This window comes from Erithacus rubecula (assembly GCF_903797595.1).
Source record: "Erithacus rubecula genome assembly, chromosome: 26".
Taxonomy (NCBI): domain Eukaryota; kingdom Metazoa; phylum Chordata; class Aves; order Passeriformes; family Muscicapidae; genus Erithacus; species Erithacus rubecula.
In genome coordinates this window covers 334,918-443,957 of record NC_136678.1, presented here as the reverse complement: position 1 = coordinate 443,957, position 109,040 = coordinate 334,918, and the positions used below count along the sequence as shown (strand labels likewise).

Genomic DNA, 109,040 nt, shown 5'->3' with positions numbered 1-109,040 from the left:
CTTGCAGGATGAGGAGGAGGCTGTGGCAGAGTATGGGGGCACTTCTGGCCCCGTCGCTGCTCCTTACATGGTGGGCGGAACGGGGCACACGGGGCTTGGGACACCTCCCATCCCAGGTCTGCTCCTGCCTCCCTTCCTCTGCATCTGCCCTGGGGAGTCCTGCTCCGATGGGGACTTTAAACCCCGAAGAGGTTCCTGTCCCCAGGGGAGTTCTCTGCCCATCCCAGGGGGATTCCTGTATCTCCCCCCCGGGAGGAACCTTTCCCATAAGTGAGTTTTCTGTTCCCACAGGGGCATTTCTGCCCCACCTCAGAGTTTTCTGTCCCCCCGGGGGGATTCCTGCGCCCCCAGCGAGGTTTCTGCCCTCAAGGAGAGTTCCCCCGGGGGGATTCCTGTCGCTCCTGAGTCTTTTAAACCCCGCCAAGAAGGGGGTTTCCAGGAGGATTCTGCCCCCAGGGAAGTTCCCGGTCCCGCCCTGACCCCCGACCCCCCGACCCCCGGGGCCTTGGCCGGCGGGGGCGTGTCTGGGGCGTGTCCAGGCGGGGACGGTGACGCAGTGGGCGGGGCAGGGCGGGGCGGCAGCGGCGGCAGCGGCGGCTTCCAGCGACTTCGGCAGGCGGTGAGTGCGGGCGGGGCCGCGCTGCCCACGGGGATGCTCGGCCCCGAGCGGGGCCGCCCGGGGGGAGCTCTGCCCCCGTGACCCCCAAGGGGCTGTTCGGGGGATGCTCAGCCTCCCCGGTGGGGCCAGAACCGGAGGGCTCTACCCGTATTGCCTTCCCCGGCGATGCTCTGCTGCCTCCCGAGAGGATGCTCGGCCCCCCTCCCCCCGTGGGGATGCTCGGCCCCCCCCCCCGGTGGGGCTGGACTCGGGGAGCTCTGTCCTTTTTGCCTCCCCCCGGAGATGCTCTGCCCTGTTCCCCCCCTCTCCCCCACTGGGGATGCTCCCCATTGCCTCTCGGGCGGGGCTGCGGTGGGGATGCTCAGCCTGCCGTGCCCTGGGGGATGCTCTGCCCCGAGGGGATTTCATCTCCTACCCCGTTACACTCTGGAGGGGGTGTCTGAGTCAGGGTGTGCTGAGCTCTCCCATTTCCCTTGGGTTGAGGCTGGGGGGTGTTATTCACACCCTAAGCTGGGTTGGAGGGGGCTGCTTCCCCATCCCCACGGGGTGTGCAGGCAGTGGGTGAAGGGTGGGCACATCCCCCGAGGCTGCATGGTATGGAGGGCAGGGAGGGGGCAGTGAGTCCTTAATGCAGGAGCGGGCACCTTGATTTGCAGCTGCTCTCTGCCCCTGGCTGCCCCTCATATGCTCCCAACCTGTCCCTTTGCATCCCCTCCCCCAGCTTCTACCTTAGACTGAGGGGAGGGCAGGAATGCTGGTGAGCCTGGTCCTACCATGGCCTTCTCCTGCTCCTCTGATTTCCCAGCACTGTCTTCTCCCACCTTCCTCAGTGCTGCCTCCAGCCCTGGAGCATCCACCCAGTGCTGAGCTCTGTGTCAGCCCTACTGAGCATCTGCCTGGCTCCCAGCTCTGGGCTGGACTGGCTCGTGGGGATGCTGCCACACAGATGCTCCTGGAGCCCAGCACCAGGTAAATGCCTGCCAAGCTGGGCCAGCTCAGAACTGGGAAGATGCTCACAGACCTGGTTCAGCCTGAACATTGGCTCATGTGCTCAGGGCCAGACCAGCAGATGATCCAGGCAGCCTGACTAGCTCCAACTGTACCCACATGGTTCCCAGCCTCTGTTAGCTGGTGCTATCACTGCTGCTGCAAGCTGCCTCTGGACAGCACTATTTGCTCCTGAATAACCAGCCTTGAAGGGCTTGTTTATCCTCTAAATTGCATCATTAGAGCAGCAATTGGCTTAGGGAGCTGGGTTTTGTTAAAGCTGTGCAAACCCTTCTGGGGAGGCCCTGGCTTTGGCCAAGTCAGGGTTGGCAAAGTGTTCATTTTAGCTCGTTTGCCACCATCTGCTGGATGCTGGAATGAGGTTCTCCTGGTGGGTTTGATACCACCAAGCCACTGTGAGCAGGAGCTGGTCCAGAGGCAAGCGTGAGCTAGAGTTTGGGGCCTGGATGAATGTGCTTGTGTGGTTTGGGAGTTTCTTCATTGTGGTGCGGCCCATGCAGCAGGAGATGGAAAGTTGGTGTCTTTGTGTCTCTGATGGTCTGAGAGTCTCAGGTACCTGTTCTCTTGGGGCCATCACGGTGTGCTGCTCCCTGTATGTGCTGGCTGGGGAACAGGACTGATCTCTAGGGACTTCCCCCTGGCACCCTGTGGTGCTCAGGTGCACAGGTGCCTTCCCAGCTTCAGTGCTTGCTCCTCCTGCAGCTCTTTCCCAGGAGTCAGACCAGAGGCTGTCTGGGATCAGTGTCAGCAGTTGCTGAGACACCAGTGGTGGGACTGATGGACAGATCTAGCTTTCTGGAGTGGCCAGCTTGGCAAATGTGGGATTAAATTCTTGTCCCTGTGCAGCTTTGTGCCTTTCTGGTGAGTGGGCCTTGCTCTGCACCAGTGGCTTGGTCCAGCTGTGCTTGGCAGCACCTCCAATGCAGGTGGGGAGGGACTGGACATGCTGGAGATTTGGGTTCCTGCCTGTCTCAGCTGTCTCAGAAGACACCAGCGATAAAACCCCCACTGAAACCCTTCTCATCTGCATTTTTGGAGGGACCTTTTTGCAAGTCTTGGCCTTTGGGGCACCTCCCACTGGGGGCTGGGAATGAGGACAGGGATGAGGAGGAGGCTGAGTGAGTGTGAGTTGGTGGATCCCACTGTGCTGGGAGAGGATGTGGAGGTCCTGAGTCAGTGCTGGGAAAGAGCCTGACATTGTGCTGGAGATGGAAGTTCACAGTGGAGCTGGGAGAGGCATTCTTGGAGCCTCAGGGAGCTGAACTCAAATTGGGGCCAAACTGGGAATACCCCTGGAGGACTCCACTCCCTGCTCATGGAGAGATGTTGGCATGAGTGTCCATCCTCTGCCTGGGGAATGCCATTTCAGGGTTTCCAGCAAAGCAGGAGGATACTGTATTCTTTATCTAACCTTGAAACATTAACTCACAATTAATTTCCTCCTAAAGAATGCTTTGGTGAGCCAGAAGTTTCCCAGATGGCTCCCAAACTGAGCTGTGAGGTGTCTGAATATTAACTGGAGGAGAAGGCATTTGGATCCATTGCCCAGCTTCCCACCCAGAGAGGTGTGAATGACAGCACCCTCCTTATGGACAGTTTTTGGGATGTGCCAAGCACCAGGTGTGGGGTGACAGACCTGACCCAGGTCTGCCTGGGCCCTGCAAGTGGGTCCAAGCCTTGGCCAGCCTCCTGGCGGATGTGGCTGGGAGTTTTCAGTGCTTAAAGGCCTCCTCTGTGAGCAGATGAAAGGATTGGAGGTGGATGTTGTGGGTGTGCTCGCACGGGCTGGCATTTGGGAGGGAGGAGGGAAGCTATCACATGGAACAACTGCAGTGTTGGGGAACAGGTCTGTGCTTGGGCCCATCTGGAGCAGAAGTTGTGGAAAATGATTCAAGGCTCTTTGCTAAAAAAAGTTGTGCTGATATAATTGGATTTTATTTCTGTTTGTTTTGTGGTCAAGCAGGTTGAAACCCTTGTGGGGACAGGGTAAAAGCCTTCATTTGTAGGTTGAGCCTGAGTAATCAGGCTGAAAAAGCTGGGGAAGTCTCGAGAAGAGGAGGTTGTGTGGAGATCCCAAAGCCCCTTCCAGGGTGTGAAGGGGCTACAAGGAAGCTGGAGAGGGCGTCTGCATAAGGGAATGGAGTGACAAGTCAAGAGGGTTCAGACTGAAAGAAGAGAGATTTAGATTAGATATTGGGAAGGAATGCCTGGCTGTGATGGTGGGGAGGCCCTGGCACAGGGTGCCCAGAGGAGCTGTGCCTGCCCCTGATTCCCTGGAAGTGTCCAAGGCCAGGTTGGACAGAGCTTGGAACAACCTGGGATTAGTAGGAGGTGTCCCTGCCCATGGCAGGGAGTTGGAATGAGCTGAGCTTTAAGGTCCCTTCCAATCCAAGCCATGCTGTGATTCTGTGGTTTTATGAATTAGGTGGCTGCTCATCTCTCTCTCATTTTTGTGCAAAACTGTGCCTTGAGCAGCCTTGCTGCCCCTCAGCCCTAGGAAGCACTGGCAGGGCAGTGATTCCTGCCCTCAGGAGCATCTGGGAGCTGGTGTCAGACCTTCTCCAAAAGCCACTGGCAAGGAGGGGACTGACCCTGTGTCCTCCACGCTGCCCTTCCTTAGCTGAATCTTCACCCTGATGTTTTAAGCAGCTCGTGGGTCGCTGTCTCCAGCTCTGTAATCCTGCAGGACTGACAAGGCCAGAATTTATCTGAAATGCAGATTATTTTTTTTTCCACTCCTGGTTTTTCAGTTCTGCCACGCTCCTCTTAGCAAGCGCGAGGAGGTGCCGGCTGGGTGGCTGCCTTTAATTGCATCCAGAAATTAAAAAAAGAAGAAAACAAGTGGCAGATGAGAGCTCGTTTCCCCATCCCTGTCCGTATGGTTTCCATGAGAGGGCAGTTCTGGGGGATTTTTACTGCGTGGTGCCTCTTCCCTGCAGCCGCTGCCGTGCTGAGCCGCCGGTGCCGGTGCCGCGGAGGCAGAGCCGTGCCAAGGGAGGGAGGGCGCGGGCCCGGCTGCTCGCGGGGAGCAGAGGGGCCGGGAGCAGAGGGGCCGGGAGCAGAGGGGCCGGGAGCAGAGGGGCTGGGAGCAGAGGGACGGGGAGCAGAGGGGCGGGGAGCAGAGGGACAGGGAGCAGAGGGGCCGGGAGCAGAGGGGCCGGGAGCAGAGGCGCGGGGAGCAGAGGGGCCGGGAGCAGAGGGGCCGGGAGCAGAGGGGCCGGGAGCAGAGGGACAGGGAGCAGAGGGGCTGGGAGCAGAGGGGCTGGGAGCAGAGGGGCGGGGAGCAGAGGGGCCGGGAGCAGAGGGGCGGGGAGCAGAGGGGCTGGGAGCAGAGGGGCCGGGAGCAGAGGGGCCGGGAGCAGAGGGACGGGGAGCAGAGGGACTGGGAGCAGAGGGACAGGGAGCAGAGGGGCTGGGAGCAGAGGGGCTGGGAGCAGAGGGACGGGGAGCAGAGGGGCGGGGAGCAGAGGGACGGGGAGCAGAGGGGCTGGGAGCAGAGGGGCTGGGAGCAGAGGGACGGGGAGCAGAGGAGCGGGGAGCAGAGGGACGGGGAGCAGAGGGACGGGGAGCAGAGGGGCTGGGAGCAGAGGGACGGGGAGCAGAGGGGCTGGGAGCAGAGGGGCTGGGAGCAGAGGGGCTGGGAGCAGAGGCGCTGGGAGCAGAGGGGCTGGGAGCAGAGGGGCGGGGAGCAGAGGGGCGGGGAGCAGAGGGGCCGGGAGCAGAGGGGCTGGGAGCAGAGGGGCGGGGAGCAGAGGGGCCGGGAGCAGAGGGGCTGGGAGCAGAGGCGCTGGCCGCCGCTCTCCGCAGCAGCGGCAGGGATGTGCGGCAGGCCCGGCCGCGAGGAGGCTCCTCCTGCCGGGATCCGCATCCCGCCCTCCGGAGCGGGCAGGGAGCGCACGGAGAGCGCGGGCCCCTCCCGCAGTCGCTGCCCCTGCGCCGGCTGCATGCAGTTAAACCTAGCGTTTCCAGCCTTTCCTGGTGGAATTTTCTCTGCAATTCCAGGTTTCCTCCTGGCCACATCATGATGTGATGTGGTGGGACAGGACAAACGCTCTGCAGCCGTGGGGTGCCTGGGGGATCCACAGCCCAGAGGAAGGAGCTGGGCTGAACATGGGATGGCTGGAGCCTGGGAGAAGGGGCTCTCTGGCCCCAGCCCAGCTCTCACCTTTTCAGAGTCTCATTAGTCCAGAGCATCCTCACATGGATTTTCTCCTGCCAAAGCCTGGCCTTTCTGGTCCCAGAATTGGGAAGGTGTTTATAGCCTCACTGTGGCATTAACACAGCTGTCCTAAACCTGATCTCAGGCGCTGGAATATGAGTTAAATAGGTTTGGTGGTGGTGCCTAGAACTGCCCCCCGTGCAGACATTCCCAGTGCCAGGGCTGTGGGCTCAGAGGGGAAAGATGGGCTTGTACAAAATCCATAATCCACTTAATCTTCCCTGTAATTCAGTGTCTGGCAACTATAATTAAGTAGATCTGGGCTTCTTTCAAGCATCTCCCCCAGACTGTTTTCCAGGAAGGAGTCAGGAAATGTCCAGAGGTTATTTTTGGCTGTGCCAGATTTATTCACATGCTGATGAGCCAGGAGAGGAGTTATTCCAGCCCCACACTGCCCCACATAACACCAAGTGCTGTGTGTGGGTGTGGTTTCCCTGGGAGACATTGGGGGATGATGCTCCTGTTTGTGGATGGAGCTCTCAGGAGCCACCTTGGAGGTGTGTCCTGCGAGCCCCCCCGGGGTCCTCAAATGAGGCCAGAGCCAGGGACACAGGCTCTGTGTCCTCTCATCCTCTGTCCCTGCGGATAGACCTGAGCCCTGTGTCCTGAGGTAGTGGAAGGCTCTGTGCCTTCCTGCTCCATCCTGAGGAATACCCAGATGGTTGGGGTCTCCCCAGATGACACCTGGATTTGAGGAGTGCAGGGAGCTGTTTCAGGGCTCTTTTGGGCATGGTGTTGTTTCAAGGATCAAAAAGGGCCGTGGTCTGGGTCTGGGAAGGTTTCTCTGCAGGATGTAGTGGCTCCAGTGCTCCTGAAGTTTTCCCTCCTGTGTTTGCTTTCCCTGGCATGCTGTGAAGCTGGGTTCCTGCTCTTGGGAAGGAGTGGTAGGAGTGCAGGGTGAGTGTGGCACAGCCAAATCCTGCTTTTCTCTTGTATCTGCAGAAGGGGATGTTTCCCTGGGGCGTTCTGGTGTTTCCACAGCTGGTTTCTGGCCATGGATTGGGATCTGCCAGGGTGGGAATCACTGGGACATAGTGCTGCTGGAGCCTTTACCATCCCTTTACCATCCCTTTACCATCCCTTTACCATCCCTTTACCATCCCTTTACCATCCATGGTGACATGTCTCCCACCCAGCTGAGGATGGAATCACTGTTGGCTGTGTCACTGTGCAGGGATGCTGGAAGCAGCAGAGATCACATCCCTCCAGGTTGCTATGGGCCTGGATAAACTGCTAGATGGGCAAAGGGGGCCCAGTCCCCACATCTCCTCCAGCCAGGGCTGTATCTGCCAGCAATTTGGGCTAAGGCAGGCTGGGGAGGGGTGAGGACGCCATGTGGGGGTAGAGGAGCAGCAAACTGAGGGCTCTGAAGGACCCATGGGGATGTTGACCACCCAAATTTTCAGGTTTTGCTGCTTGGAAAACTGGCTGTGCTAGAGAATGGATGGGTGGAAGTTCTGGAGATTCCCATGTGCCTGTGGAAAGCTGCTGTCCAGCACTTCAGCATGTGGAAGCAGATGTGCCTTTATTGGGATGGAGTCTCAGGTCACTGCTGGTGTCCCTTGGAGAGCCTCCTCTCAGAACCCTTTCAGGGGTTTGGGGTCTTCATGCACCATGTGCTCAATAACGTGGCTTTACTCATTTTAAACCATCAGGTTTTAGAGCCAGAAGGCTCATCTCTAACCTGAGCTGTCTTTCCTTTGATCCCAGATCCAGAAAAGGTTTGCTTTGCTGCTGTTACCTGTCTGGCATCCAGATGTGCCACCCAGAGAGCAGCTTGTGTTTGATGGAGAGAGAATCTTCTCCCCAGCATCAAAACCTGGATGATAATCATTCAATTACAGCAAACACTTTGGGCTGCCATATTAAAAAAAGAGCTTTTTTTCCTGCTTTTGATCATCTGCTTCTAGTTAGTTTAGTTAGCAGACTTTCACCGTGGCCATTTTTGGAGTTGGCAGCCGGAGCATCCCTGAAAGCAGAAATGGCTTTTGTTACGTGTGTTCTTTGTGTTTGTAGAGGAATTTTGTCTCCTAAAGTGAGGCTGCCATGAGCCCCAGCACTGCTGATCAGTGCCTGGCTCTGTGAGAGTGCCGGTGTCGCTTTCAAATCCCACGTTGTCAATAAATCTCATTGCGAGTGCCCTGCAGCAAATGGCATCAGCCTGCATGGGGAGAGCTCTCCCACACGTCCTCCTGCTGCCTAAAAATACCAGTGCTTGAATTCTCCCATGACTTGGCTATTGCACAGCCCCCATTCCTGCCTCAGACACTGCTCTTGGCTCGCTGCAGGACAGCTGCTGTGCCCCCAAGGGTCACACTGCCCTCCAGATCTGGCCTCTAGGCAACACCGCAGCTGCGGCACTTCGGGGTAAATGAACATTTATTACCTTTACTCTCTGTGCTCTGAGGAGTGTTCATAATCAGGGATGAGGGGTCCAGGAGAGGAATTATGGCATCTTCTCTGGTAGCCACTGAGGGCCCATAGCATTGAGGAAAGAATGACTTTTGGGGACTTCATGTAGCATCAAGCAAAATATCCACAAAACCCTCTGATAACCCTCTGTATGTGTCCTGAAAGTCTGTTCCATTCTCTTTGTAAATACAATTTACCTTTTCACATCTGATTTTGAGATGTAGGATATTGAGAAGGTGACAACTGTTTTGCATTGAGGGCCAGGTCTCTGTTCAGTGGGTGAATGCAGAGGGCTTGCTGGTGTTTCCAGTTCACACAGGGCACTGGGCAGACTGGTGTGCAGGCAGCAGGCTCTTGTCTCCAGCAGCTTTCAGCCCCCTGACCTCACTGGGTTCTGGTAGAGCAGGGAGAGCTCATCACTTGAACTATGAGTGAAGCCAAGGGCTGATGTCACATGCTGTGATCTCGGGGGCCAGTGACAGACTGGCTCTGTGGCACCAGCAGGGATTCAGGAGCAGAGCTGGATGTGATGGATGTGCAAACTGAAGTTCAGCACAGCTGGGAGGTGCTGAGCTGTAAAACAGGAGTGATGCTCTAAAGGGATGTGTTTCTTTAGGGGACCTTGGACTGAAGGTATTTGAATTTTCCTGTCTCCATCTCCATGTGATTGCCATGTTTGCTGCTGGGAAGTTCATGAGAGGGCTGGAATGTGGCAGTGTAGGAGTAGGGGCTTGAGGAACACACTCACAGGGCTGGCTGCACCCTGGGAGCCCTACACCCTGCTGCAACGTGGTCAGGCCATGGACACAAGCATTGATAGTTCCCTCAGTCTTGCAAAGAAAATTATGTTTATTTTCAAGGCTGGAAAGGTGAGGAAACCAGCCACCAACCCTACCAGCTGGCAGACACTGGCTGCTTGATTTTCTCCTTTGTCCATTGCAACTCCAAGGAAATCCAACCACAGCCAAGGAGGGGCTGTCACTGCCCTGGCCTGGGGACTAATGGAGTGACCCATCAGAAAGAGCTACTCTGGTCTGTCTGACCAAGATGTGTCAGGTCCTCCATCACTCAGTGCCTGGACTTTCTCCTTCCAAGGACTCTTGACTCCTCATGGGCTGCCCTGGGGTGCCTCAAATTGCCAAAACTCTGGTGTGGGGAAGGAAGCAGAAGGATCTTCCCATGCTGCTGCCTGCTACCTGGAGCTGTCTCTCTTTTCTCTTGGTGCAGGTGGAGAGTGCACACCAGGAGAGTGACATTGGTCAGTTCCTGTGTCATCACTTGTGAGCTGGACATGTATGAGTGTAGTCTCTCAAAAGTGTGAGAATTTTCAGGTTTTATCCCCAAATCATAGCATCAAAGACTTATAGAATCATTAAGGTTGGAAAAGACTTCCAAGATCATCAAGTCCAACTTTTGACTTAACACCACTGTGGCCACTAAACCATGATCAGAATCTGCTTATAAGCACCCAGTTTTACTAGTCCCTCGGGCAGCTAGGACCTTCATGGTTTCCTTTTGCCCCTGTCCATCCTACCTGGTGTGAATTGAGACTGATCACTCTGATGCTGAGTGCACTTAGTGGTAGCCAAAACTTCTGTAAATATAAATATGTAAATAGAGGACTTCCAGGCCCAAGACAAGTGCTGATGACACCAGTTGCTAGAGCAGGCTGTCAGGGAAGAGCTGGTCCAGACTGGTGGTGGAAGGAGAATGCTGAAAGTGAAGGTGGCTACTGGGATGGCTTTACTGCCTCTGTGTTTTCCTCTGAAGGTGATGGTCTGGGTTTGAAAAAGTCCAGCCTCTGTGGAGGCACAGCTCCCAACTCCCTGCTGCCCTCGACCTTACTGTGGCAGTAAATGTGTGAGGTTTGACTCACTTCTTGCTTCCCAAAAAGTGAATCCTATCAGATTCAGAGGACTCTGGCCACACCGTGGGTATGGGGCAGAGCAGGGTTGGTGGGGGAGCGAGGCCGTGTCCGGGGCTCTGCCGTGTGTCCCCTAACGCACCTCTTGGGAGGCCTCGGAGGGAGATGCCAAGAGAGCAGGATGGCATCGGGAATGCGAGCGGCCCCTGCTGCAGAATCCCGGCACGGCAGCTGGGGCAGGGCCGGGGGATGGATCCGGGGATGGGAGTGGGGCTGGGGGATGGATCCGGGGATGGGAGCGGGCCCGGGGGATGGATCCGGGGATGGGAGCGGGGCCCGGGGGATGGGAGCGGGGATGGGAGCGGGGCCCGGGGGATGGATCCGGGGATGGGAGGGGGCCCGGGGGATGGATCCGGGGATGGGAGCGGGCCCGGGGGATGGATCCGGGGATGGGAGCGGGCCCGGGGGATGGATCCGGGGATGGGAGCGGGCCCGGGGGATGGATCCGGGGATGGGAGCCGGGCCCGGGGGATGGGAGCGGGGATGGGAGCGGGGCCGGGGGATGGGTCCGGGGATGGGAGCGGGGCCGGGGGATGCGGGGATGGGAGCGGGCCCGGGGGATGGATCCGGGGATGGGAGCGGGGCCCGGGGGATGGGAGCGGGGCCGGGGGATGGATCCGGGGATGGGAGCGGGGCCGGGGGATGGATCCGGGATGGGAGCGGGCCGGGATGGGAGCGGGGATGGGAGCGGGGCCGGGGGATGGATCCGGGATGGGAGCGGGCCGGGGATGGATCCGGGGATAGGAGCAGGGCCCGGGGGATGGATCCGGGGATGGGCGGGCCGGGGGGGGAGCGGGGATGGGAGCGGGGCGGGATGGATCCGGGGATAGGAGCAGGGCCCGGGGGATGGATCCGGATGGGAGCGGGGCCGGGGGATGGATCCGGGGATGGAGAGCGGGGCCCGGGGGATGGGAGCGGGGATGGGAGCGGGGCCGGGGGATGGATCCGGGGATGGGAGCGGGGCCGGGGGATGGGAGCGGGGATGGGAGCGGGGCCCGGGGATGGATCCGGGGATGGAGCGGGCCCGGGGATGGATCCGGGGATGGAGCGGCCCGGGATGGATCCGGGGATGGGAGCCGGGCCCGGGGGATGGGCGCGGATGGAGCGGGGCCGGGGGATGGATCCGGGATGGGAGCGGGGCCGGGGATGGATCCGGGATGGGAGCGGGCCGGGGGATGGATCCGGGATGGGAGCGGGCCGGGATGGGAGCGGGCCGGGGATGGATCCGGGAAGGGAGCGGGGCCGGGGGATGGATCCGGGGATAGGAGCAGGGCCCGGGGGATGGATCCGGGGATGGGGCGGGGCCGGGATGGGAGCGGGGATGGGAGCGGGGCCGGGGGATGGATCCGGGGATAGGAGCAGGGCCCGGGATGATCCGGGATGGGAGCGGGGCCGGGGGATGGATCCGGGGATGGGAGCGGGCCCGGGGGATGGGAGCGGGGATGGGAGCGGGGCCGGGGGATGGATCCGGGGATGGGAGCAGGGCCGGGGGATCCGGGATGGGAGCGGGCCCGGGGGATGGATCCGGGATAGGAGCAGGCCCGGGGATGGATCCGGGGATGGGAGCGGGCCCGGGGGATGGATCCGGGGATGGGAGTGGGCCCGGGGGATGGATCCGGGGATGGGAGCGGGGCCCGGGGGATGGGAGCGGGGATGGGAGCGGGCCCGGGGGATGGATCCAGCGATGGGAGCGGGGCCCGGGGGATGGATCCGGGGATGGGAGCGGGGCCCGGGGGATGGGAGCGGGGCCGGGGGATGGATCCGGGGATGGGAGCGGGGCCGGGGGATGGATCCGGGGATAGGAGCAGGGCCCGGGGGATGGATCCGGGGATGGGAGCGGGGCCGGGGGATGGGAGCGGGGATGGGAGCGGGGCCGGGGGATGGATCCGGGGATAGGAGCAGGGCCCGGGGGATGGATCCGGGGATGGGAGCGGGGCCGGGGGATGGATCCGGGGATGGGAGCGGGGCCCGGGGGATGGGAGCGGGGATGGGAGCGGGGCCGGGGGATGGGAGCGGGGCCGGGGGATGGATCCGGGGATGGGAGCAGGGCCCGGGGGATGGATCCGGGGATGGGAGCGGGCCCGGGGGATGGATCCGGGGATAGGAGCAGGGCCCGGGGGATGGATCCGGGGATGGGAGCGGGCCCGGGGGATGGATCCGGGGATGGGAGTGGGCCCGGGGGATGGATCCGGGGATGGGAGCGGGGCCCGGGGGATGGATCCAGGGATGGGAGTGGGGCCCGAGGGATGGATCCAGGGATGGGAGCGGGGCCCCAGGGATGGATCCAGGGATGGGAGCGGGGCCCCAGGGATGGATCCAGCGATGGGAGCGGGGCCCAGGGGATGATTCCGGGGGGCAGTGCGGCTCCGGCTCGGGCTCCCAGCTGCCGGGGATGGAGCTGCCGCGGCTGCGAGCAGGGGGGCCCGCAGTGCTGCGTGGCAGTGACAGGGACACGGACACAGCCCCGGCACTCCCCTCCCTCCCGGCAGCGCTGGGGCCGTGCGGGGCCGCGGCTCTGCGGGCGGGGGTCCCTGGGCTCACAGGGATGGGTGGGTGTCCCCTCCTGGATGATGCCAGCTCTTTTCCACTCGCTATTCCCGGCCGTGCTGCTGGCGCTGCAGGTGCCCCTGTCTGTCGCTGTCCTCGAGCGGGCACAGCAGGGACAGCGTGGAAGGAGGTCGGGATCAGCGCCTCTGGCAATGTTCCAAAATCCGGGGGGATTGACCTTTGTCTCTTTGTGACTCGCTCTTGGGGGTGGGGGATATCCCGGGGCTGCTGTCACCTGCTGTGCTATTCCCCTCCTGACGGGAATGGCCGATCAGGACCCCGAATTCCTCACAGATCACCCCAGGCAGAGCTCTGGAGGTCAGCCCACCCATGGAGTCACCAGCGTGGCTTTCAGAGCCATTCTCAGATGGTTGCTCCCCCATTTGTTCTCTTTCTGTTCTGTTTCCCCCATCATATCCCTTTTCTCATCATTCATTATTTCTCTCCAGGTCAAGGCTTTTTAATAACAGCTCACATTTCAACCATTTTTGAGTAATTTCCTTTCTTCTATTCCAATTTTCTTCATCTTCATAACTAGGAAGCCTTTATTTGTCCTCGGCCAGAGGGGAGGTGTCTGTTACTGCCTGTGTTATCGTATTCCAGGAGGTTTGATCGGGTTAATGAAAATCCTTCTGGTTTTATGTGTGTCACTTCCACTCCCATCTTCTTTCACATGATTTCTTAAGGAAATTAAACCAAAAGCCTTGTTGCATCATGGCCTTTTCTCTCCCCCTGCTGACTTTGAGTGTGTTGGTCTCTGATGGGGAGGAGAGCTCGGAATGCTCGAAGGTTTGTGATGGCTGTTGGAGAAGGCAGAGCCAGGGGACACCCTGGAGGGATGTGGGGCACCAGGGCCAGCAGTGCAGGGCTAGGGCTCATTGCCCAGAGAACAGGGCTGTGAATGCAAGAGGGGTATGAGGGACAGCAGGGCTGTATCCCCCAGCCCACGAACTGGGGTAGCAGCACTGGTATTTGTGTGTGCAGCTGCTTCTCCTGAGCTCAGGAAGGGATCCAGAGGAGGATCCAGCCTCACAAATGCAGGGTTACCCTGGGATTTGGGAGGCCTGGGTGTGTTTGCAGGTGCAGACTCACACGTGGCTGTGCTCGAGGGCTTTTCCTGCAGCAGCAGGAGCTGCAGCTGCTTTAAGCTGATCTCCTGGAGTGTAAACTGCAGTGACAGGGGAGCCAGAGGAGATTTTCTGCTTCTGCCTGTGCTACAGCAGGGAGAGACAGTAGAGCTTCCCCAGTGGCTGCTGCAAAATCTGTTTCCTTTGGTAGTAATGTGGGGATTGTAGCAGTGCTGGCAAGGGAAATATTGGGGCTCCTGGGAGAAGCATGGAGTCAGGACCTCAAGTGTGCCAGTGGAAAAGGACCAAGGTGCTTCTTGGAGTGTCCTTGGAGCTTGTTGCCCTTTGCAGCAAGGAATGGGGCACCTCTTGAGTGTGTCCCCTCCTGTCCCAGCCCAGCCTGGGGACAGGGATCACCCCTTCCAGCTCAGAATATTCTGTGAGTCTGTGCCAGGTTGGGGAGGAGAGTTTGCTGGCAATTTGTGCAGCCTAGAAATGCTCTGCCCACACCTTACAGTGAGGGAGCAATATGTCTGCCTGGCAGTTCAGCTGGGGACTTCTCTCCTGTGCAGATGAGTTCCTGCTCCTTGGCACCAAATCTGCCATAGAGCTGCACTCTGAAGGTTTCCCCCTTCCTTGACTTTGCCTTCATCAATCTGGTGTTTATTTTGGCAGCTGTTCTGCTGATTTCTCTTCAACCAGCATCCCTCAGGCCTGGGGCCTGGCTGAGCCCCAGGCCCTTGCCCAGTCCCACTGCTGGAGGAGATTTGACTTGCCATTCCTGCATCTTGGTGCCTGTTCCCTGCCTGATCCCAGCTCCCTAGTGCTCCCTCCCAAGGTGAGGAGCTTACTGGGTAACACTCAGCACAAGGGCACTTGTAACCTGGTCCTCACCAGGTTCCCACAGCTCCATCCCAGCTCATCCCACGTCCTTTTCACTTTGCTTGTGTTCTGCTGAGTGCAAAGGCCTGCTGGGAAGACAGGCATGGTCACACATGATGCAGCTCTTTGGGTGTGGTTTGGAGTGAGGTTTCCTGTCCAGCTGTGAGAGAGACCTGGATAAATGGAGGAGAAGGGATTGGCACTGGACCCTGTTTGTATGGATGCTTGAGTAGTTCCTCTTTCCAGGAAGTATTGAGGGCTTCCATTGTTCTCTCCAGCCCCTCTTGTGATGGTGGTGAGTTGGGCTCTGTAATTGAGGAGATCTGGATAATCCACTGAGGAAGCTGCTAATTCGAAGATATGTCTATAATAATTAAATCATTATCTGGAGGGAAGAGAGTGCAGATACCAAAACGGGGTTAATTAAAATCCAAGCCCAGGATGACTTGGGCTCTGGGCCAGAGCAGAGCAGAGTCTGTTGGGGATGTCTTCATGTGTAATTGCTTTTCAGAACATCAGTCCCCACCAGAAAACCCATCTGTTTCCCCTCAGGAGACTTGGATTGACCCAGAAACCCTCTTGCCTTGCCCTGTCCCGTGTTCCCCAGACCAGACACAGTTGGAGGAGGCCACATACTTTGCAAAGGGCAGAGGAGATGGTGAGACTCAGTTTGGGAGGGTGTTTGGTTCTTGAGCTTCAGTCACTAGATTCCACCTTATCTCTGGAACCTGTAGGCCCTTATCTCATTTCAGCCATCAGAACTGGCTGATGCTCTTCAGAGATCCCTGCGAGCAAGGAGCAAGGTGGGCTCGGATCCATCCTTGCTCTGTGCCTGGAAAGATTTGGACATGCAGAGATGCCAAAGGGATCCAGTGCCTTTGGCTGTAGGGAGAGATGAATCCTCTTTGGGTTCACTCTGCAGCCAGGGTGGGAGCACCCTGGAGAGGCTGTATGGCCTGTAAGGATGCAGAACACTGCTGATGTGAGCCCAGCCCTGGAGCTCCCATCAGCTCTGAGTAGGTCCAGGCAAGTGAAGGTGGCTCTGCTGAGCTGAAAGATGGTGACCAACAACTGTGGTTGTGATGTTGGAGGGGAGAAAGGGCCTTTGGGCAGCACCTCATGCTGTGCCATGAGGGTGGGAGATCTGCAGGGTTGGTGTTAATGTGATTTCCCAGAGCTTCTGAGCCTGCTTTGCCTGTCAAGCCCAGAGCTCACCACCTTCTTCAGAGTCCACCACATTTTCAGAGTCGACCATATTCTTCAGCAGGGCCAAGCACTTTGCAAAGGGCAAGGCACAAAAATCCCACCTCCAGTTACATACCATTTGGATTCAGGGTAAATTCCATCTGAGTGCTTGCACTGGCTGCAGTCCTGCACCAGGGAGGTGTTGCTGCTGTGTCTGCATGGGCTGAAGGTCCTCTTGTGGTTGTGTCAAGGTGGAACCCAGCAGCAATCATCACTCAGATGAGCCTGCCTGGAATCACTGTATTTCATCAGGGAAGTGATTGTAGCTGTCCAAACCAGACACCTTCCAGAGCTGGTGAAGATAAATTGGTGCATTTACCCAGAGGAGCCAAGGTCAGAGAGCACTGACTATCAGGTTCATGTGTGAGCATCACTCAGCAAATGTCCCCATATCAGCACGACAGGTGAAGGTCAGCTCAGGTGGGCTGGTGCCTGCAGGCAGCTCTGAACTTGGGGAGGTGGGAGAAGGGCACAGGAGGCTGGGCAGGAGCCACTTCTTCTTGGGTGAGCATCCCACCAGTCCTGACACATGCTGAGTTTTCTGCCTGTGCTGCCCTGGAGGGGCTGCAGCTCTGCAGCAGCACAGCTGGCAGTGCTGAGTACTGGGGATCAGGGATAGCCTGAACCCTCCCCCAGCCGGTGCTGCTGGAGCTGGACTCTGCCTGCTCCCACATCTGCAGGAACAGGCACTGAGGGATGCACAGGGTCCACAGCTGTGTTGTAAAAGAGCCAGAAATGTAAAACTGTCTGCAGAAATGGTCACTAAACCCTGTGGAAAGTGTTGGCTCAGCTGCAGTGCTTAGGTCATGTGTAGAGAGATATTCCCAGCCTGAAATGTGTCCTTTTGCCTTGTGAACTTTGATATGCTCTTGGCTTTTTACAGAGAGCACACAACATCCTCAGCTCAGGCAGCAGATGTTTTCCAAGGCATTGGTATATCCGCTTTCTTTTATTCCTTACCAAGGGAGTTTAAGGTATTCTGGCTCCCACATTTTTGAGTGTCCAAAGGAGCAAACAGGGGGTCCAGGTAGGAAACTACCCAACCAGCAACTCTTCCCACCAGTGCACCAGTGTAATTACCCACATTTAATTCCTTTGAAAGCTTGCTGAGCTGCAGATATGTCCCTCCTCTCCTGGTGATATCTCATGGATTGGCCAAATCCTGCTCTAACCTTTAGTGGTTCAGGAGGTTGTTCCTGGTGCTGGGCTGGACAGGGCTTAGAGCAACCTGGGATAGTGGAAGGTGTCCCTTGGCAAGGGGTGGAATAGGGTGGGCTTAAAGGTCCCTTCCAACCCAAACCAGTCTGGATCCTGTGAACTCAGCCTATGAAGGAGCCCCCACATTACTGGGGGTCACAGAGTGCTGTTCCCAGGGGCTTTGGGCCAAGGGGTGAAACGGGTTCAGTGTTTATTTGGTGCCCTTTAGGGGTGGTGGATGGAAGCAGGGGTCAGGCTCAGTGATGCCATGGTTGGGGTTCCCCCTGGGTGAGCTGGGATGGCCACGGGAGCCTGTGGGTAGCACAGTGAGGATGGGGCAGAGCTGCTGGAGCTGCTGTGCCAGGCAGGGCAGTGCTGGGGACACCGAGGTCACTGCATTAGCTGGGCTCCACAGCTGGCATTTTGAGAGGGAGCAACTTAGGAATTGAGTTGAGCTAATGCCCAGTGCTGGATTTTGAGATGATATGTGCCCAGATGAGAGCTCTGCTGCCCTGGGGGAGGGCTGCCACCCCTCTGCAAACCACCACACTCTCTACACTTTCTGGAGCAATTTGGTGTTGCTTCCCTCAGTTTGAAGCTTTCTCTGTTTTCTTCAATCCCCAAACAAGGGGAGCAGTGGGATATGGTGTTTCCTCTGGTCCCTCTCTCTGCTCATCCCATGCTGGGTGAAGCCCTCAGAGGCCAGAGGTTAGAGCTCCCTGCTGGATCCAACACAGCTTGTCACATTCATGCAAGCCTTGATTTATTTTTCCTGATCTTTTCCAGTACTTGGGATTTTTGGAGAGAACTGGACTTTTATATCCTTTGTATCTTCCTTGTGGCCTATATCCAGGAGGAATGAGCTCCAGATGGAGTTTTTCCATGGCAGGCTATTTTTGAGGTGCTTTCTGTGGTTCCTCTGATGCTTAATAAGGGTGGAGCTAATCCCTCAATTCTCCTAAAGAGAAACAACTTGGATTTCCCTTCTAAAGCACAGCATCTCCAGGCCCTCTGCCTCGCTGATGTGCTGAGTGGGCACATCCTCCCCTGCCTCAGCATTTGGGATGTGCAGGGAAGAGATTCCACCATCAAGTCCTTCTTGCATGAAACAAAGCTTAAAATGCCAGCCAGGAGTAGGATGAGTCCTTCCTGCAGCACTGTGGCTTTGGCTATGCCAGGTGTGCTGGGTGTGCTGGGTGTGCCAGGTGAGCTTTGGCTGGGGCTCCTTTTGGGGGCTCACTTTGCACCTGAAAGGTGTGGATTGAAGATGTGATCCTGCAGGATGTGGATTTAGACAGAGCAGACAGGGCTCCAGTGCCTGAGCCTTGCCCCCAGCCCCCTTGTAATGTCACTGTCCCCACATGTTCCCTGTGGCTGCTCCTGTGGCTCTCAGGGGTGGGACATTGGGACTGGCACTGCCTGGTGTGGGCACCATGGGAATGGCACCAGGGTCATTCTAGCCTGGACTGGGGGCTCTTCCTATCCATCCCTGCCTGCTCCTTGCTGGGATTCATCCACCCCTTCCAAACCAGTGGGGGACAGCCAAGGAGCCAAGGAGCCCTGCTTGGCAAGGGAGGGCTGTGGTTATCTGTGTGTGAGGGTGCTTGGGGGAAGAACAGGTTTCAGTCAGGCAGGGGTTTAACCCCATGCAAGGAGCTGAGCACCCACATGTCTCAATAGGGGAGGAGATGCTTGTGGTAAATCCTGGGAGGTTTCCTTGCCAGATGTTGCAGAGCTGTCCTAGTGCTGGATCTGCTCATCCTCAAAGCCTGAGTGTCCAGAACTGAAAATCCCACTGATGTCCCACTGCCCACCACTGCATCTGGGCAAAACTCTTTAGGAAGTAGCTCTGCTGTCAGCAAAGGGATTAAGTAATTGCCGAGGTCCCTTAGCACAGTCAAGGAACAGCAGAAGGGATGAAAACTGTCCCAGTCTGGGGTTCCTCCTTTGCCCCGAGATCACCCCAGAGGGACATGAAGGTGATTCAAACCCTGGTTTTCTCTGAAGCAGATGAAGAGAGACTGCCAGAGACGGTTTTCTCTTTTTCCAAGGATTGTTTATTATTTCTTATCTCAGGCACCTTTTGCCTGGCCAGCAGCGGTCTGCTCAGCCTGGCATCCATGGTGGGATCTGCCTGGTCAAGGCAGGGCTTATCTTATATAGTTTGTATTACGTATTACATGTTTACAAAATTTTACCAATACAATACACTTTTATTAAATGGTCCAGCCCTGACCCCATCCAATCCAAGAGTGCCAACGTGTCACCCAACATGGATGACATGGAGAAGAAGGAGGAAAAGGTGTCCACCCCCCAAATTCTCCATCTTGGCCATGTGTCCCTTATCATAAACATTCAAGAAAACCTATTTATCTATGTTCTAACAATCTAATTTACACTTCACTAATTTTGGCAGCTTGTTTCCATTCTCCTTGTGCTGACAACTTTCCCCAGGGGTTAGAATTCAGCACCTGTGACACCAGGGTCTCACTCAGGAGCCTTTGAGACCCTTGCCAGGGGGGTTTTGAGACCCCCAAGGAGGCCAGGGGTACGCCCTGGTCTCCCACAAAAACAAGGGGGAATCTTCCCACCCCTCATCACCTGAGTTACTGAAACCATCCCAGTCACCTCTTGGTTGGGGTCATTCAGTGCCCAAGCCATGATGTCATCACTCTTCTGGAACAGGAAGAATTAAAACCTGCTGTGCTTTGGAAGGATGCAGGAAAGGGGACCCCTACCTGGATTGTCTGCAGGTGGGATGAGGAGCACACAGAGAACTTGGGGCACAGTCTCGCTGCTGTTGTCTCTGTGTGCTGAGTGGTTGGTGGTGAATTGCTGAACTCTAGAGGCCTCCCCAGGGCCAGGGTCATGCTCCAGGACCACTGGTGTGTTCCCTTGCAGGTTGTGGTGCCTGCACAACCCCAAAGTGTGATGCAGGAATGTGTTCCTGAGTCTGCTGTGGTCCAGCCTGAAGCCAGCAGCACTTGACACATCCCTGCTCTGTCCATTGTGACTCTGAACACCCTCTAACACTTTCCAAATTTCACAGAAAGTCCAATTTGCCTCTTCCCTGGCTCCAATCTCCCTTTCTGTGTTCTTCCTCACCCCACTCTTAATTTAGAATCTGGTGAAGGATGGTTGGCCAGGGCTTGGAGCATCCTGGTCTCATGGGAGGTGTCCCTGCCAATGGCAGGGGGTGGAACTGGTTGAGCTTTCAAGGTCCTTTCCAAAGCAAAAGGAGCCGGTCCTGGCAGGAAGGCAAGGTTCACCACAGGACCCTGTGCTGGCAGAATGCTGGAGACCTGCCCGAGCGGGGCAGGGAGTGGGGCTGCCTCTCCAAGGAGCTCACTGAGTCCCTTTCCCTTCCCCCGGCCGAATGTGGCGCGGGCAGCGGGGCAGTGATGTGTGGGAGCGGCTGTCGCTGCCGGGGCTGGGGCAGGGAGGGCCGGCTGGGGCTGTGCCCGAGCTTCCAGCGGGATGGAGCCCCGGCTCCGGGCCGAGGGGCTGGAGGTGCCGGGGCTGGCCCGGCTCTCCGCAGCTGCCGGCCCGGCGGGCAAGAGGCGCCTCTGCAGCGTTTGGCTCGGCTGCACCCGCGGCACACATTTCCCCAGCCCCCCTTGGAGCTGGTGACTCTTGCTCGGCGCTGAATAAATTCACAGCACAAGTGCTCGCGGGGTGTGACTAAAGCGGGGCAGGCGCTGGTTTGGCAGCGAGGGGGAGGCCCCCGGCTCCAGCCCAGCAGGCTCCCAGATGAGATAACTCCTCAGCACAAGTGTCATGGGGGTGGGAGGGATGTACCCGTGGCAAAACCTCTAGTGAAATCATGGAAAATCACCAGCCATTCCTCTGTGCCTCAGGATTGAAGCTGTGCCCTGCTCATGGGGAAACTGAGGCACAAAGCCTCACTTTCCCAAAGGTAAGGGCACTTTGCTGTGATGCCCCTCTGTGACAAGCACAGGATTTTCTTCCCTGGCAGAGTCACCCAGGGGCTGGTTCACCTCCATGTGCTGCTTCTGTAGGGATTGCATTTCCTTCTGCTGCTGTTGAAAGTAACTGTCCTTGAGAGAGAAATCAAAGACTCTCAACACCTCAACATGAGGAAGAGCTCCTTCCATGGAGGAGGGCAGAGCCCAGAACAGCTGCCTGGGGAGGGAGTGGAGTTTCCCTCCCTGGAGACATTCCAAACTCACCTGCAAGTGTCCCTGTGACATCTGCTTGGGGTTTGACCCTGCTTTGGGAGGGTGTTGGACTACATGATCTTCAGAGGTCCCTTCCAGCCTCAGCTATGCTGGGCTTCTGGGGTTCTGTGCCTTCAGGCTAACAGAGCAAAGGACAGGGGGTTTGATTCAAAGTTATAAACTTTTAGAACAAATATATGATCCATGTGTACACACAGCAGAAAAGCAATGGGAAAAGGAAGTGGCTGTAACTGGAATTGTGCCTTTTGTGTGTTGGTTTGGTGGCTGCTGAAACCCCTCCTTGTCCCTGTGGATGGATCTGAGTGCACACCACATCCTGGAAGAGGGATGTGAGCTTGGTCTCATAGATCAGGTGCATCCATCTCCTCCCTTCAAGGGCACATGGTGGTTTTCCAACCTCTGGTGCACCAAAGGAATTGAGATTTATCCAGGATTTCCACAGTCCTGTCTTTCAGCGATACTGTGGGGTGCTGGTGACTGGAGTGGGGTGTGATTACAGGATTTGGGGTGTTGGTTTGTGTTTTTGCTGGTTCAGGTGAACACCTCATGCCAGCTGGAGCAGCTGTGCCACAGAGTGAAATCCAGCTCGTCTTCCAGCAGCCACATTCCCATGCTCCTCCAGAGCACTTCCTGTGCTTCTACACAGGCTCCTTCAGGATGCTTCAGCAGCATCCTCAGACCTGTGGTCCTCTCTCCTCCCAGCTGTGTCTTTGGCTGTTGCAAACGCAGGGATGAAGTCTCAAGATGAGCCTGGGCTTGCTGAATCTGTGGGCCAGGCTTGAGAATCCCACTTGTCAGAGGGATCATCCAGGCTGGAGCCCCTCCAAGGCCCATTTCTGTCTGTCACATCACCCCAAAGTGCAAGGGCAGGAGGTTGGTGTGGCTTTCTCCTCGCAGTTCTGTCCCTGCCACATTCCTCCTTGGAATGTCCTGAGATCCCACCTTTCTCTGGGGTCAGGGCAGGATAGGTGACCCACTTTGGAAACAGGGAAACTGAGTCAGGACCCCCAACACAACCCCCACAACAACTCCCAAGGTGACAGAGTCCTGCAGATCCGTGTGTGACCATGTTTGGGTGCCAGCCCTGGGGAGTTCAGCTCCATCCTCCCCCCAGGGCCCAGAGCAGATTTTGGCTCGTTGTCTGACAAGGTTTTGCTGAGGAACGATTGTGTCTCTGCACAATGAGGAGCAGGTGGCTGTCTGAAAATACCCTCTGGAAGTGGTGTGTAATGCCTCCCCTCCCACTGGGAAGTATAAATACCAGTGCAATGCTAGCATTTACTGCTCCCTGCAAAGAAACTGTCAGATCTGGACATTTTTCCTCACAGATTCTCCTCTGGTTTAGCAGCTTGGAGTGAGCAAGGGTTGAGGTGGGAACTGCTTTGTGGGATTGGAGCAAGTCTTTGGGGAAGAAGTGTGTTTTTTAAAGTAAGATGCTGGGAGTAGCTGCCTTTTATTGCTTGCAGTGTTCCCTGTCCCCAACCTTTAGGGGCACCCAGGGCTTCCCAACACCTGAGACAGCTCCAAACCCTGGGAGAGCTGCCCAAATGTCCTGCTCTCCCACTGCTGCATCTCCAACAAGGGGCAAGTTGGACATTGTCCCCTTGGGGACAAAGGGCACACTGCTGCAGGCATGGGGACCTCAGGAGACATCCCAGACCTGGATGAGAGAGGAGGCTCCGCTGCATCTCCACCACATTCCCAGCCCTGATTCAGCAAATCCATCTCACCTTTTGGAGTGGGAATCCAATCCTGTGCTGCTAAAAACTGGTACTTTATTTCCATCCAGAATGCCTCATTTCCCTTGTTATCCCTGGGTGTCCTGGCCGCGGGCAGCCCTGGCACCAGGCAGGGACCATCTGTGCAGCTCCTGCTGGCGGGGCGGTGTTAGGGAACGTGGGACGCTGTCACCATATGGGCCCCACGGGAAACTGCATCTCCCTTGTCCCTCGCTGGGGTATGGGGGTCCCGAGAGGCACAGTGTATCCTGGGAATAAATGAGGGCACTTGGGAGAAAAGCTGGGATGAGGCAATATCTGCTGACTGGTTTTCTGCATGAAAATAAGCTTTTTCCCCAGGTATCACCCAGGATGGAGAAGTCAGGATGCTTCACCCCACAGCAGGACGGCTCCAGTCCAGCCTTGTAAAACTCTAAGAAGCATGTGGAGTGTGTGGAAAGGGGTCTGTGCCTGGGCCCAGTGATAGAGGGAGGGAAGGAAGGATGGAGGGGGCCCCTTGGGGGCTGTGGGACTGTCCAGAGGGATCCAGGTAGCTCCTGGCACATGTGGAACTCAGCTGGTGTCTGCTTTCGACATTGTGGCATGAGCAGCACCTGTCCTGAAATCTCAGGGCACCTGGGGGGGGGGGAAATCCCAGCCCATGACCCACAGGAGCATGTGGCAAAGGCTGCTCCAAGACTTGCTGCAGATGAACATTTCCAGGTCCTGCACTAGAATCAGTAATTTCTACTGTCAAGCCAGGGCTCTTCAACATCCCCTTTGTCTTGTGTGCAGAATAATCTCCCTTTTCCCAACCTCTAATTACCATATCTCTCACTGAGAGTAGGCGAGATGGTGGCTTGGGAGAGATGCTGAGGATGTTCCCACTCTGCTATCCCCCTGCTCAACAGGTCATTGCTGACCTTCCCTGAGCTAGAATTGGTGGCTCAGCGTGTCCTGGCTGCTTCCAGGTGGTGTCTGGGCAGGGCTTGTGCTGGGATGTGGCTCTGGCTGCAGGGGCAGAGTTTGGGATGAACTTGCTGGGAATGCCAGGATACAGCATTTGCAGCCTGGGGTCATGTTTAATGCAGTACCATGCATTAAAGAGTTCCTGAAAGGTCAGACTTAGAGTGAAAGGGCATCAGATGCTGGTCCCACCTGGATCTGGCAGGGAGGGGTCAGTGTGGGGGGTCAGTGGGGGTCAGTGTGGGGGTCAGTGTGGGTCAGTGTAGGGTCAGTGTGGGGTCAGTGTGGGGGTTCAGTGTGGGGTCAGTGTGGGGTCAGTGTGGAGGGTCAGTGTGGGGTCAGTGTGGGGGTCAGTGTGGGTAAGTGTGGGTCAGTGTGGGGTCAGTGTGGGGTCAGTGTGGGTCAGTGTGGGGTCAGTGTGGGGGGTCAGTATGGGGTCAGTGTGGGGTCAGTGTTGGGGTCAGTGTGGGTCAGTGTGGGGTCAGTATGGGGTCAGTGTGGGGTCAGTGTTGGGGTCAGTGTGGGGTCAGTTTTAGGGGTCAGTGTGGGTCAGTGTAGGGTCAGTGTGGGGGGTCAGTATGGGGTCAGTGTGGGGTCAGTGTTGGGGTCAGTGTGGGGGGTCAGTGTGGGGTCAGTGTGGAGGGTCAGTGTGGGGTCAGTGTGGAGGGGTCAGTGTTGGGGTCAGTCTTGGGGTCAGTGTGGGGTCAGTGTTGGGGGTCAGTGTGGGGGTCAGTGTGGGTCAGTATGGGTCAGTGTGGGGGTCACTGGAGTGAGGGGTGCTGGTGTGGGCCCTGCCACCCCAGCTCTGCACTTCCAAGGCCAAGCTGACAGCTGAGGGGGATTTTCCAGGAGCAGAACAGATCAGAGTGAGGTTTTGATGGGATGATCAATCTCTGAGAGCTTGTTGCCTCCAAGGAGTGTGTTAGAGCCTCTTTGCCAGCTGCCTGGTGGGTGATGGTTGTGCTGACAGAGCCACCAGGCTTTTCTCTTCCTCTTGTCAGGGCTGGGATGGGAGTGGAACTCTTCAGAGGGGAAACACGGGGCTGTCTCTATCCTCTGTGTGTGGGTAAAGCTGTGGGTGCTTCTCACCCTCATTGGGAAGGGAAAGCCAGGCTGCTCCTGTGACCCAGCATCCCACAAGCAGCCTGACTCACAGCTGAGCTGTGCTGAGATCATCAGCTCCAGGGCAAAAACCCCTTCTGCCTCCCATCACCTGCTCCATGTCTGGGTACCACTGTGGGGAAGTGGCCTCTCTGAGCAGGCAGCATGTGACTGAGCTGTTTTCCATCCCAAAAACGGGGGAAAGCATCGTTTTAGGGTGGAGGGGGGAGGGATAGTAAAGCAAGCATGTTTTCCCTGGCAAGAAACCTGCTCCCAGCAAACCTGTGCCTGGCAGCCCCATGGGACTAAAAATACCCAGCAAGGGCTGGAGCTGTGCAGTGTCTGTTTGCTCACCGCCCAGATGTCTCCTCACAGCCTCATGACTCTACCCAATGATTATCCCAGCACTTAAGGCTCTCTAAAGCCAGGCAGGAGCATTTAGGGAGGTCTCCCAGAGACCTGTCGGAGGTTGAGATTTGCAGGCACAAACTGGGAGCCAGCCCAGGCCCCTCTGACCTCCAGCAGCAGAGCTGCTCTGGGTGTGCCCTTGCTGCTGCTGCATCACAGCAGAGTGTGGGGGGTGTCTGGGCTGTCACCCACACTGATGTCTCCAAGGTCCTTCAAAGTGACTCCTGGCACATGTGGGCTTGCCTGGGAACTGCAAAGGATCTGTCCTGTGTGTGCCCCCTCTAGCTGGGCTTCCTGGGAGAGGCACCTGGGGATGGGTGAGATCCACTTGCTTTTGGAGAATGGAGAAAAGCCCAAGGTCTGAGGTGGGACAGAAATGATGGGAGTCGACCCTGGAAAGGAACTTCCTGCACATCCCTGGCTCCATGGGTGTTGCTGTATCCCTATTCCTGTGTGCACATCCCTGGCTCCATGAGTGTTGCTGTATCCCTATTCCAGTGTGCACATCCCTGCACACTCACCTGTTCCTGTTGCTTCCTGAACTCACTTCCTGCTCCACAGGCCTTGAAGACAGCAGGGATCAAACCCAGTCTGGTCCTGGCTCCCTGGCATGCCATCCCAAATAAACCCTTTGCAGCTGCCCTGGCTCTGGGTGTCAGCCCTTCCCAGAGCCTGGGCTGCTCCTGGGGCTCATGGTGTTGCTGTGAAAGCTGCAGTGGTTGAATCCAGAAATGGTCACTCATAAATCTATGGGGTAGGAGAGTTCCTGTGGTTGTTGGAGGAATGGATCCATGATGGGGATGCTGGAGCAGCTCAGTGTCCGTGGACAGTCCCACTGCAGTGCAGGGAGTTTTCCACTCTTGGACTTTGCCATGGTTCCAGCCATGATGGGCACACAGGGCTGGATTGTGTCCAGAGCCACACTCGGAGGTGCCAGAGCATCCCCCTGGATTTCCCTGCCTGGGACCCTCTGGCAGAGGGATTCTTATGGTGCAGCAGTGTCCTGGGAGGCACAGAGAGCCCCAAGAGTCCTGGGCTGGCTGTCCCCACCTGCCTGGGGGTTTCAGGCCAGGCCAGAGGGGCTTTGGCTGCTCTCTGTGGGGGCAGGAGGTCTCACCCTGCTCATAGGGCTGCTCCAGCTGCAGGGGGTTGTAGCTTTACACCTCTGTGTGTGTCCTTGGTGGCCTGGGATGAGGGGGGAATGTCACCTCCCTCAGTGGAGACACCCCCAAACCCTGGCACAGAGGAGCTTTAGGCCACCAGCCGCCCAGGACAGGTTGGTGCTTCACTGAGCATCCTCAGGGTCAGGGCACAGCAGCTTTTGGGGACCAGTGGAATGGGATGAGAGCATCCTGGGCCAGCATCTGTTCTTTGTAAGATCCCTGTGATTCTGTGATCACCCTCCCCAGGCTGAGGGACTGGCTGTGCTCATCTCCCCATCTCCCTGCATATGCAAATGGGAATAACAGGATGTGACTGTGGGCAGGAGCAGGTTTGCAGTGAAACAGATTACCCCAGAACCACCCGTGCACAAGCTCAGCCATGGGGGGAGCAGAAAGAAAATCAGCTCTTGGCTGTAATTCTGTGCCTCCTCCTGCACTGTGTGGGTCCAGCCCCTTGGGTGAGCTCTGTGGGTTGTGGGAATCTGCCCCGGCCCTGCTGGAATTGGAATCTGCAGAGTCTCCTCATGGTAAGGATGTCTGTCCTTTGCAGCTGGGATGAATTTCCATCTCATCATCACTCTGATCAGATTTATGTCTTGGTCAGTCCCTGCAGCATTTCCCTTCCCTGAGGGCTTGCAGGGCTCTTCCCTCCGTGCCTTGATTAATATCCCTTAATTCGTCTGCTAATTTCTCCCAGTTCCCCAGCAGCAGCTGGCTGGGGCCATGCCCATGTGGCTCATTTTGCCATTTGAGTTGTGCTCAGGAACTGCCAGACTCTCCCCAGCCTGGATGCTCCTTCTTCATGCCTACCCCTCAAGTGGAAGCACAGCAGAGGAGGGGCCATGAAAGTCACCTTGTTCAGGCATTGCACCCAAATTAACAGGGCTAAGCCCTGGGGTAGGATTGGTTTTTGCTCTTCTTGGCCCTGGATCTCCCTGGAGTCTGGGTCATCTTACCCCCAGGAAAGCTGGCAGGGAGCCACATGGCTGTGGGTACTCCATGGGCTGTTCATTAGGGGCAGGAGAACTGGAAAGCATTTTCCCTGCTAGTGTCCAACTGAGCCCAAGGAGAGCAGGGGCTGGAATGGTCCCTCACCCCTGCCTTTTCCTCCACCAGCCTTGTTTTAGTGGGATACTGAGGGATGAGATGTTCTCAGTGCAGTTAACCCATGAATGCACAGTTATCCTGGTCATCCATAACTCAACAGCAAGGATGGAGCATGAACAACCCTCAAAGCTTCAGGACAGGCTTACATGTCCACAATAAGTTCCATCCCACTTGAGGATCCAATCTGTGAAGGGAAGGGAAGACACCTGTGGGACAGCCCTGTCCTGTGTGCCTGTGTGCTGGAGCCAGCTCTCAGCATCATAGAGGATGCACAGTGAGGGGCTGCTGCTTTTGCCAGAGCTTCTTTATTTTTAGAGAGTTTTTTTGTGTCAAACTTCCTCTCAGCTGATGGGCCAATGTCATCCAAAGAGCAGAGTTTTGATTCCCCCACCCTGGCAGTGTCTGGAGTGACAAAGGCACCTCCTCACAAATGTCACCTTTCATCAGGGCAGGTCCCTGCTGTGCTATTGAGCTGTTGGATACACGAGCTTTCATCCCAGCCCAAAGGGCCAGAACAGGTTGCTCTGGCCCAGGCCTATGTGCAGGTCCTTTTTATCCATGTGTGTAGGGGGGATTTTGAAGGGGAAGTGACACAGAATCTCAGTTGGTTTGGGCTGGAAGGGACCTTAAAGCTCATCCACTCCCAGCCCCTGCCATGGGTAGGGACACATTCCACTATCCCAAGTTGCTCCAAGCCCCATTCAACCTGGGCTTGGACACTTGCAGGGATGGGGCAGCCACAGTCTCAGATGCATTCACAGAATATTCAGACCCATCCTTGAGCATTTCATCTGCAAAGTTTGAAACTGGAGCAGGGCCAGCCCTGGAAGCAGTGCTAGACCAGCACTCCTCACGCTGGGCCTGCCACGTTGTGTTTTGCTGCTCAGCTCAAGCCCTGCCCATGGTTTGTCCCCTGGCACAGATGGTCACCGGGGTGGGCAGGTCCCCACAGTGGCTGGTGTCACACTCACCCTTGCTGCTGAGGGCTGAAGTTCCCCCACAGGACTGTGAATCCCCATCTGGCACCTTGTTGGGGATGGTTTGGGGTTGAAGAAGGGAAGGTGGGGCTGTGGGTTCCAGCATCACCCCTGGGCTGGGTCCTCAGGTCCAGCCATGCTTTAATCCAGCCTTTATATTGCCCAAATGTCAGCTCTGCCTCTCCCCTCCAGCTTCTCATCCCTGGTGCTTGTGCTTGGGCAGCAATTTGGAGATGCTGCTGCCTCAATCCCCTGGAAGAAGTTTGACCAAGGGAGAATGTTCTGGAGTTCAGTTGTCACTGAACAGCTGGGCCCAGCACATCTGTCTAGAGAAGGGAGGAACATTAATCCAATCATTCAACTCATTTTTTGCTGTGACTTTCTGTCAGTTTTGGGCCAAGCTCAGATTGGAGACTGATTTTCTGCAAATTCTCTGAGGCTGGGGAGGAGTGGGGCCACAGGCACCCTGGGCAGCCAGGAGTTCCACAGAAGGCCTGAGATCCTGGCCCAGGGCATGTGAATGCCAAAGACAGTGGCAGGATTTTGGGTGCCAGGGTTGCTGTTCCCTGCAGCTTGGTGCCATCCTGGATTCGGTGTAGTGGGCACGGAAGGTACAACCTGGCACAGCCCATTCACGTGGGTGCTGAGCCCGCCTGGTGCAGCTCTCAAGGGTTTGATGGGAGCACAGGGGGCTGGGCAGGTCTCTGGGCATTTTGGGGGCAGCAGGAGGGATCTGATCTCTGTCCCCTCTGCCACAGGTCACTGTTGGCTGTTTGAAGAACTGATGCCCAGAGCAGGCATGCTTCCACATCATCAGTGACGCCTCATCCAGCCTTAGGGACAGCAACCCATCATCAGCAGAGCCCCCTCAGCATGCCCAGGCAGCCCAGACACTCCCTGGATCCTCCCTGTGCTGCTCCTGGCTTGGGCTCTCCATTGGGACAAATCCTCAAGGGTTGTTTTGTCCCCCTCTGAGCAGCCCGTGGGTCTCAGATGCTGCAGCCCCTTGGAAGGGCATCAGGGAGGTGACACACGGGACCCAGAGGAGGTGATTCACAGGACCCAGAGGTGCTGACACACAGGACTCAGGGGAGGTGACAGCGGGACCCAGGGGAGGTGACAGCTGGAGCCGGCAGTGACGCACAGTGAGTGGGACACTGGTGATTGCAAGGACCCTGTTGGTGCCCAGGACATCCCTGCACCCTGCTGGAGTGATGCCAGCTGCTGCTTAGCACCCAGAAGGAAGGGATGGGGAGTCTCCCTCCTTGAGCAGCCCATTGTTTCCTCCCGTGCCGGCTCCCCTGGCCCCGGGAGCCCGCAGTGATGTGACCTGTGCTCAGCACACCCCCAGCCTCTTCGGGAGCCTCCCCCAGCCAGCCCAGCCATGATGTGCGAGGTGATGCCCACCATCAGCGAGGGGGACCCGCTGGGGCCCCCCCCAGGGCTCAGAGGCGGACGCTGACTTCGAGCAGCTGATGGTGAACATGCTGGACGAGAGGGACAAGCTGCTGGACACCCTGCGGGAGACGCGCGAGACGCTGGCGGTGACACAGAGCCGCCTGCAGGAGACACTCCGGGAGCGCGACCAGCTCCAGAGGCAGCTGAACTCTGCACTGCCACAGGTGAGCACACCTGGGGCACACCTGGGACACACCTGGGGCACACCCGGGGCACACCCGGGACACACAGCAGGGCACACCTGGGGCACACCTGGGACACACCTGGGGCACACCCAGAGCACACCCAGGGCACACCCGGGGCACACCTGGGGCACATCCAGGGCACACCCGGGACACACAGCAGGGCACACCTGGGGCACATCCAGGGCACACCTGGGGCACACCCGGAGCACACCCAGGGCACACCCGGGGCACACCTGGGGCACATCCAGGGCACACCCAGGGCACACCTGGGGCATACCCGGGGCACACCTGGGACACACCCAGGGCACACCCGGGGCACACCTGGGGCACATCCAGGGCACACCCGGGGCACACCTGGGGCATACCCGGGGCACACCTGGGGCACACCCGGGGCACACCTGGGGCACACCCAGGGCACACCTGGGGCACACCTGGGGCATACCCAGGGCACACCTGGGGCACACCTGGGGCACACCTGGGGCACACAGCGGGGCTGGATTGGGGTTTAGCTCCTGGCTGTGGGAGGGTTGGCTCGGTGTGACAGTGGTGACGCTGCTGTGAGTGTGGCGCCTCATGTCAGCACTAAATTCTCCAAGTTCTCTCAGGCCAAGCCACAACCGGCTTGGACGTCTCCCCTTCTCCTCTTTACCCTCGCTGGTCTGTGAGGAGGGGTAGGAGTGCAACCCACCCTGTCCACAAGGGAATGGATTAGAAGAAGGGGTAAAACCATCCCAAGGACACCCCAGGGTGAGAGCAAGGCAGACGCAGGGCCTTCACTTCCCGTGGGGCCAGTCAGTCCCTTGGGAACAGCACCTGGGGAACAGATAGCTCATTTTGGGCAGCAGATCTGGCTTGCTGCTTCCAGTCAACTTCTTGGGATGTCAGGAAGTGCCAAGCCCACATTGGCACTTTGGATGGGGACATTAACCATTCATCACCCTCCTTCTTCGCTGTGCAGAGCAGCCCCACTGCTGCCCCTTCCCTCACCTAGAAGGCTGCTTTCCATCAGCTCTGTTCCCCAGTGGGAGATGGCACTTCTATGTCTCAGTCTTGGTCTTGAGAGAGGACACTGGAGGCAGAGCTGCTGCAGGGTGGGGACTGGGACATCTCAGGGAGCAGAGGGGCAGAGGACAGTGAGGCTGACAGAGGTCCATGCTCAGTGAGCATCCCAGGGCTTGGGGAGTCAGGGCTTGCCTTGGAGCTTCTGCTGGTGCTCTGCCCCTGGGTCCCCCACCCACAGGACCCTCTCCAGGTGCTCCAGAGGACTGGATTTGATTTACACAAAGATGTTCAGGCTAGAAGAGTGTGAGGTGATGAGCCCAGTGTCACAGGGCTGTAGGATGTATCTGAGCTTCATACCATCCCTGTGGGGTCTTGTGGGACAGCACAGTGTCCCAGGGCTCAGACTTGGGGGAACAGGAATTTTGGGGGGCTGGTAGTCTGCTCCATTGTGGGTATAGTGTGGGAGGAGCCCAACAGCCAAGGGAAACAGGAGGCTTCAAATGTTTGCATCTGTTCTAGCTCTGCAGTACTGAGACCTGAGATCCTCCTTGCCTGGGTGTTGGGGTTTGGAGCACCTTGGAGAGATGGGAAATGGGTCAAAACTGGTGGCACGAGCTAGGACAGAGTCTGGGCTGTTGTCTGGCCAGCTCTGCGTCCCTACCGTGTCTGGAGGAAAGCAGCTTGGGAACAGCTGCTCCATGCACAGAGCTGGGCTGGTCCTGCCTGTGCCCAGGATGATGAGAGCAAAACACCCAACAGTGCTTCCCAGGAACTCCTGGGGTCCCTATGGATGAGCTTCCACCTTCCTGAGAGATTTGCTGAGGCGTAGCCGGTGTGGGGTTCTTCCAGTCTCACCACCACCTCGCCGTGCTGGGGGCTCGGTCCCCTGCTTCCCGCCCTGGAGAGAGCACGCCAGGTCACCCTGACGCTGTGCCCGCCCCACCACAGCCTCCCGGATTAAGGGATGCGCGGATTTAGCCTCCGCTGCCGCTGCAGGCCGGGCCCTCGGAGCCCCGGGCTGTGCTCGGAGCAATCTGGGTCAGCGCAAGGGACTCACGGCAGGGCTGTGCCCGCATCCCACGGCCGCTGCCCGGGGCCGCCTTGGCCCCTCCGCGCGCGGGATGTGACTGGGGCGGATCCCATGGGGAATTCCATTCCCCGAAGCTTCTGCTGCCACCCGCGTTTCCTGCCCGGGCACGGTGGCCCCCGGTGCCCCCCGTGCTCGCCCCCGGACATGAGGGCTCAGCATGAACGCGGGAAGCGAATCCAAAGGCGCTCAGCTGCCCAATGGGATTGATCCCAGCATGTGCATGTACCAGGTAAGCGGGACTGGGATGCGCGGTTCTCTCCCCAGGGCACATCCCATAGGTCTGTCCCATCCTCTTCCTCCTTCTCTGTGAATTCTTTTGCCCAGGAGCTTCCTGCAGTGTCTCAGATTCCATTTGGAATAGGATGCAAACTGGATTTCTAGAAGAGCCCTTCTTTGAGGGCAGGATTGGGCACCCAGGCTCATCAGTAGTGTCCCCTGGGTGCAGCCTGGAGGATTGCACTGCCTGCTGGGGCTGGGATGGATGGCAGCTGGGGACGTGGCACTCTCACCCTCTCAGGGCACAGAGGCATCTGGATGCTGCTGTGTCGGCACAGGATCCAAAGGGACAGGCTGGGAATGTGCATCTGGTGCAGATGCAGGTGTGGGGCAGGAGGGGATGTGCCTGCTCAGGGCAAACACCTTGGCAGGGATGTTCCTGCCTGTAGCTCCCATTCCCCCTTGCCTGTACTGCATGACTGAGCCACCCCCACCCCCAATCCATGGGGCATCCCTCAGCCCCCAAAAGGCAGAACTCCAGGGCGATTTCCTGGGGAGACTAAGCTGCCTTAATGCTTCTTACATGATTTATTTATTCATGTGGGAGTGCTGAATGCGACTTAATCGTGCTGAAAGCTCCGGCTCCAGCCCCCCTGTTCTGCAGGGAATTCGTGGCTGGGGACTGAGCCCTGAGCTGGTTCTGGGTGCTCTCAGCAGTCTGCCAAGGTACTGACTTTGCTCCCAGGTCCCTCCTGCCCAGCCCCCTGCTCAGTTTCTCCTGGGGCAGTGCCACCAGGGGATGTGACAGTCAGGGCTCCCAGTGCATCCGGCTGTGTTGCCAGTGCAGGGTCCTGTGTGGGATGGAGCTCCTCTCTGTCCTGCCATGGCTTGGGGGTTTGGCAGGAGTCCCTGTCCCCAGCTGTGTCTGGGAGAACATGCTCCCAGATTTCAACAGGGCTGAGGGCTGTGGGCTGCCAAGGGCGACAGAAACCTCCTGCAGTTCCTCCTTCCATGAAGCTCTTCTCTGCCTTTGCTGCCTCTTGGGCTGCCTGGAGAGCTGAGATCTGGCCTTTTTGGGGTGAGCAGACACCCTAAGATTCCCCAAATACCCTGGAGGTACCTCAGGTCCTGACATCAAACAATCCCATTTAACTTCAGAGTATATTTCAAATTAACTTGCAAAGACCAGCAGGTAAATGGGAACCTCAGGAGCCCTAGGTGGGGGAAAACACCCACCAGGTGAGATCCTTAAAGCATCTCCAGAGTTTGGGAAGGATGGAGGGATCTGAAAGCTGTGTAGAACCATTGGAGCTAGTTGTGCGTCTACAAGACTAGGACACTGAGATGTTTGATTCCTGCTTGCCTGGCTGCACAATGCTCCTCCCCGAGCAATCCCAGGTGGAAATACACATCCTGATGAAGGGAGGACACTGATTCCCCATGGATGGTCTTGCAGAGCCCCAATGTTGTGTCCAGGAGGCCCAGAAGGTTCTGGTGTCCAGCGCTGGAGGTGGGTGATGGTTGAAGCCCTGGGTTTACCCAGCAGGATTTAATCTATGTAATCCCATGCTACAACTGCTGGGGTTGTGTTTATCCCCTCATCTCCAATTTGGGGCTTTCTCTTCATTCTGCTCCACTGCTGGGACAGAAGAAGTGGGGTGATGGGGCTGCCACATGGGCAGATGATGGATGGGACTCTTCCTCTCATGCTGAGTCAGCAGCGATGATTTCCCAACATGGGCATCCTTCCCACACATCCCCTGCTGCTCCTGTCAGGAGCAATCACTCCAATTAGGGGCTTTAAAATGCAGTTAATCCTATAGCTGGAGCCAGTTTGTCCCCAGGCTCGGGTGCCTTGGAGCAGCAGCCATGCTTCTGCCACAAACAGGGAATTCTGCTGCCTGTGGTGTGATCCTGCTGCATCCCTGTCTGTGCTGGGGGGAGGCACAAGAGGGCCTGGGCTGGGGACTTAGGCATTTCAGCTTTTCCATGATACAGCCCTTGGAGCCTTCTCCCCCTGAGCTTCCTAAACTTTCCATGCTTTTCCTGCTGTCTCTGTGCTGCTGGTTCCTGGCCTCCCTTCAGCTCTTCCCTGTGCCTTCCCCCTGATGCAGCCAAGGAGGAAAACCCCAAACCCCCAACAAGCCTGGTGCTGACTGAATATCTGAGTCCCAGTCCACAGCATCCCCTTCAACACCTTCTGTGGTGCTCCAGGTTTCCCTCGCTGCTCCAACAGTGTAAACAGCATCCTTCCAATCCTGCTCCATCCCTCCATCCTGCTCCATCCCTCTGTCCTGCTCCATCCCTCCATCCTGCTCCATCCCTCCATCCTGCTCCTTCCCTCCATCCTGCTCCATCCCTCCATCCTGCTTCTTCCCTCCATCCTGCTCCATCCCTCCATTCTGCTCCACCCCTCTATCCTGCTCCCTCTCACTCCAGAACTTAGGGCCAAGCCCAGTCAGTCACATGGTGGAGGTTTGGTTTTAAACCAAATTGGCCCCTTCCCAAACTGCCAGGCTTCCTGCAGGGCTCCCAGGGACTCAGAGGCTGTGTCTCATTGCCCACTCTTGGATTGGAGATCAGACACCTCTCCTTCACTTTCTAATCTGTTTATAGGTGTCCCTGCTTAGTCCCAGAGCTTATTAGAGCTGGGCAGGCGCCTCTGCCTCTTCTGGGAGACTCCGAGCCATGGCCAGGGCAGAGGAAAATCATCTGGATCCTCTTTATCTCCACTTTGCTGGGATGGAGGGCTATGGCACACCTGTGGATGGGGGTGAAGGCTGCACTCCATAGCGTGACACTGCAGCCATGAGCTGGAGACAGCTTGTCATGGTCCCCAGCTTGCCTGGTGCCCGCCAGTGACCCAGAGCAAGGTGGCAAAGTTGGCATCTGGTGCAGCTGGGGCTGAGGGAGGTGGCTACAAATGGGTGCTGTAGTGATTTACTCCTATTTTTTATTCCAAAGGAATCATACTCAGGCCCTGTGTACTTGGCTGACCTCACTACTGGCCTGGCCTGCCACAGAGTGGTTGCTATTTCTGATGTAAATGTTCTTTTTTTGCAGCCTTTCCCCGAGGGGAAACAGTTATTGAGGGCTTTTTGATTTGCCATGGGCTGGCACAGGATGTGGGACAGAGCACAGGATGCAGCCAGTATTCCTGTCAGGATGGAGAGGAGCAGCCCTGGAGAAGGGCTGGCAGGAGCCCTGTGCTGTGCCCACCCCCGGCTGTGACCCGCTGACCGCGTGTGCGTCGGGCTGCCCGCAGCAGGGGCTGCCCCTCTCTCCAGAGGATTTGCTCTCTTTAATCCCCCGTGTCAGGATGAAATCCTGAATGCCAGAGCATCTGTACAGCTTGGCCACCACAGCGAGGGCATGCCGGGCAAGGAGGCTGACTGCTGCTGCTCCCTGTCCCCAGTGCTGGCCATCCCTGTCCCCAGCACTGCCCATCCCTGTCCCCAGTGCTGGCCGTCCCTGTCCCCAGCACTGCCCATCCCTGTCCCCAGCACTGCCCATCCCTAGTGCTGCCCATCCCTGTCCCCAGTGCTGCCCATTTCTGTCCCCACAGTGCTGCTCCCTGTCCCCAGTGCTGCCTATCCCTGTCCCCAGTGCTGCCCATCCCTGTCCCCAGTGCTGCCCATTCCTGTCCCCGCAGTGGTGCTCTCTGTCCCCAGTGCTGGCCATCGCTGTCCCCAGCACTGCCCATCCCTGTCCCCAGTGCTGCTCCCTGTCCCCAGCACTGCCCATCCCTGTCCCCAGTGCTGCTCCCTGTCCCCAGCACTGCCCATCCCTGTCCCCAGCACTGTACATCCCTGTCCCCAGCACTGCCCATCGCTGTCCCCGCAGTGGTGTTCCCTGTCCCCAGTGCTGGCCATCGCTGTCCTCTTGCTGCCTCCAATGCCTTGTCCCACCCATCCCGCGCTGCCCTGCCCTGTTCGCTCCAGTGGGGAGAGCATCCCTGTCCACAGCCGGTGTCCCCTGCCAGCCGCGGGGCGGAGCAAGACGTTTCCACCTTTGCAGATCCAGAGGCTTTGGATCCGCAGGGTCCTGCCCTGGTGTTGGAAAAGCTCAGAGCTGATGTGTCCCCCACTTTTACAGCTTGGGCTGCTGGAAGATATTCCGGGGCCATCCGGGCTGCCCGGATGCGTTTCCCGAACTCCTGGAGCCCAGCCGCCTGACTCGGTGTGTTGAGGGACTGGAGGAGTGACATCCCTAAATCTGAGGCGGTGCACAGGCACCTCTCTAGCACATCTCCCTGCTGCATTCTGCTCGCCGGCATTCCCAGCCCGGCTCTAATCCTCAGGGAGTCTCGGGAGCTGCTGGCAGCGCTTGCATAACGCACGGAATGGGCAGCGTGCCCGCGGCCGGGCTGTGCCCAGCGCGGTGCCTGCGCCATCCCGGGCAGGGCGGGCGCGGCTACGGGCGCAGCCGGGTCCCTCTGCTCTGGCCGCTCTGGGATGGTCCCACAGCAACGGTGGGAGGGGGCATGGCAGAGGCTGGTGACGAGGTTTGGGGTGTTGGGACAGATTTAGGGGAGAAATGGTGGGGAGAAGGGTGATCCCAGCGCTGGAGGGATTCTTGGGGAAGGGATGGGCCAGGGGTGATCCCAGATTGGAGTGGTTCCTAAGAAGGGATGGGAAGAGGGAAAACTGCAGGGCTGGAGTGGTCCCTGGGGAATGGATGGGGCAGGAGGGGTCTAGGAAGGAGCTGGAAACCTCAGGCCCAGGGGCAATGCCTGAGCAGGGATTTGGAGCAGGGATGTGGGGCAGGGATGTGGCCTGAGGCAGGTGGCAGGCAGGAAATGGGGACAGTGACTCTTTCCCCTTCCCCTCACTGCAGCCTGCTCAGGTGCTATCCCATTGTGAGGTCTCAACTGCACCAGTGCCACCACCATTCCCACCAATCCCAGGCTACAAACCCCACCAGTGGGACAGGTTTGGGGTGGGGAGGGAGAGGGAAAACCTGGCTGGGGAAAACAGATGAAAAAACTCTGGATGTCTTGGAGCTGTCACAGGTTTCACTTGGAGCTGAGCAGAGCATTTGGTTCAGCCTAAGCCTCAATGCTTTGCTTCGGTTTGAAACGGTTTTATTTGCTAAACCTGGAAATTAAAGTGAAAAAGAATTTCATGCTGTAAAACAGCTCTCAGCCCCCTCTTGAAATTTGGTTTGTTAATGCTCCATCAAATCCTTCTCAGCTTCTTCTGAAATCCTTTGCCTTTTAAAATTCTTTCCAGCAACACTGAACCTGGTGTGAATTTATGGCGCATTCCTGCATTTGCATTTCTCACCCTAAGAAATCCCAGCTGCAAAACCTCACTTGGGCCTGGCACCACTGAAGAGCAAGTGGGAGCAATGGGAGGTGCTCCTGGGGTCACTCAGGTGCCTGGGTTTCTTTTTAAGGGGGAAGAAAACCCTCCTGCATTCGAGGGACTTAAAAGCGAGTTTCCCTTCCCCTCTCACACAGCCACAAGTGTGATTTAGTTTTCATCCTGTCTCAAGGGATGTGCTGGGTGTACAGCATTCCTTTGGCATTGCTCTGGGCATGGCTTTTCCTTGCTGGCACTCCTGGAGGGAGCGGTAGCAGCAGCCAGAGCTGGGGCACCTGGCATAGCTCCTGCTGTGCCCCATCCCTCTCAGCTGGGACTCAGGCCCTGGGGGTGCCCCATATGCAGCTCACTGGGGCTCCACCTGCTGGACTGAGGCAGCAACCTCTTTCTTTTGGAAGAAAATTTTGGGTGACTCCAGGTCCTGAGACCATGGCAGAGGCCAGCTGAGGCCAGGGGACTCATCCTGACTGCTGTGGCTTTGTGGTGAGATTTAGCCTGGTGGGATGCTCCAAGGTGGGAGCTGCATCCAGGGGACAGTGGGAATGGAAACATGCTGGTGGTCTTGGCTGGGATGCTTTAAATGCCATCAACCACCTCTGCAGCTGTAGAGCAGTTTCTTGTGTCATTGGACATCAAACCAAGTGGGATAAATCTTGAGCTGCTGTGTTCTCCTTGTCCAAAACACGAGGGAAGCCAGGAAAAAAATCCCCTCCTGGCCTGGCTGTGCCTCTCCACATTCCCCACAGCGTTGCCCTGGTTGGGTGTGGATGGGAAATGCTGTGCTGGAGGTCCAGCAGTGGGGCTGGACCATGCCAGGCGTGTCCCTGCTCAGTGCCCTGGTCTCTGCAGGAGTTTGCCACGCTGACGCGGGAGCTCAGCGCCTGCCGGGAGCAGCTCCTAGAGAGGGAGGAGGAGATCTCAGAGCTGAAAGCAGAGCGCAACAACACCCGGGTAAGCCTGGGGGCCCTGCTGGCAGGCCTCAGTCCTGGGAACTGTGGGACACCAGGAGCTGCTGGCCCATCCTGGCAGTGACAGCCCCCCTCTCGTGTCCCTGCAGCTCCTGCTGGAGCACCTGGAGTGCCTGGTGTCACGCCATGAGCGCTCCCTCAGGATGACCGTGGTCAAGCGCCAGGCCCAGTCGCCATCCGGGGTGTCCAGTGAAGTTGAGGTGCTCAAGGCACTCAAGTCACTCTTTGAGCATCACAAGGCGCTGGATGAAAAGGTGGGAAAGCTGCTGGGACCTCTCCTGTTCAGAGCTCCTTCTCCCAACCCTCCACTCCTCCCTGCTTAACTTTGCATTGTTAAGGTGACATGGGAACCCTCAGCAGGGAAGTCTTGGATATCCCAAAGCTGCATTGAGGAACTGCTGGAGCTGCCCAGTGGATCCTCTGGGTTTGAGGCTGTCAGGGACAGAAAACTCCCCCAGGTCACTCTTGAGGTGGTGGCAACTGGCACCCTGGGTCATTCTTCGCTGCTCCTCCTCATTCATTCACTTCAAGCACCTCTCCAGGCTATTCTGGCCATAGATCTCTAAGAATTGGCCCAGCCCGTTGTCTCCAACACAGTCTCACCCCCCTCTGTTATGGGCTGGATGATCCTAAACCTGTGAATCCACCTGAGCCTGGGTATTAGCCCAACCAACAGGCCTGGGAGTGTGCCTAAATCCTGGACATCCCCATCCTGGTTAAATAACAGCCCATTTTCCCCATTGTTTCCCTCACCTGCAGGTGAGGGAGCGGCTGCGAGCAGCCTTGGAGCGAGTGGCCACCTTGGAGGAGCAGCTCGTGGACGCCCATCGGCAGGTAGGAGGTTCCTGGACACCCACGGGGCTGGGAGCGCTCTCCATCACCTTTGGGAGCTCCTGTGCTATTTGCATTCAGTCGAGTTTGATGTAAAGCTTTTGTTCTAAAATTGCTGTTTACTTGAAGGTTTGTCTGCATTTAATGAAACCTTGTAAAGATTCTGAAAACCGTTTTGTCTCACAGGTGACATTTCTCTGTGGTTTTCCGTTTGGAATTCATGTCACTGACAAAAACAGTCTGAATCTGAATCATTCAGGGGGCTGAGGGTGACTTGGATTTGCCCTGATTTGGCAGACACCCAAACCACACTGCTTCAAGCACCTCATCTTGCATCCCCCATCTTCTTCCCTGCTGGAGTCCTGGGGTTGGGACTTCACTGTCCCCAACCTCCATCCATGGTCATCTCAGAATCCCAGAATCCCAGACTCATTTGGGTGGGAAAGAACCTTAAAGCTCATCTCGTTCCACCCCCTGCCATGGGCAGGTACACCTTTCACTAGCCAGGTTACCCCAAGCTCTGTCCAACCTGGCCTTTGGACTCTTTCAGGGATAAAGTGTTCTTGAATTCTGTTTTCCTTCCTGGAAGTTGTGCCCAGCCACTATTCCCAAAAGGAAAGAGACATTCCTACAGCATCTGCCAACCAAATTTTGCTCCTCTTTCCAGTTCCCAGGAAAAGTGTCATGGTATTTCCCAGGCTCACAGGCCCCTTTCCTTGCAGGGACCATTCTCCATCCTCCCCTGTCAGAGCAGGACATGGTGCCAGTCTTTATGCCCTGCTCCTGCTGCACTGGGTTCAGAATCTGTCTGGCTGTAAATCAGTGAAATGAGCTGGGAGAGAGCCCTGGAAACCAGGGCTCACCAGGAAAACATCCCTCAGTGCTGAGCCTTCCCAGCACCTGGGACTTCCTCTCTCTTAGAATTATGGAATCATTAAGGCTGGAAAAGCCTCCAACCTTTGACCAAACACCCCCATGCCCACTGAACAATATTGTGAAGTTCCATGTCCACTTTTGAAGTTTTTTTTGAACACTTCCAGTGATGGTGACTCCATCACTGCCCTGAATAGTTGTGCCAAGGCCTGACCACCCTTTCAAGGAAAATTTTATTCCTGATGTCCAACCTGACCCTCCCCTGGCATAGCTGGAGGCTGTTTCCTCCTGTCCTGTGGGAGCAGACCCTGATCCCCTGGCTGCTCCCACAGGACAGGGAGTTGTGCAGAACCAGAAGATCCCTCCTGAGCCTCCTTTTCTCCAGGCTGAGCCCTCCAAGCTCGCCCAGCCACTCCTGATGCTCCAGACCCTTCCCCAGCTCCATTCCCTTCCCTGAACACACTCCAGCCCCTCCATGTCCTTTCCAAATTGAGGAGCCCAGAGCTGCCCCCAGGTGTGACCCCAGCAGTGCCAGCTCTGGGCTGTTCCTCACCCGCTCCCCCCAGGCAGAAGCAGGGCTCTGGCAGGAAGCTGGTGCAGCCCTGGGTGCAGCAGGGGTGGCCTCCCCTCCTGCAGTGTCCCAGTGCTGAGTGCCTGTTCCCATCAGGTGGCAGCTCTGCAGCAAGGCTCCAGCCGGGAGCCCACGGCGGGTGAGCGCGACGAGAGGGAGCCCAAGGAACCCACACCAAAGCTCCCCTGGAAGGTGAGAGCCCTGGAAACCCCTGCTCTGCCCATGCTCCGTGAGGCTGTCATTTCTCCCACCTCCCTGGTGCTGTCTCCAGGGTGCTGAAAACCTTTTTCCCTCTCCCCTGGTCCAACTCCATGGGAAATGCACTTCCTGATGGATGCAGGACATTTTTGAGTGAGGGGAATTTGTGCTTGGGTGCTCCAAGGGGTTCTGCTACCCAGAGATCACAGAATGGTTTGTATGGGAAGAACCCTTAAAGGCCATCTTGTTCCAACCCCCACCATGGGCAGGGACACCTTCCACCAGATGCTCTGGGAAGCCCTCAACCATCCCTGTTCCATCATTCCTGTAAGAAGCTCCATCCCTGGCTTGTGGAGGCTGTTGATGGAGGTCCCAGATCCTCCTGTCTCCACTTCCACCCCCTCAACGAGGCCCTGCAGGGCCACATTCCCATTTTCAGTGGCTGCAGGCAATGCCACAGCCTGGGAGCTTTGGAGCATCCCAATACCCACATCCCTCTCTCGTGCCTTGCAGCGTCTCTCCAATGGCTCTGTCCACCCAGATGATGAGGCTGGGCGGGTGGTGGAGCTGCAGGAGCTCCTAGAGAAGCAGAATTTTGAAGTTGTCCAGGCCAAGGAGCGAATCTCTGCCTTGGCTGCCAGTGTGGCCGAGCTGGAGGAGGATCTGGGCACTGCCAGGAAGGATCTGATCAAATCTGAGGAGATGAGCAGCAAGTACCAGAGGGACCTCCGAGAGGTGAGTCCCTGTCCCCCTGCACTGCCCAGCCTGGGGCAGAGACCTTACAGCTGCTTCCACTGGGCTGAGAAGGGATTGGAACTCCTGCTGTGTGCAGGCTGTTCTCCAGAAAAGGCCACTGCCTTTGGGAAATTGTCCCCAAATCCACCAGCAGGACTTCTCTGAAGTTACAGACAGGCTCTCAGGTGTGATGCACACCTGGGGCAGTGACCTGTGTCCTCTCTACAAGGTTTTCCTGTGATTGTTTGACACTCCCTTTTTCACTGTCCCATTCTGCTATCCCTCATCTCTGTGTCAAGGGGGGTTTTCACACGCCTTGCACTTGGGGTGTCCCAGGCTTGAAGGAGCTGCACAGCCCTGTTATCCCCAAAATGCTGCCACAGAGCAGGATATGACAGCCCCATCGATTCCTCAGGCCCTGGCACAGAAGGAGGACATGGAAGAGAGGATCACTACGCTGGAGAAACGGTACCTGGCAGCCCAACGAGAGGCCACTTCCATCCACGACCTCAATGACAAACTGGAGAACGAGTTGGCCAACAAGGAGTCCCTGCACCGCCAGGTACCAAAAGGGAGCCAAAGCGCCCCCAGGCCGGGCCGGGGCAGGAGGGGCTGGGTGGGACGTGCCGGGCGGTCACGCTGCTGTCCCGCAGTGCGAGGAGAAGGCTCGGCACCTGCAGGAGCTGCTGGAGCTGGCAGAGCAGAAGCTGCAGCAGACCATGAGAAAGGCAGAGACGCTGCCTGAGGTGGAAGCGGAGCTGGCCCAGCGCATTGCTGCGCTCACCAAGGCAAGTGCCAGGGCTGGGCCGGGGCTGGAGGGGATGCCAGAGACCAGAGGGAAGGGAAGGGACTGGGGAAGGAGGGCAGGGACTGGAGCCAGAGTGCAGTGCTGGGACCAGGGAAGGAGCTGGGATCCCCTGCAGTGGTGGAGCCCCTGTCAGCCCAAGGCATCCCATTCTCCTTCACAGCTGTGGCCTCTCTTTCCCTGCTGTCCCCACTGCTGCAGGGACAAGGTACCACCTTTAAAGGGTACCTCAATGTGTCCTGTACATGTGGGATTTGCTCCCTTCCCTTGGCCCCTTTCTCCAAGGCAGGTGTGGTCCAGTCGGTGTGGATGCCCTTTAGCTTGGGTGAGACCACTCTAGGAGAAAGAAGCACCAAGCTGGATTTTGGAGGTTGCTGGCCTGGAGGGAAGGATGGATGCGGCCATTCCTGCCCTTCCTGGGTTCTGGAATGGTGTTTAGTCACTCACAGAACACCTCCAGCTCCTGTCACAGTGCCAGCAGGGGGCTCACAGGGAGCCCTGGCAGGGATGCAGGCTGTGGGAGAGAGCCCTGCATCCCAGGAAGGACTCAGATGCAGAGATGGACACCAGGATGCAGCAGGGCCCTCATGGCTTTGGGGAATATAATCGGAGAAGGCTGCTCTGCTTTTCCCAGGCAGAAGAGAGGCACGGGAGCATTGAGGAGCACCTCCGGCAGCTGGAGACTCAGCTGGAGGAGAAGAACCAGGAGCTGGCCAGGGTAAGTCCTGATCCTTGCCTTGGTGCCTGAGGACCTGGGCATACCTGGATTGCAGTTCAGGAGCAGGATGGGAGAACAGCCTAGTTAATCCTTTCCCATCCAGGATTACTTAGGAGCTCATGGCACTCTCTGCTGTGATTTCCCCTCTCCCAGGCATCCAAGATTTGCTGTTAATATTCCACACCCACACCTCTCCCAGTGTCAGCCCCTGGGGCAAGCTGGGACCCCAAATGCAGAGTGGAAGGGGAGGCTCCAGCAGCTCTTCCCCCGAGCCTGGATCATCAGGATGAAAAGGGCAGGGAAACTGAGCTGCTATGTGCTGGTCTGCACAGTCCCTTCTTCAGCTTCTGTGCTTCTCAGCCAGGGGCTGGGCTGTCCATGCAGTAGGCTGTGATGCCTATTTTTTGGGTCACTCAGGTAACGTTACAGATGTGCCCCTTGGGAAGCCCCCAGATGATTTGCCTTAAGACAGGTATTTGAAAATCCAGAGGTTCAATATCCACTGGGGTCTTAAAAGTGCCCCCAGTGTGGATATTCCTGGCAAGTAGAAGCTTTCTTGAGGGGCAGGCAGGCACGATCTCCCTGAATCTTTTTCTCTCCTGTTCACCCCTGGCTGAGAGGTAGCAGACAGCAGCAGAGCCACCACAGATGGTACAACCAGTGCTGTAAGAGGTGAATTTGTGCCCAAAAGCTGGGCCTGGTGGGCAGCCTCTGGCAGCACAGCGGGCAGAGGATGGCAGGAGGGCACTGAGCCCCTCTGGATGTGACACAGGTGTCACTGGTGTCCCTGTGTCTGTCGCAGGCCCGGCAGCGGGAGAAGATGAACGAGGAGCACAACAAGCGGCTCTCGGACACCGTGGACCGGCTGCTGAGCGAGTCCAACGAGCGGCTGCAGCTGCACCTCAAGGAGAGGATGGCAGCCCTGGAGGAGAAGGTAGTGCCTGGGGCAGAGGGCTCTGCAGCCCCTCTGTGCCTCTTCCAGCCGTGGCCCAGGGCTGGAAGTGCCTGTGCAGGGCTGGAGAAATGGTAACATGCAGGACACGGCTGTGCTGGTGGAACACAGGGAATTGCTCTGGTCACCTCCCCCAGGGACATCCCCTCCCCAGCATCTCCCACAGCAGCAGGATTTGTCCTGCTCCATTCCCTCACCTCCCTGTGTCTAGGTGCAACTCCAATGCCACCTGTGCTCAGCTGTCAGAGCAAATCCCGACTGCATTTTGCAAGAAAAAAATGCAGTTTTCATCTTGCCCCAGTGCCCATCCCTCCAAAGTACTGCCTTAAAACCTTGCTGCCCCCAGGTGCAGATTGATTTCCCTTCTCCAAGCCAGGCAGTGTCCATAAACATCTCCCACTTGACTCCTGGGAAAGTGGGTTTCCTTGGAGGAGCCAGCTGAAGCTGTGGCTGCCTTGGTGTGAATGGAATTAACTGGGAGCAGCTGGCTCCAGGCAAAGACCCACTCACAGTGCCAGTGGGAGGCCTTGGTGATTCAGTTCCCTTGAGGTTCCTGTCCTCGGCAAGTCAGAGCACACAGGTGCATCCCCCAGCTGATTCCTCCTGGCCTGGCTCTGTCCTCCCCACTGCTCTGCTCCTTCTGTTCCCAGTCAAATGTGGCTGTGCCAGCATGTCCAGTTGTTCAGCAGATTTGTCTGGATAAAGAGCAGGACCCAACCTGCAGGGATGAGTCCCAATCCCACCCCAGCAAGCAACAGGGACCAGAGTGGTGACATGTTGTGAAGGGCATTGCCTGCTCCCCAGTCTGGTGCCAGCACTGGCCCATCCTGAGAGTTTATCCAGGTCTTTCATGCACAAAAATGATCCTGTTTGGCTGCCAGCACTTACCAAAAATGAGTACTGGTTCAGGCAGTTACAAATTCTCCAGGGAAGGTTTAGATCGATATTAGGAACAAAAAATTTCAGGGAAAGAATAGCATTGGAATAGACTGCCAAGGACAGTGGTGGAGTCACCATCCCTGGAAGTGTTCCAAAAAGAAGAATGTGACACTTGGAGCCATGATTTAACCATGGACACAGCAGTGCTGGGGGGAATGGTTGGGCTCAGTCTTAGAGGGCTTTTCCAATCTTAACAATCCCATGATTCTGTAATTCTATAACCACATTTCCTTTCCCTCCTTCCTACTCCAGCTTAGATGTAAGGGACATTTTTCCCCTTGATCCAGCTGCTTGAGGAGTTGTTCTCCTCTCAGACATATTTCCTAATCTTCAAGCCCTGTCCATCAAATCCCCAATTGCCCTCCATGGCTGTGCTCAGCCCCAGGGCAGGGCAGGAGTTGAGCTGTGGCCACGCTGCTTGAGAGGCAGGAGCTTTGCAGAGGGGATCTGTGCTCAGGCAGGTGAGGAATAGCCCAGGGAGCCTTTTCCAGGTGTTCACTACACAGGGATTCCACAGTGGCCATTCCTGGTAGGCTGCATGGCCATTTCCTAAATGGTCTCTCTTTTTCTTTCCCATTTTTGTTCCTTTTTATTTTCTTTGGTTTTTCTTAAAGAATACATTATTACAAGAGCTGGAAAATACCCAAAAGCAGATAGAGGAACACCAGCATGACAAGGTAAATGTGGATGCAGGGACCTGACCCAGTGATGGCATTGCCTCACTCCCAGCCCCTGGCTGGGAGCACTTACTTCTCCTAAAACAGCCCAGTTTGGGAGGAGCTGGGATCCCAGAGCACCTGGCAGCAGGAGGCCACACACTCACCCACGCAGTAGCTGGATGGAGGCTGCCACCCCCCTCCCCAGTGAGCCCCGGGACAGTTCCCTGCCAGGCATGTTGGGCCCCATCTCTGTGTCACACTTCTCCATCCCTGACCCACTGGGGACACTGGGGTGGCTTCAGTCCTGCATACAGGATGGCTCAGGCAGCCATGTCCCCTTGGCCCCTGAGGCTGTCTCAGACTTGTGGGGGCCATCTGCCCTGTGCCCAGCTTGCAGAGGCCCCATAGATCTTCACACCCTGCTCTCAGATAAAGCATCTCAGTATCATCTGCATGAACCCCTAGCAGCCTTGCCAGAAAGCTGGAGGGATGTTGCTTTTTGGAGCAGTGGGAGCTTTTGGAATGTGCTGCATGTCTCATGCATGGTTTGGGGGATTAGGGAGGCTGCTTTTCCCCTTGCCTTCAGGGAGGATGTGTGCTTATTCCTTGTGCTTCCCAGCTGTGGCTGCTCAGGTCTGGGCAGGTCAGAGCTCAGGGACTCGCATGATACTGCTAGCACTTTGCCCACCCTGGCTCAGTCTGTTTCTCCTCCAGACTGGATCCTGCTGTGCTCAGGAGATCCCTTCTCCCCTCCCTCCCTGGTCCATCTGCAGCCTCCCCCTGCCATTTCCCAGCATTGGGAGTGGGCACAGCTTCCCCATGGGGAAGAGGCTGGGAGCAGGAGGGGCAGGGCCAGCAGCAAGTTTGGCTGGGAGGTCTCTCACTACTGATCCCTTGCCAAGAGAGCACACACGTGCAGTCTGGAGCGGAACAGAACATCCAAGTGGGACCTGTTTCCCTTCATCTCCCAAAGCAGCATTCCTTGAGCACCAATGTCTGTCTGTCCTGATCCTCCCTCCCCAGCACCCTTGTTCCCTGTGCCTGCATGAGCTGTTTCTTTACTGATGTGTCCAAGATGCTTTAAACCTAGGGTGGGGATCTGTAAAGGGAATGTGAACATGGCAGTAGCCAAGGATGTGGATTACCCCAAACCTGGCAGCTCTGCAGAGCAAGCCCAACACCTGCCTGTCTCATCCTCCCCAAACAGCGGCGTTTGTCTGACGAGATCGACAAGCTGAGGCTGGAAGTGGATCAGCTCAAGACCAGGAGTGGGACATTTGTGGAGAGTGTGCACAGCAGGTAAGTGCCAGGACAAACCCCTGCACCCCTGGCTTTGGGGGCAGTTTGCCTTGGGGACCCCAAAGTGCTGCTGGCTTTGGGTGTTCCTGGTGCCCCCAAGCTTCAATGCTGGCCTGCAGGGTCCTCACAGCAGGGTCAGCTCCAGCCATGCTCTCCCACCGTGGGTCTGTCCTGGGGTGGGACACAGACTCTTGAGAACAGCCCAGCTGTCCTGGTTTGAAAGGACAGGTGTCTGCCAGTAAGGGCAGAAGTTTCCCCTTGGAATAGAGACTTTGGTTCCACTCCCCCCCCAAGTATTATAATTGTTTGAATCAAGGACTCTGAGGCAGAGATAAGGGGGTGGGAATAACAGCTCTTTTACTAATATATCTAACCGTACAAGCAGAAAACAACAGCAGTTGTTAAAATTGCTCACAGAACAGAACAGATAACTCGGTGTCAGTCCCTTTAGATGCAAGCACGTTGTCTCTGTGCTTAGTCCCAGTCCGGATCTGCCGAGGGCAGACGGGAACAGAGGCAGGAGGGGGTGAGGCGGCAGCGGCCACGCCGGTCCCGGGCGGGAACGGGCTCACCCTCACCGAGGGCGGCGGCTCCTCGCTCACCGTGTGTGTCCGGGGGATCAGCTGTGTCCGCAGAGGCAGGAGGCTGGAACGGGGCAGATGCAGGACAGGTGATCGCAGAGGTGATCGCTCCTGTGCTCAGCCACGCGGCTGAAGATCCCAGGCGTCCTCCTCCCACCTCGCGCGGGAAACACGAGTCCCCTCCCGGAAGCCTCAGGGGCCCCTCCGGGAGCCGTTCCCACCCACCCCTTTTGTCTGGACTCATCAGACACCCTGGGTGTAACCCGGCCAGCTCCATTGGCATGATAATGGGAAAAATTCTTTCAATTGACACAGTAACAGAAAAACACTCAACCCCCAACACCAGCCCAACTGAATGGCCCCAGATTTGGAAACCATTTGGTATTGTTTCTTTTTCTGCACAAATGGCTTAGGACTTATTTTGCTCTGAGAGCTGGATATTCACCAAAGGACTTTTCCCCTGTGGAGTTCAGGGGATGGGTTGGTGCAAAAGGAGGAATTGCTTTGGAGCTGTTGCAGGCGAAGGAGAATGAAGCCCTTCTTTCTCCAATGCAATGGTCCTCCCACATCCTTTCATTTAAAGCTGGGACGTTGGGTCAGTGGGAGCAACCAGTGAAGAAAATTTCCCTCTCAGCAAGGCTGGAAAAGATGGGGAAGGGCTGGTATAACCAGCTTTGGATCTGTCAGCAGAGAGGAGAAGGCCTGGAGACCCTGTGTCTGTCATGGAGAGAGGAAATGGGGAGGGTGAGGAAGAGCCTGTGAGGATGAAGGAGAGCTGAGTGCTGGAGCACAGTGTGGAGCATGTGTGGGACCTCTTTGGATGGGTCTGTAAGAGCAGGATAGACAGTTTGGTGATCTTTTCTATTTCTCAGATGAAAAATGAGTAGAAATCTTGAGTTGCAGAATGAGCCCCCAACTGAAATGTCAGCTTTTGTCTAAGGTATTTTTATCTGGTTTTAGCTGGGCAGCAGCTTGTCAGTAGCTCTGAAATCCCTGAAAGTTGGGTTGTGCCTTTGACACACCAGGCTGGCCCAGCCATGCTGCTGCCATTATCTCCAGGCCTGTATCTGCACTGCAAACCAGGCCCACCATGGTGGCAAACCACAATCTGCCTGGGGCTGCTGCTTTTATCATCTTAAATTCACCTTAAACTAAACGAACCTCGAGTCTCCAGTAGCACTGTGTGAGGGCAGGGGGGGTAATCACCCTGTGCCCAGGAAGGTGCTTTGCTCAGCTCCATGGTTGGGTCTTCAGGGCCAAGAGGAACAACCAGGCACAGAGGAGACATGGAATGAGCACCACGGGTGGCTCAGTGTCCTTGTGTCCAGCTGCTGCCTTGCTCTGCCTGTATGGGACTCACCAGGTCCCAAGCACCAGTCCTGGCAGGGAGGAGGAGGGTGAAGAAGTCCCATCTGGTTCCTACTGGGAGATTCCAGCAATGCTCATGTCCTCTCACCTGGGAGATGTTTCAAGTGGAATTTTATTCATTGAAGCCACAGAGTCTTTAAGGTTGGAAAAGTTCTCCAAGGTCATCAAGTCCAACCTTCACCCAATACCAACATTCCCACTAAATCACATCACAAAGTGCCACATCTAACATTTTTTGAACACTTCTAGGGATGGGAACTCCACCACTGCCCTGGGCAGCCTGTGCTGGGTCCTGACCACCCTTTCCATTAAGAAAGTTTTCCCAATATCCAACCTAAACCTCCCCTTGAGGCCATTTAACCTCATGCTGTCACTCACTGCCTGGGAAAAAAGACCAACCCTCATCAGGGTACTTTTTCATGAAAATGTTGGAATAAACATAAAAAGGAGAAGAGCTCCCTGGCTGCCTCCTGTTGGGTACGTGGAGATGGAGAAGACACAGGTTGTGTTGGGAGATTCCAGCTGCTCTGGAGAGGGGCAGGAGGGGCCTGTTCTGCCTTGGCTCCACAGCAGCCCCCCAGTGCAGGGGGTTTGGGCAGACCTGGCTGGGTACCCCCATGGGTGCACAGAGAAAGGAGAGGGAGCAACAGGGGAAGGCCCAGGGCTGAACTTCTGACAGTCTGGGAAAGTTGGGAGTCTCCTGAGGTCAGAGGTCACCAGAGGCTGCAGGTGATCTCTTTGATTAGGGACAGGACCCAGGGAGCAGCTGTGCCAGGGCAGGCTCAGGCTGGATACTACCAAGAAAGGTTCTTCCCCCAGAGGGTGCTGGCACTGCCCAGGCTCCCCAGGGAATGGGCACAGCCCTGAGGCTGCCAGAGCTGCAGGAGAGTTTGGACAGCACTGCCAGGGATGCACAGGGTGGGATTGTTGGGGGGTCTGGGCAGGACCAGGAGTTGGACTTGATTATGGGGGTCCCTTCCAGCTCAAGATATTCTGTGATTCAATGATACTGTGAGTGATTCTGCGAGTGCATTTCCAGGTCCCCTGCAGGGGCTTTTTCCAGAGCCTGAATTTGCAGCCTTTCATGCCAAGCAGGCAGATCTCTGGAATGGGCATCCTGCAGTGGTCCCCTCCTCCTTCCACCCCTCCTCCTCTGCCCAAGAAGCCCGGGCTGCAAGGGGAGCAGCCTGAGGGGGAGGGAGTCCTGCACAGAGAACAGTCCCCCACAGGGCTCTCTCTTGCCAGGTCTCACATGGGCAGTGCCAGCGACCTGCGCTTCCCACTGGGAGCTGTGGTGCACGGCCCCGCCGAGCCCTTTGGAGCAGCTCCAGGGCTGGCCCGGCCACAGAAGGGACGATTCGGTGCTCGGAGAGAGGAGCCAGCCAAGGTAAATCCTGTGCAGCCCTGGGTCTGCTCCTGCCCTGCATCCTGGGATTAGGGTGGGATCTGGAGACATGGGGCAGTTTCTTTCCCTGGCCCATTGATGGGGGAACATCGGAAGGGTTTCCTGTTGGGGTCGTGTTGAGGTGGAATTCCTGCATGAAGGTCACCAGCCTGGCTTTTGGAGACGTGGGAATGCTGTGTTACGACTGTGGCCCTTGTTCCCCCAGGACTGGGAGCAAGCCCAGGCAGGTGGGGTCCTGGCCACGGGGCCTCATGCCTTTGACAGCGACCCCGACATCTCTGATGTGGATGAGGATGACCGCGAGACGCTGTTCAGCTCCATGGATGTGCTCTCTCCTGGTGGGCACTCAGATGCCCAGACATTGGCCATGATGCTGCAGGAGCAGCTGGATGCCATCAACGAAGAGATCAGGTATGACCATGGCCAAAACCCACTACTGCCTTGTGCAGAAAAGGCTCCAGGGGGACAACAAATAGCTAGGAGGCTCTGCTGCCTTAAACTGGCCTTGGTGCATCTTCAGCCAGGGAAATGTCTCCAGAATATCCAGCCACTGGCCTTGGTTCTTCCTGCCATGTCTCCCTGTCCCTCAGCTGCCCCAGTGCTGGCTCAGAGGGTCATTATTTCAAACTTACCATTATTTTATAAAACGTTCTCCATGGATATTAAATGGAAACAGGGTGTGTCTCATCTCTGTTTTTTATGGATCTGATAGATCTTGCTGCCGTTCCTGGAAATCAGGGGCTGAGGCACAGCACCAAGGTGCATTTCCCCAGGACAGAGGTCCTGTGGGGACTGTGTCCTGCTGGGGAGCCAGGAGCCCTGAGCCCTGCTGCTCCCCCAGGATGATCCAGGAGGAGAAGGAGTCCACGGAGCTCCGCGCAGAGGAGCTGGAGACGCGGGTGACGAGTGGCAGCATGGAGGGCCTGAACCTCACCCAGCTGTGCAAGAGGGCCTCCATCCCCACTTCGCTGACAGCCCTGTCCCTGGCCAGCTCATCGCCGCCGCTCAGCGGCCGTTCCACGCCCAAGCTGAGCTCCCGCAGCGCCGCGCAGGACCTGGACCGCATGGGGATCATGACGCTGGTGAGGAGCCGCAGGCGGGGCTGCGGGGGGCTGCCTGGGTGGGGGGAAGGATGCCCGCTGTCCTGGAGGGGTGGGACGAGGGGGTGCCCGTGTTTGCTGTCTCCAGCCTGGCAGCCTGGCCCCGGGACTGCTCTGGGGGGTGCTCCATTAACTGCCCCCCTTTCTGTGTCTCTCTCGCTTTCCCCCTTGCAATCAGCCCAGCGACTTGAGGAAGCACCGGAGGAAACTGCTAGTGAGTGGCTCCCATCCCGTTGGTTTTTGTCCAAGCCCTTTTTCCAGCCTGCTCCTGGCTTTGTCCACACCAGGTCAGGGTGCAGCAGGCGCGGGATGGAGCTGGGGACCCCAGGGATTCAGCAGGAGGATCATGGGGATCCCGAAAGGTGCTTGGACCTGTTCCCGCCGGCAGCCTGGGGGGTCTGGCAGGACATGGGGAGGTTCAGAAAGCCACTGGGTCTTCAAACATTGTCTCCCCTCTGGCAACAGGGTGTCCTTGGGACATTCCCATCTGTGCTCCTCAGAGCCCTCTAATGAGGGCCAGCAGCTTCTGTCCCCACACCCTGACCTGGACCATGGAGCTGCATCCTCTCACCCCCCATTCCCAGGATCTCAACCATACTGCCACATCCTCCCCATCCGCTTGGGCATCTGGAACCATTGCCAGAGCTCTCATTCAGACCATTCCTGGAGCATGGCAAAGCCCCAGGGCTCTGGTGGCTCTTTTGGCCATGCCTCCATGGAGCAAGAGAGAGGCAGGCAGCAGGGCAAGGATGGAGCTGGGCTCTGGCCTCCCACCTCATGACCTCTCCACTTGTTCAGTCGCCCGCAGCTCGGGACGAGAGCCGGGAGGACAAAACCACCATCAAGTGTGAGACATCTCCACCATCTTCACCCAGGACACTGAGGCTGGACAAGCTGGGCCACCCTGCCCTGAGTCAGGAGGATGGCAAGAGGTACGTGGAGACCCTTGGTGTCTCTGTTGTTTGAGGATATACCTGGGGCCCATGTGGGGTGGGTGGGCTGGGGTTTGCCATGGCTTGTGTCCTGCTCAAGAATGACCTAAAGTCTTTGATCTTCCTCTCCCTCCTCCATCCCCAGCTCACTGGAGGACCAGGCCAACAATCCCAGCAGCAGCCAGGACTCCCTGCACAAGGGCTCTAAGAGGAAGGGGATCAAATCCTCCATTGGGCGCCTGTTTGGGAAGAAAGAGAAGGGTCGCTTGATCCAGCTGAGCAGAGAAGGGGCCACAGGGCAGGGTCCGTGAGCAGCCCTGTCCCTGTCTGTGCCAGGCTCTCCACACCTTCTGGCTCTGTCTGCTACTGGGGTGCTTTTGGGGTGTCAGGGAGGGGCAGGGGCACCCCTGCTGGTTTGGGGATGTTGGGGCCGTGGCAGCTTTAGGGAAGTTGGAGCTTGGTGTTTTTTCCCCTTGGCCTCTCTGGCCTGAGTATGGAGTCACCTTAATGCTCTGTCAGCTGGATGTGGACAGTGACCTCCTGTCAATGTATCTCATCTTTAATATCCCCAAATCTACTTCCCTCCCCATGGATTTTGCAGAGCCTTTTGGTAGGAGCTAGTTTTCAGCTCCTAAATCCTTTACTGCTTCCATGTTGAGCATTGTTGGACTCAGTGATCTTTCTGGGTCCCCTCCAGAAGGGATTGTTCTGTGACTTTGGGGTTCTGAGATTTGGAAATAGGAGGGATGGCAGAAGGGGGTCTGCCTGGGCTTCCCAGGGATGCAAGGGTGCCATGGGGAAGGGTTGCAGAGGGAGACTGTCACCTCCTGTGCTGTCACTGTGGGGATGGTGAGAATGCCCACACTGGCCCTGGGGAGGTCACACTGACCCAGGAACATCACACAGATCTGAGGGTGTCTTGCTTGCCCAACAGTGCTGCTGACTGATGTGGAGGGGGGCATCCAGGACCCACTGGGACTGGGCAAGCTGGGGGCTCAGGCTGAGAAGGATCGGCGCCTGCGGAAGAAGTGAGTGAACTTCCTTCCCTACCCCAGCAAGAAACTGCTCTGCTGGGAAGCCATGGCACAGGACTAGGAACTGCTGGGAAATCTTCCCTTCTTCACCCTCCCTTGGGCCTTGTTACTTCCTTCACACATTTCTCTCCAGCTGCTCCCTACTGCCAGGGTCTCTTCCCTTCCAAGAACTCTCCCTTCCACACAAGCCCCCCAGAAGTCACTCCTCTGCTTCTGTTCCTGCAGGCATGAGCTCCTGGAAGAGGCTCGGAGGAAAGGATTGCCCTTTGCCCATTGGGATGGGCCCACTGTTGTGTCCTGGCTGGAGGTGTGTGCCCATGGGTTGCCCCCATTCTGTCCCCACAGGTCTGTGTGTGCCACCATGTCCCACCATGCTTGGTCCATGCACATGACTGGGGCCTGCAAATCCTGGGAGAGGAGAGATCCCTCACAGAGCCTGTGCAGTTGTAGTTGGAATAGAGCTTTGGGTTTGAGCACAAGTGTGATGAGGACTGGCTGAGGGAGCTGGGGGGCTCAGTCTGGAGAAAAGGAGGCTCAGGGGGGACCTTCTGGCTCTGCACAGCTCCCTGAGAGGAGGGGATAGCCAGGAGGGATTGGGCTCTGCTCCCAGGGAACAGGGATGGGAAGAGAGGGAACGGCCTCAAGCTGTGCCAGAGGAGGCTCAGGCAGGATACTGGAGAAAAGTTCTTCAGTGAGAGGATGATCAGGCCCTGGCACAACTGCCCAGGGCAGTGGTGGGGTCACCATCCCTTGAGGTGTTCAAGAGATGTGTCAGTGTTGCTCTTGGGACATGGGTAAGTTGTGTATGAAGCAGTGCTGGGAGAATGCTTGGAACTGATCTTAGAGAGCTTTTCCAACCTTAATACGATTCTATGAAAAGCTTCATGGGTGCTCACTCCCTGTGCTGTGCCCATCAGGCACAGGGATGCTGGGCCACCTCGGCAAGGTACAACCGAGCCCAGAATCCCACATGGACATTGTTCAATACCGGGCTGTAGAGAGGGAGCCTTGCCCCGGTGCAGGAGCCAGGGTGGCAGTGCCAGGCAGTCACGGCTGTCCCTGTCCCCAGCTCTGGGTGGGGATGCCAGCCTGGTACGTGGCCGCGTGCCGGGCCAACGTCAAGAGCGGGGCCATTATGTCAGCGCTGTCGGACACCGAGATCCAGCGGGAGATCGGCATCAGCAACGCCCTGCACCGCCTGAAGCTGCGCCTGGCCATCCAGGAAATGGTGTCACTGACCAGCCCCTCGGCACCGCCCACATCCCGCACGGTGAGTGCTGCAGCGCCCTATAGAGAGCCCGGGGACCAGCACTGTGCTCCCTGCAACCTATAGAGCCCCCAGGGACCAGCACTGTGCTCACTGCACCCTATAGAGCCCCCAGGGACCAGCACTGTGCTCACTGCACCCTATAGAGCCCCCAGGGACCAGCACTGTGCTCCCTGCAACCTATAGAGCCCCCAGGGACCAGCACTGTGCTCACTGCACCCTATAGAGCCCCCAGGGACCAGCACTGTGCTCACTGCACCCTATAGAGAGCCCAGGGACCAGCACTGTGCTTACTGCACCCTATAGAGCCCCCAGGGACCAGCACTGTGCTCACTGCACCCTATAGAGCCCCCAGGGACCAGCACTGTGCTCACTGCACCCTATAGAGAGCCCAGGGACCAGCACTGTGCTTACTGCACCCTATAGAGCCCCCAGGGACCAGCACTGTGCTCACTGCACCCTATAGAGAGCCCAGGGACCAGCACTGTGCTCCCTGCAACCTATAGAGCCCCCAGGGACCAGCACTGTGCTCACTGCACCCTATAGAGCCCCCAAGGACCACCACTGTGCTCCCTGCAACCTATAGAGCCCCCAGGGACCAGCACTGTGCTCACTGCACCCTATAGAGCCCCCAAGGACCACCACTGTGCTCCCTGCAACCTATAGAGCCCCCAGGGACCAGCACTGTGCTTACTGCACCCTATAGAGCCCCCAGGGACCGGCACTGTGCTCCCTGCACCCTATAGAGCCCCCAAGGACCAGCACTGTGCTCCCTGCACCCTATAGAGCCCCCAGGGACCAGCACTGTGCTCACTGCACCCTATAGAGAGCCCAGGGACCAGCACTGTGCTTACTGCACCCTATAGAGAGCCCATGGACCAGCACTCTGCTCACTGCACCCTATAGAGAGCCCGGGGACCAGCACTGTGCTCCCTGCACCCTATAGAGCCCCCAAGGACCAGCACTGTGCTCCCTGCAACCTATAGAGCCCCCAGGGACCGGCACTGTGCTCCCTGCACCCTATAGAGAGCCCGGGGACCAGCACTGTGTTCACTGCACCCTATAGAGAGCCCAGGGACCAGCACTGTGCTCCCTGCACCCTATAGAGCCCCCAGGAACCAGCACTGTGCTCACTGCACCCTATAGAGCCCCCAGGGACCGGCACTGTGCTCCCTGCACCCTATAGAGAGCCCATGGACCAGCACTGTGCTCACTGCACCCTATAGAGCCCCCAAGGACCAGCACTGTGCTCAGTGCACCCCCAGAGTTTCCAGGGACCAGCACTGTGCTCCCTGCACCCCACACCCCTCCAGGGACTCAGCACTGTGTTCCCTTCCCTCCTTTCCCTTGAGACCACTTGGCACTCGTGGCCAAGGGGGTGATGTTCCCTGTTGGAGTGGTTAAACCACTGGACACCTGTCCACCAGCACAAAGTCAGCCCCAGCTGGAAGCATGAAGCTCTTTCCAGTTCCCAGGCTCCTGCCACTCACCTGGGGTTGTCAGCAGGAGGCTGACCCTGCAAAGAGCAGAGCTCAGGGCCTGGCTGCTCTGGGGAGGATAAAACTCCATCAAAGAGCAGAAATCCAAACATTCCTGATATACAGGGCTAGCTTGGTTGCACACAGCCTCCTTCTCAATAATTTCAATACAAGCCTTCTCTATCTAAAATTCCTGAGGCAACTCAGAGCAAGTGCAGATCCCTGTCCTGGGTAGAATGGAGGGATTGTGTCTTTTGCCCATCCCCAAAGGCCTCGAGGGGTTAATGGTGAGGAGGCAATGCCAAGACACATCTGTAGACTTGCAGCTGGCAGAAGGAAGGCTGCTGTGTCCTGCTCAGATGGCTGTGTCTGGGGTCATAGCTGATGGGGCTAGGCCTGCAGGCTCCTTGAGCATCACACTAAAGTGGAAAGGGAAATGAATGAAGGCTCTGCTCTCTCTTGCTCTGCTCTCTGTGGCTGCATGGACAGCCCAGGGTCCAGTCAGGCAGTGGGGTGTCACCAGGCTGAGCTGCAAGGATGTGGGGTGTCCCCAGGACAGCTCCAAGCACAGGGTGGTCTGATCCTCCACCAGCCTGAGCCAGCTTGGTTCCAGCATAGTTGGTGCTAACAGAGGCTGGCCATGAGCCCAGGTGAGCTCAGGTGGGCAAAAAAGCCAAGGGCATCTGGGCTGTCCCAGCAGGCCCAGGGCACTCCCTGACCCCTGGCACTGCTGGGGTCACACCTAGAATCCTGGGGATTTCTGGGCACTTCATGACAACAGAGACCTGGAGGGGCTGAAACATGTCCAGGCAAGGGAACAGAGCTGGGGAAGGGTCTGGAGCACCAGGAGCAGCTGAGGGAACTGGGGTGGCTCAGCCTGGAGAAAAGGAGGCTCAGAGAGGATCTTCTGGCTCTGCACAACTCCTTGACAGGTGGGAATCAGGCTCTGCTCCCAGGGAACAGGGACAGGACAGGAGGAAACAGCACCAAGCTGTGCCAGGGGAGGTTCAGGTTGGATATTGGGAGAAATTTCTTAATGGAAAGGGTGGTCAGACCCTGGCACAACTGCCCAGGGCAATGGTGGGTCACCATCCCTGGAAGGTGGTGGATGCTGCACTTGAGGATGTGGTTTAGTGCTGAGCACAGTGGTGGTGCTGGGTTGAGGGTTGGACTTGATATTTCAGCCTTAATAATTCTGTGGTTTCATGACTCCATGGTGGTTGTGAACTGAGGCCACATTTCACGTGGTGTTTGCTCTGACCCCTGTGCTCTTGTCTCTGCAGTCCTCTGGAAATGTCTGGGTCACCCATGAGGAGATGGAGAACATGGCAACGTCCACCAAGACGGTGAGGCTGGGCAGCCCCAGGGGGTCAGGGTCCCAGCAGCTCCAGGTGTGTTACCCAGAGGGAGGGGGATCCCTCACATGTTAACTCTTGGCCAGCACCCTGCAGCTCTTTAGAAACCCTCTTTCAACCTTTAGTGTCCCAGAAATTTCTAAAAATAGCTTAAACAACATCATTTTTTTTTCCTTAAATGATTTCACTGGGTTTCCAGAGCAGCCTGGCTGTTTGGGAGTTAAAGACAAAACCGAGGACTGATCTCATAACACAAGATCCCCAAGTCATTCTGCACTCAAGTCATGGTCTAATTCCCTCACTGACATCAGCACATCCAAATATTGTCCCCACTGTGTGTCTCTGCCACTGGCTGACAGCCTGGGGTCCCTTGCAAGGATGTGTCCCTTCTCCCAAAAGCTCTGGCTTCTTCCTTCTCTGCAGCCTGATCACCATCTATCTGTGTCAGAGCAGGGCAGCATTCTGGATTTGTGTGGGAATTGTGTGTCCAAGGCCAGGCTGGCACATGCTTAGATAGTGGAAGGTGTCCCTGCCCATGGCAGGGGAGGGATAGGATGAGCTCTAAGGTCCCTTCCAATCCAAACTAGTCTGGGGTTCTCTGAAATAGGCATTTTATTAAAGATTTGTTGAATAGCAGGGATGTGCCCCTGTGCTTTGGCAGGTTCTGTGAGTCTGAGGAAAACCAGCACAAGTTGGCAAAGGAGGAAATAGCTACAAAATCAGCAAATTGGCTTGGGCAGTCCCCTGCAGGTTGTGACAAATGTACTGAAGCTTAATTCTCTTTCATCCATCTGACCTGGGGGGACCTAAGAATTCTGTGTCTCCCAGAGAAGATGAATGAGCCCCAGCGTCGGTGCCATCTCCAGCCCAAGCCTCATCCTATCTCCTTCTCCTTCTCCTTCTCCTTCTCCTTCTCCTTCTCCTTCTCCTTCTCCTCCTCTCCATCCTGTATTCTTGGTTAGAGATGGGGTGGGAACCAGGCCCAGCAGGCTCGGGGTGTCCCCAGCACCATGGGGACCTAAGAGTGAGCCCTGTTCCCTCCTTGTCCCTCTGTGCTGAGGGTCCCATGCTCAGTGCATGTGGCAGGCCCTGTCCCTGAGCAGGGCCACCAGGTGCTGACTTCACTGTCCTTTCTGTTGACATGCTGCGTGTCACACGTAGGACACAGAGGAAGGCAGCTGGGCACAGGTGAGGTCCCTGGGCCCCCTTGTCCACGTGCATGGGTGCATGGGGTGGTTGGGAGGGGGAGATGAACATCCCAGGGGATGTTTGGGGCATTGATGTTCACCAAGGCTTTGGAGGCTTTTCCTACACCCTGTGGCTGCTCCTCTGAGCTATATCTCAGGTACAGGATGTCCTCCTGGGCCCTTCTCTGCTCTAGGCAGTGGCTTTTCTTGGGACCTTTGTGAGATCCAGAGCCTGTGTTAAGAGCCCCCAGCTGTGTGACCACCCTGCATGCAGGCAGGATTACAGCTGCACATTTACTTTTCACCTATTTTGTAACCCCAAGTCCATTCAGATGGTTTTTGTGACCCAAAAGGTGGGAGGAAATAGTCCTGCTTGGATCCATCTCTCTGGTTCTATCCCTCTCAAATGTTTTACTTTTCTTCTGGTGGATTTTAATTCATTTTTGGACCCAAAATCTGTTTGCAGCAGAAGTGAATGGTTTTTTTCCCAAAACTGACCTTTTGTTTCGTTTTGTTTTGAAGTCATAAAGTAGAGATTCTTAAAGTAGAGACTCTTAAAAATCAGTTGGGAATGCACTGGAACCTGCTTCTCAGTTGTTTCATCTTTCAATGAATGTGCATTTTCCAGAGGCAGCTGCTCATAAAGTACAGTTATCCCTTGCCATTATTTTTCGCTACTGCTTTGTCTCCTGGGAGGACATGAGCAGGACACAGACCATGGCCAACAGGACTGTTCCCTCCAGCTCCCTCAGTAGCACCCAGGGCTGAATCCTCTGGCCTGGTTTAGCCTCAATACAGTGACCCTGCTGGGTTCCCACTGATCCCCTGGGACTCCATAGCTCCAGCAAGCCATGGGTTCTCCCCAGCTTCTCCATGTGCTTCTGTGCAGACACTGGCCTATGGGGACATGAACCACGAGTGGATTGGGAACGAGTGGCTGCCCAGCCTGGGGCTGCCCCAGTACCGCAGCTACTTCATGGAGTGCCTGGTGGACGCGCGGATGCTCGACCACCTCACCAAGAAGGACCTACGAGTGCACCTGAAGATGGTGGACAGCTTCCACCGGTGGGTCCTGGCCCCTGGAGCTCCTGGCGTGCACATGGGGCACAGAAGGGGGAAATGTGAGGGATTCTCCCTGTCTTGGGCAGCCTTGGATGTCTCTTCTGGGCTGGACTCGCCGCCCTGAGCTGGGACAGGTCTTATGGGCAGAAGTTCTCCCTCACCTCACTCCCTGCTGCAGAATTGCAGAGGATCAGGCCTTCTCCTGGCTGTGAAGCAAACCATGGGCAAAACTTCAGGCTCATCCCAGCTGGTGCCCCCACTGCTGTCTGCCAGCAGCCCAGTGGGAAAAGACTTGTGCCATCCCAGCCATGGCTCCAACACTAGGATCTAACTCTGCCGTGGGATTCCCCCTGCCTGCCTTGACCCATGGGCCAGGTCACCTCCAGGGGTGGGCCCTTCAGCCTGAAGCATCCTCCACGAGCTGGTTCCCTCTTTCCTCTGCAGCCCCAAGCATCAAGATTGTTTGGATCTGTGTGTTCACAGGCTCAAACTGATGGAGTGGGGAATTGCCATGGAAGGGAGGGACACTCCCCATTTGCCAGCTCTGGGTTGTGTCTGTCCTGACCCATCCCTGGCCTGAAGCAGCCTTTGGGCACATGGGGAGCAGGCAGAGAGGTGGGTCCCTGCTGTCCCGTGTGTCCAGAGGGCTGGGTGACCCCTTGTGTCCCCCCATGTTGTTGCAGCACCAGCCTCCAGTATGGCATCATGTGCCTCAAGAGGCTCAACTACGACCGCAAAGAGCTCGAGAGGAGGAGAGAGGAGACCCAGCATGAAATCAAAGGTCAGCACCCCCTGTCCAGCTCTAGAACAGAACAGAAACTTCCCAGGAGATACCCAGGGCTGGTCTCTTTTCTATCTTTTGTTTTTAACCCATTATTTCTGAGCCCACAGGGCTGTTCTCCTGAGGGGCCTTTCTGCTGCTCCAAGTGCCTTTATCAGCTGATCCCAGGCAGGCATGAGGAGGGTGGAGGGGAAAACAAAGATGCAGCCTGAGCATCTCATGATCTCTGCCCTTTTCACTGCTGAGGACATCCCCAGCTTGCTCAGCCTCCCTTTCTTCATCACTGTCCTGAGATTGCCTGTGAATCTGGCTGCTGTTTGGATTACATCTCATTATTGATAATGCCCCTAATTACATTAGCAGCCGTGGATTCTTAGGATTAATTTTCACAGTTGTTTTCTGCCTGTTATTTCAGCTTTGAGCTTGGTAAATTGAACTGAGCTGTTTGTGGCACTTGAGCTCCTGGTTTTCCTGCTGGATTGGAAAGGAGAGTCCCAGGATATTCTTGGGGCAAAGGGAGAGGGCCTCAGGACATTCCCAGATCTTCTCAGAGCCACGAGTGTGGTGTGAGGTGGCCCTGAGCCATGGCCTTGCTGTCGTGCAGATGTGTTGGTGTGGACCAATGACCAGGTCATTCACTGGATCCAGTCCATCGGGCTGCGCGAGTACGGGAACAACCTGGTGGAGAGTGGCGTGCACGGGGCCCTGCTGGCCCTCGATGAGAACTTTGACCACAACAGCCTGGCCCTTGTGCTGCAGATCCCCACCCAGAACACCCAGGTAGGAGCAGTATCCTTGGGGGATTTGGGAGGAGAGTGGCCAATGTGCGATGTGGCTGTGGTGTGACTGCACTGGTGTCACCCACTCAGCTCTGCCTTTCAAAGCAGAGCACTCCTATGGCACAGGGGGTATGTCTGTCAAGCTCAGGCTTTCCTAGGATGGGACTTCGGGCTGGAAGCATGTTCCCCACTGATGTGGAATCATCATTTTTTGGTTAATTGCAGGCTCGACAAGTGCTGGAGAGGGAGTTCAACAACCTGCTCGCCTTGGGCACGGACCGGAGGCTGGATGATGTGAGTGCCAAACCTGTCCAAGTCCTGTGTGACTGGAGAAGGACATGGGGGTGTTGGTGAATGAGAAGCTCAACGTGCCCCAGCCCTGTGCTCTGGCAGCCCAGAACCCTCTATGTGCTGGGCTAATCCCCAGCCTGGGGGTTCTGCCCCTGTACCCCACTCAGCTGAGACCCCTCCTGCAGAGCTGCCTCCAGCTCTGGGCTTCCAGCACAGGAAGGACCTGGAGCTGCTGCACAGAGCCCAGAGGAGGTGCTCTGAGGGCTGGAGCTCCTCTGCTGTGAGCCCAGCATCCCTTGGAATCTTTACTGGGACTTCTGTGTTGATGTCTCCAAGGCATCTTTGCAGGCAGGCTGTAAAGAGACAGGTGAGCTGGAAAGGGTAAAGCCAATGCCATGGGATCCCAGCAAGATGTCCTATGCCCTTGGCCCAGTTTGATCCCACACTTTTCTAGATCTGGTCACCAAGGACAGGCATACCCCTGTTAGCTGGTGTCTCACAGGGGCAGGAGGTGCTGCTGGCACTGACCCCAGGCCTGTCACACACTGTTCCCTGCAGGGTGATGACAAAACCTTCCGTCGGACGCCGTCCTGGCGCAAGCGCTTCCGCCCACGGGATGTGCACAGCATCAACCTCCTCAGTGGCTCTGCTGAGACCCTCCCCGCCGGCTTCCGTGTCACCAGCCTCGTGCCATTGCCCCCTCCAGCTGCTCCAGCCAAGAAGATGCCCCCAGAAGGTGGGTCAGACCTTCTTCAGAATGTCCTCTCCCACCCCTGCTCAGTGTCTTAGGGAATGGAGGGAAGGATGTGCCACCAGGAGAAGAGGAGGAGGAGGAGCCGGAGGAGGGGTGGGGGGGGAGGTCACCCAAGATGCTCAATCCATGTAATCCTGGAGCTCTGGCCTGCTGGAAGTGGTTTTCTGGAAAGATTACTTCAGACCTGTGAGTTCTTGGCTATGAACTACAAGGACAAATTAGGGGCATGAGGTGGAATATATTATCCAGAGGCTGCCAGAATGCAGGAGCCCAGTCTGGGCCAGTTTTCTCCATTCTGCCTTTTGGGAACCACCCCCAAAGGGATATATTAGCTGGATCTATTTGCCTGAGCTCTCCCAGGGCTGACAGGATCTGCTGGGACATCCAGGCTGCCTGTTTTATGTCCCAGGATCTGTCCCCAACAACACAATTCCTTTCTTCAAAGTGTCTTGGTCCCTTCCAAAGCTGTAGGGAGGCAGAAACTCCACCCCAGTTTGTTCCCTGGACCAGGCACCCTCGTCCCACTATCCCAAGGTAGCAACTGCTCCTCACTGGAGCAAAGCTGCCTTCAGGAGGCTCAGAAATGAGGGTGGAATGAGAATTAAAAAGCTGTGTACTCTCATTCCAACTCCAACCCTCAGGCTCAGCTCTTCTCCTGCCTCCAGTTTTGCTCAAAAGTCCCAGCTTTCCATCCAGCAGTCCACTGACTGACAGCAGTCAACCTTCTGTTTGACCTTTTCCACCCCATCCTGCAGTTCCCACCTGGCTGAGGACAGTGAAACCTGTCAGAATCCCACCCAGACAGGGAGGAGAGTGCTCACTGCCCAGGAGCAGGGATGGCAAATGGCCATTTCCCAAATGCCCTGGAGCCTCAGGAGCACCCGAGCTGGCCAAATGTGGCTCTTCTCTGCCCCTTGTCTTCATGTGGCTGAGTGCACAGATGCTGCTCAATAAAGAGGATTTGGGAAAGTGGGGGCTAATTGGAGCAGTCATTAATTGCTTTGCTCTTTGGTTCCCTTCCAGTTGGTGCCTCTGGGTCCCCAAGGCTGGAGACCTCCACGGTCCGAACATACTCATGCTGAGAGTCAGCAAGATGGGAGCCAGGCCCTGGGTGAGTGCAAGGCTCTGGAGCTAGCTGGGGACCAAGGGAGAGCAGGAGCCCCAGCAGCTCCCAGGCAGGGGGCTGCCTCACCAAGGTTTGCCTGGCCATGGAGGGCTAGGGAGGCCTCAGTGGTGGGGAAGCTGCTGCTGCCTGAGGCTCACAGAGGATGCAGGAGGGATGCTCAGCATCCCACCACGTGTGGTTTGTCCACTCTTGGACAGATAGCTCCACTGGGGACCCCATGAGGGTCCTACTTGGGTGAGGGAAGGATGGTCAAGCACTTCAGGGAGGCTTCTGGGATCCTGCCCTGGGCCATGGTTGCCCTGTGCAGGAGGATCCAGCACTGATTCCATCTGGGTTTGTGGGCCAGTGGGTACATGGGTGCAGCATCCTCATGGGGCCTTTCCCACTTTGCTCCTCAGCCATCCCCATGTCCGTACACCACATGCTGGCTGCCTTCCAGGACGAGAGCCCAGCCTGTGCCTGTTCCTTGGCCCAGACCCACAGACTGTCACTGCTGCGGACCGAGAGGATCTGTCCCTCCTGCTCGTGCACCCCCCGCTTTCCCTGGCTCCCGTGGCTCCTGCTGTGGCCTGTCCCCCACTTCTCCCACGCTGGCTGGGCCGTGGATGTGCTCCATCCTGGTGTGGTGCAGTCTGGGGAGCAGCACAAACACCCCCACAATGTCTGCAATGTGTGGAAGCCTCTCTCCTGCCTGGTTCATTTTGCCAATCTGCCACAGGGCTGCACTGACTTGCCCGTGCCCTGGGCATCAGGGATGCTGCTGCCCACAGGACTTGAAGACAAGGAAGATTCAGGCTCGTGAAAATCCTCCCTGCAGGGTGGCTGGGCAAGGAGCTGCCCCTGTGGGGGCTGGGGCGGTGCCAGGGCTGGTGCTGGGTGGGACAGAGGAGGCCCAGGGTGAGGTGAGGAGGGCGGTGCTCAGCCAGGGCTGGGCGGGCAAGGTGCTGATTTTGGTGCTGTCAGGTGCCCTGTTCAGGGGGGCTGTGCCTGGGACTGCCCCTCACGGCGCATGGGGACGGTGCCCGGCACCCACGGGGAAGGGGACCCTCCTTGGGTGCCCGGGGCAACAACAGGAGCCCCCTCTGCCCCAGGGCTGTGCCCACCCTGCCCCTCTGGGTGCAGAGGAGATGCTCTCCCCTCCTGCCTCCTAGCAGGGGTCAGTCCAGGAGGCTCTTAACTCTTCCCATTTCTTCCCCGTAGGGTAGAATCTCTTCGTCTCCTCATGCCACGTTTGCCTTGTGTGGCCCCTATTTCTGATGTGATATTTATTGATGGCTGGAATGACCTTATACTTATGTGCTGTCTGGAAGTGCAATATCTGAGAGACTCTACAGTCACAACGTCTTTTCGGTGTATCATTTGCCTAATACAGTATTAAATATTTTTTTAATTTGAAGAGTCAGTGAGCCCTTTTATCGATGCCCTATTTCTTTTGTCATATTATTGGTACTGCATGGACTCCAAACCCTGGATTGGGTCAGGAAAGGATGTATGTGTGTTCCAATAAACAGGATTTTAAAACAGTGCTGGCTTTGAACCTTCTTTGTAGAGCCCAAATTAAAAATATCATTAATCTGTAGCTCCCTCAAGATCCTTGGGGCACAAGGCTGACCCCCCGTTGAACACCAGTGAAATCACTGGTCAGTTTAGGGCTGATTGAAGTGTGGCACATCCAGTTCTCAGCTGAGTGACTATGCTGAGGTCCACCTGGATTTACTGATAGGCAAATCTCCAACCTGGATTTGGGGTTTGTGGAACTGGGGAGACCTACACAGGGCAAGGCAACAGCAAAAGAAACCCCAAGCTGTCCAAACAAGAATGCCTTTATTTAAAAAAGAATCCAAATAAGTTAGCAAAAATAATAATTAAAAAAAACGTAAATGGCAACTGCACACAGCATTCAGTAGAAAAGACAGGTGGGCTCCGGGTCGGCACCACCGGACACCGGCCGGAGAGAGACCTTGGTCAAGGAGCATCTGGAAAACTCAGCAAAGCGAAGGCAGCACACACACTGGCCCTGAACCCGCCCATCCCCGGCTGGGCAGAGGGGCAGCAGCCTGGAGCAGGGCCTGGAGCAGGGCCTGGCCCCAGGAAGCCCCTCCAGGACCTGCAGCTGCTCTGGCACTGCCCCATCCCACCCCTGCCTGTTCTTCCAGCCCAGCAGGAGCGCTCCACAAGGAGTGGGAAGGGAGCCAAGTGGTGGCAGCCCATGGCACTGGAGGGGTGGATGTGAATTCCAGTGGCTGGACCCCTCTGGCACCTCATTCCCACCCCGTTTCCATCTCAAGGAGCCCGTTGGGGCTTGTGCCAGCTCAGTTTTGACCCCGCTCCTCCGGGAATGTCACAGCCACGTCCTCCACGGCAATGCTCTCCACGATGGAAGACAGCGAGTGCAGGTTGCGCTCCTCGGCTGCCTCGTCAGCCAGGAGGTGATCTGGGGGGACAGAGGGGTGAGGACACTGCTGGGAATGGGGTCTGTGGGAGCAAGGGGTGAGGACACTGCTGGGAATGGGGACTACATGCAGGAAATGGCTCCTGGTTCTTCTCAGTGGGTTGTGGGTTAGTGGTGAACATGGCTGAGGGCTGGACTTGATGACCCTTTGCAATTATAAGTTTGTTGATTCTTTTCTACAATTCTATGACCCCATGATCTCCTACCTGGCCAGAGTGACCTAGGGACCTTAATGCCAGCCCCCACCCTGAGAGAGCAACAGGAAGTGGAACTTTTGGACCCTTTATAGGTTTTCGTCTCCGCTGGAAAATGAGATTTAAGTTTCTGTCTTCTGGGGAAAATAACAGGTGGATTTGGCAGGGGTGGGAATAATTGCAAGCATGGAAAAAAAGACCAGCAGCTGCCGAGGGGTTGTAGGAAGAGAAGGGGGGATGGAGCAGCACTGCCCAGCCACGCCCAGCAACACAGAGAGCAAAGCCAAGCCAGGGGATGGCAACAGATGAAACCCTTGCTGGGGATGAAGGCACCAGGGCCCCGGCTGCTGCAGCCCAATGGCTCAGCTCCCAGGAGTTGGTGTTTTGGTGAAGGAGAACCCTGAATGGCTGAGCATTGAGCCAAGAAGGTGCTGTAATCTCCTGACTGCAGCAGTGGGATGGGGAGAGAAGGACAAGGTTCCTTCCGTCCTTTGCTCCAAGCATCTCCTCCCGGGGGGGGGTTGGCTCAGTGATGCTCTGCTCTGGGGCTGCGGTGTCCGCGCCGTTCCCACTCCCCGCAGAGCCCAGCGCTGCCGTGGGATGCCCAAGGCGTCAGAGGAGGAGGGGGATGCCCGGAGGAGGGCGGTACCTGCAGGGTTGGTGCCGAACTCCAGCTGGCTGCTCCACTCGGGGCTGCAGGAGGAGCTGCCGGATCCGCACTCGCTGGCTGCCTGCAGGAGCCCAGAGCAGCCGTGTGTCACCTCCACCGAGCCCACCGTCATCCCCAAAACACCCCGGCAGCCCATCCCACATCATGACACCCCTGCCGAGGGGAGCACGTCCCTCGCCACCTGGAGGAGCCAACAGCATGCAAAGGTTCCCAGTATCCGCCAGGGCTTCCTTAACCATAAAGGCTGAAAAACCTCTTTTTTTGAAACACTGGCCACAGAGAAATGGGGCTCCCCCTCACTGAAGGTAAAAAGGTGTTTCTTTCCGCTCTGATTTTGAAAAAGGGCTGGAGAGGAACAAATGTCCTTGGCAAGATGCCTCTGCTGAAAATCACCCTAATCAGGCTCATAAAAAATGATACACGGGCTGGGTGCCCTCAGGCCATCCCAAGGAGGGGTATTGGGAAAAGCTTTTGGCAGTTTGATTTGTGGATTTGGGGCCGAGTTGTTATTTTGGAGAAAAGAGCTGACAGCATGAAAAATGAGAACATTATTCAGCAGAGCTCAGAATTCACTTTTTTTGGAGCGTGTCTTTATCTGGAAGTGGGTGTCAGCTGAGGCAAAACCCCAAATGTGATTTATATGAGCAACTCCACGGACCCAACTCTTCATAGCAGATTAGAATGGCACAAGCTCATGGCAGCTTAATTAATTAACATTTGGACTTATTTCCCATTGAAGCAGGGAATTCTTACAGATGCAACCTTCCCCCCCCCCCCCCCAAAAAAAAATAATAGCTTTTGCATCAATATGTGAAACTCTGGCTACACCTGGGAGAAGGGGCAGCTTAGAACAGAAGTGGCAAAGGGACAGATCAGCACAGTTTTGGTCACATTTGCAAATCCAAGCGGATTCTGGGAAGAGGAAATGGATTCTGGCATCCAAGTGGATTCTGGCATTAAAGTGGATACTGGGAAGTCCCACAAATATGTAGGATGGAGCCTAAATATTTTTTTCATTCCTTTATTCAGCATTAAGTTGGACTACCTGGACAGCTACTGAAATCCCTTAGTCTGGAAGGAGATGTGAGATTCCCTCTTCTGGGCCTCTATTAAAGTCCTTCCATGTCTGTATCTGCATCTATATCTGTATCTAATATATCTATATCTATCTAAATCTATCTATATCTATATCTGCATCTGTATCCATCTGCAACTATATCTCTATCTCTATCTCCATATATATATGTCATATTTATATCCATATCTACATTACCTATTTCTGTATCTATATCACCCACATCTATATTATCTATATCTCCATAATCTCTATCTATAGATATACCTGTATGTCATTTATATATCTATAATCTATATATTTATGACTGTCTATGTTATCTACATATATTTATATAATCTATCTATAATTTGAATATATCTCTATAGCTATCATATCCATATCAATTTCATCTCTATCTAATTTATCTATATGATCTCTAGATCTATAGAACCAATACCATCAATGCCTATGCCGATACATGCCCCTATAGCTATCTATTCCATCTGTGTTGATCATCTCTCCCTACACCTGTAGATGTAGTTCCAGCTATCTGTGCATTCCCAGATTCAAACCTCAGAGCAGCAGGGAAGCACCTGTCCAGCCATCCACAGGAACCAGGGGGCAGATGAAAATAACTCTTGAAAACTTGGTTAAACAACCAAACTCTTGTGGACTGGCAGGTCCTGTCTCTCTGGGGCCAGTGGCAAGACACAACAACTGAGTGTCCTCAGCCAGTGCCCAAATCGGCCCCTTAGGTCCTAGAAACCAGAGGTGTCCCTGTGCCACCCCTCTCATCCCTTTCTCTGCCTGGGTGCAAGCAGGGAGTGTACATTTTATTTTATATTTTTTGTGTGTTTCATATTTGTATTTCTATTGTTGTATTTAGTATTTAATATTGTTAATCGTTCTGTTATGTTATATTTTAGTTTAGTTTAGTTCTATGTTATTTACTTCATTTTCACCATTCCCAGCCCTCCCCAGCCCAGGCCCATGTGTCACTCACACGCACCCATTCGCAGGGACAGAGTGGCAGTGGCCTCTTTCCTGCAGGCATGTGAGCACTTGGCAGGGTTGGGTCATTGTCTCTGTGCCCCCGTGCACGACACACTCACACATCCACCAGTGTCCCGAGATGGCAGCATCTGCCTCACCCCAGAGCTGGGGTCCTGTACCCCCCCCCCCATCAGGACCCGTGCCCCACAGCTTCTGCAGTGCCTCTGCTTGGGGTTACACCCACAGGGCATCACCCCCATAGAGCAATATCCCCAACAGAGAATCACTCCCCTCTGGCATCACCCCCAAAACGCCTTCACCCTGAAATGGCATCAAACCCTTAAAGCATCATCCCATAGAGCGTACAATGTACATGTACATGTACATGTACAATGGCACCCCAAAAAGACATCACCCCCATAGAATGTCATTCCCATATGGCATCAACCCCATAGAGTGTCACCTCCATAGGGCATATCCTCCATAGGGCATTGTCCCCACAGAGCATCTCTGCCACAGAATGGTACCCCAAAATGACCCTACATCAGGCATCACCCCATAGAGCATCACTCCTAAATGGCATCCCCTTACAGAGCATTGTCCATAGAGAACCACCCCATGGAAAGTCACCTTCATAGGGCATTGTCCCCACAGAGCATCAGTCTCATACGGCCCTTCTCCCTTAGAGCATCACCCCGAAATGGCATCACCCCCACAGAGCGTCCCCCACGGGGCACCACCCCGCACCCGGGGCCAGGCCGGGGACCCGGGGGACACCGGGCACTCACGGCGGGCTGGGGATGGAAGCGCAGGTCCCGCTGGTCCCGCTCCTGCTGGTTGAGGGAGCTGAGCAGGCTCTGGAGCCGCTCGATGTACTGGATGGCGCTGCGCAGGATCTCCACCTTGGGCAGCCGCTGGTTGGGGTTCAGGAGGGTGCTGCGCTTCAGAGCCTCGAACGCCTCGTTCACCTTCTTGAGCCGCCGCTTCTCCCGCAGCGTGGCCGCGCGCCGCCGGTCCATGGACACGGATTTCCTCTTGCACGCCTTGCAGGCCCAGGGCAGGCACTGCCCGGGACAGTGCTCGGCCAGCGCCTCCTTGTCCTCGGGAGCCGCCCTGCCCTCGGCACACAGGGCCCCCTCGGCGCGCTCGGGGAACGCCGCGGGCTCGAAGGCCTGCAAGCGGGAGCCCAGAAAGCTTTCCCCATCGTAAAACCTCTGCTCCGGGAAGAAGTACGGGTTGGTCTCGAAGAGCTCCATGGGCGGCTCGGGGACGTGTGCGCGGCTCGGGGACGGCTGCTCCCTCTCCCCGCGCCAACTGCTTGGTGCCATTTAAACCCCGGCGCTGGCATTAAATCACGGAGATAAATATAGAAAACCCAAAGGAAACCTGAGCCCACCCTAAGCTGCTGCCTCACATCAAAATTTGTCCGTCTGATTCTGTGCGCTCTCCCCGCGGGGATTCCAGCGGCCGGCCCGCGGGGCTGGACCCGAACAAGGGCTTTGTGTGAGCCCCGAGGTGCCGCTGCGGACGGCGGGCGGCCGCAGCTCCCCCCGGCATCTGCTCCCTTCAGTTAGGCTGGCTTGGCGGAGCGCTGGTGGCCTCGTGGCCAGCCTGCCTGACCAGGACACCCCCATCCCTTCAAGCTGCCCTCCGGGATCCCACGGCATCCCAAATCTGTGCCTTCCCTGAGGTGGGACCCAGCACCATAGCATCGTCGCCTTCCCAGCCCTTCCCACCTCCCGGTTCTGCTCTGCCCCCATACTCCCCATGTCCCCATCCTGCCTGTCCATGTTACACTGATCGCACTTGTGCTAAAGCGTCGGGGAAGCCTCGGAATCCAGCCATGGGAGGGATATCCCAAGGCAGGGGGCACGGCGGGCTCCAGCCCTGTCTGCGGGCACCCCTGTCCATGCTCCCCAGCCCCGGTTCCAGCTGCTGTGACTGCTGCCTGTCCTGCAGGAACGGAGCAGGCAGGAGCAGCCAGGACAGAGCCAAGCCCAACCTTTCCTCTGCCGTGGGCTTCTTGAAGGTGTCCAGCCAAGTCCTTTATCACATTTTTGTTACAAAATCCACGTTCGTGGCTTCTCCCACGCACCAAACCCAAAGGACACCTTCTCCCACGTGTCTCCAGGTCCCAGCAGAGCCAGGCTGGGCTCGACCCTCTCCTAGCTGGCACTGCCTCATCCCAGTTGCCTTCCTGTGCTGGCCTCTGTACCTGTGGATAACCAAAGCCCCAAGTGCCATCCTGATGCACGCCTCTCCCAGAAAAGACACATTGCTCATGCATTCCCGATAGGGAAACTGAGGCACACCCAGTGGCAGCAGTGTGAGGGGGATTTAACTCATCCCCAGCCTTTCCCTGCTGACTCCAATGGCTTGGCTACATCTCTCCTGCTTTGACTTTAATTCAGGAGGGATTTTTTTATTTTCCATCTGGAACATCAGAAACCATCTCCCATCCCCTCCTATTCCTGCTCCAGGCCAGATTCCAGCTGAGGGATCGGTCAGTGGAAAGAATGTCAGCAAAGTGCAGGGCCAACCCTGCCAGGATTTTCCTTCCCCAAATTCCCCCTCCTCAGAGAGGCTGTGCTGTGGCACATTCCCTGTGCCACTATCGGCATCTTCACTCCCTTGGGATTGATTTCTGGCCTTGTTGGAAACTGTCATGATGCTCTTTTCTCCTTGTTGTGATTTCTTTGGGACAAGGAGCTTTCCAACACCTCCTCACCCCAATTCCTGCTCTCCCAGGGTCCCAGCCCTGCAGATTTAGTGTCCTCATGGTTTTAACATCCATGAAAATCTGCACTAAGGAAAGCAGAACTTATAGCCTTGAGGTTCACCCTCAGCACAACCCCTGTGCTCCCCATACTCAGTTGAACTCCAAAATACTCAAGAAGGAAAGAAACCAGAGCATCAGCTTGGCTCTTGCCTAAAGAAAAGGCACTAAAAGGGTTGGGAAGAGACATGATTCCTCCCTCAGGTGTGCAGAGGTGCCCATGGCAGGAGTGAAGGCTTTAGGAGTGGATAACCTGATTCTGAGGTCTCCACATCAGTCCCACACCATCAAACAGCTTGAGTCACTCATGGAGACCTTTTTCAGCACCGCTTAGTGGATACGACCCCAGTGAGCCCCTTGAGCTGCATCTGCATCCCTGGGTGAGAGGTGTCAGGACCACCGTGGTATAAAGGGACTTTTTGGAATTGCTGGAGCATGTTTGGAGAGTGAGAGACGTGGTAGTGACATAACAGGCACCACGGGCATGTGACTGACCTGCACAGGACAGTGGTCAAGCATTTGTCAGTTCATAAACAAAGGCAGCACTGGTGGAGCAGTGATGGCTGTGTGTCCCCAGCTGGAGAAGTGGGACAGCCCCAACAGGCCACCAAGGCCACTGTGTCCCCACGGCTGTGTGGGCAGGGGAGACAAAAGGCAGCTCACAGAGATGGGAGAGGAAATGTCACTCGGTGCCAATGCCGGGTGGGCACTGGGAGGAGTGACCCACTGGCAGCTGCGCTGCCCCAGCACCTGCACTCGCTCCAGCTCCATTTGAGGGTCTCATCCAGTGATGTGGGAGCAGAGATAACGCTGTGCCCACCCAACTGCAGCTCTCAGCTCCTTCAGCCCCTCCATGCTCTGGATGATCCCTCCTGGACAGGGTGGAGGGTCACGGCAGGATCTGGGGTCTGTGGGTCTGGCGGGCTCATTCCAGTGAATATCAAATCAAGGATATTGAATCTCATTGTGCAAGCAGCCATCGCCAAGGGACCCTGTGTTTGGGCTACAGGGAGGCTCCCATCAAGGCCACCCCGCCCTACAAAGGCACCTGATGGGGGACGGCTGAGTGGCTTTTCCCGATCCCGTGGGTGCCCACGGCGGCCGAGGCTGCGCCCCGGGTAATTCGGAGCCGAGGGGGGATTAGGGCTCTGCTGCCGGCTGTCAGGTTATCCCGTGATGGATGGTGGCGGCTGGGAGGCAGCACAAAGCCACGCTGTGTGAGCCCCGGGCAGAACGTGCTGCGATCCGTCACGGGGTGACCTTTCCCCGGCCGCCGGGGGCCTCGCGGGGACGGCTCACCCCGACACAGCTGGCGGGGCCGGCAGCCACGAGCCCAGAGCTAAAAATACCCGTCCATTGAGAAAATCCCAGCGAGCAGGGCTTGTCCTTGCTCCTCCGGGGCAGCTTCCCAAGCCAGGTCCGCGGAGCGGGGTCACGGAGAGACACTCCGGGGCTGCCTCGGCTGTTTTCCTTTCCCACCACGTCTGATGGTCTGGATTTGCTGAGTTTTAGGGATACACGTGGCCACGTTGCAGCCTGGGAAGTCTCCCTCCCAGCTCACAGAGCCTTAACCGGTGCGTGTCCCTGCTCCCTGCTCGGAGCTGCACACGCGGGTTGCACATCCCGGCACGGAGCTGCGCCGCGCCCACGCTGCAGAAGCGATGGTGGGCATGGTGCCGGCCGGCTCCCACTGGGAGGGGCAGAAAAACTTGGGTTTAGGGGCTGGTGAAGAGATATGGATCCCCCAAGCAGCATCTACAGCCCGGGGTGCCAGGACCGTCCTTCTAATGGGAAGAAAGGGAGGAAAGCCAGGGCTCAGCAGATATGTCTCTGGGAAAGGACACTCACCGAAATGCCACTTCCAGCCGGACTCACCCTCCCACCCCCACGGGGCACCCCACTGTCCCACATCCCCTCTCGCTTTCCAGGCTCACCGACATCCCTTCCTGCCGCCGTGACAAGTCATAACATATCTGGGAGCAGCTGCAGGCGGCGGGGAGATGCTTGGCCCTGTCCCCGCAATCGGCCGAGGAATGTGGAGCAGAGCTCTCCTCCGACACCCGGGATTTCCGACGTGCCTGCTCGCCAGAGATTTGGGACGGCGACAGCTGCTCGGCCGGGATGGGGCTCGGCAGAGCCTCCCCGTTCAGACCCAGCCCGAGGCTTTGCACATCCATTTGGGTTAGTTTGGGGTCCAGCCCGTGGGGAGAAATGGGGGATGATGTCCTGCTGTCTGTCCTGGCAGGGATGGCAGCAGCGGTGACAGCAACAGCAGACAACCCGTCCCTCACCCATAAGTGCCAGTTTGAGTTCCCTGGTGGGCTGGGAGGGAAATGGGACAGGTCTGTTCCTGCAGGTCTTCTGTCCCCATGGGGCTCAGTATCCTTGGTGCCCATCTAGGTGCCCCAGTTCCCCATCAGGAAGTCAGGGTCATGATAGAGGTCTAAAAACTGTCTGGAAAACAGTTGTATTTTGGTTATTAACTGTCCTTGCAGTTTTGACCTGGGAGGGAGGTGAGGGATTGACAGAGGTGCTGCTGGCTGAGTAGCTCCCAATCCACTGGGTCCCCATTTGGGGACAATACTGGGTGCCCCAACATACCAAACCAGTGGGCCCAGTCTGTGAATTTCAGTGGGTGCCCTGCTGCAATCACCTTGTGGGCCCTGATCCACCAGGATCCCCATCTGGGCACCAAACCAGGTATCCTGACCCACAAGTCTGGTGGTTCCCAGTCCAGGGACCACAGTGGGTACCCTGACCTCCCTCCTTGCCCACACTGATCAGGGGATGATCTGCCCCACTGCAGCACTAAACCTCCTGTGTTTCTGCCCCTCCATGGCCTCCCTTGCTCCATAACCCCATGGCCTGGACATGACCCTTCCACTTTACAGTCCCTAGCCCCAAATTACAGCTGGAGGAGGGATTCAGCCAGCAAGACCCCCACTAATGATCCCTACAGTGGCGTTTCCCTTGTAGAACCACCTCCGCCCTCCCCCCCCCCCACCCCCCACCCCTCTGCTGTGCCACGGGCATCCCCGGCTGCCACATGGTGCCACAGGCTGGGCTGTCCCTACATGTGTCACCAAGGGAGGAGCAGGGAGTACTTGGGTTGTCAATAAGGGGTTATTTTCCCTGAGTGGGACACTGTGGCAGGAGCAAGCTGCAGAACAGGTGGATGTTTCAGAGGAAGACCCATGAATGTGAGTGTTTCAGTAGTGACATGTGGTGGCTGTTTGACCCTGGGAGGGGACAGCTGTCCAGGCAGAGGAAGGCGTGAGGCCCGGGGATGGGACCTGGGTACAGCAATGTCCCTTTGCAGGGACAGCCTGACAGGAACCAGCAGGGAGGATGGGGAGGGAACTGGGTGACTGTCCAGGTGTCCTGGGCAGGTGACCATCAGCTTGTCCCCGTGGTGCTCCCACCCCAAGTGACAGCAAATTTTGGCACAAGGAGGGGTGGCACCCACCCTCCTCTCTCCCCATTAAGGGCACCTCGTGGTAACTCAGAGAGACAGGGATGGAGAGTTGTGACGATTTTGTGGCTTCAGTGTGGGATTCCCCGAGGGACAAGGGACAGCAGTGACATGCCAGCAGTGATACCGAACGCGCCAGTCCCCGGGGAGGGGCCCCCAGCCCTTCCGGAGGGGCCCCACCCTGAAAATTCCCCTGGCAGGGGCAGAGCCTTTTCATGCGCCCCCTCCCAGATTTCCCCCCTTTCCGGGGCCGAGCCTCAGCAAACCCCGACCCCCACTCGCATTCCCAGCTGTTGCCGCTCCGGCCCCGCTGCGGGGCTGGAGGAGAATCCCGGCCCGGGGCAGGCAGAGCTGCATCCAGGGGAGTCCCTGGGCCAGCCCTGCCTGGGGATGTCCTGCTCCCAAAGAGCTGCTGAGCTGGAGCATTGGCAGGGGTGAGGAGAGCCGGGAGGATGAAAGGGGCTTGGGAGGAGTGAGAAGGCCTGGTGGGTTTTGGTGAAGGGATCAGAAACGGGGTAGGTGTTTTTGCCGTGATCAATGCGACTTCCCTCTGCTTTAGGGGGTCGAGATCCTCCCAACCCACCTCAACCACTGCTGAGATGAAATCCAGTGTTGAGGAAATGCAACCCCTGTCTGCCTGCGAGGAAAAACACCTTGAAAGGCAAATTTGTGGAGCCATGAGGTTGCGACCAGGGATAAACCCGCCGTTCCTTGGCCAGGTCACCCGAGGGTCCCATGGGACCAGGGAGGGTCAAGGTCTCCGGCTCCATGCTAGAGGAATGGCAGAAGGAAGGGGGAGGGGTGAAGGAGGGATAGAGGATGGATGAAGGAGGGATAGAGGACGGATCAAGGAGGGATCAAGGAGCGATGGCAGGAGGGATCAAGGAGGGATGGCAGGAGGGATGCAGGAGCCATCAGCCGCCGCAGCTGGACGGGAGAGGGCACCAACAGCCCGGTTATCCACAGCCGAGTCCAGATTTAGGCATGCACACCGCGAGTCAGAGTCCAAAAGCATCTCAGACCCCTTTGAATCCCCATTTTTTAGGAGGAACCGGCCCTTCTCCCTGCAGGATCCGGGGTGGGACCTCTGGGAGTTGAAAGGGGGAATCAGGATCTGGAAACCCGTGGGGTGTTCCCCTTGTATCCAGATCCAGTTCTCCAGCAGGGATGATCACAGCTATTTTTTTCCAAACCCTCTATGGGAGAAAATATTCAGGTTTGTTTTTTTCCCGTGGTGTAATGACCCCAACAGGTGCTTTTCCTGCCTGACGGTCGAAAATAACTCCCAGGGTTTGGCTTCCTGTGGTTCCTGCTCCAGTCCCAGTTCCCTCCTTCATCTTTTGGGCCAAAACATCCTAATCCGGGAAGGGGAGGCTCCAGGGAAGAGGGGGGACTCCCTGGAAACATTTTCTTTTGCATTCTCCTACTTATTTGGGGATGAAATTGTCCTGGAGAAGAACATTTTTGCCTCAGCTGTAGCAGACACATTCACATTTGCCCCCAAGTCTGTTTTGGGGAGCAGCTGGCTTTCATTCCATAGGGAGGGACAGGAGTATGATTTGAGGGATTCCCTTCTCTATTTCTTCTGCAGCAGAAATATAAAATAATATAAATAGTATTAATAATAAACAATCAATTATTAATAATTATTTAATATAACAATTTATTATTAGTAGTAGTAGTAGTAGTACTACTACTACTACTAGTACTATAACATATTTTTCTACTTATTCTCTTTCTGCTCTGTTCCTCATGGGATGCTCGTCCCCAGTGCCCATGTCCCATCTGGTCCCTTGGGCTCCATGGATTTAGTTGCTTTTGGGAAGGGCTGTGGCTGGGGGGAGCCATTGCACAAATAGGGGGGAGCCCCTCAGCCACTGGAGTTCACACAGGTCTCTGTCCTTTCAAGAGCTTTTATTTAGGGATGTGAAGGTGGGACTCCCAGTTGCCCCTGGGGCTGGTGAGGTCCCTTGTCCCCAGGAGAGGGGGGACAAGGGCTTCTTCCCCAGCTTCCGGTGCCTGGATACCTTTTAATCCCAGGGGATCCCTAGAGGTGCAGCATCCCAGCTCCTGTCCCCATATAGTATTTTGGGAAGGGTGAGCATATGTGAGTGTCATGGGGACACATCGGGAGGCTCCTTCTCTGCTCCATCACCACGTGCCCAAGCTGGATGGAGGAGACAGGCATGGATGGCAAACACTGCTCCAGCAAAGCTTTACATGAAAGGGCTGCTTCTGTGGTGAGGAGAGGAAATTTGGTGTTACTGCCTTCACAACGCCTGTCTGGGTCTCTGCCCTTCAGCCTGGTGTTTTTCCCAGCCTTTCCCAGCAAGGGAATGCGGTGCCTGCACTCCTCCTCGCCCCTGCCCTGCTCCCCCAGAGCTCGGAGACAATATGGGGGATGTCAGCCTCCCAAAAGTGCAGCCGCCCAGCTGACACCCCTCGGCCTGTGCAGCGCTGATGGATGCCCCGTTTCCCCCCTCTCCAGCCTCCGCAGCTGTGCCGGCAGCTCCGGGGCATCGCCCGGGCACAAACTGCCCCGGGGCTCCGCAGGGTGCGGCCGGGTGACCCCGCTGGGCCCTGCCCCGGACACCCCGACCCTCGGGAGGACGGGTGGGAAGGCAGCAGAAGCCTCCGCGTCCGCCGCAGCTGATGGATGCACTGGGGGCCCGCGGCAGGGACTTCTGGCCCCGCGTCCCCGAGGAAGGCGCCGAGCTGTGGGAACGTCTCTCGCTCGGCCCGGGGCTGCTGTGACACTGCGGAGTGTCGCATGTCCCCTGCAGCCTCACCGCCCTGCGAGGGACAAGCCGCTCCCCGGGGATCCGCTGGGACGCTGCTTTCGCCGGCGCTCGGGCTGCTCCAGCCGTGTTTGTGCTGCTCGAGGGCCACGAGGGAAACGATTCCAGATGGAAGAGAAGTGGAACAGGGCAGGAGGTGGATCCTCTGTGCTGATAAGGAATTTTCCACGTCTTCCATAGGAATTCGCAGGTTTAGGCATGTGGAAATGGTTTGAACGGCTTTTCCTAGAACACAGAGAGCCTACCCAGTGAATTGCTGTCCTGAATTAATTTCTGGATATAAAAGAAATCTCCTTAAATTGGTCGGAAGGCAATAATTTGGGCACCAGCAGGGTATAGGGCTCAGAGGCTTCAGGGTCTGGGTGGAAGAAGAGCTTTCCTCTTGGAGGGGGGCGAGATGGTTACAGTCTGCAGGAGTCTGAGTGGGGGGAAAAGCTCTGTTACCGAACCCGAGAGCTGTAAGTGACAGCTGGAAGCTAAAAGCAGGGAATTTAAAAATAGAAATATGGGACAAAATGCTAAAGTGAAAGATATGGGCTTGGGGAGCAGCAACCATGGTTTCTTTTTTGCTGCCTCTCCCTCCTCACTCAGAGACACCTCAGCCACTGAGATCCAGCTCAGTCCAGCCCTCCTTGGACATTTCCCACTGTCACTCTTTCATCCCCATTTTTTCCTTCACCCTAAACCCTCATTTTCCATCACCCTTACGGTGTCCTCAGGTGTCCCCAGGCCATCACAGCCCCAGGTCTGTGCTCTTCCAGCCACAACACCCACTCAGCTTTTCATCCTCTCCCCAATATTCCCCCAAAGATCAATCAGAAAACGGTTTTACCATCTCCGAGACCCATCAAGGGAAGTGGTTCCCCTCATTCAGCCCTTGTAGCAGACTGGAACTCACATTTTTCTTTTTACATTTTCGTCCCTCATAGCTTTTTTTTTTTTTTTTCCTTTGCTGAGCAGTCACTGTTTCATGCCAGTCTTTGCCCCAGAAGGATCTGTCATCACTGCTGGGTGTTCCAGAGCCCTCACAGCACCGGGCTCCCTCCTCCCTCCCCACGGCACAGCCGGGCTGGAGGCAGCAGGCATAGTCTTGCCCTTCCACAGGCTACTGCAACTGAAACCAGAGGGCAAACAGTGCTGGGTTTGCTCCAGGGGTGACCCTGGAGAGGGAGCAAACTGTTTGAACGGTCCCCGAAACTTCTTGGCAGGGTTGGAAAGGTTTAACCCCCTCCTGCCCGGCTGGAAGCGGTGGCAGGAGTAGCTCCCGGCCCTCAGGCTGGTTCGGTAACACTGCCGGGGCTCCCTGGGGAATGAAATAATCCCGGAGTGGTGTGGAAGAGGCAGCAGTGCCGAGGCACAGAGCCCGGGTCGGGGCGTGGCAATGGACCTTGGACAGACCTCTGCCCTACCCCGCTTGCACTGCCAGGGACAGCACTGCCAGAACTCCCTGGGCTTGGATCAGTTTTCTCTTCCAACCCAGTGATGTCTCAGCAGTTCCTCCCTGACGGGGCAGCATAAAAGCCTGGCAGTATCCTGCTGTGCCAAGGACTCTGGCATAGTGACCCAGCTGCCTGTGGGCAGCATCTGGCTGGCATCTGGCAGGGATCCAAGTGGGGCCTGATCCATTCGACTACTGTAAGGATCTGCAGCATCATGAATGTGGCATCTACTCAGGCTGGAGGGAACTGGGGCACAGCCTTGTGCCAGCACAGGGCTGAGGCATCACAGGCACCTCCCAGGACTCAGTTTCTCCCTCAGCACACAGGCAGTGCTGCCAACCCTCTTCCCAACCTGCTCTGAGTGACAGGGGTGGGATGTGCTCAGTGGGAACAGGCAGTCCACAGGGAAACAGTCACTGTCCGGGATTTGCCCATTTAAATTATCTTCTGGGATATCTTCTGTGCTGTGTCATTGCTGCTGAGCATCTCCTGCCAAGCCCAGATGGTGATGCACCACCCTATAGAAGTCTGGGGCTCCTTGCTCCCCAGACAGTTTCCCAGGGCTGTGTACCTCATTAAATGGGAGAGAAACTAAGCATAAGTCATAGACCAGCTGTGTCCCCAGGGCTCTGTGTCACTGGCACACAGAATGGTGGCCTCCACACTATGGGGTGAGCATCACTCCAAAACATCTCAGCACAGTGGAGGCTTCCTTGGAAAAGCTCCAGGGTTTCCCTTTGTTTTCTGCCTCTTTCTTTGCCTTGTGCTATACTGCATGGACTCACCAGACCATGGCACTCAGGGGATCATTCATCCAAATTAATGTCTCTCAGAGCCACCAGCCCTCCAAGCAGACACCCCTGTGCTGCTGGCACCAGCCACACTCTTAATTTACTTTCCTAATTAAGAGGCCCCTTTCCATGACCAGAAGTGCTGTAGGATGGTCACCATGATGGAAGAGGTGAAGAAATGCTCAGTTTCTCCTGCCTGATCCCCCCATGGCACCATGGAGCTGCTCTTTGTGTAGGTAAACTGAGGCAGCAGTGGGAAACACACACCCCAGAGAAAAGCTGAAGAAAGATGGGCAGAAATGAGCTCCCCACACCCTGACTTGTCTCCTTGGAAAAGCACTTCTTGGCTGCTGCCAAACCCTGGGGCTTCAGTCAGGGTTTGGTCTCATCAGCCAGCCCCAACACGCCACAGCCTCTGTGCATCCTGCTGGCATCAAGCCAGACACCTACTGCCTCCTCCTGCCATGGCACAGGCTGCTCCTGTCCCCAGCTCACAGGAGCTGGTGCAGGAAGCCACACCATGTCCCCTGTTTGTCCCACTTCATCCCATCTCTTCCTGTGTGCAAGGGTATTTATTCATAGCAGCATAATCCAACACTTTGGGATCGTCACAACCCATTGCAGCTCCCAGGACATTTTCTCCTTAAAAACCCCACAAAAAGCCTGGATGACGGGAATAACTTTCCAGGTGTTTGATGCTCACCAGAAAATTCTTTTTTATGGTTTTCTAAGGATCCCCTTTAGACACATCCTCAGCTTGATGCCAGGAGAATGAACAGATGATCCCTGTCTGTCAGGAATAGGCTCTGTGCAACCACCTGTATCAATTTGGTCATCTAACCTCTGCAGCCTTTGCCCATGCCCTGGAACACTTTGCTTGGGCTGGTGAGAGAGCTCTGACCCCCTCTGGCAGGTTCATAGCCAGCAGGTCTTTTTTGGCATAGCATGGGGGATTTTAGGAGTGCTGCTAAAATTGAGCATTCAGGGGCATGAATCCAAGGAGGGAGAACAAACTGCAAATCCACAGAGGAAAAGGAGTGGCTTTAATCTCTGTTTGGGAGATTTGCATACAATTAGGCCAGGCCCTGCCTGCATTTGCTTCCGCATTGCACTCCCGTGAGGAACCTGCCGGTTTTCCTGCCCTGTTCCCAGCCAGAGGTTGATTGCAAGGACACTCACCCTGGGAAGGTGGTGGGTGAGGGGTTTTGGGCTGTCTGGGAATGCCCTTTCCACTCCCAGTAGCCCATCCCCATCCCACTCCCCACCTCTGGCTTTAGGGGCTCAGCCATAGGGGGCATCGCTTTTCCCTGCAGTGGAGGAGGTGTGAGGAGATGCTGCGGGATGTGAATGCTCCATAAATAGCGCTGTGTTTACAGGAGCCCGCCAGCCTTGGTTTATTTTTTTCTCTGCACAGCAAACAGATCATTCAGACCAAACTAAACTCACCTCGCCCTGCTGCTGGTGCTACCCAGTGCCCAGAGGTGGCACAATGCCACTGTCTTCAGACAGCCCTAGGAGCCTGGGACCCCCAGCTCTTTGCTGGCCACTTCCCCAGCAAAGCAGGGGGAAAGCAGGCACCCCATGGAACAACAGCTGATGGAAAATCAGCCCTGGGTTGGGATGGTCCCACCCTGCTGTGGGGTGTGCAGGCTCTGAAGAAGAGAGGGGTGAGGGGCAACCCTGAGGGGTTGGGACATTTCTCACGACGCAAAGCAGAGCAGGGGACAACTCCAGTTCCGGGTATCACCAGAGGAAGAAAGGATGGGGAGAGGTGCAGATGGGGGCCATGAGAGTCCCCTTGCCCCATGTCTGAGGTCCTGTTCCTTGCAGTATTTGGATAAACCAGCTGCACTCCAGAGAAGTGATTTATGTAAGATAAGCTTTGCAGGTGCCTGGTGCATATCCGGGGCTCCCTGGAGGGATTGGGTGGTTCAACTCCATCAGTGAGATCGAGCCCCCAGACGCATTTGCTCTGTGCTGCTCGGCTGATGGAGGATAATTGGGGGGTGACCATATTCCCCCAAACTTCTCCTAAAACCTTAAAGAGTGTCTGGTCCTGTCTCAGCAGCAGTTTGGGACCACCATTCCTCCACACGCCTTGTGTGGACAGACCCTTCCCCGTCCCAGGGACACAGCCCCTCCGCAGCCCGGGAAGTGCAGTTCGGAGGATGAAGAGTGCTTTGGGGGTCTCACCCCCGCCCACCCCAGGAGTGCTTTTGGGTGAGGCAGTGCCAGCCAGAGCCCGGGTGAGCGCCAGAGTTTCTTGGGGCCATTCGGGTCTGACTTGGGGTCCCGACACCGTGCTGGGGCACAGTTCCGAGCAGCGCTGCCCGTGCCGGGGACGGGCCGGGTCCTCGCCCACCCCAGCTCAGGCTCTGCCTCCGCCCTTCCCTCCCCGCCCCGATCCTCTGCTCACACCCGACCTCAAAAACCGGTTTTAGCGTTAAAACCGGAGCCCGACTCGTGTCGGCAGCGCTGGGGCAGGGAGCGGCTCCGCTGCTCCTCCGCTGCCGCCTCTCCCCGCTCCACCCGGTCCTGCCGCCTCCTCCCGGCCCCCTCGCACCCCCTCCCCGGTTCTACCCGGTGCCGGCGAGCCCCGAATCGGGTCAGTCGCTCTTTAAAGGCTGGAAGGCGGCACCATGTGATGCTCCGGCTCCGGCGGGGAGGGGGCAGCGCCTGCGGGAGCCGAGCGGTGTCGGGCACCGGGGACCGAGCGCAGCCCCGGCGGCCGCGGCCAGCCCGGTTCCCGCAGGGTTCCCCCGGCCGCCCGCAGCATGAGCCCCGCCTTGCTCTGCGGGGGGACAGCGCCTGCTCTCCGGCCTTGAGGGCACCCCGAAACAAGTCCTGGGTTTGCAGGACAAGGTGAGAGGGGTCGGGGCCGGGAGCGGGCGGGCGGCGGCTGCTGGGGCTCAGGCGGCTGCAGGAAGCGGCCCGAGCAGGGAGAGAATCCAGCCGGGGGACAGCGGGGGTCCCGCCCCAGCTCCGCTGCAGACCCTCTCCCGGAGGGCTCCCACAGAGTCCCGGGGCTCCGCCGCTCTCCCAGGACTGTCTGGCGGCTCCCGCTCCCTCTTCAGCTCCAGGAGCGGTCGCGCTGCGGGACGGAGGCGGATGCGGGACGGAGGCGGGTACGGGATGGAGGTGGATGCGAGATGAGCTCGGGGTGGGCGGGGGGCCCAGAGCCCCGGGGAACGCCACAGACGGGAGAGGGGTTTTTCCCACCCCCTCGCACAGGCTCCATCCCGCTGGCAGCTCAGTCAGCGATGCCAATGTCTCACCGCCTCCCTGTGCGTCTGCAGGTGCCCGAGGAACCACACGGGAGCAGGGCGGACCGGAGCATCATGGCACACCCCATCTCAGCCTTCCAGGCTGCCTACATCTCCATCGAAGTGCTCATCGCTTTGGTGTCTGTGCCGGGCAATATCCTGGTCATCTGGGCTGTGAAGATGAATCAGGCACTGCGGGATGCCACCTTCTGCTTCATCGTCTCGCTGGCCGTGGCCGACGTAGCCGTGGGGGCTCTGGTCATCCCCCTGGCCATCATCATCAACATCGGACCCCAGACCGAGTTTTACACCTGCCTCATGGTGGCCTGTCCTGTTCTCATCCTCACGGAGAGCTCCATCCTGGCACTCCTGGCCATCGCCGTGGATCGGTACCTGCGGGTGAAGATCCCAGTCAGGTAGGAAAAGGCGTCGAAACTGGCTCTCCTGTGTAGGTTAAGAGGGAGTGAGGAAACCTAAAATTCCTGGGGAGGCACAGGGAGAAAGGACTTTCCTTCACACTGCCATCCCAAACACATCTGGCTGCAGCAGCAACCAAGGCAGGCTGGGCGAGGGGTGGGGGGGGATGTCCTGGAGCCTCCAGCAGCTTCTTTTGGGGGCTCAGGGGCTGCTGGGTGTGCAGGCAGAGATCACATTGTGGCAGCTAGCTGGCAGTGAGGGACAGTCCCTCACAGAATCCCCATGGCCTGGTACTCCAGGAGGAAAGGGGACGGCAGGTTTGGCTTTCAGTCCAGCTTTTTCCTTGCCTTGGGGAGCACAGGGGTGGCTGGGACACAGCTTTGGCAGTTTGAGGAACCAGAAGTGACAGTCTGGCACGTTTCATGGGGCAACCTCACCCATGAGAGACTCCTGCTGTGGGGTGCCCCTCAAATAACTCCTTTCCCCGTTTTTCCCCTTCTATATCTCTTGTCATTGCAAGGCCAGGGCAAGTGCCTTGGGGCGTAAAGGAGGGGGACACTTCATTTGAGCACTTTATTTGGACTCTGCCACTCCAGAAGGAGATATTTAACCCTTTATGCCCCGCTCCCTCCCTGCCGGGGCCATGCTGGGCTGGAGAAGCACTTCCAGGGGCTGTGAATGGGACTGGAAGGGGATGTGGCACCCGAGCAGAGCCAGCTCAGCCCCTTGCTGCGAGACCCCCTCGCTCTGTGAGGACACCTTTGTCAGGCTCCAGATGTGGGAGTGTTGCTGGAAAACAGCCCAGCCCAGCTGAGCACTCATGTCACCCCACTGACCCCTTTGAAGTTCAGGCAGTTCGCTGGAGGGGTCCCCGACCCTTCATCAGCACAAACACCCCAGAAAGGCACCAACCCCCTTGTGTTGGTGCTGCCCACACCCCAGCAGGTGTAGGACCCTTCCTGGGGCAGGAATTGCTTTCCCATAAAGGGAGACAGGAACAGGAGGCACCTGTGTTGGGATCACCTGACTCCTCTAGAGTGCTTGATGTTCCCAGATCCATGAGAGTAGGCCAGAGATGTGTTCCTTTGGGATTTTTCCTCAGCCACCACCACCAGCAGAAGCTGCTGGGAGAAGGAGTGTAAGACAGAGGAGGGGGCGCAGGATAAATCCACAATCCCTGCCCACCCCCTCCCTGCCACACATGATTTCACAGACTGTTCCCAACTTCCTCCCTAGGTCTGATCTTCCCAATCACTGTCTCCCAGCCCGTCGGTGTCACAGAGTGATTCCCACCCTGTCACTGCTCTTGGAGCTTTTTTTGGGCTTCACGCATCCCCTGCATGTGGGGAAGGCTCTGGTGTGCCAGTTCTGCAGCTCCACAGGAGCAGCACAGCCTGTCAAGCACTTTCCCAACAAACCAGTCCATTTTTAACTCCCTGCCTGACTCTGAGCATCAGATGGGCCTTTCAGGGGAGATTCCTGGCCTGATCCCAGGAGCTTTCCTGGGAGTAATATTAATATTAATATTAATATTATGCTGTACACAATTTGGGTGGGCTTTTCTCATGCAATTTCCACCCTGAATTTTGTGATCCTATTGTGTGTCCAAGCCCTCAGCAGCAGGAGATTTTCCTCTATCTTTTCAAATAGTATTTTACTACTGAAAAGCTTTGTAATCTCATCAACTTAATGGTTGCACTCAAGTATCTCAGAGGTCTTTCCCAACCTTAAATATCCTATAACTTAATGAATTTCTGGCAGTTGGTACATGAGGTGATATTAGGGGATGTAGTGCCCTGTACATAGCACACAGAATAGGAAACACCACTAAGGAATATTCCCTGAATCTGAAATGCCTTGAGTTTCTGCCAGCCTGTTGCAGGATGCTAAGGATGACAGTGACAGCATTTTTGCAGTGCTCACAGCTTTCACAGTCTTTTCCTGACTGTGACACTGAATCCAGCAATGGCAAAGTGGGTGCAGAGAGTCTGAAGCACCTGGCAGGAGTGAGGGCCCTGGGGGAACATGTGTGGCCACTGTGCCTGGGAGAGCTCTGGGAGAGCTCCAAGCATCTGTGGAGGGCTGCAGGCAGTGATGGCAGCCAGCTCTGAACAGAGATTTGCAGGCAGGTGGGGAGGGATGAGGGGAATATCTGCCTCAGGCTCATCCCAAGGGCAGCCAGGACACTGAGCAGGGACATCCCCTCCAGCACAGGCGTGGACTTTGTGCTCACTGCAGCCCATTCCTGTGCCAGCAGGATTCCTCAGACAAGCCTGGCACGGGATGGATCCTCACCAGTGTGACCCACATGAGGCTGAGGGGGTCCTGTGGGGATCCCCCACATTGCAGCCCTGCACACAGCCACAGGCAGCCCTGGCTCTGCCAAGGCTCAGGGAGAGGGAATTGCATTTCACAGAATTCCTGAAAGGTTTGTGTGTGAACACACCACCCCCTGCCATGGGCAGGGACACCTTCCACTATCCCAGGTTGCTCTGAGCCCCTTCCAGCCTGGCCCTAGACTCTTTCAGGGATGGGTCAGCCACAGCTTCCCTGAGCAACCTTTGCCTTCCTTACAGGGAAAGAATGGCTGGAAATGGGGAACACCAGATTCCAGCTCCTCATGGACACCCTGGCCCTTGGGCTGTGAGTCTGGGGGACAACCTGCAGGTCTGATCCCCCTGCTAGAAAACATATGGACCCAACTGCTGGACACCTGAGCCCTCAGGGAACACTGGGAATTTGGTGGCCCCAGGGGTGGGTTTCTCCTAGAAGAAATGGTGCCTTGAGACATTTCGGGTGCCTCTACATGGCACTGGGAGATGGCAAAGCAGCATCCAATGCTCTGTCACTCCAATGGCCTCTTCCCACAGACACAGAAGCACAGAGGGATGTGGGCCACTCCTGCAAGGTGGAGGCAGATTTTATCAGATAGAGAGGGGTCTTGTTTGGATTTGAGTTGGCACCTCCTGCTCTTCCTTCTCTACCCAGCACACACCCAGAACGATCAAGGGACTGGGATATCCCACAAAACCCTCTCCCTTTGCTCCAACTCCTGAGTATGATCCCTCCTGGCTGCTGGGGCCTGAGTGATGCTGCCTCGCCACAAGGGGCCCTTCCTTGACTTTGGAGGGATGCAGGAGCATCACTTGGACTGAGCAGGCTAGAGCAGAGGGTCACCCACTTCCCAGCCCCCACAGGAACAGCTGGAAATCACCTAAAATAGATTTGCTTGTGGAAAACTCCCCCTCCCCTCTCACATCCTTCCTCTCTGCCTGGCAGGCAAGCAGGACCCCCAGCCTATGATCCCCCCATCTGGGCACAGCGGGGTCCCCCAGCCCAGCCCAAACTTCCCTCTCACAGCTGTGCTTGGGGAAGATGAAACGAGTTCAAAGGGGGGGAAGCAGCTAGCTGGGGGTGTCTGGCAGGAACCGGCCCCTCAGCATCCTGGTGAGGCAGGACGCTGGAGGAGATGGTCCTGGAGGAATGTTTGGGGAAATGCAGCTCCTTCAGCACCAGCCTCTGCTGCCTTGGGGGTCCTGTCTCTGCTCTGAGGTGTGTGTTGGGCCTTTTGGAAAGGACCACAGCAAAAGGAGCTGCTGTCCTTGGGATGTGCCAAACCACCATGGCTGGGGATGCTGAATGCATGGACGCATCCCAAGCCTATCTTGGAATGTCCTTGGGGGTCCTCATCTTGTGACCTCACCTCAAACACTTTGAAACGTGCCAGGAGGGCAAACCTGCAGGAATCTGATGTTTGCAGGAGCCCTCATGTTGGAGTCTCTCCATCCACAGCCAGGACCTCCAAGCTCTGTGCCTGGGCCTCAACATTGGGATATCCTCCCAGCCCTGCCCTTCCCACCCTGCAGCATCCCAGGGAGCATCCTGCCAGGGAGAGCTGCCTTTGGTGCTGCTGAGGGTTTGCAATGCACACCTGTGAGGCTGCAGAGCCATGGAAGTTAGATCAGAATGGTTGGAACTCTCTAGGAAATGGGAGGCAGGAGGCTGGAGCACAGCAGGGGGAGACCCCAGGGTAAAAGCAGTATTAGGGGGTGGCTCTGTGGGCAGCACAGGCATTGTCTGGTGGTTCAGGAGTGCCCTATCTGGAATGAGCTAAAACAGCTCAGGAATGGCAGGAACATTCCTCAGCCCTGGACTACAGTGCCTGCAAGGCAGAAAGTGAGGGGAATGTGCAGGGGACCTGTGAGCTCCTGGATGGACACAAAGGGGGAAGGGGGAAGATTCCCCCTGGACTCCCTGCTTTCCAGGCTCCTACCTGAGCTCAGGCTCTTCCTGGGATTGTAGCACTCTTTCCCCTTCTCTCCAGTCCTGTCAAGAGCCACATGCATGGGGCCAGCTAAGGCTAGGTCATGGGAAGTGTGGGAAGTCTTGCTGCCCTCAGCCAGCTGGGTGGTGGAGCAGGATATCTGAGGTGGCTTTTCCCCATTCCAGGTGTCCCAGGGAAGCTGGGACAGGCTGCACCATCCCTAGAGGTGTCCAAGGCCATGTTGGACAGGGCTTAGAGCAACCTGGGATAGTGGAAGGAAGTCCACATTCCACTTAGTGGAATGAGATGAGGTCTCTTCCAACCAAACCATTCCATAATTCCTCCACCAAGAGTTTGTGGAGGGTCTTGGCAGGAGAGTGATGGGCACCCACTGCCATGGGATGGGCGAGGAATAGAACGTTGGGATGGTGGTCAGGCCCAAATTGCCAGCTCCTAAAGCATCTAAGGGCCCATGAGACATTTTTCCAGCACTCCCAATATTTAGTGCCAGGAAACCTTCCTGTCCAGCCAGGCCAGTGAACAAGCCAAACCACAGCTCTTCCAAGGCCTGTTTTACATTCGGAGGAATTTCAAAAGCATCCAGGTGACTCAGAGCTCTCACCCTGGAGCTCATCTCTTTTCTTTCAACCTCCATTAGTCAGTGAAAGATGCCATCCATCCGTACAGGCTCCGTCCCTGAGAAATCACATTTCACTTCCAAGGAGAACACTCCCATTCTCCCTAACCTGGAGGAATTTCAGGGACTGGTCTGTCTTTGCAGCCACTTCTTGTTTCTTCCCTCGCTGCCCTCCTCCAGGTATATTTTTAGCAAGTGAGAGTGATCTGTGGAGATCTTCATTCCATGGAGCAGGCAGCTCTGAACCAAGGATGGAGATTAAAATGCAGGAATTACAGTCCAGGGAGGTTTCTGCAGATTTGAGGCTGTTTCCAAGCCACAGTTTCCAGCACACTGCACCAGCTCAGCATGTGGATGCTGCATTAGAGCCAGCATTTTCCACTGACCAAATCTGGCTGCATGGACGAGCTGTGCCACTGCAGCACCAGAAGCTCAATTCCAGTACCACCAAAATCACAGAGCCCTTGAGATGGGCAGGGATTTACCAGCAGGTTATGTTGGTCTGAGATCCTGGTAAAGACCTGTAAATACCCAGGTGAGCTGGTTTTCAGCCCTACTCTCTGATGCACAGGATAATTTCCAGCCATGAATAGTGTAAGTCAGGGATCAAAGCCATGAGGGCCTTCCCTGGGTGAGGGGATGTCTGGATTAGGCTGGCTGGGAGCTCACACAGCTGCTGCAGCGGCGCCACGAGACCTTGGCTGGCAGACACAAAATAGGTCACTCCCAAAAGCTCCAGACGCTGCCGTGGGGCTGCAAGGAGGCTATCAGCAGCATTCCCAGCTCCTGGAATGGCAGGAAGATGCTGGGCTGGGGAGTGTCAGTTTGGGGTGCAGTGAGGAGCTGAGTGTGGCAGGCTCCATCCCCAGCAGAGCAGGGGGAAGGGGAGAGAGCCCTGAATCCTGGCGGGGGTGGGGGGGAGTGCCTCAGACTCGCTGATACTCAGAGTTACTCCCAAATTCTCTGAATTAAAAGGGCAAGAGGAGGTGAATGGCCTCAAGAGACCCTGCATGGGCTTCCTGAGCACCAGGACCCTGCTCCCTCCCGGTCCTTGGGTCTCCCAGCAGGGCAGGGCGTGGTCCCCCCCCCCCCTGAGTAATCGCTCTGACCCCAATAGCAGTGTCACATCTGTCCCTTACCAGAGCTCACGTCTGCCAAGGCTCTGCTTCAGGACCATGAATGAAAACCTGCTACCACTACTGGGGTGCTGCTGCACCCCAAACCCCTGCTCTGGGAATGCTTTCATTGGGCTTTTTGCCTATTTCTATTGATTTTCAGGGTAAGACATTGACCCTTGGCAATGTCTCACCAGTAAATTTCAGGATGTGTTCCCAGCAAGAGCATATCTGCAGATGGGGAAACTGAGGCACCAAGCTGCACCATGGCTGGCTCAGGATGATCCCATGGGTGAGAGATGGAGGCTGGGAATAGGGAAGGTGTGGAATCTGAGATTTGCCAGGACAACTTGGCCACTGTTCCTGCACTGAAGTCCTGCCATGACTGTGCCCACGGCTCTGGAGCCAGGCTCATCCAGGATCCAGTCCCAGCCCTGGTGATCCCTGCAGGAGGAATTCCATGAAATTAAATTGTTTCTTTCACAGCTCAGGGTGCATGGCAGTGTGGGTTTTTAGCCATTTATGTATTAAAATAGATGGAATGTATCTTAAATGGGCCAGGCTGGCTCAACTGTAGGACAGAATAAGGAGCAATGGGCTCAAACAGAAAAAATGGAAATTTAGGTTAAATACTGGGAAGGAATTCTTCCCTGTCAGGATGGCAAGACCCTGGCACAGGGTGCCCAGAGAAGCTGTGGCTGCACCATGTCTGGAAGTGTCCAAGGCCGGGTTGGCTGAGGCTTGGAGCAGCCTGGGATGGTGGAAGGTTGTTCCTGCCCATGGCAGGGGGTGGAATGGGATGAGCTTTGAGGTCTCTTCCCACCCAAACCATTCTGGGATTTTGTGTTTCTGTGGCTCCCCATGAACTCATCCTGCAGGGAGTAGACACCAAACCAGGTGGGGATGTGTGGATGGAACCCAGCAAACCTCTGCTACCTCCATGGCCATGATTCAGGTGTGTTACCATCAACCCATCTACACTGCCAGTCTGTGTTCCCTCATCCCATGGCAGCATAGCGAGTCCATGAGGTATCCCATCGAGCAGAAAGTAAGAAGCACCCACAGCCAGGACCACCCAGGCATGGTAGGACAGACAGCAGGTCCCTCTCTGGAGTTGAGAGATGCTCCAGTGTCTGAGGTACAGACCTATGGATGAGCTGCAGGGTCCCAGACCTGCCTGGGAGCACCCAGGCACACACTGGGAACACACTGACACACTTGCAGGACATGTTTTTCCCTTTCCTGGAGTGTCTGGGCTGTGTCCCAGGGCACTGGGTTAGTAGAGGTGATGGTGATGCCCCTCTGGGCTGGGTGTCCAAGGGCCCCATGCAGCTGCTGGCACAGAGACAAGGGAAACACCCCAGGAAGGAGGCTCTGCCAAAGCAAAAGTGCTGGTTCAGCTGTGCTGGCCCCTGCCAGGCCAGCCTGGCCCTGCAGGCTGGGTGTTGGGGTGAGTCAGGCCCAGCTCACCCTGGTCTGTGCTGATCTGGCTCAGAGCATGCAGGAGCCCATTGATGGCTCCCAGGTGTTCCCCCACCCCCTCGATGTAGGAATGTGACTCCAGCCAGGGGAGGTGCCATTATCACCTGACCTTTACTGAGACAGTCCCACCTTGCTCCACATCAGCCAGAGCAGGTGGTAGAGCAGGAATAAGTGACTCACAGGGCGTGCACAGGGGCTCAGACACTGCTCTGGGGTGTAGGCTGGGGGTGCAGAGGGGGTTCAGATGCTCCTCTTGACTTGGAGCCTTTCCCATTGACCAGCTCTGGGGTCTGGACTGGTCTCCATGTCCTTGCCCAGCTTTTGGTACAGGCATGTGGCCTCTGTCTTGCGCTTGTTGGATATGTGCCCTGTGGCCACCAACAGCCAAACCACCCTCAGCTCCTCTTACACCCTCAGGTCAATCACACCAGGGATTTTTAGTCTATTTGTGGGATCAGAATCAGCTTAACTGTGTCGTAAAAGGGTCAGATTGGCTCTGTTGACCAGGAAGGGAATTTTGGCCAAGAGGTCAGGTGGGAGACAGCTGGGACAAAGCCCACCAGCCTCCACTTTCAAACTCAGGGCCTGAAGGGACCCTTGTGAGGCCAGACCCAATCTGGGAGTCTGGGTCTGAGAGACCCAATCTGGGACATCTCAGAGCAGCTTGTACCCAACACCAGGGACTGTCAGCCCTGGGGATCTGCTCTGAGGGGACCTGTTCCAGGGTGGCCTGGGACATGCAGGTCCATGGGTCTCCAAGGCAGAACAGTCAGGGCTGGACAAAAGTACAGGGGTGGGGACAATGGAGCTCCTGCATCCAAGTGACTGTGCTTGAAAAATCAGCCTGCCAGTGGGAATGGCTCATCCAAGGGGTCACAGTGGTGCATTGGCAGGTCTGTGTCCTGGGGTAGAGGCAGCAGGGAGAGAAAGGTCATAGTAACACAAAGAAGAAAAAAAGAGGAAAATGTGTGGGAGGCACCACAGTGAAAGAACCTGAGAGATGAGTTTCATTGTGACACACACTGGAGTAATTTCAGACCGGAGAGAAACTGATGGGCTGGAAGAAAACCTCTGTCTGGAAGGACAGGGAAAACCCCTGAAGGATCTTGGCCACAGGGCTGGAGGGAAGCCCAGACACAGCTCAGGGAGGGTTGTGGTCTCTGCAGACAGCAGGACATGGAGCATGGAGGGGACCACAGGAGTGAGAGACTCCTGGAAGGGATGGGGACAGCTCGAGAGGCTCATCCCCTTGGGGACAACAGCACTGTCTCAGCCCAGGGAAATGACAGCCAGCACAGCTGAGCTGATAGGAACAGCATTAGATTATCCTGGAGACCAATGAATGATTTTTCACAGTGATCCTGCCAAAGCAGCAGGGATGGGCACAGCAGCTGAGCCAGCAGAGCCCAGCGCTGGGTCTGCCAGTGGGTTGGGAGGGCTGGTCCCTTTGGGACACCTCTCACCGAAGGTGATCTGAACCTTCAAGGCCATGGAATGGGAAAGGTGCTCTCCCAGAGGCTTCCTGGGCTCCTGACAGAGAGTGGAAGTGCAGCTGCTGGGTACCCAGTGGCAAGAAAAACAATTAATGCTCTCTAATGTAGCCACAAAACCCCAGAGCAGAACAGCAATGAGCTGAGCACCCTGGCCATCCCCACGGACCTCTAGCCCTGCATGGAGCTGCTGTTCCCAAGGGTGGTTGGATGGGCAGGGCAGGGGAAGGGGAGACATCACTGGTGATGCCACCAGCAAGAGAGGATGAAATAACTCTGAATGACTGAGATCCTCCTCCTTACAGAGTCCTGTGGGCTGAGGGCTGGTGGGTGATGGAGGCAACTCGGGGAGACAGGGCCATGTTTGGTGATGTAGGGAAGAACAGAGCAGGATCAGACACCAGAAAGATTTGGGGCATCTGGGTTTGCCCTTCTCTGCACTGTGGGACCCAGCACCTCCCCCTCCCACTCTCACCCTCCTTCTCACTCCATTTTCCATTGTTACCCCATCCCTTCCTTGCCTGGGCTTTACCCCTTGGCACTGAGCAGGCAACTATGACCAGCAGCTGTTACAGTCTTGGGTGGCTTTGTTGGGTTTTTGTCAGGTACCAAAGTCTCTGATCACAAAAAGGAGCTGGAGGAGACAAGAGATTTCTTCACCAACTTCTTTCCTGTGTGTTCCTCGCCAGCCTCCCTCTGTGCTGTCGTGGCATCAGCTCTGCTGCTCTTGCACACAGACCCCAGCCACACCCAGCAGGACACTGGGGACACAGAGGTGACATCTCTCTGTCCCACCCCTGCCTGAGGTGGCAATATCACCTCTCCATCATTCCTCTAAGGAAGGCACAGAAAGCCAGGAACTTACTGCCTTGGCTGTTTATCCACCTTCTCCAGGCCATTTCTCTCCCTGTAACCAGAGATGAGGATGATTTTCTGTGGCCTCCTTCAAAGAAGTGAAGTGCCAGCTCCTGGCACCAGGGATGTTTTCGCATTCAGCTTGGTCCACCTTGGCAGATCACAGCTCCCCTCTGCGACTCAGTCTCTCCATCTGTTCTCAGAGGGAGTGATGCTCTCTCTCTGACAACAGCAAGGGGCTGAAGCTGAGAAATGCTGTCTCAGACATCACCAGAATTAGCACAGTCCTACAGATTAAACTATTCCTCTTTCTTTTCTGCTCTGGTAACAACACTTAGTGCCTTTACCCATGGGATGCACTCATTTCTCTTGGTGCAAAGGCTCCATTCTCCACTGAGTGGTCCCAGCTGGGAGAGCCAAAGGCTCAGGCCTGGGTCCAGATGGACCTGGCAAAGGCTGAGCAGAGCCAGCATGGGTGCAGCTCAGATGGATCTAATTTCAGGGAGCTCATTCCCCACATCAGTAGTGCTGGGACACGGGTTCTCTATGGGCTCAAGGAGGTTTGTCTGCTCTTAGGGAGCTCAAAGTGCTCCAATAGCAGAATACCTGGAACCCCAGAACCCAGGAGATGCTGTAGTCAAAGTTCCTTGGGTTGAGGGTGGAGCAGTCGCTGACACTTCTTTTCTCCTAGAATGGAATTTGAATCCTAGAATGGTTTGAATTGCAAGCGTCCTTAAAGATCATCCCATTCCAATCTCTGTGACCCACAAATGAGGGGGTCTTGTGGGGATCCCCCCTGCAATTCCAGCCCTGCTCCCCACCCACAGGCAGCCCTGGCTCTGCTGAGGCTCAGGGAAAGGGAGATGCATTTCACAGAATCCCAGAATCCCAAACTGGTTTGGGTGGGAAGGAACCTCAGAGCTCACCCTGTTCCACCTGCTGCCATGACACCTTCCACTGTCCCAGGCTTCTCCAAGCCCCATCCAGCCTGGCCTTGGACACTTCCAGGGATGGGGCAGCCACAGCTGCTCTGGGCACCTGTGCCAGGGTCTTACCACCCTCACAGCCAAGAATTCCTACCCAGTATTCCATCTAAGGCTGCCCTCTGACAGTGGGAAACCATTCTGCCTTGTCCTTTCTCTTTTGTCCAAAGTCCCTCTTCAGTTCTCCAGGAGCCACTTTAGGCTCTGGAAGGGCCTCTAAGATCTCCCTGGAGCCTTCTCCTCTCCAGGTGAACATTCCCAGCTGTCCTAGCCTGGCTCCAGAGCAGAGGGGCTCCACCCCTGGAGCAGCTCCACGACCCCCATCCTGCCTGGTCCATGTGTCCCTCATCTCCATGGCCTGAGCCAGCCAGGCTACCTGGGCAGCCTCAGCCTGTGTCTGCCTGTTGTTCCTTGCCTAGAATTAAGACCAGACTAATTAGGAACATGCACAGTCCATGAATTAGGCCCAATTGAGACATTTCACTGCAATACCTGATCTTGGGTCTCAGATCTCTCCTCCATCCTGATGGAAATACTGAGCTGCTTCCTCCCAGGGAACAAGGCTCCCCAGTTTTCTTCCAAGGGAATAAATAATATTTTAATCTAAATGAGAAATCAGAGTGTAAATAAACTTTAGATTTTATTTTTATTGCATTTGCATTTTTGTTTTCCTGGTGACAGATTCTCAGAGGTGAGGGAAAATTTAATTGTGGTGTTAACTGGAGCCTTCACTTCCAATTTGTCATTTCATTTGACTGACTGAGATATGGATTCACTGTTCAGACTCATTCCAAGATAAACAATTCAATGTCTTTAGACACGTCCTCTGATTGTTACTTCTTCCATCTTTATGGTGTGTGGAGGGAGTAATTACACAGGTTTTACTTAAGCTTTGTGGAGAGTTGTGTTTGGACAGAAGTTGGAAGCCAGCTGTAGCCCAAATTGGTACCTCCAAAATTATTTCCACCAGTTGAAAATACACATAACCAATTCATAAAAAAAACCCAAAAACCAAAAAAACAACCAAACAAAAAAACCAAACAACCTAAACGAATCCAGCCGCTCTTGCATTTGAAATTGATCTTTTAATCAGGGGAATTATGCATTGGACGGGAGGTGCTGGACTGGTTGTTTTGGGTTACTGTGTCCTGTGAGGTTTAGAAACAGTAGATCTCATCAGCACTGCCAATTCTCCTCTAGGCACTGGGTGGAGAAAACAACCTCCCTCGTTTTGGGAATCTCCAGCCAATTTTTCAGTCTTGAACATCCTAATCTTTGAACTGGGTTAAGTGCGAGAAAGGAAATGTTCCCTTTGCAGTGACAAATTGTGCTATGAGGATCCTGATCCAATAACAAATTGCAGCCTAAGAAACTGAGGAGTTTAGTTGTTGACTGCAAAATCAGGAGTCAGGTTAGCAAGAGAAGTGTAAAACCCAAGAAATTAAAAAGCAGCTAATACCAGTCTCTTGTTCCAACTGTAATTTTGGATATCTCTTTTTTTCTGATGAGTCCTTCTGCATTGGAGAGATAAAGACCCACCTCAGCCTTGCTCTGAAGCTTGCTCAGTGCCTCTTAATTGAGATTACATCTCCAGTTTCCTGCCTCCCATTTATCTGGGGAGCAGATCTCAATGTCCCTTTGAATGCAGATACAACAACAGCAGCTCTCAAGACCCCCCTCATTTCCCTTCTCCTTGGGGTTCCTGATCTGCTCCTACTTTTTAATGGCTCTTGATATTTTCCAGACTCTCCTGGCTGGAGACCTCCCTGGAGTCCCAGCTGGCCTTTGCCAGCAGTGTGGTGGTGGCAGGCAGGGAAGGGTGGTGGCACTGGGCATTTCCTCAGCGGCACCTCCCTCCCAGCACAGCCAGTTTCCCTCTGCAGCTCAGTGTTTTGTGGGATGGACTCTGAGCCACAGAGGCTCTGAGAGCCCAGTTACATCATGCACTTTATATCTGCTCTCCCATTTCCATTTCTCAGAGCCACATTTGTCACATTTGGCATTATAAGTGGGTTTTGGAGCTACTTTCTTTCTTCATCCTCCCCTTTCCCCCCCTTCCTTCTAAATTTTGAGGGCTGACTTTCAGAGTCCTCATTTCAAAGAAGTTCTTTTGCATAAAGAACCAAAATATGCAATGCATAGAAAAACCAAGTGCAATACAAGCATTTTTATCCAGCCAAGCCCAGGATTTGCACTGAAGATTGCCAAAAGCTGCCTTTCATCCCTTCTCCTTTGTACTCAGGGAATACCTCACCCTCATTTATCTGATCACACAGATACTCTGCTGAATTGGGTCTGGACAATCAGCTCCTGGCTAATTGCTATGGCAGAGGCAGAGCTCTTGTGTGAAGTGGCCAAATCCAAGCAGGTTGATATCCTGCTACAGCACTGGGTGAGAAACACCTCCAGCACTGCCATAGAATCATGGAATGGTTTGGGTGGGAAGGGGTCTAAAAGCTCATCTTGGGACACCTTCCCAAGAGCAGGTTGCTCCAAGCCCCATCCAGCCTGGCCAGAGAGAGATGGAGAGAGTGGCTCCATCTGAAATTGTCTTCTGCTGGAGGTGGGACTGCCCCCACAGCACAGTGGGCTCATCCCTGTGATGTGTGAGAGCCAGCCTCAGACTCAGGCCCCTCTCAAAGGAGATGTTCACACAGCAAATTCCTATTTTTGACAACAAAACTGTTGAGACACTAAAAATGTCTCAACATTGCACAGGTGCAGCACTGGAGACAAGTCCATGGTGCTCATCACACTGTCCTGCAGCTTTAACAACCTCACCCCCATCTCTTGGAGACCAAGGTGTTCTCTGTGTGTCCTAATTCCCAAAGTCCTGAGGCTATAAAAGAATCTCAGCTTCTTCTTCTTCTTTTTTTTTTTTTTTTTTTTTTTTTTTTTCCAGCATTTCTCACACTTTGCTTTGCTCAGAATGTTGTTGCCTGAAAGCAGCAGCCAAAAGACATGAAGATCACATTTTTTTAGGGAACATCACCAGTTCTGAGATTCTGCAGTTGTTTCATGACTTTGCACCCATTGCCAATAGTGTTAAATCACTTCCCTCCTACCAAACTCAGGGTCCTAGAGGAAGAAGCCAGAGGTTCAGGAAAATTCAGGAGTCCTGGAGGGCCCTGGCCACACATGGTAGAGCTGGGAGGGAGCTCTGGAACTGCCTGGGTGCACAACTGTGGCTCAGTGGGATTTGTGCCCCACTGACCAGGGCCACTGGGTGCACAACTGTGGCTCAGTGGGACTTGTGCCCCACTGAGCAGGGCCACTGGGTGCTCCCTCACACTGTCACATGGCAGCAGGAGGATGCTATGTCCAGCACAGAGCCACCCACTCAGCACCTTGGATGGATTTGGTGCTGCCCATGGCATCAGGGGTCTCATGGCTCCCTTTGGGGCATGAAGGGTCTGTCTGGGGTTGGAGTGCAGTGCTCACTGATGGACACAAACCAAATTGTCATTTCCCTCAGGCATTGAATGGCCTGGGCATCCCAGCTCCCTGCTTAACCTGCACACACACGTTTGGGATGAGGGGCTGAGAGTGGGGTGAATGGTTCTTGCTGAGGATCTGCTTGTGCAGTGATAGAGTCCATGTCAGGGTACAGACTCAGACTGAAAACCAAGCTCAGTTTGGAAACAAGATAAGTTTTCTGAGCAGAAGGATTGATACTGGCTGTTGGGGTGAAGGATGCTGCTGGAGGATGTAGGAGAATCCTCTCTGAGCAGAGTGGGTCACTCCCACTCCTTCACCTTCCTTGGACAGCAGCTGCATCTGCTCCACACCAGGGCAGAACCTGAAGGAAGGATCCTTCAGTGTGAGCTCTCTGTGCTTTCCATCCTCCCTCCCTGAGCTTCCCAGCCCTCCCGTGCTCCCTCTTGCCCCTGGTCACGGCGGGAGCCTCCTGCATCCCCAGGGGAGCTGTCAGTACTGGTTCGTGGTGGAGCTGCTGTGGTTACTCATCCCCACCTCTGAGCTGAGGACAGCTGGGCAAGAGATCTGAAAGAATCCCTGCCCTTACTGGAAGCCTGTGGTTGGTTCCCAAAGGCGGTGATTCATTGCCAGAGCCGGGGCCGTCGGGCGGCACCGAGCCCGAGGGAGGCACTGCCCCGGACCCAGCGGGGCGGCGCAGGGCCGGGAGGGCAGCGGGGAGCCCAGACACCTGCCGGGGTGCAGGGGGAATGCGGGGAGCCCAGACACCTGCCGGGGTGCAGGGGGAATGCGGGGGGCCCAGATACCTGCTGGGGTGCAGGGTGAATGCGGGGGGCTCAGCCAGCCTGCTGGGGTGCAGGGGGAATGTGGGGATCCCATCCACCTGCCGGGGTGCAGGGGGAATTTGGGGATCCCATCCACCTGCTGGGGTGCAGGGGGAATATGGGGAGCCCAGCCAGCCTGCCGGCGTGCAGGGGGAATGGGGGGGGGCCCAGACACCTGCTGGGGTTCTGTGACTGTTCCAGGGGGAATGCGGGGAGCACAGCCAACCTGCTGGGGTGCCGTGACTGTCCCCAGCTCCCAGGGACCAAAGGTGTGATAGGACAAGTCTTGGCTCTGCAGGAGAAGATGTAATCCTGTCACTGAAACCTGAAAAATAGGAGGTTTAGCTCAGAACCAGCTGGGCACTGTGGGGGGTGCAGAGAAACTCCTGAGGCTCTGAGCAGGGAGCCCTCCTGAGAGTGATGCCCACACAGGAGGTGCCAAGCTCAGGTGGGCTGATCTCTGGGTGTGCTGTGCTTTGAGGTTTGGTCCTGCTGGGACTGGTGGCATCAGGAGAGTGGCAGAGCTGGGGGGATGTGGCCAGGCTCTGGGTTGATCCAGGCTGGAGCTGGGGGTCACCTTTTCCCACACCTGTAGCCACCACCTGGATGGACATCCCTGAGGGACCCTCATTTTGGTACTGCCAGTCTGGGCCAAAGACAACCTGGAATGGCCAGGCTGATGCCATGGAGGTATCATTCCCATTCCAACCACTTTAGCACACAAAGCTCTTTTCTACCTTATTTCCTCAGCTTCTTGTGGGGATGTTTGTGTCCCTGGGGCTGCTTTTGGATGTGCCCACTTCCCTCTGCAGTCCTCAAGGACTTCAGGATGCCTCCAAGTTCCTGAGAGATGTGTCAGGGCAGGCTGAAACCACATCAGGGCTGAACCCATACCAAGGCAGCAGCATTTCCCCAGGCCCTGTTTGGAGCCCAGGACATCTGCCAATGCTCCAGGTCCCTCCACAACCTTCTCTGACAAAGCCCAAAGCCCAAAGCCCCATTCTTGTATTTTTCTCTTGCCTTTTGCTGGAATTGTGACCATCTCCAGATTCTCCCAGTACTGAATGAAGGCCTCACCAAAGCCCTGGGGACACCATGTTTCAGTGTGTGGGGTCCAGTCAGTTTTGGCTGCATGAATTTGTTCTCCTCAGTCACCCTCCATTTGTTCTCCTCAATCACCCTACCCACATCCATTACTGGCTATTAGAGGTGATTGCAAACATCCAGAGGTCTTGCCAGATGCTTTGCCTGGCCAGAGTTGTTTGTGTTTTGCAGACACTCATTGCAGAATGATTTCTACACACAGTCACCATTTTGGAATAGTAAAACCAAACCCTGAACACAGATGGACCGGAATGGTCAGCAGTGGAATGCACACATCCACCCTCCCCCATGTTTTTGGGGTCTCTCCTGGTGGCTTAACGGAAGGCTTGCATCAAAAAGTCTCCCGGCATGGAACCATCTTGTCGTGCTACAGTGGAGGAGACCCAAAGTGTTTTAGGAGCAGAGATCCTCAAAGAAGAGGCTTCTCATGCCCAGGTCCTCTCTGGAGAGGCAGGAGTGGCTGCAGCTCCAGGCTGAGCTGCCAGGTTAGGAAGGTGCCAGCTGCTCTCAGAGCTGGGCCAAACAGGAAAGACATCCCATGGTGAGAAAATCCTTCCCTGTCTCTCAGTGGGGTGTCCTAGCTGTGCTTGGTGCTCTGCAGGGCAGAGTAACAGGAGCGCTCCAGTGAGAGCTGTGACCTCTGGAATCCCAGCTCAGAGCACAGAGGGACAGGCACAGAGGTGGGAGGACACAGCACCCGTGGGGAACATCCATCCCTGGACCCCTTCTCAGCTTTGGACCTCCTGTGCCCTCCTGTCCTTGCAGCACATGGCCCAGGGAGCACCAGGCACCCCCAGCCCCCTGGGCTGTCCCAGTGCCAGCTCTGGGCTGGGCAGCTGCTGGCAATGGGAGCAGGGCAGCCTGACCTGGGCTCAGGGTGGCAATGGGAGCAGAACCTGACCTGGGCTCAGGGTAGCAATGGGAGCAGAACCTGACCTGGGCTCAGGGTGGCAATGGGAGCAGAACCTGACCTGGGCTCAGGGTAGCAATGGGAGCAGAACCTGACCTGGGCTCAGGGTGGCAATGGGAGCAGAACCTGACCTGGGCTCAGGGTAGCAATGGGAGCAGGGCAGCCTGACCTGGGCTCAGGGTGGCAATGGGAGCAGAACCTGACCTGGGCTCAGGGTGGCAATGGGAGCAGAGCCTGACCTGGGCTCAGGGTGGCAATGGGAGCAGGGCAGCCTGACCTGGGCTCAGGGTGGCAATGGGAGCAGAGCCTGACCTGGGCTCAGGGTGGCAATGGGAGCAGGGCAGCCTGACCTGGGCTCAGGGGTTGCCAGAGAGGTTCCAGGTAGAGACTGGGGATGCATCCCACCCATGTGAGTGGGGGGTTAAAGGTTGCCATTGGTGCCTCTCCTGCCCTGGGAACCCTCCAAAAGTGACACCTGTAGAAAAGCCACCATTGTCCACATCCAATTGTCCCTCACCCTGAGCAGACAGACTTGGGTGAGGTAGCAGGAAGAGATTTTCCTCCTCAGCTCCTTTTAAATCAGGTCCTCAAGGCAAAGCCTGAGACCAGGACTCTGTGTCACAGCCCCCTGGCCCTTCCCCTCCAACCATGTTTCCCACTCCCTCTTGTCCCAGCAATCTGCTGGCACTTCTCAGCCTTGTCCCACAGCTCAAATCTCTTGCAGACCAACCAGCCAGAGGAGCTGGGAAGGGACACACACAGGGTCCTCCAGGTCCCTTTGGAGCACTGGGAAGTGGCTCTGTGGTAGGATGAAGATGTCAGGCTGGAAATGCTGTGCTGATGGACACTGCTGGGTTACTTTGGTGCAGAACATGGGCTCCAGCACCAACAGACACCAGTGTCCTTGCTGGATGTGCTCTTCTGGCTCACCTCAAAGACCAGACCAGTTTCTTATGCCTTTACTTGCCTGCTGAGTTTTGTCAAGCAATCATTCTGGGATCTGGGGATCAGGACAATCCCCCATGTATCCCAAGGAGACAGGACCAGTGTCTCCATTCCAAGCATTTGTAAGAACAAGCTGTAATGCCTATCCAAACACCAGCTTTGACTGATGTTGGTTAACCTCTGTCCCTCCCAAGGCCACCACTCACGTGGTGACACATCCACCAGTGGCCACAAACCCACATTTGCTACCACTCTGTGATTCTATGAAGAAGGAAGCAACCTTTCACTTCCAGGATCAGAGGTGACAAAGGCTCCACCATCAGAGTTCCTTCTGCAGCACTTCCCACTTCATATGAGTACCCAGTGACCCCCTTTTCCCAGCCCTAAGCTGTGGCTGACCTCACCCTTGCAGAACCCAGACACTACTTTGCATTTCTCAGGTTCTCATTCCTGAGCAGCTTTGAACACCAGCACTCTGAGTTTTCCCACCCAGCAGCCTCCAAGACACTGAAAGATCTGAAGGGAAGATACAGCCAGGAGAAAGGAGCAGGAATCCAAACCCTCTGAGATCAAAGCACTTTTGTCTAGAGACTTTCAATTAGATCAGGACATGGTCTGGCTGCTTTTTCTTGCTGTGTTCATAGCGCAGATGAGCTTCATGTCAGCTTGGCCTCCTTTCCCCCTGCCACGTTGGCTCCAGCTTCTTTTCATTAGTAATGCTCTGTCTTCATTAGTGAATTAATTCCCCAGGAATTGCACTGCAATAAACTCTCCAGAGCAAAGACCAGCAAAGCCACATCTTGGCACTGTCTGGACAATAGCAAGTGTTTTGTGGACAGAAAAACTAATCAGAGAACTGCTAAAAACCTCCATATTTTATTCAAACCAGGTCTAGAGTCTTTGAAGCTTTTTCAAACAAAACAAGAGATGTTTGGTGAGTGTTTGGTTTGGATTGACCTCTGGGTCAGGATCTTAGAAATGAGCCCTCATCTATCTCAGGAACAGGTCCCAAGGCAAAGGTGAAATCCATGAATTCTTCATTCTCCAGGTTCCGTCAGACATGCCCTAATATCTGAAATGATCACAGGGCCTTTGCCTGCCCAGGGCTGGGCACCTCAAGAGCAGAGCCTGGGCTGAGCTGGGCTCCCTGGGCTGCAGCAGAGAGAGTTGCAGAGGTCTGGACACATTAAGATGTGGAAGAAGTTTAATTTAGTCTGGGAATGAGGACCAAAGAGAGAGGAGGGTGGATGGTCTCTTCAGAGTGATGACCAGAGGGCTGTTACAAAGCTCTGGAGGGACAGGGAATGGCTTCCCACTGTGGGAGGGCAGGGTTGGATGGGATATTGGGAAGAAATTCCTCCCTGTGAGGGTGGGGAGGCCCTGGCACAGGGTGCGCAGAGAAGCTGTGGCTGCTCCATCCCTGGAAGGTTGGGTGGGGCTTGGAGCAACCTGGGATAGTGGAAGATGCCCCAGCCCACGACAGGGGTAGAAGAAGATGGGATTTAAACCCCTTCCCTACAAAACCATTCTAGGATCTTGTGATCTCCATGAGAAAAGGGGCCTCAGTGTCTGCTCCATCCTCAGCCTCTCCTGGAGACAGCATTCTGCCCTGCAGAGCTGCTCCCTGCCTCCCTGTCAGCTCTGTGCAGCCCCTGGGGACAATTTGTTGGCCTCTGCCTCCACCTATCACCTCTTCCCTCTCCCTGGGGAGAAGACAGCTCTATCCATAATTGCCATTTTGCCTCTTGGCATTATCTTCCAAACCCTCAAAGGCAATTTTGTTCCACACCACAGTTCCTGCCCATCCCATCTCACCATGAGGCTGGATGGTCTTTGGTCCTTTCTCACTTGGCACCCAGCAGGGCTTGGGTCAATGCCCATCTCTGTGGAGAAGGGATGATGCACAAACCACCACTCAGGGAGGGCAAGGGGAACATCTGCCAATTATAGTCAGGCTCAAACCCCCACAGGCAGAGGAAACAAACCCAAAGTGGATGAGAATGGGGGTGATGATTACCATGGATGTTTTAGTCACAGCTGTTAATAAAAATAACAGCAGTAATAAAATTGCAATGGTGCTGGTAATTGCTCTGGTGTTGATGAGAATAATAAAATTATTTATTAACTATGAGCCATTATCAGCATTTTCTAGTGCTTCTGCGTCCCAGACTGTCCCAAACCCCAGCCTTATTATATTAATGCAAAATGAGACAAATGAGAAACTATTTTCTTTATGGCATAACCAAGAATAATATTTGGAACAGCAAGATCTATCCTTGACCCTCTGCAACTGTCCTCCCAACATGTGGCAGGGATTGAGAATTAGGCCTTTACCAACCTAACTGATTATGTGATTCTGTAAAGGGTGGAAATGCAAGATTCCACCTGAGACCATCAGTTCCAACCTGTAACCTATCCCCACCTTGTCACCCAGCCCAGAGCATTGAGTGCCACATCCAGGCATTCCTTGGACACCTCCAAGGAAAACAAAGTGTAAAAGGAATTGAAGTTGGACTTATGGCCTTTGGAGCAGCTGAGCCCCATGAGAGCTCCATGATCAGAGCCAGTGGATGGATGCACCTGGTGGGCTGGAGGGAGAAGGAACTTGGAGCAATTTTATTGCTTTTGTCATTCTCCATGGAGACAGTGGACACAGAGCCCTGGGAGCACATTTCCTGCAGCTGCCTCTGCCCTTGCCTTGTTGCTTGAAGGAGCAACAAGCTCCAGATGTGGCTGTTTTCTATGGGCTTTTTGGTTCACCCACTTTTCTGTGACCATGTCACACACAGGCTGGAGGATGATGTCCAGGTTTGCCCTGGCTGCTTCTGCAGGTGCACCCTCAAACCTTGTGGGGCAAAGTGATGGGAGGAGCAGGGAGATGCAGGTCCTGCTCCCAGATGGTGTCAGGCTAGGCACTGCAGCAAGGAGTAAAGATGGCTATGGACATGCAGGAAGGAGGGATGGATATGGACCATGGAGACAGATGGCTGTGCAGTGAGGGGAGTGGACCCTGTGTCTGGGTGGTGGCTGCAAGCCCTGGGACCATGTTTGGGGACCATGGTGACACCATTGCTGCTCAGCAGCTTTGTCTGTTGGGCAATGGCTCCCACACAGTTCTGCAGGTCAGGGAGCACCCAGAGGGGGAGCATGACCAGCAGAATGAGCAGAAGACCCCAAAAACCCCCAGGAGTGAGAAATGGGACACAGCTTGCAGGGTTTCAAAGAGGGAAGGAGCTGGGGCAGGGGTGTGGTGCTGCTATTTCTGGTGTCACCCCCCCAAGCTGTTAAAGCCTGAGGAGGTGGCAGTGGGGTGTCAGAGCTGGAGGGTACATCAGCCCTCCTCAAGGACCTGCAACCACACATGGGGTTCAGGGGTCAGCACAGAGCCCCACAGGAATCTCTGGCATCCCTCTGCCATCCCAGCTCCCTTGGACCCTCCTCACCATTCCCTTCACTTGACCCCAGTGCTGGTTCTTTCCCACTGCCCCTTGCCCAGCCCATGCCCCAGTTCTCCCTTCCCTGTGCCTTTCTCAGGGTCTCCTGCCCTCTCTCCTCTCCACAAGGAATAAATCACCCTCCAAACCAGCGGAAACAGCTGCCCACATTGTCACCTCTTTCCCACGGGACCTGGCTGCCCTGGATGCTGTGAAGCTTTTCCCAGAGCAGAGGAAGTTTGTACAGGAAAGCTGGCAGGGACCAATAGCTCTGGGCCCTCTGGACTCACAGGGACTGATGTCCTCTGCTCCAGCCTGTGCCACTCCAAGCTCCCACTTGATGCCTTGCCCATGAGAGGGGTCTTGAGAAGGGAGAGGGGGTTTGGGTCTTTGGCTGTATAAAAAAGGCCCAAAATGCTCAATTTCCATCACAGGTAAAGGCTATAGACCTGCAGCAGGGAGCTCTGAGCAGCAGGATCCACGTTTGCCAGCCACCTCCACGTGGTCCCCATGGTTGGGTTAACAGCAGCAGCCCTGAGAGACCCAGCAAACAATCCTTTGTTCAATCCCCATTGGTGGAAAGCAATAACTCAGGGGCTGTGGATCTTCTCAGCCTCCAAATAAAAGCTTTTTGGAGGGCCAGGGGAAAAAATCAACACAGCAGACTGCACTTCCCGCTTGGAGAGCTCTGGAGAGATGAGCCCAGCCTCAGTGGCTCCCCAGGGGCATCAGGGAGGGAGCAGAGCCTAGCCAGAACACAGCTCTCCTCTCCCACCCCTGGCATCAGCCCATCAAGAAAGAGGGTTCTGCCAGTCCAAGCCCATTAGGAGAGGAGCAGCCTGTGCCCAAAGCTTCCCCAGGGATCCATTAGCACCCGCAGATCCTTCCTCCACCCCAGCACATCCTTTGGGATGATTTTGCTGGCAATTTCCTCCCCAGGCACAAGGCAATTGTCTGAGACAGTGAGCTGGCAGGGTTGGTGCATGGCTGGAGGAAAGAGTGACCTGCTGCTCTGGGTGCAGGTGCTTGGGTGGGAGCTGGGCTCAAGAACATACGAACTCCCTCCAAGGCATGAGGGTTGGACACTCAGGCAAATCCCAGGTGCTAATGCATTCCCTGGCTTGACATCATCCCCAGAGCTCATAGATTGTGTCTGGAGTCTCTGCTATCCCAGGACTCTGGCAGAGAAACCAGTCTGTGAACACAATTTGCAGAACAAGCTGTTACCCACTTCCAAGGGAGGGAAGGAGGAAGATCCTTCTATCTCAGCACAGGCTCTACCACCCCACCAACCTCCAAGTCGAGCATCCCACACATGTCTAACTCCTTCCCATGGCTGTTGTCTCTCCCACAGGTATAAGAGCGTGGTGACACCGCGGCGGGCGGCTGTGGCCATCGCCTGCTGTTGGATAGTCTCTTTTCTGGTGGGACTTACCCCCTTGTTTGGCTGGAACAACCTGAACAAGATGCAGAGGACTCAGGAGCTCAACAGCAGCCACACGGAGTTTGTCATCACGTGCCAGTTTGAGACAGTCATCAGCATGGAGTATATGGTGTACTTCAACTTCTTTGTCTGGGTCCTCCCTCCCCTGCTGCTGATGTTGCTCATCTACCTGGAGGTCTTCAACCTCATCCGCAAGCAGCTCAACAAGAAGGTGTCCTCCAGCTCCAATGACCCCCAGAAGTACTACGGGAAGGAGCTGAAGATCGCCAAGTCCTTGGCGCTGGTTCTCTTCCTGTTTGCGCTCAGCTGGCTGCCCCTGCATGTCCTCAACTGCATCACCCTGTTCTGCCCGTCCTGCCAGACCCCGCCCATCCTCACCTACATCGCCATCTTCCTCACCCACGGCAACTCGGCCATGAACCCCATCGTCTACGCCTTCCGCATCAAGAAGTTCCGGACAGCCTTCCTGCAGATCTGGAACCAGTACTTCTGCTGCAAAGCCAACAAGAACGCCAGCAGCAGCACCATGGCCGAGACAGGCACCTAGGAGCTGGGAGAGGGTGAAAGGGGCACCGTGCCCACCCAGTCCCCACCCAGACACTGTTCCTGCTGTCTCAGGAGGGCGTAACGAGGACCCGATGGGATCTGAGTTCAGCAGCCTCCTGTAGTCCCCACAGCCACCCCGGGGGTTTATTTATTCACAAGCATTGTACTGTTTGGATATTGTAGCCTGCGCTGTTCCTTTCTGGTTTAGGATTTTTTTCTCCCTGTTTGTTTTTGTTTTTCATTTTTTTAAGCATTGACAAGTACTTAAGGAGAAGTTGTACAGACAAACTCTGAGTTTATCTTCATGCAAATAAAGTCCAGTGATCCAAACCACCCAGGAGGTGCCCTGCCATTGTTGGAGACCCTCAGCTCCATGGTGTTGGTGGTGCTGGGGGCACCTCATGCTCTGGCCCCATGTCCATGGAGCCATGGGAGTATCTGGGCACTGGGACAAAGGGTGCCTTGTGGCAGCAAAGATGCTAAAACCAGGAGAGTCCAGGGCAGTGGGATTTCTGAAGAAAATAAGTTTAAAAGCCCTTTCTTTTGCCTCTGTAACCAGGGTGAGGTGAGCTGGGCTGAGACATGAGAAGAGACAGGAAATGTCTTCCTATGGCATTGCCAGCACCCACAGGGTGGTGAGCCCATCAGCCCACAGAGCAGAGGGTCAGTCTCCAGCTCTCAGCACTACCAGGTACGCAGAGGTGGGTATTGGTGAAACAGGCATAATAGGCATAACTCCAGAGAACTCTGCTGAAAGAGCTTTTGCTTCCCTGATGGCTCCCCATGGGTCCCAGTGGCACCCACTACCCCTGTGAGCTGTGTGACACACACCCCAGGGAGTGTGTCCTCTCCACTTGTCTTCTCTTTCCCTTTACTCTGGTTTTGAGTAATTTTCCTTCCTTTTTTCCTGTCTATTTTATGTGAAAAGTAGTAGTCAATCTCTCTAAGGCTGCTCATCTCCCACCCTCCCTGTGCAGCCAAACTCTTTTGACCCAAATATTGTGGGTCAGTGCATCCACTTCCACAGCCCAGAGGACAGAAGGGAACCTGGACCCCTCTGGGAGCAAGAAGGGGACAGCTATAGGCCACCACGTGGGTGCTGATGCTGCTACAGGGCACTTTGCCACCCCTGAAGTTCGGCTGTAGGTAGATTTGAGGAGTGGGTGGC

The 109,040-nt window shown here is 56.2% G+C and overlaps 3 protein-coding genes across 3 annotated transcripts; 2 read left to right on the top strand and 1 right to left on the bottom strand.

The window, feature by feature from the left end:
* Positions 1-29,895: 29,895 nt before the first annotated feature.
* On the top strand, positions 29,896-65,605 carry PPFIA4 (PTPRF interacting protein alpha 4). The gene is given in 31 exon segments (XM_079327332.1): positions 29,896-30,182; positions 30,184-30,381; positions 38,884-38,985; positions 39,092-39,256; positions 39,762-39,836; positions 41,374-41,469; positions 41,989-42,210; positions 42,626-42,772; positions 42,864-43,002; positions 43,654-43,733; positions 44,536-44,667; positions 46,239-46,301; positions 47,491-47,582; positions 50,777-50,918; positions 51,142-51,347; positions 51,778-52,018; positions 52,215-52,250; positions 52,835-52,968; positions 53,114-53,271; positions 53,903-53,996; positions 54,228-54,309; positions 55,072-55,272; positions 58,031-58,093; positions 59,264-59,290; positions 60,179-60,354; positions 61,035-61,132; positions 61,737-61,912; positions 62,137-62,205; positions 62,761-62,938; positions 63,980-64,067; positions 64,481-65,605. Coding segments are annotated over 30 exon segments (3,690 nt in total). The 5' UTR covers positions 29,896-30,143; the 3' UTR covers positions 64,039-64,067; positions 64,481-65,605.
* A 540-nt stretch (positions 65,606-66,145) lies between these two features.
* MYOG (myogenin) lies at positions 66,146-70,815 on the bottom strand. Its single transcript, XM_079327378.1, has 3 exons — positions 70,237-70,815; positions 67,378-67,459; positions 66,146-66,516 (listed from the first exon to the last, which is right to left on the bottom strand). The coding sequence occupies exons 1-3, from the start codon at positions 70,774-70,776 to the stop codon at positions 66,395-66,397; spliced, it is 744 nt and encodes a 247-aa protein (XP_079183504.1). The 5' UTR covers positions 70,777-70,815; the 3' UTR covers positions 66,146-66,394.
* Positions 70,816-83,267: 12,452 nt separating this feature from the next.
* Positions 83,268-108,316, top strand: LOC306812601 (adenosine receptor A1). Its single transcript, XM_079327343.1, has 3 exons — positions 83,268-83,586; positions 84,021-84,403; positions 107,237-108,316. Exons 2-3 carry the CDS (start codon positions 84,063-84,065, stop codon positions 107,871-107,873), a joined length of 978 nt encoding a protein of 325 aa, XP_079183469.1. The 5' UTR covers positions 83,268-83,586; positions 84,021-84,062; the 3' UTR covers positions 107,874-108,316.
* Positions 108,317-109,040: the final 724 nt, after the last annotated feature.

Excerpts from the sequence above, each read along its gene's own strand:
- MYOG (XM_079327378.1), bottom strand. The coding sequence starts at position 70,776 with ATGGCACCAAGCAGTTGGCGCGGGGAGAGGGAGCAGCCGTCCCCGAGC. Across the intron at positions 67,460-70,236 it reads GCTTCCATCCCCAGCCCGCC|GCAGCCAGCGAGTGCGGATC; the intron begins GTGAGTGCCCGG and ends GGGCTCCTGCAG. Across the intron at positions 66,517-67,377 it reads GTTCGGCACCAACCCTGCAG|ATCACCTCCTGGCTGACGAG; the intron begins GTACCGCCCTCC and ends CTGTCCCCCCAG.
- LOC306812601 (XM_079327343.1), top strand. The coding sequence starts at position 84,063 with ATGGCACACCCCATCTCAGCCTTCCAGGCTGCCTACATCTCCATCGAA. Across the intron at positions 84,404-107,236 it reads CGGGTGAAGATCCCAGTCAG|GTATAAGAGCGTGGTGACAC; the intron begins GTAGGAAAAGGC and ends TCTCTCCCACAG.